Raw genomic sequence first — 144,179 nt, 5'->3', positions numbered from 1 at the left:
GTTTTAAGAAAAACATTTTCTGGTTGCCAAGCAACATAGCAGTCAAAAATTAGTCCATGGACAGCAAAACAGTTTTAATACAGTGTATATCAAGTGTTTTACAACAACCTGAAACATAGCTCAGCCAATCAGATTTGAGAACCGCGACGGTGTGTTTTTAGAACTGTGTGAAGTAGAACAGTGTGCTGTGTTGCTGCGCTGATTCGGAGACAATCCTCTCCCTCATCTTCCTCTCAGAAAAGGTCAATTTGGAGTTCAGTGTGTTTGTGTATGTGTGTGTTTGAGTGGACAAGCCTCTTCACTCAGAACCGAAAGGTCAGCTTCAAAGCTCGACACACTTCAAAGAATCAAACACGCAGAGTTTCCACCTCTGTTCAGACGGAGGGGGTCCGGGGGGACGGGCTTTAGTAAACACACATATACACACACACACACACACACACACACACACACACACACACACACACACACACACACACACATCACGTAGGCTCAAAACACACCTGTACACACACACACACACCTGGTCAACAGGACTGTAAAGAGCCCAACACACAAAAAAGCCAAAAGATGTTTGGGGACACCAAGTTTTTCAGAATGTTTTTGATGTTTGGTTGATTTTTTCTAGATAATTAAATGGTTAAGATGTAAGCAAAGTGAGTCAGAGTGGTTTGGTGTGAAATGCTCTGTTCTAGAGAAACTTACAGAGTCAGAATTGTTCACAGAGGTGGTGACAGGAACTGGACATGTGACACATTTAATGTCTCTAAAAGCTCCTCAAAGGAAGTTATTACATGAAATGCTTATGAAAAGTGTCTGATATCTGAAACATTGCTTATAACTTTGACCAAAAATGTTGGCCTAAAATTGTAATTGCTCTTTAAAACTTATTCTTGCCAGCATTGAAAGGCAAAATAGTGCTAGAGAAAACTTTATCTTCAGATAAGGTTTATCATCATCAACATTCCATATAAAAACTCAGAAGACTCTTGTAGGTTCACTGGTGCTTTTGCACAGTAAATAAATTGACCATATCTGTGTTGTAGACATTGTGACCTCTGGTTCCTATCACCAACACTGTAAAGACATCTGAGTTTCTCTACAATTAACCATTTCACATCAAACCACTCTGAATGACTCTGTTTACATCTTAGTGATTGGATCATGCAAGAATTTTGAAAAAATTGTTGGAATTCTCCTTTTACATATCAAAGATTGAGCAGTTTAGGGGGGAAAATATGTGTAAATATATGTGATCATACTACCTATCTGCATTTTCGTTTAAAGGCATTAACCAATGAAATAAGCTCTCCACTGCTTTGACCGACTCTGACTTTTAAATTTCTTCGTGATGAAAAGAAAAAAGCTATGAATTTACAGTATGACTACCCTTATAAAGGATTTATGAAGGATTTATAAAGTGTTTATTAATGTTATTAGGTCATACACTCATCATAGGTAGGTAGGTAGGTAGGTAGACAGATAAATAGATAGATAGATAGATAGATAGATAGATAGATAGACAGACAGATAATAACGTAATTAGTTGAGGATGTGTGGCTCCAAAAGGTATTTGGACACTTTAACCATTTAACCATTTAGCCATTAGTAAACTATAACGAACTTATTTACTTTATAAAAAGTTTAACAAAAATGTTTGAGAGAAAAACACTTCTAGCACAACATCAACATCTTTGTGTGGAGAAAGCCTCGAGAAGACAGCCTCGCAAAAACACCAGCCGCCCTTTGAAAGAATACTTTTTAAATTTGTTTCCCAACACAATAAATGCATTTTTATGTTTGGCACAAATGTCCAAATACTTTCTGAGGCCACTGTACACACAGTGTAACGGATCAATATCAGCTGTGACTTCACCACTCAATCTAACAGACTGCAGTGAGACTGTCACAGATCACAATACGTTTATCACACGTCTTATTACATCATCGGTAACACAGCATTACAGTGTGTTCATTACGGTGATAACGGAGTATGAAGCATGAGATGCAGTGTGAGATAATGCGTGTGTGTCTGTGTGTATTTGTATGAAATGACAGCCACCAACGGAACTCTCCGGACTGGAGCCGGAGCGGAATGTGTTTTAGTTAGCCTTATCCTTACTGAAGAGATAAGACAGCTCTATTCATCCACGTCTGCAGAGGCAGAGAGAGAGAGAGAGAGAGAGAGAGAGAGAGAGAACTCCGACTGGTGGCCTGATCAACATGCTGGCAGAGTTTACCCAGAATGCCTCATTTCACTATGGGCGTCACCTCAGATAGCCAGATGGAGGCTGATAGAGCGACTCAATAAACTTCACACACAATCAGACCACAGCTCTCACACACACACGGTGAAGCCTGGTCCACAAGACCGAAAAGCATTTATTTATGTGTGTGTGTGTATATATATATATACATATATATATATATATATACACATACAAACCCACTGAAACACTATGTTAAACACTAATAAAAACAGAGATCGTCATTATTAACGCTTGTATTAATGAACTCTACAGATACATAATATCTGATGTTTTACTTTATGAACTTATTTTTGTAAATATATGTTCATTCCAAATTTCATGCCTGCAACACGTTTCAAAAAAATTGAGACGGGAGCATGTTTACCACTGTGTTACTTCACCTTTGCTTTTACAGCATTTAATAAATGTTTTGAGACTGAAGACACAAACTGATCCAGTTTTGAAAGTGGAATTTTCTTGCCATTCTTCCGTTATACAAGTCTACAGCTGTATAACTGTATGGGTCATTCAATACAGTATTTAACATTTAACAGAAACACATTTTCAGTGGGAGACAGCTCTGGACTGCAGGCAGGTCAGTCTAGCACCTGCACTCTCTGATTACGCAGCTGTGCTGTTGTAACACGTGCAGAATGTTTCTTGGTGTTGTCATGAAATAAGCATGGGCGTCCCTGAAAAGGACGGCATCTAAAAGGCAGCATATGTTGCTAAAAATATGTTAATACTGCTTTGCACAATTGACCCACTAACAGAGGCGGGAAGAAGTCACTAAGATGCAAGTGAAAACATTCTGAAGTCTTGACACTCGAGTTCCGAGTCAAGTCCCAAGTCAAGACAGTCGAGTCTCAATTCAAGTCTGAAGTCTTAAACAAGTCAGTGTACATTCTTCAGCTAATTTAGGGCCATTTTGATGACGAACACCAAAAATGGTATCAGTGATACAGTCTTTTAATGATAGCGTGTTAGTAGTGTGTGGCTGGATATTATTTTTACCCTTCCAAATAAAATACAAAATCCATGGTATATGGACAACCAAGATAGACATAACAGTACATGCAAAGAGTGGTGAAAAGAATGTTCATGAAAAGATTTTTCAAAGTACTATTAAACTTAATTAAATAATATATTTGAAGATAATAAGTTTTGATGTTTGGGAGCATTGCTAGCACAGGATTGAAATAAAAACTAGCTCAGCAAATGCAAAACAGCCACTAGTTTGAATTGAATTTGGACAACAACAGAAACCAAAATGACTGAACTGAACAAAGTTTACAGAAAAGAGCAAAATGATGCTGAATGTATGAAGCTGAAGTTGACTTTAATTGTCAGCTTCTTCTTTGAATTTTCTGTTCCACCTTAAATGGTGCAGCAGTTCCGTTCTGGCGCCTCACTGCTGCATAGGGAACGAAGCTGGCAAATAAAGGCAACTTCAGCTTTGTGGTGAACGTTGTGCTTGTATTACCTGTAGAAGCTGTTAAAACGAGTCAAAGAGCTGTGTTTCTTTTGTTTTGCAAGCATAAGGAAAATGAGCAGTTCAGCTGGTAAGAGTAAGAGTATAAATGCTGAGTGAGGGCTTATTGATGCTTCGCTCGTTTCCAGCTTATGGAGGCGAATTTGAACTCTAACACTTCACTTCACTTTTATTCCAAAATAAAATAAGCCGAGCATAAGCACAGTAACGGACATTTGACGATGCTGCTGTACATCAAAATTACGTCAGGAAATGAATCTGTTTACAGGAAATATAACTGGTAGAGTACCGTCTGCAGTCAGACGCCTGTCCACGTTTCGTCCACTTTGAGTCTCAAAACTTTGTTGTTAACAATCTGGTTGGCCCTTTACTTCTTCAACCCTAATTTTCTGAAATGTTTACTTGCGAACCACAACGCACATTTCCAATGTGCATCAGCCCATTGTAGATCATCTCAAGCCCAGAGAAGATGGCAGCGTTTCTCGATGTTGTTGATTTGTGACTTCTGCCGATGGACAGCGTTTACTGATAACAGCTTTGATGACATTTTGACGACAATCTTTTGATGATATTATGCACTGGAGAGGGTGACACACCCAAAATACTTACAATTCCTCCCATCCTTGCTTACAAAGGGCTCGGCCTTTCCTGGATGCTCTCTTCATATCTAATGAGGCATTTGGGTGCATCCTTTCAGAGTAAAGTGGGCAAAGAAGGAAGAGGGGCTTAAATGTGCACACATCCACGCCTGAATGACAGAGCTTACACATTTTAGGGATTGTGATTTTTGGGATTTTACACATACACAATATGGGCAAAAGTATGTGGACACCTACAATTATTGAGTTCAGGTGTGTCAGCCACTCTCATTGCTAACAGGTGTATAAAATCAAGCACACAGCCATACAGTCTCCATAAACAAACACTGAGCTCTTCTGTATGATCCATTCTACAGCCAATGACATTGACAGTCGCACTGTCACAGGATGCCACATTTACCATAAAATTTCTGCCCTGCTAGTCCAACAGTAAATGCGGTTATTGTGAAATGGAAGCGTTTAGGAGCAACAACAACTCAACCATTAAGCGTCGGACCACACAAACTGTTTCTTGACACAACATCAGCACAAGAACTGCATGTCAGGAGCTTTATAAAGGGGTTTCCGAGAACTGTGTATCAAGAGCTTTACACCACTCCAGCCGACACTTGGCATCGCACATAATGATCTTGTGTGCAGCTGATCAGCCATGGATACCCCTTTCATTAAGCTCCTGACGCACAGCTCCACAGCCGATCAGCTGCACACAAGATCATAATGTGCAATGCCAAGTGTCGGCTGGAGTGGTGTAAAGCGTGCCGTACCCTGGAATCTGGAGCAGTCAAAATACGCTCTCTGGAATCATGTTTCACTATCTGGCAGTTTGTTAGATGAATTTGGGTTTGGCAGATGACAAGAGAACACTACCTACTGAAATGCATTGTGCCAACAGTGAAGTTTGGTGGAGGAGGGATAATGGTCTGGGGCTGTTCTTCAGGGTTTGGCCCTCCAGTGAAGAGTGATGTTAATCCTACTGCATATAAAGACATTTTAGACAATTATATGCTTTAAACTTTGTGGTAACAGTTTGGGGAAGACCCTTCCCTGTCCCAGCATGACTGAGCCCCTGTGCACAAAGCGAGCTCCATAAAGACATGGTTTGATGAGTTCAGTGTGGAGGAACTCCAGTGGCCTGCACAGAGTCCTAACCTCAACCCCACTGAACACCACTGGGATAAACTGTAACGCTGTTTGTGAGCCAGGCCCTCTCGCCCAACATCAGTGCCTGACCTTACAAATGCTCTTTTGACTGAATGGGCACAAATTTCCATAGACGCACTCCAAAATCTTGTGGAAAGCTTCCCAGAAGAGTGGAGGCTGTTATAGCCACAACACAAAATAAGAAACAAAGCACAGCAAAGAAACAGACGGAGATTCAAAACAGCAATTCACTTTCTGTGCAACCATCAAATAAGTCAAATTTGCTCTTATACAATATGCTACTGAACTGCTGCGTTCATCCAGACTGTCTAACATACACACACTCACAGAATCAGTGTGTGTGTGGGGGGAGTGGTCTCTGAGCGACTGCTCACACTGCAGAGGAGGATCAACTGCTGCAGTGCTGCGTGGGTAAGGAAGAGAGGGGGAGAGAGGAAGAGAGAGAGAGAGAGAGAGAGAGATCGAGATCATGTTTATGTGTGAACACATGAAGGATCTCCATCCTGTGTGCGTTTGTGTGTGTCTACACACCTCAGGCGAGGAATATTAAAGCATTTCAGCGCAGCAGTCAAAATAAGAAATCATTGCATAACAGCTTTTTACAAAAAGAGGAATAAACACTTACAGAAATGAACTACAGACCATCTTTTACCAGCAGGGTAAACATGGGGTTGAAATAGGGGAAGTATTTCAAATTTCCTTGCATAATTCAACCATTAAGATGTAACCAGAGTCATTCGGAGTGGTTTTGGTGTGAAATGGTTGATTGTAGAGACTCAGATTTCTTTACAGTGGTGGTGATGGGAACCAGGCGTCACAATATCTACAACACAAATACAGTCATTTTATTTACTATCCGAAACCACCAGTGAACCTACAGGAGTCTTCTGAGTTTTTATCTGCAATGTTGACGATGATAAAAGAGTGGAAAATGATGATGATAAAAGAATGAAAAAGTTTTCTGGAGCACTATTTTGCCTTACAACACTGGCAGGAATAGGTTTTAAAGAACAATTACAATTTCAGGCCAGACCTTTTTGTCAAAACTATTGCAAAACTATGTCTCAGATATCAGACACTCTTCATAAGCTTTTCATGTGGTGACAGAAACAGGTTGCAATGACGACGACACAAATATGGTCAATTTATTTGCTATTAAAAACCAACAGTGAACCTACACGTGTCTTCTGAGTTTTAAGTGAGTCTGTGTTTGTGTCTGTCTGTGTTCCCACCATGAATCAATATTATGTTATGCAATGCTAACATCAACACTCACTATATCTTGACACTTGTCCTAAAAAACCCCAGGACTTTCATGATTTTGAAAATGGTATACAACCCCATTTCCAAAAAAGTTGGGATGCTGTGCAAAATGTAAATAAAAACAAACTGCAATGATATGCAAATAATTTAAACCCCTTATTTCAATGAAAATAGTACAAAGCCAACATATCCAATGTCAAAACAGAGAAATTTTATTGTTTTTTGAAAAATATATGCCCAATTTGAATTTGATGCCAACAACACGTTCCAAAAAAGTTGGGATGGGGGCAACAAAAGGCTGGTAGAGTTGTGTGATGCTAAAAAAAAACAACACCTGGTGGTTGATTAACAACAGGTCAGTAACATGATTGGGTATAAAAAGAGCATCTCAGAGAGGCTGAGTGTTTCAGAAGAGTTCACCACTCTGTAAAAGACTGTGTGAGCAAATAGTGCAACAATTCAAGAATAACGTTTCTCAAAATAAAACACCAAAGAACTTTTGCTTTTAAAAATATGGCTTGCATGATTTGCACATCATTGCATCCTATATTCATTTACATTCTACACAGCGTCTCAACCTTTTAGGAAATGGGGTTGTAAATAAATGACATTAACATAATTGTAACAATAGTTCTATTCGCAATGTGAAAACTTATCTAAGGGGCTCTCAACTGTAACAGCCATCTAAGCATTAGTCCTATCATCTGGACATCGGGAGGTGGATCCCCAGCAAAGCCACAGCCATCCATGGACAAGAGTCCCAGACAGCATAACTGGCCCACTTTCTCTGCGTAGGATCAGCCCCCCACCTTCCAAGCGCACTGGGCCGTGCAGTGAGGTTGTAACATACAGTAAATGTGCATTAAAATGTGCAGAAGTGTGTAGAGTACATGTTAACTTCTTTACACTTAGAACATCAACAAAACATGTTATTTGACCTGGGCGCCCGAACTTTTGACTGTACGTTAATGTCTGTTACCATCTTCAAATAAAACCAAGAATGTCTTTTACAAGCCTCACATGTCTGTTACTAAACTAGAATGTCTGAAAAATCTTTACATGCACTAGCGTTAGCTTAGCAATAACGAACTACTACCAGAAACCACATAGGAATTAGCATTACGCTAGCTTGAACTGAAGTTTATAGCTCAAACTGAGGGCCTAGCTCTAATAGTCATTGTTCACCACTGAAAAAAATGTTGTTACCTTACCGAAACAGTGACTGGGGTGGGCGATATGACGATATTTCAGTGTTATCATGATAAATTACGCCACAACACAGTTTATAGTCTAAGGATATTGTGGATATCGTCGGTACTTAAAGAACACTGACTAACAAAATGTTTCATTACAAAGTGAGCATTTTTAGGCCTGTTTAATGCAGAACACTGAATAAAAATTGTTGCAATTGTAGATTTATTATTGTTATTATTATTATTATTATTATAGTATTTTTTATATGTGGCACTACAGGTTCTATTTTGTCTGTTGCAGCTTAAATCACAGAAAAACTACATATTGTGATGCATACTATGTATTGTGAAAATTGTCATGATATAATATTTTTTCCATATCATCACCCCTAACTGTGACTATAGCTCTAAATATCCATAATTATAATGATAATATGTCATTATAATCCATAATAATAAGCCATATTAAGATCCTAATAATGCACGGGCAGCTAGCAGACAACTGAGATTTCAAATGCACAGCAGTGGAGCCTTCCTGGTCACATGACAACTGCAAAAAAGGAAGATTTCAGTAAGATTTTCAGTAGCATTTCTAATGACAGTGTCTCTCAGGGCAGTATGGTGCACACAATTAGCACGCGAACCAACACACTGACTGCAGCAGAGATGGAGCTTCCTTTACACACATACACACACACACACACACACACACACACACACACACACACACAATGTACATATCAGTTCTGCATCTCTATCGTTCAGATCACTTACACTACGCAGACGGAATCATCTGAGACCGAGACAGAGACAGAGGATCCTATCTGCATAGAGCGAGGATATGGAAGATAGAGATACAGCACCAGCACCAGCGAGCGAGAGAGAGAGAGAGAGATAGAGAGAGAGAGACACAGTAATTGTGTTCTTACAACAGTGATAGATCAAAGTGGCACTGCAGAACGCTGAAACTGCTCTTATACTCTCTCTCTCTCTCTCTCTCCCTCTCTTAATTATGAAGTAAATCAGCCAGGCACTGCAGTGAAGCCACGGTGACTTCATTAAGAGGACGCATACCGCGACATCACATCCCCCCAGCACACTTTCATTGACCCGTCTACTGTTACATACTGTCAGAAGATGAAATGTACATCTTTCTATACGTTTCTAGTGTGAGATGAGCTGTAATTGCTGTGGTTGTATTAAGCAATGAAATAATAATTGGAATCATCGGGAAATAATTGCTGTGAGTTGCATCTCACTGTACTACACATTACCGAGGTTCCCAAAGTTTGTCATGCCAGAGCCCACATGTAGAGCTAGTGTCTGTCCTGAGATCCACCAAATACCGTATGAATTGAAATAAGATATAAAAAGTAAGAAGACATAAGAAATAAGAAAGTCGTCAAAACTTCAGTCCACTTTTACTCGCAATACACTGCTCTTTCAATCAACAGACGCAACAGCGTACCACGATAAAAAAGGACATATTATATATTGATTGAACCCCAGTCTACAGTGTAGAAGAAGTGTTACCCACTGCACTATGCCACAGACTATATTACTAAAGTATGGTATATATACACTAATACTATACAGTAATAATTAGTATATGTATTTAAGCAATAGAACATGAGAGGGAGTGTGTTATCGCGAAATAACATCACAGCTGTGATTTGGTTGCCGTAGATCATCACAGCCGTGATGTTATTCGCGATAACACATGACCTCAAGTGTTCTATTGCTTTTATACAACAGTTAAATAAAGTAAGAAATTAATAAACTGGGCTGTGAACGCGGCGTTTAATATGTTTTAATGTTAGCAGTTCCTTCAGCCAAATTATAGTTCCTTAACAAGCAGCTTGTTGCTACGTCAGAGTAACGAGCTCCGCCCACTCGCTGCACAGCCGGCAGTTCGTTCTCCAGCTCCTTACACTAAATTCCCAAACTGTCATCACCACTGAGCAGCTTTTCAGTTGGCAGCTGTGACGGAAGAGCAGCTAAACAACCTGGAATCAGCCAGAAATGAACCCAATACCATTTGCAAAAAGTGAAGTCTCATCTTCAGAGTTTGACCAAATCAGACTGAGCCATAAAACTGCTGCAATATCAAGTTTAGCTCAGTTTTGTAAATTTTTGCCAGATCAATATTAATGTTGTTTTGTTCCAGCCAGTCTGTAAAACATCTTACAGCCCATTTAGTTTGGCGAATGGTGTTGGGTTCATTTCTGGCTGATTCCAGGTTGTTTAGCTGTTCTTCTGTCACAGCTGCCGACTGAAAAGCTGCTCAGTGGTGATGACAGTTTGGGAATTTAGTGTAGTCTCATCTTCAGAGTCTGACCAAATTGGCTGTCGGTCAAATGTGATCTTAAAAGTGTCCATTTTCTGTTTGTGCAAAGTAAGAAGTAAAAACGTTCAAATGTCTTGAGCGTCTCCTACAGCTGTCAAAGTCAACGGCGTCTCAGCGGAGTGATACAGTGTTGTGAAAAACCCGTGATGTTATGGCGAAATAACAGTGCGGTTAGAACGCTTCTCAACCAATCAGCTTGCGTGGCCGGAACTAACTGTTGTATAATACATCATATCACCACTACGGACAACATCACTAAGTCACTTTAAACTATATATACACTACATTGCCAAAAGTATTCACTCATCTGCCTTCACACGCATATGAACTTCAGTGCCATCCCATTCTTAATCCATAGGGTTTAATATGATGTCGGCCCACCCTTTGCAGCTATAACAGCTTCAACTCTTCTGGGAAGGCTTTCCACAAGGTTGAGGAGTGTGTTTATGGGAATTTCTGACCATTCTTCCAGAAGCGCATTTGTGAGGTCAGACACTGATGTTGGACGAGAAGGCCTGGCTCACAGTCTCCGCTCTAATTCATCCCAAAGGTGTTCTATCAAGTTGAGGTCAGGACTCTGTGCAGGCCAGTCAAGTTCTTCCACACCAAACCCGCTCATCCATGTCTTTATGGACCTTGCTTCGTGCACCGGTGCACAGTCATGTTGGAACAGGAAGGGGCCGTCCCTAAACTGTTCCCATAAAGTTGGGAGCATGAAATTGTTCAAAATCTCTTGGTCTGCTGAAGCATTGAGTTCCTTTCACTGGAACTAAGGGGCCGAGCCCAACTCCTGAGAAACAACCCCACACCATAATCCCCCCTCCACCAAACTTTACACTTGGCACAATGCAGTCAGACAAGTACCGTCTCCTGGCAACCGCCAAACCCAGACTCGTCCATCGTATTGCCAGACGGCGAAGCGGGATTCATCACTCCAGAGAACACGTCTCCACTGCTCTAGAGTCCAGTGGCGGCGCTTTACACCACTGCATTTGACGCTTTGCATCGCGCTCGGTGATGTAAGGTTTGGATGCAGCTGCTTGGCCATGGAAACCCATTCCATGAGGCTCTCTACACTGTTCTTGAGCTAATCTGAAGGCCACATGAAGTTTGGAGGTCTGGAGCAATTGACTCTGCAGAAAGTTGGCGACGTCTGCGCACTATGCGCCGCAGCGTCCGCTGACCCCGCTCTGTCATTTGTCAAAAGTGGAACCCAGACTCAACCAATCAGACTGCATAAGTTGTAAGCCAATCATATCAGACCTGGGGAAGGGTCTCTTTTTTTGCCCTACAAAGTAATCAGCAACCGCTGAAGCTGAAGACCTATTAAAAGCTTATCAGACATGTGAAAAACGAAATGTAAGCAAAATCACATTTATCTGATTGTATCAAGGTTGAACTGATCTATAATAAGTGTATTTGTGTAATATATTTACTTTATATTGACTTTGCAGCTTATCTGAGAGAGAAGAGATAGCATTGACTTCTGTACCATTGCTTGATCTGTGCCTGTTGCAATTGGATGAATACAGTGTTTAAGTCATGCTAGCTCTGTGTTTAACACAAACAAACAAAGACACAGATCTACCGTTTGCTAATTTGACCAAATAGCTGTTTTTAGATACATTTCCTTCTCTAAAAGTTCATGATGAACATTTTGGGGCGTTTAAAAAAATTCTCCTGGGGGACCATGCCCCCAGACCCTCCTAGTACAGACCCTCCTAGTACAGACCCCCCATTCCATAAATCTCTAGTGATGCTCCTGCTGTTAACTGTGAAACTTTAAATCAGTTGTGTTCTTGATTGTGTTTAATTATGAACAATTTAATTGTAAAGTCACAACTCAGTCTCATTCACATCTAACTAGGCCTTTTGAAGTTCCTCCCAGAGCTGTTGATTGACAGCTCACATATGTATGATTCATCCAACAAGCAATTTATTCTTAGACGGGTCAATAAAATCGTAAAAGCCACATCGCCCCCTACATTTGCTCTACAATATACTGCAATCGGAACATCATAGAGCAGTGGTCACCAACCCTGCCCCTGGAGATCTACTTTATGTAACCTGTACGTTTCACCTCCAACCCGCAACTGACATACATCATTCAGCCAATCAAGGACTTCTGAAGGCAACTATTAGACCAGCTGGGGTTGATTAGGGTTGGGCCTAAAGTCTGTGAGGAAGGTAGATATCATCTTGCTGTCGCTGACAACTAACGCTGACTTTGTTGACTAATCATTACAGCGCTAGCACTGAGTCTACACTGTTCTGTTATGCTTTTGTATTGCTGTGTGTACCATACATGTTGCATCAGTGAGAACAGTGAGGACGCTCTCCGTTATGCTGCACTGAATAATAACGATAAAGTTTAACTGAACTGAACTGAATTGAAAAATGAACAATACTACACGCAGAAGGCCAGACTTTTGCCTAATCAGAAACGCTGCCGCTACCTGCCTGCAGGATACCGGACTGTGTGGACGTTCAGAAGGACGCTGTCTTTGCTGACGTCCGAGAAAGTGTGTGTGCGCTGCGCTCCTGTCCTCTGCTTGTTTATGTAACGGGAGGATCTCATCAAACTTTAATGAGGAGGGGAGCATCGCATTCAGCCAGCAGAGAGAGAGAGAGAGGAGAGAGAAAGACAGAGAATAATGAGAGAGAAAGGGACAGTGAGAATAGAGAGAGACGAAAACAAGAAATACTAATAGGGAGAATTACATAAAGAGAGAGAAACGGGAGAGAGGAAGAAAGAAAGAGGAAAGGGTGAGAGAGAAACGAGAGGGATTTTCTCTCGCTCTTCCTCCAGCTCTCGCTGACATCCTGTGGACAGTTTGACGGCTCTTGTAGGAGTTGTAGTATTTTTGATGCCACTGTTCCGTTTCTTCCTCTAAACCACAGCAGTGCCGAACACACCGGCCTTGGGTGAAGCTGCAGTTTCATTCTTCAGCTCATGACACACGAGCTGTGTCCAAATCTACACTCTGTTCACTATTTAGGGCCCTATTTTGGGCTATTTTCAAACTCTAACTGTTGAAACTGTAACTGTTGACATGCTTTCTGTACTGCATCTATGCATTCAAAGTCAAATCCATTCTGTATTATCTAAGATTTCAATACCAGATCAGTTGGATTTGAGGTATTAATCCTCACAAAATCAGTTTATTGTCTGTGACTGCTGTTTTTTGCTTTATTGCCAGCCATAGCGTCTCTCTACATCTACAAACACACTGTGAATATTGTATAAACACACGCGCCACAGGAGCCAAAGACCTACTCAGTTACATAAACCTTATCCCAAATGTAGTTGACCAGCAAACAGATGACTGGCGTCCAAGGTTTGTTTCTATAATTTTGTACGGGAGCTACAAGGCTTTTGTAGCTAACAAAGCTACTGGAGCTACAAAATTATGCAATATTCACTATATAGTGCACTGTTTTATGAAATGATGCTCTATTCATTATACAGTACAGTATTTTGGGATATATGTCCAAAACTATGCAATATTCACTATGCAGTGCACTACTTTGGTATTGTGCCATTTTGCCAATCAAGACGGTTCAAATTGAATAAAAAAAATGCATAAATACTTCAAAAGTACTTCAACAATAAAGAGAATATAAAATTTGAATAATATATATAATATATAGGCCAGTGCCTGGTGATAGTTAATCAAGTTACCATGGTAACTGACTCTAGTGATGGTAAAAACTTATTTACTGTCAATTTAATATAAATTATTAATTTATTGATTTATTTCGTTCAAACCTCAGCAAGACGGCAGCAGTTCCACTGAACATACCTGAACTTTTGAACATGTTGAGTGATGAGACATCCTACATTATTACCACATTTATCTTACCTAACATAGATAAGATTGTTCTAGAATCGCAGCTGCGCTGGTTAAATGCAGTCTGTGCTGCAGGCAGATAATAAGCCTGTACAGAAAGCCTCCTCTATGGTTCAGTGTACATTTTAGGATCCCCACACCACAATGCTGGGTTTCAGACTAAAAAACATGATGTCAGTCTCAGAAAAAAGGGATTACAAACATGTCTCAGCTCTCGTTCATCAGGCGAAATGCCACTAATTCTCAAGTTCATCACCAAATTGAAAATGACAGTAAACCACAACCACAACTTTCACTGAACTGCACTTTTTTAAAATAAAGATCAAGACTCAAATCACACACTATCACTACATTTTCTCCCACGTCTGCTTCAGTGTGAGGGACTATCACAAAATTACAGGTAAGGCAAGGAAAAAAATACCTCCACAACCCGGTTTATGTTAGTTCACTGGGTGAAAGAGTTGGGGTTAGGGCTGCTTTCTGGCAGGCCAAAACAAACGTCCTCATAGGCCACACTTCGGGCAGCCCTGGTCTAAACATGCAAAAGGTCACGTGTGGTAGTGACCACAATGACACACAGATAATCTGGCTTTAACGGCCTTCTGCACGCGCGCACACAGCGTGTGTGCAGTGCTACCCCCTTATTAGAATGCACATCACACACCTGCGCTCCGAAGACCTGCTACACACTCATACATTAAAGACACATCAATTAACACTGTCACACAGTATTAGAGAGCAGAACCACAACGTTTTCATCAGACTGTGTGCACGTAATGGAATGGTCATCAGAGGAACGTATCCCAGTACATGCTTTTTTAATTAGGCCCATCCCTCCATGTTCATTTGAAACAAAGCTATTAATTAGAACTTTTTTGTTTGTTAATGACATTTAATTTTTATCATAAATATTTTGATAAAAGCACCTGATTGTAAGTTTTCCCTTTTTCTTGACAGAATATACCGTAACACAACATGCCAGGGGTAATTATTGTCAATGGTTGTTGTTTCTCTACTATCGCTCTGCACTCATAGCATCAAGCACAAACCATAAGCTCTCCCAATGGTTCCTATTGCTACTCCTACAGTCCACATGCACATTTTAGTGCTTCTCCTGCTCTAAAACACCTCCTGAAGGGTTTGTAAATGAGCTGAATCAGGTACGCTAGAGCAGGAAAACAGTCAAATGTGGATTGCAGGGGGGCTACAGCAGCAGCGCCGGGAAACACCGAGCTATTGGTTTACACTGAAGCTCTGCATCAGGCGTAATGGCGCAGAATGAGTGGAGGGAGGGAAGGCTGCTGAGATTTTGGCCCCTTTTCTCGCTCCTACATGTCCAAACTACACATGGCTGATCAATATTGAAGCCGCTAAACAATAAACGTAATATGACGATGCTGAATGTACAGAAGATCTGGGGCTACACAGATTCAACCCCTTGATTTAGGGGCCAATGGCCTATTTCAGGCTGATATGAGCTAAATACTATATTGTCATTATATTGCTAAACATTGTGGTTATTATTTTCCATATGCAACATATTACAGATACAATGAGGAACCCTTGAATAAAGACTGCATTATTTTTACCAAAATTACTTGGGTTTGTTGAATAGACCAAATTTTGCATTTATTGGGCTGTTTTTTCCTGCTGATAACAAACCGATACCATCACCCATAAATACCGATATGCCATTTCTAGATCAGAACCACCAATGTGTTCGTGACCTCCAGTGTGCTTAAGCCTCGATTCATCAAAATACACACAGAAACCCCTCTGGGGCATCTGGGATTGATCAGCGATTGATCAGTCTGTCTCGCGAAGCAGGATTTCTTGTTTGCCCAGCTGACTTTCAGCTTAGTTCACGCTAACTCTGCATTGTCTGACTCATGACAGTGGATCACTTTTTTAATATGATATATCATCATGACAACTAATGCTGCATGCTTAACCTGATCAGGTTAGGTTCAGAACTTCGGATCATGAACAGCACCTGACCGGTCAGGGCTCAGGCACTTCAGGGGCTGATTTGCATACTGCAGCCTTCTGCAATGTTAGAATCGCAAAGGCCAGCATTGAAATACAAATTTTAACAAACAATATATCAGATAGTCCTATTGAAGACCAAATACTTCAACTGTGTGGCCATATGCTTCACCGTTTTGGTCACAGACACCAACAGTTTGACCATATATTCCACCAGTGTGGCCATAAACACCACAGTTTTACCCACATACACCAAAAGTGTGACCACATGAACTAATTGTTTAATCACATATGCCATCAATTTGGCCATAAACACGTCTAGTTTGGTCATATACGCCACCGGTTTGGCCATAAACACCACTGGTTTGACCACATGCACTAATTGTTTATTCACACACACTACCAGTTTGACCATATACACCAACAGTTTGATTACACACACACACACAACTGATTTGACCATAAATACAACCAGTTTTACTGAAATAACCCAAGCAACCACAGTGATGGCCTCCATCTGAACTTCCCCACCCGCCCCCAACCTAAAAACAGTCTAATTGACCACAACTTTTAACCCTTCACTCATATTCCTGCCACTAAACAGCCCAGCATGGTTTTAAATGTCTGAGTAAGTGCATCTGGCTGTAGATCCAGCATTACATCATTTATACCAGTGCATGCTGCTGCTGCTGTTGTCTGCGCCAGAGCTCAATATACCAGACTGATGCAATGCAACACACACTCACACACACACATCACTGCAGCTGTCCACGTCTTCACCTCATTACTGAAATAAACCTCATCAAACTCCGGCAAACGCGCTAAGGCACTGCCACCCACGTTCAACAGTTCCTCCACCATCATGTAATGCAGCTCACGTCCCAGCCCAGTGTGCGTCTCCCACACAAAGTTCCCCCTGCACTGCACGTTTCAGCGCTTCCTTGCTCCTACACACCTGATTCAACTCATCAGAGCATAAACATACTTATATGTACGTGTGTACATATATATATATATATATATATATATATATATATATATATATAAATAAACACACACATATCATATATCACTGGCATCTACAACAATGAGAACAATTCATGTACCTCTCAACAGGGGACTTCACTGTACATCATTATAGATCATTATGGATCATTTAAAGACATTATTCAGCAAATGAATGAACTGCTTGCCTAATGTTGCTCTTGAAGTCAGCCTTAGTGCTTTCCTTCCTTCCTCAAACACACCTGATTCAGCTCATTGGCTCCCAAACACACTCACTTCACAACACACATGTATGTGCATATATCACTGCCATCACTGCCACAACGAAAACAGTGTAAAGCATGTAGCTCTCAGCAGAGGACTATTACAGACCATTGCGGACCATTTACAGCCTGTCACTGAAAGGCATTATAAATAACTGTAGACCCCATAAAGCATAAATCTGCAGAGTCAATCAGTTGTAGTGAATTATTTAGGCCAGTCCTGCACCTTCAGTCTCACTGCAGTGCACATTTTCGTGTCTTCCCTGCTGTGACACACCTGATTCAGCTCAGCAGCTCGTTTCCAGAGCCTTGGCCAGGTTCACTGTGGGTGCGCTAGAGCAGGTGAAGCAGTGAAATGTGCGGTATGCCGCATGTGTGTGGACTGTAGCTGCAGACTGAAGGACAAACCCCGCTGCTCTAATTCTGCAGCTTATCAGCGCTGCTGATCCACAGCGCGCGCCGAGACGAGCGAGGAAAAACGCTAAAAGACAGACGAACACGCAGCCGGTCTGCAGAGGAAAGACGCACGCGGACGCGCGCGCACGCTGTCATAATCACACTCGCGCGTTTGGTACTCACGGTGCGTAAGAACTGGATCTCATCCTCGCCTTCACCGCCTTCCGCCATGGTGGAGCCGCACAACTGCAGCCCTGCGCGCGGAGGGAGAGAGAGGGCACTGATGGAGGGAGAGAGGGAGAGGGAGAGAGAGAGAGAGAGAGAGAGAGAGAGAGAGAGACAGAGTGTGTCAGCACACAGCGCCCTCTGGTGGGTGTAGTCAGACGCACCAGTTGGTTTTATTAGTCATATAAGGTATTACAAGCAGGCACGTGCGCAGAGGGTGGGGTGAGATGGGGTCATTGGACACCTGCTATCGCCCTCTAATTGTTCAAAAATGTCCTTTTTAATACAAATTAACAATCAGGCATAAAAAAACAAAACAAAAAGCAGGACCCTCAATGGGCTACACCATCTCCAGTTCATTTAAAGGGAAATTTCTTTTTTTGTGTAATTAAATAGTTAACAAGTGGTTTGGTGTGAAATTCTACGTTTAAGAGAAACAGAGTTAGAAAGGCAAAACAGATGCCAGACTGACTTTTTCCAGATTTAGAACTATTTCACCATTATCAACATTACACCTTAAAAACTCACCGGTGGATTTGCATAGTAACTTTCATATACACCACCAGTTTGGCCATATACACTATCGGTTTGTCCATATACACCACCAGTTTGGCCATGTACACAATCGGTTTGGCCATATACACCAACAGTTTGTCCATATACACCACCGGTTTGTCCATATGCACCACCGGTTTGTCCATATACACCACCGGTTTGGCCATATACAATATCAGTTTGGCCATATACACCACTGGTTTGGCCATATACTCCACTGGTTTGTCCATATACACCACCGGTTTGGCCATATACACCACTGGTTTGGCCATATACTCCACTGGTTTGGCCATATACACCACCGGTTTGGCCATATACTCCACTGGTTTGGCAAATATACACAACTGGTTTGGCCGTATACACCACCGGTTTGGCCATATACTCCACTGGTTTGGTCATATACATCACTGGTTTGGCCATATACAATAGTAGTTTGGCCAAATGCACTACTGGTTTGGCAATATACACCACTGGTTTGGCCATATACCTCACTGGTTTGGCCATATAGACCACAAGTTTGACCACATGCACCAACAGTTTGGCCATATTACACTCTCAGTTTGGCCATACACACCACCAGTTTGGTCATATACACCACCGGTTTGGCCATATACAATATCAGTTTGGCCATATACACCACCAGTCTGGCCATGTGCATCACCAATTTGGCCATATGCGTCACTAGTTTGGCCATATACACCACAAATTTGACCTTATACACCAACAGTTTGGCCATGTTCAACACTGGTTTGACCACATACACCACCAGTTTGGTCGTGTACGTCACCGGTTTAGCCATAGACACCACCGGATTGGCCATATACACCTCCAGTTTAATCATATGCACCTCCAGTTGGCAATATACACCACCAGTTTAATCATATATGCCACCGGTTTGGCCATATACATCACCAGTTTGACTGCAGATAGCTTCAGTAGTTTTTAGGGATAGTAAATAAAATGGCTGAATGTGTGTTGTAGACCCCTGGTTCCTATTAGCACCACTGTAAAGAAACCTGAGTCAGTAAGTTTCTCTACAATTAACCATTTCATATCACGCCTGCTCCTCCAGCGTTTCTTCGGACATGAAGGGTATTAATGGGGAGTCCGTCCTCCTTTGCTGCAGTAACGGCCTCTTCTCTTCTGGGAAGGTGTTACACTAGCTGTTGGAACATTGTTGTGAGGATTTGATTGCATTCAGCCACAGGAGCATTAGTGTGGTCAGGTACTGGCTAATGAGTGCTCAGGTGGCAACTAACATACAGACTTTTCACCTAATTTAAAAGTCATGCTTTTAACTATGTCTTCAAGGTGATTTACCTGATGTACAATTAATTAAAAGCATTTAATCTTTTATGTGGGTGTGATTACTTTACTTGGCTATACTAGTACCAAATAAAATACTTGCAAACCTCTTTGCATTTGGAAGATAAGGGCACAACCCTCATTCCATAATGGCCAAAAGTCAGTATAACAATGTTATAGTAAAACATGATATTCTTTCCTACTTTCTAAGCCTTTTTCAGAAGTAAGGTGTTTTTTTTATGTTGAGGAAACAGATTTGTGGTAAAATGGGCTTAAAATACAGGGAACATAGAATTTAAGGACACATGGGGCTGAAACACAGGGCACAAGAAAATTTCATAGAGGGAACATACGGCCCAGGGAATACACACTCTTAAAAATGAAGATGCCAAAAATATGTCACAGTATGGAAGTAAAATGATTTCCTATTCACATTGCCTTTTACTGTGATTACATCTATCTTGATGCAGCAAAGATCCACTGTGAGCAGGAATGTAAAAGAGTTCTTCAGAGACAGATTCTCAAATGAAAAAGAAGCATCTACAGAATTAAACAGTCTGTGAAACACTGTCTGTCCTGTCAGTGCAACAATATAACATTGAAATTAGTGGTAGAGCAATGCTACACTCTTGAAAATAGATTTGCCACAAAGCGTTATTTGACTGATTCCATAGAAAGACCACTTTTGGTTGCCTTAAGCCAGGGGTCAGCCACATGAGGCTGCATGTGGCTCTTTTACTGCCTTGTTGTGGCTCCACAGCAGAATTAGAGTTTTAAGTAAAAACAAAATAATCCTCCTTTGCAGTAAAATAAAGCTCTGCTGATCGTTCAACACAGTTTAACAGTAAATGGTCTTAAACGCTGGAGTTAATGTAGAACTGCTAATTCACCCTTTAACCCTGAAGATCAGCACAGACTGCTGTTCACATAGCAGTGCAGACACCAATTTCAACTTGCTAGCAACGAAAAGGCAAGGAGAAAGATTTAAGATGAACACCAATAATTTGGTGATGAATGGACTTATTTGCATTTATAATCACTCCAGCTGGTTTCCTGATACGTTTAATCTGCAACAAGAAACTGTCAAACACTAAAAAGACACAAAGCTGAAGTCATATTCTCATTCACCAGCTTCTTGTTCGAATTTTCCCGTTCCACCTTAAATGGTGCAGCAGTTACCTTCTGGCACCTCAGGCACCATTTAAGGTGGAGCAGGAAAAATTGAACAAGAAGCTGGTGAATGAGAAGCGACTTCAGCCTCATAAAAAGTCAAATGTTGAGAGACATTTTTCAAGAAACTGTTCTACTTTTGCAGAGAAGTTTCCTGCCGGAGATGCAAGAAAAGCAGCTATAGCTGAGCTAAAGCTTAAAGCAGAGCAAAATAAGTCTGCGTTTTTGTTTATATTACATTTATTAGCCTTTACTGGTACATTAGCACATACTGAGACATATTTCCAGCCACGATGGTAAAATGGACTAAAATGTTGTGGCTTCGCCAGAATCAGAATCAGATTCCAAGGTGGTTTGATTTTTGTTGAAAGGAAAAAATGGCTTTTCTTAACATTTGGTTTGCGACTCCTGACCCCCAGCCCATCTGGAGGTCACTGAGGACTGGATTGAGAATCACTGCCCTAAAGAACCATGTTTGAAAAAGAGATGTAAAGCACCAAGGTTTAAAGAACCTTCACATAATGTCAGTTCTTCTGTGGAATTGCCCGAAGAACCCTTCGTGGCACCGTTATTTTTGATAGTGTAGGGTTAACGCATCACAAATACCAGCATTATACTGCTGTATGATAAGACATTATTCCACACACTGACTCTGCAGATCAGAAGACTCAAACTCGATTAGCCCAGGCCCAGATCATCACCTGGGTTTCATGGGTGCATGGCCAGGGGCCCAAGCCAATAGGAGGGCGTAATTATGACACAATTTAAACCACTGTTCTGACATGCGGTGGGAACTTTACTAGCAGAACAGTGAGAAATTGAGCTCATTTCAACCTTAAGGCCGATCATAATCCTGATGATCTCCATATCTTTCCTCAACATGCGCTCCATTTTCTCCACTAATCAATGCTTAGCAACCATTACACTATCTGTTAACTGCATGCACTACTTCAGTCAAACTTATTTTTTTGTAATTCAAGCTTGCGTTCCTGTGAATGTACTTTGGATTTGGAGCTCCAGATATTTCAGAAATATCCCTGGAGGAAGACATGATATCTTGATAGAGTAGAAGATGCACATTTCCAAACCAAAACACAAATAAAATTTCAGCCCAAGTTGAATTAAAAAGTTGCTGCTTCTTTGTTGGCAGTGATCTGTGAACTGTCTACTTCAAAGCTAAGATACACACTATATTGCCAAAACCATTCACTCACCCATCCAAATCATTGAATTCAGGTGTTCCAATTACTTCCATGTCCACAGGTGTATAAAACCAAGCACCTAGGCCTGCAGACTGCTTCTACAAACATTTCTGAAAGATCGGGTCGCTCTCAGGAGCTCAGTGAATTCCAGCGTGGTACCGTGATAGGACGCCACCTGTGCAACAAGTCCAGTCGAGAAATTTCCTCACTACTAAATATTCCACAGTCAACTGTCAGTGGTACTATAACAACGTGGAAGCGATTGGGAACGACAGCAACTCAGCCACGAAGTGGTCGGCCACGTAAAATGACAGAGCGGGGTCAGCGGATGCTGAGGCGCATAGTGCGCAGAGGTTGCCAACTTTCTGCAGAGTCCATCGCTACAGACCTCCAAACTTCATGTGGCCTTCAGATTAGCTCAAGAACAGCGTAGAGAGCTTCATGGAATGGGTTTCCATGGCTGAGCAGCTGCATCCAAACCTTACATCACCGAGCGCGATGCAAAGTGTCGAATGCAGTGGTGTAAAGCGCCACCACTGGACTCTAGAACAGTGGAGATGTGTTCTCTGGAGTGACCAATCACGCTTCGCCGTCTGGCAATCCGATGTTCGAGTCTGGGTTTGGTGGTTGCCTGGAGAACGGTACTTGTCTGACTGCACTGTGCCAAGTGTAAAGTTTGGTGGAGGGGGATTATGGTTGGGGTTGTTTTTCAGGAGTTGGGCTCGGCCCCTTAGTTCCAGTGAAAGGAACTCTTGATGCTTCAGCAGACCAAGAGATTTTGGACAATTTCATGCTCCCAACTTTGTGGGAACAGTTTGGGGACGGCCCCTTCCTGTTCCAACATGACTGCGCACCAGTGCACAAAGCAAGGTCCATAAAGACATGGATGAGCGAGTTTGGTGTGGAAGAACTTGACTGGCCTGCACAGACTCCTGACCTCAACGCGATAGAACACCTTTGGGCCGATTAAACCCTATGGATTAAGAATGGGATGTTGCTCAAGTTATATGCATGTGAAGGCAGACGAGCGACTTCTGGCAATATAGTGTACATGATTTAAAAAATAATAATAATAATAATTCCACACCTGCTGTGGTCATATTTACGGAGCCCTTACATGACATAGTGGTTATTTTTTAATAAGGCATTGCCACCATGAACATTCAGAGAACACTTTACATGATTAAATGGTTCTTTGCATTGGGAAAGCGTTCTTCAGATTGATGCAGAATGTGCTGTAGATTCTTCTATATAGAACCTACAGCACAAAAAAAGAGTTCTACTATTGGTATGATGTCAAGTTTGTTATAATAAAAGAACACTTTTTGGTGCTACATAGAACCCTTTTCAAAAAGTTCTATACAGAAACATCTACATCACATTCTCCATCAATCTGAAGAACGCTTCCATGATGCAAAGAACTCTTTAATCATGCGAAGGGTTCTTTGAGTGTTCATGGTTCTACAGAGATTTTTTACTAAAGAACCCCTGAAGAACCTCCATTTTTAAGTGAGTTGGGTCTTTCCCCCTATATGTTTTTACATAGAGTGTCTGAATACTTTTTATCCTGTCAATTTCATTTTTTTTTTGGTAACATCTCTTTTTCATGCTTATGAACATGTTTCCCCTAAATGTAGTACATCCAGCATCTATCAGCACAGAATCTGAAGTCTGTCAGTCTCCCTTCTCCTCTTTTTGCTTTAAAACACAAAGTGCTAAAGCTGTAAAGTCAGAGATACGACCAATCACACAGCAGTAACTGTTAATGGCTAGAATGTAACAGAGTAAATATTACAGTAGATTACTTTCCTCACAAATATGTGCAAGTAGAAGTAAAAGGATTCTCAAAATACTCAAAGTACAAACCCAACAAAAATGAATGAGTAAATTCACAAGACAAGAAAAAAGCAAGATGTATTTGCTAAGCATCAGTGAACCATGAACACTTTTACTTTAAAATCAGATGAAAATAACATTTGTTCTTGTGTTTTACCACCATAAGCAGCTCGTAAATGTTAATGTAAATTAACATAGTGATGTAAGAAAATTCTTACATCTCTGAAATGGAAACTTTACAGAATAAGGCAAATATATATATTCTTAACAGTGATGTGTGTTAATGTAATGGGATTCTATTAGTGAAATGTTCAGACAATGTCAAGAGCAGTGGGTGTTTTTATACAGTGGAAAAAAAAACAGTTCAAGGTTTTGATATTCTAAAGATGAAACATTTGTGTTTGAAACTATTTTTCTATGAGGCAAAACAGTCACAGATTCTATGTTCAAACTGTTACAATGAGAAAACTCAGGGTGCAAAATCACAATGAATTCTTAACAGTTGGTTTAGTAATAAACCTACATTTTAAGACCTATGGCTACATAATAATTTGTTCTTCAAAAAATACAGTATTTTTTATTCAAAAAATGATTTGATAAAACCATCAAATGGTTAAAATTCCAGGGCAACAACTTGGCCCCCTCATCTCAGGCTTTCAGTGATCAGTGATTAGTAGTGATAACTTTAAGACTTTGAAACTGATCAATAATGCTGTTTTTAAAAAAACACACTACAATAAACTAAGTCTATTCGGCATTTTTTCTAAAACTTAAGTTTAAAAAGAAAAATAATTTAAAATCAAATTAAAAGGTCTAAAGTATTTAAACAAATCGACAGACAGCTTGACAGTCTTCTCATTAATAACAATAATTGTAGTCTGGCACTTAGTGTAAATGTGGATGCTTCTTAAGTATAAAATAGCAGCTTGAAAATAGATGTTTTATAGCAAAAGTTCTGGGTCCAAACCGTCCAGCGCTGTGATCCACGCATCAAACTCCAGGTAGCACCTTTCCATGGACTGAAAAGCATTTCAAGCGGCAATTCTAAACCGTTTTGGTTTTTTGTTGGTCATTTTTAACGTTTTCCCTGGCTTTGCGGGTCTGTCCGGAGCAGAAGTTCTGGTTCAGTCGGTGTCATAACCCAGGTTGGGTCCCAGCCATCTCTCTGCCTCACTCACAGGAATCTCCTTCCTTCTGGCATAATCCTCGACCTGACCACGGCAAAGCATTCAGTCAGTTAAGACTTATACAGTCATAGGCAGAAGGTACCCCCTACCACATTACAGGTTTTGTTGATGTTGATTTGTTGATTTGAAGTGTAAATAACACAACACAACACACTCAAACATGACATTTTATTGCAAATTTTATTGCATAATTTCTATTTATTTGCTGAGTTTAACATATTGGAAAACATAAAATGTCAACTTTGGCACAGGCAAAAGTTTATTTTTTCCTCAATATGTTAAATTTAGCAAATAAACAGCATTAAAATGTGCAGACATGCATTAACTGAACTCAAAAAAAGGAACCAACAGGTTTGTTGGACTTGAATCTAGAAGTATGTCAACATTAAACAAGTGCATTGCTTTGTCTTCAAGTAACTGGTTTACGTAAAATAAACTAAAATTCTGAAATGAAAGAATATTTCGATGAATGAAAACTCTTTAAATTGATCCAAAGATATTTTTTCCTTATGCTGAGGTAACAAAGTCTGTGTAGACTGATTCTATTCTGTTTGAAAGGAAATGTGGGACGACTGAATTTCATACAAAAAAAATACGTTTTTTTTAAATGTTTAGAGATTGTTTGAACTTATTTAAATCAGAAAATCAACAACACATAATTAGATGTAACGTAATCAAACGTAATTTGACCAGGGGTGCCCACACTTTTGCATACGACTGTGTTTCAGCAGACAGGAATGTACAAATGTAGATAATGGTCTTTCAAAGGGAAACAGTCACGTTTGGCTATTTTAAAGACAGGGTAGCGCTTGTTGTCTTGAGGACTTGAGGCTAACAAGAACCAACGCAATGACGATGCCTAGTCTACACACTTCCAACCCACCCGCTCAACCCCTTCAAGCTCACACCAGAAACACTCCTGTTCACTAACAAATCTTCAAACTCACAACAGCAAGGTGGTCTTACCTACTGGTAATGCAGAACTAGCCACAGTAGTAGCCATTGTTTAATATGGCAGAGTCTAGTTATGCGTTTACATTTTCATAATTGAATCTAAAGTGATCCATAAAACTACATATTTATTCAAAAGAAAGAAAGAAAAATAACAATATTTACCTCGGTTTCAGGCACATTCAATGAGTGGAGACAAACACTTTGTAGTGTCAAGCAAGCACTTTTTCTAGCAGCTAAAGCAGCGTTAAGCCAGTTATTACTGACAGCCTACCTCAGCTCAGGTTCTCTGTTTCTGCTGAGTGTCCATGGAAATACTGAGCTCCTGTCTGCATTTGATGCTGGTTCAAAAGATCTAAACTCTTCCCATCTGGACCCGTATTTATTTACAGCAGCAACTTTTCAACTGTTGCTTTCTTTCACATTCTTTCAGCAGTGCTTGATTAAGACTAGCTTTTCTTCCTGCACAGGTTGTCATACTGACTAACGGTTATTAATTCCACAGGAAATGCAGTTCCCTACTGAAGTTGCAATGCTAACGGGCAGAATGTAAGACACTGACTACTCTTCTCTTACTAGTAGAGGTAAAATAAACTCAAATAAGACAGTCAGGACACTAAAGTTACAACAACCCTTTTGGACAATGCATATGTAAAAATGCCTGACTACTTCCATAAGTGAACGGATTAAGACACAAAACCGGGGGGAAAAGGAAGCATTATGTTTTGATACTGAACAATCTCCTCTCCAGCTTCAGTCATTCTATTATAATTACTTAAAAAAAAAACACAACTGATTTTGTGCATCAGGCATAAACTTATGCACTGGAACCCTAAAGTGATGTGGCATAACCAACCCATTCAACAGCAACACTGTCTCCATAATGATTCAATATTTTCGATTTATGAAGACACTGACTAACTGTGAACAACCGAATAACTCAAAGTCTGATTTTTTCCTTTAATTCTTCATTTTATTACTTCAAAATAAGGTTAAAGAGCAAATAGGCATCAGCACTGCACAACACTCATGTTAAAAACCAGATTACCCTCCATTTGGTTTCACAGATAAGCCGCAGCAGACCCTGAAGTATCGACCACACTTTGTTAACCTCGAGAACATGGGAATTGACACTAGGTGACACGAGCTGCGAGCAAGCAAGCCATTTTTAGTGTCTAAATCACGGAGAGTGAAAAAGACCCAGATTTAGAGGAAAATGTCTCAGATCAAGAGGAGACTGTGACAGAAAAGGCCAGACAGTGTGAAACTGGTTCTTTGCATTTCTTAAATGAGATACAACAAAAGATTTATGTTTTCTTTGGGCTGTAAAATACTATTCAGACTTAAAACTGATCATCAGGAAATGCATATAAAAATTAGCCATGATTATTGATAGTGAATGATAAAAAAATATATATTGCCTGTGATTTCTGGTCACATCGCTCAGCCTTACTTTCAGCCAACTGAGCCTAGGAATGAAGTTTACAGACTCTAGACTAATCTGGAGTCGGGCGGGTAGTTACCTGCTCCTTGGTGATCTTGCCCACAGCGAAGTAGGAGGATTTTGTGTTGGAGAAGTAGAGACCGGACACAGCAGCAGCAGGGGTCATAGCCAAAGATTCAGTTAGACCGATACCTGAAACCAGAGCAAAGATAGGGATACGCTCAGTGTTCTTTTTTTATTAACAAGTGTTAATAAAAAGTGTTCAATTTGAAAATTATTTAGATATTTTCATACATAAAGAGTCACCAGAATAAAGGAATCAACCCATTTCTTAATGTTGCAATGTACTTAACATACAAATAGCACTGCTAATAAAGAATAAAAGCTTCTAGCGGAGAGTTAGCAACATTCAAATTACGTAATTCTTACTCGTTTCAAATAGCTTTCAACATGAGCCACATTAGCGCTGGCTTTAATTCACTCACTATGATCCATATCAGTATTTCTCTGATTGCACAAGCTTGGCAGAAGCTGTTTCGTACCGGTTTTCTCCTGTATGCTAGCGAGGCTCCACATGGTGCGCTTCTCGGTGTGGTCAGGCTGGCTGGGGTAGCCGGCAGCAGGACGAATCCCAGCATAACGGAGCTTGTGCAGGTCGCTAGCTAGCAGATCTCCCTCCGCACTATAACCCCAAAGCTCCCTCCGCACACGGGCATGCAGTTCCTCAGCAAAGGCCTGGCAGCAACCACATCCGAAAATGGTGAGTGCTATGAACTAACGGCTTTCCTTCAATTAAAATCATGGTATGAGATTTAAGGTCATACTAGTGGTTTGTTGATTGAATATTATAAGTAGAAATTTAAAAAAGTAGTAGCTTTCAAATCCGACTAATCCACTCACTGCTATCCGTATCTGCAATTTTGTCTCCCCCTTTAAATTTGAGACCTCTTTTCTTAAACAGTGGTTTAAGAGCAGTTATGTTAAAATGATAAAGAAATGACAATAAAAAGATCTTAATTGCTAAGCTTTCTCACCCTGCTCATCCATTCTCGCTTATGCCTTGCTAGCACATTTGACTGAACCATATCTTAAAATTTAAGAGAACACAAATTTGAGACCCCTTTTCTTATAGGGCAGAGGTCACAAACAGGCGGACCGCGGTCCGAGTCCGGACCCAGACGCTGTCCTATGTGTACCTGAACCTGCAGGCGATAAACTACAGAGAATTTTTTAATTTCAACAGGGTGGTCCTATTTTAAATCACCGCCTTTATGGTGCCGTTTTAGCAGCCCGGGAGACTCAGACCAATCGCACGCGTTGTAAATATCACACGTGACGCTACTCAGCCAATCAGATCTGTGCATTACGATGAGCTCTGAGACTCCAGTGAGTGATGCACACACAGGAGGAACGAGGCGAGAAACAGCAGTCGGAGAAGAAAGTGAGAGAGGGAAGTTATTTCACACGGTGAGCTCTAAAAAGAGAAAAGTGACCATAAATGTTGTTGAAATATTAAGGAAATTGTACTTTTGATTTGACATTCAGTTGTTGACTGTATAAGATGTTGATATACCTACTAGGCTACTTCAGTTTACAGTATATGGCACTGAACCATAATGCAAGTTAGGCATTATGAGGTTCTTGACCTTTGCTTGAGGATAGTTTCCCTAACTGGACCTTACTGAATTTTAATTAAAGACCCCTGTTATAGGGGGTTTAAGGAACAGTTCAGTGAAAAAAAGCTAACTGGCTAAAAATAAACATAGCTGCTAGCATTCACCCCCGCTAGCCCATTCACGGTTAAACAAATTAGCGCTTTTGGGTTCATCTACTCCTTCAAATTTGAGATCATACAAATCTGAGAGTCCTTTTTATATAGTAGACTAAGGAAAGGTTCAGTCAAAATTGCTAACTGGCTAACAATAAATAGAAGTTAATTATTAGCTTTCACACCCTGCTAATCTATTCACTGTTATTAATGCTAGCAATTTTCCCTCAACTATCCCTTCAAATCCAAGACACCTCTTCTTATAGTGATCTAATGGACGGTTTGGTCAGAAAACTTATTAGCTAACAATAAACAGAACTGCTAGCTATCATATCCTGCTAACCCATTCGCTGATCATCCATGTCAGGACTTAGCACTGTCCAAACTATCCCTTCAATACTGGGACCAGGGCAGAGGAGGTGATACTAGTTTAGCATGTATCTGACTGCTATCCCGTGTGTTTCGTTGGTGATCTACAGCTATTTATTTGGAGTTGTGATGTCTTGTGTGTGGCAGTAAAGCGGCACCTCAGCGAGTCTGTCGGCGAGAGCCTTCACCATGATGCTGCTGTAATCATCAGCCTGACGCTCGAAGTCCCGGCTGAGCTCTTCCGCCCCGAACACAGCAACAGCGAACAGCCCTACATAGTCCCGCACCCCGCTGTCCAACGGAGCCACAAAGTCCGACAGACACAGGTACGGCTCCGAACTCGCCGAGTCCTTCTCCGCCTGCAGAGGACATGAAAGCACAGGCAATGACCTTCAGATCATACTGATGTGAGGGAAACTGAAATCGCTGACTAAACGCCGACTCTCTAAGGCATCATATATAAACGTAAAAGCAAAGGTACATAGTTTTGAAATCAAAACCTTTTAGAGGTCTGCAGGGGCATGAAACTGAAGCCTGAACCGGACTCGTACCTCCAACTTCGACAGCTGACCCTGAATGGCCTGAGTGGTTCTGCTAAATTTTATATGCACCCAATGGAATTTTAAACGGTTCACCTTCAGACAGCTTTCATTTTATTCTGTCCATGAAGAACAGTTAGTTAGGCTGGCTTTGTCGTATTGCTGACCACACTAAACAAAAAGCATAAAAGAGAAGGGAGGAAAAAAATCGAAAAAATATTAGAAATCAAACTTAAGCCTGATCTGAACTCAATATTGTAAATGAATTATCGACCCAAACCTGGCCTGAAAACTAATATTTTGCATATTTAAAACTGTCCAACACCAATTTTTCTGTATTATTTTTTTTTATGCTATTTGGAAACTCACTGCCCTTACAGAGCGTGAACCGCCAAGATATGAATTTCCTAGAGAGGCCGCACTTCAGTTCTTAAAAGTTTTTAAGGGTTTTTTTTTGTTTCTCCACCTTCATGAAGAAAGTATGATGTACAGTTATCAATGCAATACTGATACTGTATTTAAAGGCTAGAGATCTTCTTATACATATCATTACTGTCCAGAGAAAACCACGTATCTCCATTTTTGCCGATTTTTAGTTTTCTACATCATTTCAACACACTGGCTGTCCTTTATGTTGTGTAAAAATTTCATGATGCATGGACCAATAGAAAAGCTCTAAAATCACTTGGAATAAAACCTCTTTACATTGATTTACATTGAAAGGTAAGAGTGTTTTTGCCTTCTCCTGTAAATTTAATATTTTGGAGATACTTGTTTTTCTTCGGACAGCAATGATATATAATCTTTACAAGAGTGCTGTACTGTTTGGATGCATGATGAACAGGAGTAGAAAACAAAAAGAAGTCTACCCTAAATCTCCTTCTCAACTACACTCCGATATAACGACATACCAAAGTCAAGCATGACGTTGGTATAACTGAAAGAAGAGCAAAAAAAAAAAAAAGAAACAAAGAAATTTTTGCAATTAATAATAACAATAAGAATAATCAAACTCTTATGTGATAAAGGGTAAAACCTGGGTTTGCCCCCTCACCTGCTGCCTGAGCCCGTAGAAGGTAGCTATGGGATTGGACGAGGTGGGAATGACGTCATCCTCAAACAGAAGAATGTCGTCACCTTGGCTTTGTGCAGGCCAGAAGCCCACCAAACCTCTCGCCTGCAGACCTTTGCTGTCAATCAGCCTGTTTAACAGCCTTAGAGCATCATCATAAACACGCTGGGCCTCCTCTCCTACACACACACACACACACACACACACACACACACAGAGTAATGTACACAAGAACACATTATCACTGACACAGTGTTGTATTCCTACACTTAGTCCTGTTCAGGTGATGCTGACAAAATACATAAATAAATCATTAAATAAATGAATCCAGAACGAACCCTAAACTTTAACACCTATAAGGGAAAAAAAGAGATGCTTTAAATACTTAATGTATGTTTTAAGTTTGTTTGTTTGTTTGTTTTGAAAATAGGCAATTATGCAAAGACAATTTGTCCCATATTTGTAGTCTCAGCACAACAATTTGTCTTTAACATGGCTCAATGCAGTGCAACTGTAAAGGAGGCAGAGTTTCAGTGAATACATTATCGAAAGGGGTGGTTAAGTGTGCAACAGCCAATCAGATCAACTCCTCATTTTGTTTAAAAGCCATGTGAGCAGTGACAGCGCAGCACTATGATTTCCTGCCTTCCTACAAAACAGACAGAATATTGATAATTTATGGACAGGAAAAAAAAAAGGGCAAGTCAGCTATTTTAAAATTTGCCCCCCTTGTCTAACTGATCCTGCCACTGGGTCTGGCCTTGAATTGTCTCTTATTACATTTTATATTATTTCTCATTTGTAGCTCATTGAACCAAATCATGGAACAAATCTTTGGAAACAACAGATTCTAAAATTTCAATCAATACCACAGCTGTGTTTGCAAGTAGATGAGGAGATAATTTATTACTTGAATTTTATGAAAAGTTATTGTTGTCTGTACTGGTAAGAAAAAAACATTACCCTTACAATTTTGTCATGAAAAAATCAGCAGTACATACATGAACATACATGGGAATCAAGTGTGCATGTATTTGATTACATAGCTATATACTTATATACAACTAACTTTGTAAATAGGCAATTGCATTTCAATTATTTTGTAAACAATGTGTGGAAAAATGATTTCTATAACAGATGAAGTTGTTTGCAGGCATATAATAATTGAATGAGTTAAATATCTGCCTATAAAGGCCTTTAGCAGATTCCACACTGAGAAAAACACCTTACCCACGGTTTTGTCTTTGAAGATTTTGGGGTAGCCTCTGTTGGGGTACTTCCCCCTGAGCTGCCACACGTCAAAGAAGGGCTTCCAGTCGATGAAGTCCATCAGCCTCCTCAGGTCATATTTCTCAAACACACGAGTTCCAAGAAACTGTGGTCGAACTACAGAGAAACAGAGGCCACAATCAGTCTCTCTCAGTTTTGCTGCGTCTGATCCACTCGTACCAGCACAACACACACTAGCACACCACCACCACCACGTCAGTGTTACTGCAGTGCTGAGAATGATCCACCACCCAAATAGTACCTGCTCTGTGAGGGTCTACGGGGGTCCTGACCACTGAAGAACAGGGTAAAAGGGGGCTAACAAAGTATGCAGAGAAACAGATGGACTACAGTCTGTAACTGTAGAACTACAGAGTGCACCTATATAGTAAGTGGAGCTGATAAAATGGACAATGAGCGTAGAAACAAGGAGGTGGTCATAATGTTATGCCTGATCGGTGTAAAAGCCAAATTAAAATGTTTTGTTGAATGCAGGCAAAATGTAGGATTTCACAGTAAAAATATTCTAAGGCTCATTTTTCAGGACAGCCAGAAAAAGTTTCTCTTGTAAGGAAAATTCCAATGATTCTTCTGTATGAATGCGATTCGAGGTCTAAAATGCATTTTGAGATGTGTTTATGGTGGAAAGGTACATGCAGGGTGTTCTAAGGCAAAACAGTCCCTAAAAAAAGCTTATTTTTTCAGGTGTCCCTGAAAAATCCTCTACAATAAGTTACAGGAGTGAGGAATGAAAGCCAGCTGGTTCCCACCGAACACCCTAAAAGTCTAGTATACTGGCTGGTATCGGACAATTAAGGGGTTAAAAAGGGAATAACATCATTTGTGCTATTCTGAAATACATATTTTCTTCTTTTCCTTTCACCACACCCTTTAAGCCCTCTGTAGTCTATACACTGGGGGAAGCCCTGAAAGGGCCAGATTACAGTTAAAGGACATGTGAGATCTCGCTGGCAAGAGGCAGCACACCTGGATGCACAATTTTCAGAGACGCTTAATAGCTCGGTAGTGCTTTTTAGTCCCCCCAGGGAGGACACTGGCTGTGTTGAGCAGCTTTAATAGTCACCTGGTGGGGGCTGAGAGAGCCAGTCCACATGTAGGCCTTTCTCCTGCGCCTGCGCAAGAGACAAGTAGCGCCTTTCCTGAAACAGAACCAATAAAACACATTTAAAGATTAAGGTTAACAACCTACACATAATGCACCACTCATTCACTCACTGAATTATTCATTCATTCATTCATTCATTCAGGTAGTCTCACTGACAAGCCATCTAATATTTAAGCCATCTAATATTTAATTTTTTTTTGAAAAACACCACTGTTGCACTCTCTGGTGAACACAAATGTCCGAAAATCCATCTATCGTGTCCTGTGTACACCCAGTCCCCCTTGTAATTCATAAGACTGAGCCGTCGAAATATGAATATTGCTACATGCACACAAACAGTGCTTCTCACTGAACTGACAATGCCAGACTGGCAACCAGTTGAGTCTCATTAAACCTACTTTCACGCAACGTCATTTCAATGTGAAGCAGTGTTACGTTGCTTGTAGCATTGCTGTAGCAATATTCATGCTCTGAGGATTCAGTGATAAATGTACGTGGGACAAAGCGTTTGTTTACCACAGGGCACGACAGCGGCACACTGTTCATGTTTCTTATAGAGCTTTGTGTACTATAGTATACTAGGATCAGAGCCGAACCGTGACCAGTAGAGCTAGCCCTTCAGTTTGGGCCATAAACGTCAAAATAATAACAATAGCAATATTTATTTATATAGCACTTTTCATGCCGTTGGCAGCTCAAAGTGCTTTACAGACAGGTGATAAAGTTAAACAGCAATACAAGAAATTATAAGTATTAATTTAGAATCATATAAGAAAATGACAAATTAAATTAAAGATAAACACCACGAGACGAAGAGTTTTAATTAAATGTTAAAGAGATACGTTTTTAGATGCTTCTTAAAAGTGAGCTCTGAGCTTGACTGTCTAATAAAAGGTGGAATTGAGCTCCACAGTTTAGAAGCAGAATAACTGAACGAGTCTCTCCATGTTTTCTGTATTTTACAGAAGGTGTTTGCAGAAGGTCAGTATCTGCAGATCTAACATCACGTGTTGGAACATAAACAGACAGACACTCTGAGATGTAAACAGGAGCTTTAAGGTCATTTAGAGCCTTAAAAACTAGTAGTAGAACCTTAAAATGAATGATACAGGCAGCCAGTGCAGTTCTTTTAAAACGGGAGTGATCTGATCTCTCTGTTTCGTTTTTGTTAGGATGCTGCTGCATTTTGTATGAGTTGTAGAGGATGTATTGTTTTCTTAGGAGGTCCAGTAAGAAGATCATTACAGTGATCAACTCTGCTTGTAACAAATGCATGAACAAGTTTCTCTGCGTGACTCTGAGATAGAAAAGGCTGAACTTTAGCGATATTTCTCAAATGATAAAAAGCTACTTCTGTGACTGTGTTTATATGCGGGATAAAACAGAGCTCGGAGTCTAAGATCACACCCAGGTTTAGTACTTCAGGTTTGGTATATGAAGCTAAAGAACCAAGTTTGAGTTTTGTACCAACCATCACTATTTCCATGTTTTTCGTGATGTAGCTGTAGAAAATTTTGCAACATCCACTGAGAAATATATAAACACACAACCGGCTGAAAGCTGCTTAGACTGTGGCTCATATTTACAGTCAGAGACCTATCTAGAACATCCAGAAGGCCTAGAGAGCTCGGTCACCATCTTATCCAGAAAGGACTGTGGGACTGCAGGTTTTCATTCTAATCGAGCAGAAACACACCTGATTCCACTTCATCAGCAGATCTCATTCAGTGTCAGTCTTAAAACACTTCATTAGATACACAATGTGTGCTTCTGCTTGGCTGACATGAAAACCTGCAGCCACATCGGCCCATTGGAGAAAAGATTGGTGAACCTTGGCCTACAGTGACATTTACTTCCTCATGAAATTAGTTCCACTCATTGGAAATTAAAGCATGACTGGTTGATTCCATCGTCAGTTCCATTGTTTTAGTGGTTAATCTGACACATTTGGCCTGCAGTTCAGCTCTTGAAGTCCTAACCAGTGAGAGAGCTCACTTGGCTGTGTCTACCTAGAAAGGTAACTCTTTTGCTTCCAACCCAAACTTAAGAGTTTATAAAAGCAGGATGATTAAATAAAAATAAACTACAATTACAGACGTGTTTTTTATTTCACAGAAATCTTTAGGTCTTTTCTGAAGGCCTAAACAGCCTTGAGGGTTCCCCTCTGACTAAGGTAGAGTGAAAAAGGAGTGTTTCTGCATTTGCTAGTCACAGTAAAGCGTGTAACTCGGTGTTGGGCTGTTAAAAATAAAGAAACACAGCAAGACTTTTGACAAACAGACCTTGAGAGAGTCGTAGTGGTCCTGTCTGATCTCCTCATACTCCTCTGTTACCTCCTCAAAGTAATCCTCACACACTCCCTCATCCAACAGCTGAGAACACTGCAGAGAGAGAGGGAGAGAGAGCGCGAGAGAGCGAGAGAGAGAGAGAGAAATATAGGTAAAATTGTGATTGCTGGAATCATTACAACAGTGACAAATAAATATCCTGATCTATAAAAAATTACATTTATTGAAAGGCAAAAATTACATGAAACCCTGAGCATTCAGGACTTCTTATCCCCTCTCTGAATTTTAGATTTCAGCTTTATCCAAAGCCAAAAGTGCAGAATTTCACTCCACAGCCACAGGCTGACCGCACCATTCTGACTCTTCTGTCCTTCAGATGCTGACTTTGAGGACAAAATCCCCCACTGACAAAGCTGTGAGTGAGTCAGCTATTTTTATCTACAATGACTCATCGCAAAAGAGGCAGTTTTAAAGACTAAAAACACCCAAGCTTCATTTGCACTACCTCATCCAGACCCCAAGCTACTGCTTTTAATAGTCAACCAGTCAGAATCACTGAAATTCTGCCAGCTGTTTTTTTTTTCTGACTGCTCAGACATTCTAAAGTGCTCCAAATGGTTGGGATATGGACTATGGAAATGACAGGAGTTATTTTTTAATTCGGGAATGGGCTCTTAAACATAAGTGCATTTCTGCTCCTCATTAAAGAGGTTAAAGCTTTTCCTCTGGTCTATTTAAAGAAATATAATGGATACTTGATTTTTTTTTTAATTGAAGAGTTTGATGCAGTATGAACTGCATGAACAGCATGAACTGCTGCTTTAAGGGAAGCAGAGACTGTCTTCACCACATGAATGGCCTATTTCAGGTTCAAAGCAGTACGTTTTGGCCGAAAGGCCATGAGTTTTCATGAACGCAGTACAAAAATTCACAGAAATGTAGGATACGGGCTCTTTAAGAAAGAGAGCTTACCACAACAACACTGCGAGACGCATCAAGTACGTGAATAACAGGGCAGCTGTACCGAGGGGCGATCTTCACTGCTGTGTGAGTCCTGTTCAAACACACACACACACACACACACACACACACACAGTTAGGTGGAGATGGTTTAGGGTTGTTGTGAATTTAAAATTTTATAAGTAATGACAGTAAAATAGAACGAACTTTGAAGTTGTCGCTCCTCCAATCAGCAGAGGAGTCTTCATGCCCAGACGTTCCATCTCCTTAGCAACGTGAATCATCTCATCAAGAGACGGAGTGATGAGACCGGACAAACCAATTATATCTAGATACGGACAAAATCAACAACATTATATGTTTGTGTGTGTGTGTGTGTGCATGTGCGTGTGTGTGTGTGTGTGTATATACATATATATATACACACACACACCGATCAGGCTAACATTATGACCACCTCCTTGTTTCTACAAGATTTTAAACACAGTGTCCACTCACTGTCCACTCTGTTAGACACTTCTACCTTATCAGTCCACCTTGTGGATGTAAAGTCAGAGACCATAGCTCATCTGCTGCTGCACAGTTTGTGTTGGTCATCCTCTAGTCCTTCATCAGTGGTCACAGGACGCTGCCCACAGGACGCTGTTGGCTGGATATTTTTGGTTGGTGGACTATTCTCAGTCCAGCAGTGACACTGAGGTGTTTAAAAACTCCAGCAGCACTGCTGTGTCTGATCCACTCAGACCAGTACAACACACACTAACACACCACCACCACATCAGTGTTACTGCAGTGCTGAGAATGATCCACCACCCAAATAGTACCTGCTCTGTGAGGGTCCATGGGGGTCCTGACCACTGAAGAACAGGGTAAAAGGGGGCTAACAAAGTATGCAGAGAAACAGATGGACTACAGTCTGTAACTGTAGAACTACAAAGTGCACCTATATAGTAAGTGGAGCTGATAAAATGGACAATGAGCGTAGAAACAAGGCGGTGGTATATGCTCCATATGCTAAACTCCCCAAATAAACAAAAACTGTCCACTAAAATTTATTACAAAATGTAATTTGACTGGGGGTGCTCAAACTTTTGCTTACAACTGAATAAATTGTGAATTATTGCATTTTTTTGTGTAGTTGCTTGTGGCAGTGGGGGTGAACCAGCAGGTAATTTGCCTGAAAATTTCAAATACCTGAAAGTTTTTTTTTTTCTCTCCTGTGTTTTGCTGGGGGCTGAAAAGCCAAGCCTAAATCCGCTTAAGTACTTCCATTAAAAACATCAGCTCTGCTTTATTACTCCAGCTCCCGAGTCTTTCCTCTCCATTAATCCGAGGGTTTTCACATTCAACATGTCTTATTTTCTAAAATTTGACTCTAAAGATATATTTTTTCTATTTAAAAAGCTGATTAGAAGATTATGGGTTTGGTTCATGGTGTTTTCTTGAAGCCCTCAGCCACTGCATGGATTTGTTTAGATTCACCACCAGCACTTCTGATTTAATTTAGTGAAAAAAATGATCAGATAAACCAGGTATTGGATTATAACTACAAATTAGACTGGGCCTCATCAAGGAGAGGTTTGGAGATGGTCAAAACAAAAAAAAAAATCACTACTTTTCATATTAATGTTTTATATTGCCATATTAGTGTTTTTCCAGGCAAAAATGCTTACTGGCCAGAAAAATACCTTTTTAAAAGACGCACTATATGATTCTGGATAACAATCGTATATTTGAACACAACAGCAAAACAAATACACCTCTCCCTTCAGTGCGCCTTCAGAAGCTCCGCCCCCCAAATTCATGGATGCGAATCGCAGAGGCGAATGACTCTCAACTAGCAAGCATTTTTTTTTTAGATCTTCAAGGCCATAAAACCCTTCGCAAACGTACGGATAAATAACGTGATATAACGTTGGAGCAGTTGCTCTCACAAACATTCGCAAACGGGACAAAACAATACTGACCTACTGGTTCTGTGAAAAAGCAAAAATAAGTTAATATTGCCACCCGTCAAGCAGAAACAGAGCAACCTCCTCATCCCTTTTCATACCGTTCAACCTTCTCAGTAAAGCTGAAGTCAGCTTCTTTTTCGCCAGCTTCTTGTTCGAATTTTCCCGTTCCACCTTAAATGGTGCAGCAGTTACATTCAGGTGCCTCAGGCACATACTGAAACTGCTGCACGATTTAAGGTGGAACGAGAAAATACGAATAGGCAGCCAACTTCAGCCTCGTCAACTTCGAGGAAGATTCAGCGGAGGAATATTTGGAAGGTCACTTTCACGTGAACGTTTCCGACTGCACTCCGCTACCTTGCATATACAATGCTGTGTGGACGGTCACTGTCTTTGTTTCTTGGAGATGACCAATGTTTTCACAGGGCAGGACTAACATGTACGCACGGCTGGACCTATATCTGCATAAAAAATAGCTGTTTGCTGTGGAGAGACGGTGTTTTTTTGTTTTTATGCACCAAAGATCTGAAACACATTGCCAATAAACATGCGTCAGGCTTCTTCTGTCAACGTTTTTAAAAAACAGTTAAAAGCATATTTCTTTACTTTAGCATTTAAGTAGATTTTTTATTGTTTCCTTTGTTTTAACTGAGAATATTACTATTACTTTTATTTTCTTCTTAGTTGTATTTTTAGTCTATTTTTATTTATACTTTTATCTTGTGCTTTTTACTTGTAATTATTATTAATATCGCCCCTTTTCTGCTATTTATTTGTTTATTTTACGAACTTTATCTTTTTTCTCTTCTTCCTCTTGTTTCTACTTTGTATTGTGAAGCACTTTGAGTTGCATTTTTACTATATGAAATGTGCTATTTACACAGTACTGTATATCGCAAACGTCTAAATAAAACCTTTCAATCCTGCAGATTTTAATAAACGGGATGTGCTTTTAAAGGATGTTATCGGGTGGGTATTTGGGTCTTATTAACACAGCCCACCTGCTTTCTTCTCAACAGCCTCCTTCAGGATCCTGTCGCACGGTACCATCACGCCCAAATCAATCACTCTACAAAGAGAAACATTCAGCTGTTATGTTTCCAGACCCACACATACTCACTCTTAATCAAAGGTAACTGCTTAATCACCAGACCCCCACAGTCTTTCATTAGCCGCAAGTGCCCCATTACTTAGACTGATGATATTGTTTATGCATCAATCTTGAAAATGACAACAACAATTCACAGCCCATTCACACCCTTAACACGCACGCTAGAGGTCTGCACTCCAACGCGGATTCCTGCGGGACCTGCCACAACACCTTGCAGCGCTGGACTAATTTTCAGTGCTGTGCGTGGGAGCAGGACACAGGACGCACGAAGAGAAATCCCATAAATTAATGTACAGCCTAAATAAAGTACAACGAGCACTAAATCATATTTATAAACAATATAAAATGATAACAGTAAAACAACTAAAATGAATGAAGTCATTCTAAAGAGCTGCGAAGCAGCCGATCATGTGAACAACACGCAAATTCTTGTAGCTTACAGAGAAGGTGGAGCCTTAATTCTGTCGAGCCCAGCAAAACACCTCAAATAACCGCTCTGTGGTTTAATTCCTGCTCTGTGTTTAATAAATGGTGTTTGGTGAAGTTACTTCACAGTAACCATGTTTACATGCAGCCTAATAATCCGTTAATAATCCGACTAATAGCGCAATCTGAATAGAATACGTCCATGTTTACACCTCAATCAGAATAGACTAGTCTGATTGAGGCCATTCGGAAAACAATTTCTATCCGATTGAACGAGGTGGGTAATCCTGTAAATAATCCGTTAAATAGAAGAATAATATCTGTGTAAACGCCTGTATCCGATTACATTCCCTATCGGAAAGTTTAAGTCCGTTCTGATCATGTTCGTCGCGTCGTAGAGAAAGTTTATGACGTTCAACATGGCGGAGCAGAAACTGGTCTGCAGAGGAGACGAAATTTATGCTCTGATCTTTAAAAGACGGCGGTGGGACGGACGTCCAGCTTATGTGTCTCAGAACACGACGTCTTCCTCTCGGCCTTCTTTAATAAGGACGTGTGAAGGATGTTTTCCTGAGTCTGACATCATTTTAAAGCAATTAAAAACACGAGCACTGCTCACTGCTGCTCATCTCACTCTGACTGGACTCACTCTAAGTGGTTCTCTATGCATGCGCGTCATTTTGGATCGGATTACTTGTAGTGAGCATGTAAACGAAGATTTTCCATCAGAGGGCTGTGTTTCTTTGCATGTAAACACAGCCAGTGAGCCTGATGCCATTGACTGTCATGTTATTTCAGCAGAGGATAATGTGTTTGTGAATAAACTACATCACACGAAGTTTCGCGGGTGGGAGCGGGCCAAAGGATTGCGATTTTCTGCGGGTCCGAGATGAAATCTTGTGGGAGCGGGACTGAAAAAAACAGTCCAGTGCAGACCTCTAATGCACACAACCCAGAACACTGGCTCCTGTAATTCACATGTGTCAGGCTCCAGTCCTGGCAGGCCAAAACACTGCAGGCTTCAGCACACTGCCTCATTAAACACGCCTAATTCAGCTCATCAGCTAATTAGCAAAGCCTTCATGAACTGAATCCAGAGTGTTAGATGAGGGTAAACGCTGGTCTCCGCAGCACTTTGGACCAGAAGGTCCCCAGTTTGACACACCTACTGTAATCAAACAGCTGTATTTCACATTAGTCTCTCTATTCATCAACATCTCCGAGCGTTTGTGTGTGTTTGTTAGGCTTTTGCCAAAGAGCAGCATTAACCCACTGACATTCTATACATACCGGAAATTGTTGCATCCCAGAACGACACCTACAATGTTTTTGCCGATATCGTGGACGTCTCCCTTCACTGTGGCCAGAACTATGGTGCCCTGATACGGATCCTGCAGAGGCACAAGCACAAACACGGATCACTCACAGTTACAGACTGCAGAGTTATTTATCACTATTAATTTTTTTTTATATATCTGATTCATACCCAATCACAAAAGGTCTTAATGCTGAATTACTTCTAAATGGAAAAGAACACTGTGGAAACTTTTTAGCATTATTATTCTTATGTTTTTGCAAATTATTTTATGTAAATTATGTTTTCATTTCTTGCAGAATATTGTAGATTTAAACATAGACACCAACAAGTATGTTATATGGGGAAAAACAAAAAAATATTAAATAATATACTGTAATAACCTATTTATAGTAATTTCTCAAGTTGTCTGCACTGACATTTTATCACTTCATTCTGGTTATTAATATAGCTATTATTTTACTCTGGATATGAATTTTATTGGAACTTCACTCTGGATATTAATTTTATAAGCACTGCAATCTGAATACTCATTTTATTATAATTTATTTTGGATGCTAATTTAATTATAACTTCACCTTGGTTATTAATTTTATTAGAACTTTATTCTGAATATTAATTTAATTATAACTTTATTCTGTTTTTTTCATTTGATTAGAGCTTTATTCTGGATATTAATTTAACCAGAACTTCTTTCTGGATACAAACTTATTTAGAACTTGATCCTCAGTATTCATTTAATTAGCACTTCCTTCTGGATATTAATTTTAATAGAATATTCTGGATATTAATTGTATCATAACTCGTATTGTATCATATTCCAACGGCACTTTTGATGTTATACAGCTTTCATTACAATTTTTTAAGAAGCTTCATGCAAATTATTTGAAAACTCTGAAATTGTACAGTAGCAGCACCAAAACCCCTTTATATGCAATAAAATGGGTTTTTCGTATCATAGAAAACATTAGTTTCAAAGTTTTGAAAAACAGTGTGTGTGTATAAAAAAATCACTCTAAACTGAGCCTGAGAGTCCTGACAGCCCAGTGTGGTGACTCTGACAGACGGAACAGATGTTCTCCTGATAATAAGGATGACCTCTGGCTGGGGTGTGAAACAGCCCTGCTGCTCTGAGGTCATTTTCTGGAATCTGCATATTGTTTCCTTGTACAGCTTTGCGTTAAGAGATTTCCGTGGATAAACGTGTGAACTCTCACAGTGTCCTCTGACTCTCCAGACGCGGCCATCATCTCCTCTCTCTCTTTCTCCATGAAGGGAATCAGGTAGGCCACGGCCTTCTTCATCACACGAGCCGACTTTATCACCTGAGCACACACAGACACTGTGGTTACATGAGCAACATTATATTGTGTGGTGACAGACCAGGCCTGAGCTGCCCCAGAGCTCCTGCACGCTCTCCAAGGTACTGGACCTAAGGAGCATGACCTCCTGTTGTCTTTGTCTCTCTCTGTGCCCCCTTTTGACTCCATGTGGCTGACTTGTATGGCAGGGTTCATATAATTAAGTCATTTTCAAATTCAAGGACTTTTCATGAGTTATTCAGTACCAAAAAAACAAAAACTCCAGTACTGAATCTCCAGAGCAAAACGATAAGAACCTTAATTAAAGTGCAATGTGTTGATGGTTTTAAAGTAATTAACAGAATAATTTCATTGTGACATTGAACAGCGCAAATATTAAGATTACTCAATTAAAATATTATTTAGTTTCACAAATGAGAAAATATTAAGGAAATAACATGAGATATAGATTACAGGGATATAATACAGGGGTATGATCAGTATTAGCTATATGGCCTATTCATTAGCTTTAACGGTAACACTTTATTGGATGGTCCACTGTAGATACTTTGTAAATGCTCAGTCAGTCTATAAGTAACATTCAACTAAATCTCCATTAAATGCAACTGAACTCCAAGTTTAGTGTGAAAGAGTTTATTAAATCTATTCCTAACACTAAACCCAACCATAATGTTGTTGATAATCAGCTGAACATCACCAGACGGTTTGACGTATCTGTAGAACATTTATAGGGGACCATCCAAATAAAGTGTGACCGCATTAAGGTGTGGGCCTTTACACACTGAACACAACATGAAACACAAAAATGTGAAATATTTGGGTTGAAATAGTTTTTGCATCCAAACTACACACACCAGATGTGACGCAAGTTATTCATGTTGTGAATAAAATGAATATGTATCAAATAAGATCTCCTTTCCTTTTCACAAAATGGGCAAACTGGGACACTGAGGACGCTTTCCACTTTGGAAAAGCGAAAGGAGAACAAAGAGTTTCATGTCAGGAGCTAATCTTTATGAGTGCTTTCACGCGCAGCTGGAATCTCAGCGAGTTTGAGCCGCTTTTGGAGATGCAGCTTCACACGAGACGAAAATAAATGGGCTGAATGTTTTTAAGTGCAAATAAGATCCGATTCCCGAAAGAACAGACAAACTGTGACGTCTGGCTACTGTCCATTTTGGAAGTGAGAGTAGCGTGGGGAGCTTCATGACTTCATTCAAAACATTCAAGAGCTGAAATGTTGCAGTTGCTGCAACAGTCAATGCGTCATCTTGGTGTGTAAAGGCCTTTAAGCTACATCATAATAAAAATTTAAAGCTTAGAACCAGAGGATGATAACATTTAATGTCCCATACTAATGTGAAGGTATTTTATTAAATAAAAATGGTTACAGAAACTTATATTTTCCATGACTTTCAAGTACATTTTTTGATTTTATCATTTTTCACGGAAAGTTCAGTACTGAATTTGGCACATTTATTGTCCTTGACTTCCCAAGTTTTTCAGGACCCGAATGAACCCTCTATATGCAATGTATATAACGGCAAGTATACAATGAACAAGTTTGCAACATCCCCAGTCAAATTACGTTTGGTTGATTTTCTAAGTGAAAATGAGTTAAGCCATCCTCTACAGGGAACACACTTAAATACGGCTTTTAAATTGGCATTAACCCTTGTGTGGTGTTCAGGTCTGTGGGACCCATTTTCAATGTTTACTAAAAGAAAAAATGATGACTTATTATTATTTCAACCTCAGATTCTTGTTCTTTGCTCATTTTCTGTGAAGAACATATAAAATAACCCTATTTTCAGTGTCTTCACTCTGTTCACCCCCCACACATTTATATTACACATGTGGTGCTGGGTGAACCCGCGGGGGAGTAAAAGTGTGGAGGTGCTGTGTCCTTCACTCTGTTCTCCTCCTACATGGCCTGCTGTTAGTGTGTCTGTGTGTGTGTGTATGTGTTTGTATATGTGTGTGTGTGTGTGTGTGTGTGTGAGGGTGGACAACATGGACAGGCTGCTGACTGGCTACAGCTGCTGAAAGTAGAACCCTACACTGGACACTTGTGATATTTTAAACATCTGGTATTTCCACATAAACTGTTATGGCTGTATTGATTTAAAAACAATAATGCAGTGGGTCCACCAGACCACTGAGTAACAGACACATCAACACCACACAAGGGTGCGGAAGTGTGTTCTCTGTAAACAATGTGTAAACTTATTTTCACTTAATCAACAAAGCTTTATTTGACCAGGTGCGCCCAAACTTTTGCATACAACTGTAAGTATTTGCATTTGTCTTATTTGCCCAAAAGAATGATTTTATTCCATTTATAAAGCAGTGCATTTTGTTATAGCTATAATCAAACTTTTGACAGAAAACATGACAAAACAAAACAGGACATCAGGACATCAAAAGGCATTAAACTACAAGCTAAAAACAGACATTTATTCATTATCATGGTGCCCCTCACTGCCTCCCTTCATTTATGTCTCTATTTATAACAAACGTAATGAGCCTAAAACAGTCCTGTGGCACAAACAGAGATTTTAGTAAAAACCATATTTATAAACACAAGCTGTTAATAATTCACTTTTAATAACATTTTATGACAAAACCTGGGTTTTCTTTTGTGGTGCATTTCTTAATCAGGGACGTCCCGGCGCTGTTTTTCCTGCTCTAATGCAGGAACCCTTTAGCTGGCAGTACATTTCAAAAGACGGCAACTGGTCAAAGCGAAACGTCGTCTTTTTTACCAAACAATGTGGTGGTTAGAATTTGTTGGTGTGCTGCTTGTTGAATTAAACTCCTAATCACTGCATCATTTGTTCTGAGTTCACTTAGGACAGCTTGCTCGGCCGTAGCTGGACTTTGTTTAGCTATTTCGTCACCTGAGTGGAGAAACTGTGTAGAAAGTGCTGATTCTAAACCTTCATTCGATACCACACCTGTGTTTGTAAGTAGAAGAGGAGATTTGAATTTGATGAAAAGCTATTGAAGTGTACAGTCTTCTTTTGGCAAAAAGAAAAAAACATCATTTACATTTATTTTGGCATCAAAACAAAAACAGAAAAAAAGCTGAAAGCGCAGATTTGAACATGTCACTACAGAATGTAAATCTAATGTCATTCATTATGTAACTAATTATATATTTAACTATATGACCGTGTACACAGTTATGTGGTAAAGCGGAAAAAATCTGGTGAATCGGTGTGCGGCACCGCTGGTAGTGCGGGAGTGTGTGTGTTGTTAGCTACCTGCGGCAGGAACATCTTTCCAGCTCCAAACAGATCACCCACGGTCTTCATGCCGTTCATAAGCGGCCCCTCAATAACGTGGAGTGGACGGGGGTAGCGGTTAGTCTGTGCACGAGCCTCCTCTGTGTCCTCGACTACATACTTCTCTATACCCTTCACACACACACACACACACACACACACACAGACACACACGCACACACACACACACACAAAATAATCTATACAACACCAATAATAATTAAGATTGTATAAAATATTAATGATAATAATACGATAAAAATTATATTAGCAGCTCCTGTTATTATTGTGTTTTTATTATTATCATTATAGTTTATTGTAACTATTGTAAAGCAGCATTTCTGATACACTCACTCACACACACACACTCCTACCTTTATAAGAGCATACTCCAGTCTCTCCTCCACACTTCCCTTTCTCCACTCATCTGTCTGAATCACCTTCTTCCCTCCTTTAGCGTTATTCTAAAATCACCATTCATAAAAAATGCAAAAATTACTAATAAAGCTAGGAGTATTATTACTACTCAAACCAGTGTTAATAACATGGATACTATAATCATATAAATTATTAATATTATTACTACTACTATTACTACTACTACTACCACCACCATCACTACTACTACTATTACTACTACTACTACTAATAATAATAATAATAATAATAATGATAATGATAATAAGACATAAAAGGTCACACGTGAACCTCAAGGGGAAAAAAATGTTTGTTTAAGCAGGACAGTCGAGAATGAACATATTATTATTTCTCAGAGATACTTATTTATTTAATATTATCCACATATTTATTGAAGGCAACATGACAAAAGACTTTTGCATGTGCAAAAACACAGAACCTGCAGGACATGTGGAGTGAGGGATGGGATAAAGTAAAAAAACAGACGTAAATCTGAGATCTGACCAGGTGAAATGTGTTCGGGACCATTGTGGCCTTCAAGCAGAATGAAAAAGTACTGAAAGCATCTGGCTTTGGATACTTTCTATAAGTGAACACTGACATCGGGCTGGAAATGCATTTAACACACAGAAATGTACTGAATGTTCATTTTCAGTTTGTCTATCCAGGTTAAACAACGAAAAAAAAATACAAAAATAATTTTTCCTTTGAGGATCATTTGTGATCTTTGTGTCAGAAATTATTTTTATGTGACCATTTCCCATCCTCTCTTTATCCTTTAATTAAACAGGCTGTTTTGGTTACCTTAACTAGAAATGATACATGTAAATGAGCTTTGTTCTGATTGGCTGCTCTGCGCCTTGTTCAAAGAGCAGCCCAGGCTGAGATGCTCACCTCTGTTTGCTGAACAGGCAGATGTGTGCAAGTGTGTTGGCTTTAGTGACATCACAAAAATATGAGGCTGTATTTAAGTGTATATGTATGTAGGTATGTATGCATGGGTATGTGTGTATATGTGTGTTATATATGTGTGTACATATGGATTTTGAGCATTGTTTCAGGTGGTCCACCTGAATTTCATTAGGTAAAGATGCAGTAGGTAAACATGCAATGACAATTAGAGGAATCTAATCTAATCTAAAAGCAATCTGATTATCTGATTATTCAAATAGTCTATAAACAGCGATTTTTAGATTGGAGTAAGATCTAGAAATCCGGATTTTAAGGTCTAGAGAGCCGGATTTTAGCTCAGTAATCAGATTTCTCAGTTCATGTAAACTCTTACTCTGATTTCTTTCGGATTTGTGTGAAAACAGACGGTGTTACCGGAAATAAGCGAGCAGCGTTGCTGCAAAACGGCAAGAAAACTCTTTGGGAGCGACACTGAAACCAACTACATTCCTCACAAAATTAAGAATCTGAATATTCTTCATCTTCTAGATGATGTACATTCATATTTTCAGGTAAAGTAAAAAAAAAAAAAGCTGCAACATGATGTTTGAATTTTACATTATGTTTACATCACGTCTTATTTTGTGAGTTTATTGGCTGGTTGCAAAGCAGAAATTCGATTACTCAAGTACATGTAAACACGTGATCGGATTACTGACAAAATTTGATTTTCGGCCGTTATTATATGCGGATTATTAAGTGCATGTAAATGCACTCAATGTTTAAAAATGTTTTTTGCAGCTTAGTTTCCATATGTGGGCTGTATGGACTGCAGAGTGAGCACATTTTGGAATTTTAACAATTTTTTACAAAATGCATTAAACTATTTAATTAAACAAATAGTTACAGGCCCTTTAAACAAACAAACAAACAAACAAAGTACCTGAGCGTACTGCAGCAGCTTCTCTGTGGCTTCTGGGTCTCGGTTCCAGATCAGGTTCTCGCACAGCTCAAGCAGCTGTTTATCAATGTCGTCATACACCGGCAGATTTCCTGCGTTTACAATACCCATATCCATCCCATCCTGCAGGGGGCGCAACAGAGATGGGAAAGATCACCATCAGGTCTGTGATCTTATCTTGGCAGCTGGAGCCCAAACATTCAAGTAAATCAGTTAGCAGCGAACATAACTAGACTAAGGAAGGAGGCTTTTCAGAGAACTGCTGGTGGATGAGCCGATTAATTCGTGTTACTTTTCGCTTAGCCTTGATTACCAGGAGCTCACTCCACCTACACATAACAGAAGAAACTATGAGTATTAGTTTAAAATCATACAAGACAATGACACAGATAAAATTAAAGAGATAAATACCAGAGACATACAATTTTAATTAAATGCTAAATTAAAAAGATCCTTTTTCCAATTTTTCTTAAAAGTGTGCAGAGCATTTGCAGGTATTTGCAGAAGGCCAGTATCTGCAGATCTGAGATCACAGACAGACATTCTGTGATGTACATAGGTGTTTTAAGGCCTAAACTAGGAGCAGAATCTTAAAATCTGTCCTAAAGATACAGGCAGCCAGTGCGGTTCTTTCTAAAAACGAGTGATCTGATCTCTCTCTTTTGTTTTTGTTAAGATTCGTTCTTCTGCATCTTGCATGAATTCTAGACGATGTATTGTTCATACATCAGTCAAGATCATCACAGTGATCAACTGTGCTTGTGAAAAATGCCTGAATAAGTTTCTCTGCGTCACTCTAAAATAGATAGGCAATCCAAAGGTCCCAGTGAGACACTTGATATGATCAGAAAAGCAAGTTTATGCGTTCCATCAAATTCTCAGTGGAGGTGGGAGTGCACCTTTATGGCATGGTAGAGAAAAGCTCCATGCATGGCCTCCCTGATGGCCTCCATGCCTCGGAAAGAAAAAGACAGGTTGGACAGACCTCCACTAACACGGGCTCCTGGTAGATTCTTCTAAAAAAGGAGAGAGAGAGAGAGAGAGAGAGAGAGAGAGAGAGAGAGAGAGAGAGAGAAGAAAAGAGCGAAAAAGGAGAAAAAAACAAGCGAAAGCAAGAGAGTGGGAAAGAAAAAACAGAGTGAACGAGCGAGCAAGAGAGAAAGAGAGAGAAAGGAAAAAAAGAGCGAGAGACAGTGAGAGACAGACACAAGGTTGGGGGGAGCAGTTTGCAGAAAGAGCTAATTTTGGATGGATCATTTATAAAATGTAACTAAACTGAACTGAATAAATGGGACTGTATTATTATTATTGTTGTTGTTAGTGTGTCAAATCTTACCTTAATAATTCTGGTGGCTCTGATGAAATTGATGGCATACTGGTTGTGCTCCTCCATCCCAGTGCCTATGGTCAGGATGTTGGGGTCAAAGATGATATCATTGGGGTTAAACCCCACCTTCTCAACGAGGAGATGATAGGCTCTCGTGCAAATCTGGACCTTCTGGTCGATTTCAGTAGCCTTGGGAGGAAAATGGCCAAAAATAAAACATCACAGACAAATCAGATCTGCACTCTGCAGTAAAGGTAGTCAAAACATATGAGGGTTAGGATTAGGTTTTGGGTTGAGGTTAAGGTTAAGGTTAGGATTAGGGCCAGGGTGAGGGTTAGGTTTTGGGTAAGGTTAGGTTTTGCGTAATGGAAGTAAAAATACATTAACAATACATCTGGGTTTTACAGTCAAATAAGTCATAAATGTTAATCTGTCATTGTGTTGCTTTTTGCTTCCCTTGTGACACTCAGTTGCAATAAATATTAGGATTCCTCTCAACGTAAACCTGAGCTTCAAAAAAGAACACGTTAATGATGATTTCATAAAAATGGTTGATTGTAGGGATAAACAATCAGAATCGGCAGATTTTTGCTCCAAACAAGCAGTCAGTCAATTTATTATTCTTCATATGACTGATATGTTGCAATTTCATGCAGTAAATACTGAAAAGTTAAGTAACTGTAATAACATTTCCCACAAAACAAAGCTGCAGCCCGCAGCTCTGTGCAAACCCAAACTGTACCATCTAGCAGGAATACAAAACACATTCCTAGTCCAGCCCTGGTGTTTCGGGTAATCACACCGACCTGCCCTTCTTCATCGAATGCCATGACGACGACAGCAGCGCCATAGCGACGGACTTGTCTGGCACGCTTCAGGAACTCCTCCTCCCCCTCCTTCAGGCTGATGCTGTTGACGATGCACTTTCCCTGACAGCATTTCAGCCCCGCCTCGATCACCGTGAAGTTAGAGGAGTCGATACACAGCGGCACCTGCACATTAAGACACTTCAGGTTAGTTTTAAGTTCTGCATTTTGACAATCTATATACATTCAGTATCATCAGAGATCCCCCTTTTCTTTATTTAATTTCCAGCCAAAATGGCTTTTAAGTATGTCACTGCTGTTGGAACAAAACCCTGTATCTCTGTTTTTGTCATTTTTCAGTTTTTGACATAAATTAAAAAATACCTGTCGCCCTTTACATTGTGTGTAAATTTCACAATGAATGGACCAAAAGAAACGGCCCAAAATGACTTGGGAAAAAGTCTGGTTCCATTGACTTACATTAAAAGTAAAGTAGGTTTTGTCCTTCTCCTGTAAAGTTACCATTTTGGAGATACGAGGTTTTCTTCCAATAATATGTTCTCCATTTTTAGGCATCAGAAAAACAGCAGAACTCCTACAGTCTGAGAACTGAAAAGTCTGAGAGGATTTTGATTTTAAACCCCGGAAACAAACAGAAAGTTTTAGAATTTTAGAAAACTTATGACAAGTAAGACAAAATAGAATTACTTGATATTCTGCACTATTTCTAGGTCACCATTCAAGTTCAAGCAAACTTTTAAATCAAAATGCATTGACCGTGTAAAGGCCCTTGTATAAGAAGGCCAGATTTTTTTCTGAATCTTATTCCTTCCATTGAGGCACATGTTCAGACGACTCTCAGATGGACGCCACTTCATATTATATTATTAAAGATGAAGAGCTGTAAGGGCAGGTCAGTACTCTGGCGATGTCGGGCTCAGAGGCGACGAGGTTGCAGAAGCGTGCCATGGCGACGGGTCCCTCCAGCATTCCCTCGTCCATGTTAATGTCCAGCACCTGGGCTCCCATCTCTACCTGAGCTTTAGCAATACTCAACGCCTCCTGTACCCCAACACACAAACCCAATATAATACAATTAGGGCTGTCAAAAAATGTAAACAATTTATCATGATTAATTGCATTTCTTTCCATAGTTAATCTCGATCACGTTAATCATGTGTCTTTTTGCTCAAATCTGACCCTAAAAATTTTGTTTCCATTTATAAAGCAATGCATTTAGTTACAGCTTTATAAGTGGACAAAATAAGCTTCCTCAGAATGTATTTACTTTCAATCATTCAATAAACTTATTTAGTTGGTGTGAATGTAAAGTTTACATAAACCAGAACATGAAAATCACGTGAAACAGAGACCAATATATATCTAAAAATAATTAGTGCAGTAATTTCTATCCACAGAATCACAATTAATGATAATATGCCAGCCCAGCTACCCTGTCTATAGGCTTCTATTACCAACCTCATAATTCCCAGACATGATAAGTTTGGCAAACTTCCGTGATCCAGCGACATTGCAGCGCTCCCCAATGTTCACAAAGTTGGTGTACGGCCCGATCCGAAAAGGCTCCAGACCTGACAACATAGCGGACAGTTTAATATGAGCAAGGAGGCCAACACTGAATCTGTAAACTCACTAAATTATCACAGGGTTGCTGCACAATTTTTAAAATTTGTACTTTTTAATACCTTATAAAGAGACTTCAACAAATGAAAAATAATACTATTACCACCACACAACACACACAAACTCAAATATGGCATGTATTAATATCTTTATACTTTATTCATTTTATTCAAATAGATTAGGTGAAAATCAAACACTGGTCCTGTTTACGCCTGGCATTAACAGCCAGACACTGTGATGCAATCGTGTTGATCAGATTATCACCCAGTCAAAACACAGCACGTTTAACTCTAGATACTAGGTATTGATCAGATGATAATACACCAGTCTGACAAACATGTAAATACTGATCGAATCTCTATTCCCTGGACAATATTTACATGTTTAAGTCAGGCTGGTGTGATGAGCTGAGTCGGCGGAGCCTCTACAGGCTGTGCTGTTTTTAATGCTGTAAAAACATTTTGCAGAGTGTTCCAGTACAGAAAAATATGGGTTAAAATTACAGCCAAGATTGGTGGGAGAACTGTAACTGTGTACAGCAAATGGCTTTCACACTCGTAAACCTATGTTTCAATGCGTGTTTAGGCCCAATCCCAGTTCACCCCTCGCCCCTACCACTTAGCCCTATCCCTCCGTTTTGCACGTTCATAGCTAGGGGTAGGGTGTCCCGATTTTTGTTGAGATAGAGTGGGTAGGGCGAAGCGTTAGGGCTACGTGGCCCTCTGGAGGTTTTTCAGAGACTCCAAACAGTCTTACGAGAAAAAAAAACAAAAAAACAACAAGATGGCTGCACAAGAGACCTAAGAAACCCACAAATTTATTTTCTCTGTTAAAAAATTTTGATAACCACTGCATTTAGTTTAATGTCGCTTCAATGTATTATGAACCTTTACTTTATAACAAGCATAAAAAAATCGCTAGTAATATGCTGATGTCTCGGTAGCTAGCCAGCTAAATTTTTCATTCCATCTTAAATGAGTTATGAGTAGCTGGTGAACATCTGACCTCAGCTTCATATCACCAAAGAATTAGGGGTGGGTGATAATAAATAGTTGCCCCCCCCCCTTTGAAGGCATATGATGCCCTAAACGTTACTAAAGCCCAGCAGTGAGGAGCTGAACTTTACCCTCCTCTGCTGTCACTGCAGACTGGCAGGGTCGCCTACAGAGCAGCGCTGGTAGCTGTTAATGAAGTGATGTTCTTTTATTTGAGGTTTGTCCCATTTTGGCAGGGAAGATTTCAACCACTACCCCTTGTAACTTAGTTCCAATCAGTTTCTGACCTCAGGACAGCTCAACGTATTCTGAGTTGAAATAAAGGCTGATTGATGAATCCTGATGAATTTCAGAAATTACATTTACATCTGACTGTATTTTAAGACCCTCCGAACATCGCAGCTGTTAAAGATGGATAGATTAACACTTTACCGGCGAGCAGCATGAAGTCACTGAAGACGTCTTTTTGAGGAACTCTGGGCTGGCACTGTTTCACACTCTCGGATATCGCCCTGCATCACAAACACAGCACACACACAAACAAGCACATGTACAACATGTACAGACTATACTGAAGTAGCCATCAATGAATGAGCATTAGCCTGAGATCGTATTTGAGTTAAGCAGAACTCTATGAGCAAAGATCCTGATCTAGACACGTCATGAAGCTGTTCATTACCGTATGTGCTCTGGTGTCGTTCCACAGCAGCCACCAACAATGTTCACCAAACCATCCACTGCAAATTCCTGTGTGACAGGAAAAAAATGCGCTTCAAAAATTATAGTCAATTAGCTGAAAGGTTTCATAGTACAGGTTCATTTTCTTTTTTGGTTCAGTGACATTACAGCGTTATTTTCTGAATCCATTACTGCAGCAAGTCAAATACCTCATCCAGTCACTCCCCTAATCCTTTTGTGCTGGATTGCAAGCTTGTCACCTTGTGTGTTTAAGGTGGTAGTAACTTCAGGCTCCTGCAGATGGTGTTGCACGAGGACGATCAGGCTATAAATACCTGCGGTGTGTGTGTGACGGGATTCATAGATTGAGAAGAGGTGGTATGGTGCAGTGAATGTCTCATTCGATGTGTGCAAAATGGGTCATAAAGCAGATGTTAATGATTGGCAAAAAGGAGTGATTGCATTTGGGCGTGTCAAAGGCCACAGTGTGAAGGAAGTAGCTAGATTTGCACGTGTACGGTCATACGGGTCGACCAGCAGTGGCAAAAATCCTAGTCTACAGGAAATTCTCATCAGAACTGTGGCTGAAAGTCGAAACAGACAGACTGGGACCGCCATGTTTCATGGCTTGTGAATGAAAATTGCTTCGCTTCCAGGCAAGAATTATAGAAGTCAACGCAGGTTCTTCACAACCAATTTCTGAAAGAACACTTCGCAGGGAACTGCATACCATGAACATGCGGTATAGTGGCAGGCAAGAGGCCTTTGCTCACTTCTGCTCACAAAGTTGCCCGGTTACAGTGGATGAAGAGACACAAAAACTGGACTGTTCATGACTGAAAACGTGTTATCTGGTCAGCTGAATCTCGTTTCTGCCTGTATGCGAATGGTGCTTGTTGTCGTGTTCATCGTAGACCTTTAATGAGGACTGTGTGCAGGTGTGGCTCAAGCTGGAGAAAGGCTCTGGTGTTCTGGGGGTGTTTTATTACAGCGAAAATGGGTCCTCTGGTTGAGGTGACAGTAAATTTGAACCACAGTGCTGACATTGAGCTGCAGGACAACCAGGTTTGCCTTTTGCTCATCATCTTACCGAGGAAGATAACATTCCTATCCATGTATTCCAAGATAACAATTCCCCATTCACAGGGCTGCAAATGAGACTGACTGGCGTGATGAACATTCAGGAGCATTAACACATCTGGACCAGCCTGCAAAATCCCCAGATTTGAATCCTCTTGAAAATCTGTGGGATGACCTGGAACGACGAGTACAAATACCTGGGAAGACTCCACAAAATCTGGCCGAACTGCGCAGTTCTTTGAAGCAGGAGTGGCTGAACATTGATGTCGCCTACGTCCAGAAACTTGTCCAGTCCAGGCCAAATCAAATTGCAGGCGTTATTCGTGCTTGTGGAGGTATTACACGCTATTAGGTACATTTCAATCACAGGTGACTAATTTTTTGGTCCTGTGAGCTTACTGGGGATACAAGCTAAATTATATACAAGAAATAAACACAAAACTATACTGTTTAGCTGAGTTCCATTGGATGCTGATAAGGGCAGATGTTCATATTGCACAATTCTAACAGTTAAAGGGCCCATATTGTGGAATATATATATATATATATATATATATATATATATATATATCAGTCTTAAAGGCACAGTAACAAACACAACCTGTTTAATTAAAGTAATAAAGAGATGACGGAAAACTGTCATGAAAAAATGAACTGTGATTGTTTTGGTAAATAAAAACCACAATAACAATATCTGCAGTAACTGCAGTGTGGCGCCAACACTGAACGTCTGAAATGAGTGAAATTTGAATTTCACCTTTATATGTGAGGCAGTGACCTGTGGGGTTTCGTCATACCCTCCAAACGTGTTGGGGAGACCTAGAAGAAAACAAGCACAGATAAACACAGGAAAAATGAAGCCTTTAGTGTGAGTTCAACCATAACAGGACAGAGCAGCTGCGTTACCTGCATTGGGGTAACATATGACGAAAGCGCCAGTGCTCTTCCCAATCACTTCAATAAACGGCCTCATATCAGTGGCTCCCAGAGCACAGTTCAAACCAATACTGAGGGAAAGGAGAAGGTTAGCTCTGTTAATGGAGGGAAAAGGGTGCAGCAAAGGGTTCAACACAAAGTTGATCACAGTTAAGAATACAGAAGTTCAGGTTAAAAGTGCACTACAGGTTTGGTCCACTACATGTCCTTAAAGGGCCCATATCACAGAGAATCTAATTTTCTTTGTTTTTTTTTCAAGTACTTCCTGTAAAACGTACACAGGGCTAACACTTCAGAACATACTGTTCACTTTCCATTCCATGCAGTCCACATACGGAAAGCAGCAAAAGCCATTTTGGAATCCACAGTGGTTGTGATGTCACAACCATCAACATATGTACATATAACTGCTCATTCAGCTTACATCATTTCACTCCAACCATTCACGTTGAAGTGATGAGGAGTGTTGTTGTGGAATATGTGGGACAATGAAACGTTGTGCTGTTCCTGGCTGTCAGGAAGCAAATGCATCACTGCAGCCCTCCAAACTGTACACACATCTGAAATGAGTGGCTAAAGTATATTTTTTCAAATGTCCCTGAGGATTTCATTTAATATTTAAAAGCATATTCCATGTTTCACCTCAAGCTGCTTTTTTTAAACGAGGCAGAATACAGGGTAGTCAATCAGAACAGAGCTCATTTATACATAAGAGGACCAGAAAATTGCTGAGTGTCTGTTTTTAGGTTTCTCTTCCAGATTGACAGAATCTCTGTTAGTCACCTCAATGTTAGAGACTACACCGATTTAATAAAGGCTTAATGAATCATTAACGATGAACAGACTGTTTATAAAGGATTTATAAAGGATTTATAAAGGTTCAGTTAAACACTTCTATTTCCAAGTTGTGTCTCAAACAAATAAAGTGAAGTTTTACCACATAGGCTTCATATGAGACATGCTGATAACGAAGGCCTCTCCAGTCTGCCCTGAGAGTGTACGACCACTCTTATCTACAATGGTGCCTGAGATCTATAACACACACACACACACACACACACACACACACACACACACACACACACACACAAAAAAGAAAACCATTATCTAACAAATCTGTCTCCATGGAGAGGAGGGGGAGGAGGGGGAGGGAAGGAGAGGAGGGAGAGAAGGGACGAGGGGAGGAGGGGTAGAAGGGATGAGGGGAGGAGAACAGAAAGGAGGGAAGGAGAGGAGAGGATACAAACCCTCAAAGTACGTTGCAGAATGCAGAATATTTTTCATTCATTTATAACTAAAATAATTTAGATTAATATCTAAACAACAAAGCAACCAGATAAAAATAGCTGAACTGAAAAAAACAAGGAAAGTCACACAGCTTGAATTAAGCTATTTTTTTATATTAAAGTAGTTTAAATTGACTGGATGGATGGATGGATAAAAATATTGTTACTTACAAATATGGGTCTTGGCTCATAAGCCTCTTCAAACAGCATATCAATGGCAAAGAGAGCGGCCTTATAGAGAAAGAGAGATATTAGTAGTGTTTTATTATGGAATAGTATACACAGTTTAAAACAGTTACAAAATCAATAGTAAAACACACAAAAGATAAAATTAGTAATACAAATAAAATAAGGCTTAATCAGATTCCCTATTTGCAGAGTATCAGATGTACAAGGAATTGAAATAAAATAAGAAAAGAGAAAATGAAGGAAAATACAGACATTAACATTGAAAAAAAACCTAAACTTAAAATCAAAACTAAACTTAAACTACATGTTTTGATGTTTAGATGTTTCTTAAAAGTATGTACTGAACAGAAACGCCTAATTTCCACAGTTTAGAAGCATAATAATCAATGTTTTCTGGGCGACAATTTGGAAAATATTATTTGGGTTTTTATTTTAACATTACAACACGAAGTGTTTTAAAGCATTACGGCTGAAGACTGACACTGTATATGAATTAACAGAATGAATAAATGAACAAAAGAGAGCAAGACAGCTAGGGAGAGAGGGAGAGGGAGAGAGAGAATGCAAGACAGGGTGAGAGAGAGAGAGAGAGAGAGAGAGAGCGAGCGAGAAGCACTGAGAGAGCGAAGAGTGTGTACCTTTGCGTTAGCCGTATCAAAGATGGTCTCCACCAGCAGGATATCGCAGCCTCCATCCAGCAGCCCTCGAACCTGCTCTGCATACGCTTCTACCAGCTCATCAAACGCTGCACAAAACACACAATAAGCCTTGAACCTGCTTTAAATGTTTTCACTAAACAGCAGTTTGTAAATATATACATGTTTAAATGTTTCTGCCACATCAGATATAGTCCCAGATATTAAGACTAAGGCAAGATCCTGAACTTTTGAATGTCCCAGTTTAATTCTCTAACTTTAATTTCCAAAACCCATTGCTCATGAGCTCCTCCTTGTGGGTGAGTGAAGGTGGTGCATGGGATTGTATTATTTTCCTGTTTTTTTCTACTGAAAGTCGACCCATTTTTCCACAAATCTGGGCTATAAACTATAAACAGATGGTGTCTCTTCGGTGATCTGCTCTGTAAAAATTACTTTTATAAAAAAAAAAAATACAAAGAGCGTCTAAGATTTTCGGCTTTCAGCAGTAAATTGTAAGCATATAGCAATATGTGTGATCATAAAACACATGTTCTGTTGATTTGAGGGGAGCTTTTAAAAAAAAAATGCATTCATAATGGACCTTTGAGATCAATGATGAGTTTCGGCATCTTAGCTCTAAGGCAGGGCAGATTTCTAAATCGGACAGCATCACACACTTAAGGTCAGTTCACAGAACTTCTTGTTTTTGTAGTGAGGGCGCTCACACTAGAGGACAGGGCAAAGAGAGAGTATAACCACAAGTTTGGGCTACAAATAAGAACTCAAACTCCCAGATCTCCTCAGATCACACGACACAAACAAAGCTGAACTTACTGGACTGGACCTGTTTCTGCTTTTATGTGGAGCGAAAGTGCAAACTGGGGATTAAAGTGGGGCTGAGAAGCGCTGACACACTGAGAGCTGGAGAAACATTTCACTACGAACTGGCAGCTGACTTGAAATTGTAAAGAGAGTGACCTGACGTCTGGATCAGCACATGATAACGACTCTAATCTGCTGTGTTTCACATGCAGCTCCTCTGTCTCTGCACTGTTCGTGTGCGTCTCTTCACCTTTTTCTCCGCTCTTCTAGCTCTCTTGTTGACTGCTGCTTAAATCACTCACTGAGTAAATCTCTGACTTTCACACTCCAGGACTCGCGAAAGCTGTGAGTTATAAATATTACGCCTTTGATAATATCGGAGTGTCTCCGATCACTTCAGTGTTCAATCGAAGGGATATTCACTTGTTTCGCCTCTCACACTACTAGATCATCTGCATCGTCAGTCGCTTGCAATCAAGAATAAAAATCGCCCCGCTTAAGATCATTTAAAAAATGGTAGAGCGAGCATCAAACTGAACACTCGTTCTAGCAGTTAAGGTGACCCTAATGCTAAGATGCTTTTGGGACACTGGGCCCAGATTTTCAACGGCCCACTTGACATTATCCGCGCTCATTTACATGCACTCAATCACTTGATCATAATCAGATTTCTGCAGTTATCTGATTATTCAGACGGTCATGTAAACAGCATAGTCTGATTTCTTAGATCGGAGTAAGGCCTAGAAATCTGACAAAGAGAGCTGGATTTTAGCTCAGTAGTCAGATTTCTCAGTGCATGTAAACTCTTACTCTGATTTCTTTCAGATTTCTCAGTCTGTGCATGTGCGAAACAGACTGCTGTAAGCAGCGTCGCCAAGAGATGCAGCAAAACACTTTTGGAGCGAAGCTGAAACCAACTACATGCTCGACCAAATGAAGGATTAAAATATTCTTCATCTTCTAGATCATGTACGTTCATATTTTCAGGTAAAGTGGATGTTAAAAAAAAAGCCCCGCAATGAAGTTCGAGTATAATGTTACGTCTACGTCACGTCTTCTTCTGTGAGTTTATTGGCTGGTTGCAAAGCAGAAATCTGATTACTGTCTGACTCATACAGACCTGGAGTTTCCCCATTGTCCGATTATATAAATGCATGTAAACGCATTGATCGGATTATTGACAAAACCTGATTTTCTGCAGTTATCAGATTATTAAATGCATGTAAACACACTCAGTGTTATGTGGCCTGTTACCTAAAATGAGTCTGACACACAGCTTTAAACTGATAACTTACTGATGTTTCTGAAGTCCGGTCTCTCCACTGACGGAGACACTGACAGTGTTCTGTTGGTTGGTCCCACAGCTCCAGCCACGTACCGTTTCACACCTGTAGACCAAACACACACCATGTTTTCTCTGATAAAGCCTTCTTATATTGCATTGATGTATTTGATTTAATCGGTGGGGCAATGCAAGTGTTTTCTGCATTACAGTGTATACAAAGGGCATTATTATATTATTATTATTATTATTATTATTATTACTTGTAACAGGCGAAATCATACCTGTCTGAGCTGCAACATCATCAGCTGCCTTCCTGGCTACTTCTGCTGACGCCTTGTTTAACCGATATGCCTGCACCAAATCAAGCAGAAAACAATCCAATGACTGATTTAATAACTGACCAGGAAGCTACTCTCTGTTAATGGGCATTCTCTACTGAAAGTCCACTGTACTCTATAAATATTTATTCAACTCCAGGAAATATGGCTTGGTCTACATGACGGGACAATCAGGCTGCTTTTGAGGTCAAATCGCTCCTCTCAGCAACAACAGAAGATGTACAGATTTCAGGCTTTCCTGAAATGATTATCTTCCTAGATTATCCTGTGCTGTGGAGTGTATCTTAACCCTTCCCATCTATTCACAGTCCAGTCATGGCTGACCTGATTCTGAATCATAAACAGTAAACGTGTTACGACAGAGGTGTCCAAAGTCCGGCGTCTCCCCGCTTCACGCTTAGAATGTGTTACAGAAGGTCCGCCAGCCAATACACTGCAATGTGCCTGCTCACCTGACGGAGGTAGCAGTACTGTACACCTAGGACAGGGGTCAGCAACCCTAATGATAAGAGGGAGCCACAACATTTCATGTCATTTTATTGAAGGAAGGTTTTACCATGTTGGCTGTACCAATATGTCTCAGTATGTGCTGATGTCCTAGTATAGACTAAAAAATATAAACAAAAACACAGACTTACTTTGCTCTGCTTTAAGCTTTTAGCCGCTTTTCTCGCATCTCCGGCAGGAAACTTTTCCTCAAAAGTAGAACAGTTTCTTGTAAAATGACAGTTTCTCACCTCAAATCAAATGTATCAGGAAACCAGCTGGAGTGATTATAACTGCAAATAAGTCTATTCTTCTCCAAATCATCGCTGTTTTAAATCTTTCTCTTTGCCTTTTTCTTAGCTACTTGCAAGGCGAGACTGTGGTCTGCGTTGCTATGACCAGCAGTCTGTACATCAACCTTCAGGGTTAAAGGTTAGTAAATTAGCAGTTCTACATTAACTCCAGTGTTAAGACCGTTTAGTGTTAAAACTGTGTTATAATGATCAGCAGAGCTTTATTTTACTGCAAAGAATTATTTTATTTTTATCTTAAAATCTAATTCTGCTGTGGAGCCACAACAGGCCAGTAAAAGAGCCACAGGTTGCCGACCCCTGATCTACAGAAACACCACACTGTATTAACGAATCAGCTTAAGAGTCTTTGTTCTCTGAGTAGACTGCTAATGAATTGAATCAATGACATTTACTCATGACAACTGCCACAAAGCTGACAGTGAAAACTGGCAATTTCAAGAGAGACAAATGCGAATTCTATAGTTTGGGGGGAAAAATATTAAAAATACAAAATGTGCCAAAATTTTCACAGAGGCCAATATGTCCTAATATGTTCAATTCAACAAATAAAGAGTAATTGTGCAGATGTGTGTTCTCGGTAGAGGATGTGTTTTGATGTATTTTCAGTTTCAACCTGAAATTTGACCACAGTGCCCAAACTTTTGACAGTACAATAAATATTCAAGGGACAGGGCGGCAGGAAAACTAGAGCAGCTGGAAGCCAGCTTCGTCTTACAGCAGCAAATGCAGATTCAGTAGTTCTATGAATATTAACTGTTGTATACGTTTGTTTTCATATTCTGAATACTTAATAATTTCAACAATTTCTGAATAAAATTTTGGCAAAAAGTGATCGGCTCTCAGGTATTTCATTACGGTCCCATCTGGCCCCCTCTGAAAAAAGTCCGGACGCCTCCGTGTTTAAACAATGCTTACTATATCACAACTCTAGCGACTGTCTCATATGGAATACTGTGTTATTGTCATGGGTGAAAGACTGATAACTAACTACGCACTACGTCTTAAAAATCTGGATGAATCTTATTACTGTTATTACTTCATTCTTATCCACATTGTGAGAAAATCACCTACAATGTTTGTTCATAAGAAAATCTCAGAGATCTTATGTTGGTCAGGACTGGTTTGTAAGCATAACCCTAAAGTGTGTGGTGTTTTACTCCGGGCAAATCTTTACTGTGTAGTCTAGATATGATTAATTACGACTATCGGACTGTTTTCAGTGGAACTGTTCCAGTCGTTGATGAGAGTGGCTATGTAAGTGCACAGAGGTGAGGTGAGCAGAAAGGAACCAGCGCGAGTCTCACCAGCTCCTCCATCCCATAATCTGCCTGAGCAATCCTCGTACTGCTGAACGTGTTGGTCTCAATGATATCAGCCCCAGCAAGTAGATACTCCTACAGATAGAGAGAGAGAGAGAGAGAGAGAGAGAGAGAGAGAGAGAGGGAGAGAGAGGGAGAGAGAGAGAGAGAGGGAGGGAGGGAGAGAGAGAGAGAGAATATTGTATTCACACTCTTCTTACTCAGTCACAGTATCTGTCAATCAATATTGTAAATTGAGGAAGCTTCAATTATGATCTTTCGAAAAGGATTTAATGCAATCAAATTTGTGATTTATGCAGGTGTGAAATACAGACAATAAAAACAAAAAAAATGATTTTTTTCCATCACTTCAAACACTGTGGCTACAGATGGTGTCGACATGCTCGCTTGGACTTTCCGCTTCCATAGATTTGCTGTATTCTGCAGTTATTGTTTCCATTTCTTGTTTAGTTTTCTTAATGAATGCTTATTGGTTTTTCGCAACACCACAGACACAGAATCTCTGAGACACATGGAAACACAAACAAATGGGGGGTGGTGGTGGTGTTATGACAGTATCCATATCACACCTGTAGGCCAGCAATCGAAGCAATTAAATTTAAGAGAGGTATTAAATCTCTCTGGCACTACAAGGCGTTGACAAATACAATAGCATTTGACCAGTTCTGAACTGTTGCAGCCTTGATGAACTCTGGCTGTGGCCCACTCCATAATAGGAATCTATTAAAATTATTACTCTATTTAAAACAATGCCAAGATGAAGATAACTGAATATCTGCCACAAACCAACCCTTCAAAATAGACTTTTTGGGGTTTGCTGTTAAAGCTGCCATTAAAACTCTATTTTTGCTGCGAATTAAGAGTCATGTTAGAATTATCTCCTAATGAAAGCAAACCTGGACATAAAGGAATAATAAATTTAGGAGAACAGACACCGTTTGTACTTCCTGGCTCCAAAAAGACATAATAAGTGGGCAGTGCCAGAACATATTAATAAAATTCCCAACTGAGCCCAAATTACTGTTACAGCTTTTTTCCGCTGGAGAGCTTCATTATAAAGGCACAGCATGACGTTGAATAGACCCTGTAAAACAGTTTGAAACGTATTCAAGCTCAGCACGTCGTGTCTTTTGAGAATTTTCACTTGCTGTGGACCAATTTAACTTTTCTTCCGTTTGGTCCATTTTGACAGATGTGAACACTCCACCTGTGCTCGGGTGCACGCTAAAGATTCACCCATATTCTGGCAAAAAATCACAGGTCTCAGTCGCTTCCATATGTACCCTTCGGTTCGCTGCTGGTGGGAACGCATTTCTGTGAAAGTCCGCACCAGACTGAGGGACTCAACATCAGAGTATACTTTTCTGCCTCTTTTAGCAGCTTGTTGACGCTGCACCGTCTGCATAATCTGCCTCTTTTGACTCTTTTCAGAGGCTCATAACATTCTTGCAACACAAGCTGCATCTTAAATTGAGCAATGCCACATAAATTAAGTCATTTAATTAAGAACTTACACTAGAGCTGGGCGATACGGCCAAACATGTTATCACGATTAAAAAATTCATATCAGTTGATATGGATACATATCACGATAAATGTCAAATCATTATTTCTTTCAAGTTTGAAGGCTGATTTTTGCTCCTGAGTGGTTAATTTACAAGACAAACATTTGTCAAACAGTGGAACATTTCACAAATCCGTCATGGGAGAGTGGGAGAAAGTTCCTGGTTGGCAGATTATTGCAGTTGGCTCCCGAGTGGCACAACCGTCTCAGCATTGGCCCTATCATCAGGAGATTGCGAGTTCGATCCCTGGTGATGCTACAGCCATCCGTAGCCGGGAGTCCAAGAGAGCACAATTGGCCTCGCTCTCTCTGGGTGGGTAGGATGCCCCCACCTTCTCCCCCCATCACTCAAACGCAATGCTAGTCAGCGCAGGCGTCTGTTAGGCAATGTAACTGATCTGGCGGTTGGCGCTTTCCTCCGAGCGCGGTCGGCTGTCCAGTGACAATGCGTGAGCGGCAGTTCGAAAAGATGCGGTTGCTTGGAGGAAGCCTGTGGTAGCCTTCACCCTCCTAGCGTTGGTAGTATCGTGTAAGTGGGGGAGTCCTAACTAGTGAGTGGAATTGGAGACGACTAAATTGGGGAGAAAATTGGAGAAAAATCCAAAAAGAAAACAGATTATTTTTAGTCTGGTGACGAGTACACGGCTTCCTGCTTACACGTGCTAAACTGTTTAGTTTCTCAACAACATCGGTTTAGTACGAACAGCAAACATTAGCTGGCTCGGTACGTCAGTGATGGATCACATCGCCTTACTGCCGTCACTCCTACCACAGCCATGTCAGAGCACATCACAGTATTGAGACACCAGCTAGCAGACCACTGGATTTCTCCATTCTTGGGAATGAACTAATTCTAAAACATGACCGAGCGCCGTAACACAGCGCTGTAGTTGTGTGGAGCAGACTGGATTTAACGCTGCTAAAGCTTGTTAGGATGGAAGGAAAGAGGAGAGTTCACTTTAGGACAGTATAGTTACACCACTTATCTCATCACTTGTACTTGGTCACAGGAGAGCAGAACACTGACCACCCCCACACCCCCCACCCCCCTCTTAAATCATGTCGAAAAACTCGGAAGTGTGCCCTCTCGTGGCGACAGCTTTGTCGCTTTTCTTGTAGTAGAGAACACTACCAGGGTTGTCGCTACAACGTGGACGTGTGAGAATGCTCTATTATATCGAAAATTTATCAAACATTTCTTATATTTCTATTGAGAAAAGTTACATTATGCTAATTATCGTTATAGTTTTATTGCCCAGCCCTAACTTACACACAGTAATTATGTTGTAACATATCTACAACCCTTAAAGTCTGTGCTTCCTAAAGACACTTCTAAACACATTAAATCCAAACACACACCTTGTGGATGCTGTAGATGACCTCAGGCTGGGTGATGCTCAGCAGGTCATTGTTGCCTTTCAGGCTTTTGGGGTGCTCTTTGAACTCTTGGCCCCTGAAGTCCTCCTCCTGTAGATGTTTCTGCTGGATCATAGTGCCCATTCCTCCATCCAGCACCATGATCCTCTTCTGGATCGTCTCTCTGAGCTCAGCTTCTATGGAGGAAACTTCACCCCCTCCTACACACAGACACGTTTAACAATGAGTTTACTTTATTAGCTAACAACATCCAGTTCAGCATTTAGCTGCACCAGTCTTTACCACAGCCCTGCAGCCCACCACTGGAGCACCCGCCCAACAACCGAGCCCCCTGGCCACCACCCACCCACCAGCCGACCCCCTGCCAAACAGCAGACCCCCAACCTACCACCCGCCCCAGAGCAAACCCCCCTCCCACCACCCGCTCAACAACTCACTCTCCTCCCACCACCCGGCCAACACCCAACCCCCCTAACCACCACTCACCCAACACCCAACCCCCCTAACCACCACTCGCCCAACAACCAACCACCCGCCGCCCGTCACCCGCCCTACAAACGATCCCCCGCCCAACAATCGACGCCTCACCCATCACCCGCCTAACAATCGACCCCTCGCCCAACAACCGACCCCCCGCCCGTCACCCGCCCAACAATCGACCCCTCGCCCAACAACCGACCCCCCCGCCCAACAACCGACCCCCCGCCCGTCACCCGCCCAACAACCGACCCCCCGCCCGTCACTTGTCCAACAATTGACCCCTCGCCCATCACCCGTCCAACAACCGATCCCCCACCCATCACCTGCCCAACAACTGACCCCCCCGCCCAACAACCGATTCCCCACCCATCAACGACCCCCCCAGCCCAACAACTGACCCCCAACCCCATGACCAGACTTGTCCATTCCAGTCTAATAATTCACACAATTCATACAACATTTTTTAATGCAGCAAAAATTGGAAGTGCCTAAAAAGCCTTATGTCAATATGTTATTGTTTCCATTTCAGTTTATTACAGCATTCAACATTATAAAAGAACAATATTTGCACCTTTAAAATGGCACAGTGGAGTTCTGCCTGATCCATACACTGAAGTTGTTGTGTGTTGGACTGACTATTTCCGAGGAAATCAAGTATTTACAGTACTCATCCAATACTTGCTTTGTCTAATCAATCATTCATGAAATTAAATCAGGAGCTGCTGATGATAAAATGCAAAAAAAAAGTGCAGCGAGAAGTCAGGAACCAAACCTGCACTCTCAACGAAAAAATGTCTCTCAAGATTCGTCTCGAGAGAATCTTAATACTGTATTAACAAGGCTCACTGATTTCAGATTCGCTCTCCGAAACTCCCCCCTTAGGAAGAAAGAAGAGATTAACATAAGAATTATAGTGTAAGAGGGTCTGGAGACGAATAAGAACAGCATGAGATCTGCTTCTACACCGACAGATCACTGAAAGAGTTCTGTAATATAGAATAGAGCTACATAAGAACATCATGAGATCTTACACTTTTTGCATGTAAATATTATCCACCTCAGACTGCGATGTGATTAGACAGTCACTACAGAGTTAATCCATTTATGAGACAATATTTAGACTAAAATCCGAGAGTTGCTTCTCAGGAGCCAAATTTCCAAAACAGGAAAAATTGCTTAAGTCTCTTTCTGATTTCAAACCGGGATAAATGTGTCTCGGAGAAGGAAATGAGATTAAAGCCCTACTCAGACGGAATTAAATTACTGGGTTGGGGGGCGGTGCACAATAAAAAGAAATGAAATATCAACAGCTACATCAGATCTGCTAGCAGGTTTTTGTGCACTGAAAACCTGAGAAACATTCAGCATTACATCAACAGCTTTTTCAGTAAAGCCTGCAAAAAATGTACATATTTATTTTTTATATTGACACACCAGAATCACTATTATTGTTTGTGTTTACTATTTAAATTTTTTTTTAGTTAATAAAATGCTTGTTGTGACAGTAGCCAATTCTGCTTTGCACACTTAAAGAACAATACTGGGTGTGACAGCAATCCTTGTGTTTTTAAAGGCTTGTAGTTGAAGATGAAACAGTTCTTGAGCTGTGTGCTTAATGCCGGCCTCACACCAAATGACTGTTCAAGCGATTTCACTGTCGCAGACAAATGTCCAATGTCGAAATAAAATCATGCGAGTCGTTAGAGTCGCGTCGCGCTCGCGCCATCTCGATCGTTTAGTGTAAGGTGGTCAGGACGGCCGGCTTAAGTCGGTCTTTTTCTCGTCTTGACGCTGCGACAAAATCAACCGTGTTTAATGTTATCGTAAGTTTTAAGTCTTGGCTCATGCAAACAGTGATGCGCCAGGGGCGCGCGGCGAGAGAGAGAGAGAGAGAAAAAAAGAAAGAAAGAAAATGTGAGAGCCTGAAATCTCTGTAAAAAACAGCAAATGTGCTCCACTTTAATACAATAATCACATTAACTTAGAATGTAAACTGACGGCTTTAATATTTCAGCTTCACTGCGCGTAACAGTGATGTAAGGAAATCTGCAGAGGACTTTAAGAATGGCATTATTGAAAAATCTTTTTTTTTCTTTTTTTTTTTTCCTTCCTGTTAAACTGTTTGTTTTTTATGGTTTAGTTCATGACACCCAATCAACAATGCTGAATCACTGCATGTTGTGTTGATGTGTAAATCTTTATATCAAATTCAAAAAGTAACAGCACATTTTACAGGTTAAGTTAAAAGATTCTGGGTAATGATCTATCAGAGTATACAGCTCTACAGGGAACTTTACACACCCAGCCAGCGTATCTTTCCATCGGTATCACTATAGAATGGAAGGAAAAGTGTTTATCTGCTTGCAAATTTCCACCGGGGTGCATGATGGGACATAATCTAGTCTTGCAAATAGTGACACCGCAAGATTCACAGTCTTTGCAAAATCATAGTCTGTGACTATGCGGGGCGGTCACGGGCTGGAGGTGAGGGAACCAGCCTTGCGACCAGAAGGTCGCCGGTTTGATCCCCTGAGCTGACAGTACGTGACTGAGGTGCCCCTGAGCAAGACACCCGACACCCGACCCCCAACTGCTCCCTGGGCGCTGCGGCTAGGGCTGCCCACCGCTCCGGGCAAGTGTGCTTACTGCCCCCCAGTTTGTGTCTTCACTAATGTGTATGTGGTGTTTCACTGCACGGATGGGTTAGATTGCGGAGGTGAAATTTCCCCGTTGTGGAACTAATAAGGGTCACTTAATCTTACAAACTATGACACTGTCTTTAGATGTGAGAGGGTGTCAGACTTTAGTCTTTCAAAAGTCTTTTCAAAGTCTTCTACTGTATGGTTAGCATAAGTTAGTCGTTCCCCTGTTTGTACTGGTAATGATATGACCTCTCTCTGGTGCGGCGAGGTCATTTGATCTGTTCTGTCATCACAGCTCTTAACGGTGTGTGTTTATCGTAGAAACTCATATCGCAGTAACGATAAAAATACAATTGACTGTGCTGCCTTGATTCATTTTAAGGAATAAAGCGATGTTTTAAAACATTATATATTTAGTCACAGAGCTTTTGATACACATCAATGTATTTATGGACCACAGATGGGTCTGTATGTATACGTGTGCATGTGTGTTAAGAAGGTATTTGCCATTTTTGTGAATCTATAATACAGTCATCTTTTTCTTATTCAAAAAAGCATTGTAGGTTAAGTCACTGAGCAAAGCGGCGACATGACAAAGAAGCAGAACCTGATTGGTTCTCTTGTGTGTATTCAAAGTGCTGATTGGCCCACAGATAGAACCTTATAGAACGAAGTTAGAGTTTGACTTTGGAAAGAGAACCTTTTTGTTTTCTAGATGAAGAGTCCAAAAATGCATAAAGCTTAAAAAACACCTCAAATAATGTTAAAAAGTTGTCAAGAAAATAAGAATAACTCAATTTTGACAAAAATGTCAGATGGAACTTTATAATTCCAAGAAGATGAAATATTAAATTAAAAAAAATCTTAAAGAAAAAAAAAGGAATAGTAAAGTTTAACATTTTTATGGCCACTTTACAGTTCGGGACACCCGACACTATTTTTCAGGACGGTTCTGAAAACAGGTAGTCCTGAGCCGTCCTTACCGACTGTGTAATCATCTAATGCTGTATGTAATGTTGTGCAACTAAACTGTTGCTAAGGAACGCAGCCCTTTTTAATCTACTAGTAACTCTTGTCAATATTCTGTAGGGTCCGGGGTTACGCTTCAAGGCCAGGACCGTCACCAAATCTCAAAGGCAATGATTAAAGATAACCACAACACTGAGTGTACACAACATGTACAACACACGGTCATTAATGTGTAAATACTTGAAGACTGAAAGGTTGTTAAACCTGAGAAGAACCTTTCTAGCACTAATCAATATTTAAAAAGAATCCTAGAGAATGCACAACTTTAAAGGGTCTCAAGTGACCCAAATGTTAAGAAGAGGCCTTTTGTCCTTTCAACAAAAATCTAACATTTTATATCCTTTTTACCATCTTGACTGTAAATATGTCTCAGTGTATGCTAATGTGTACTAAAAATACAGTTATGTTGCTCTACTTTGCCACCTTTCTCGCATCTCCAGCAGGAAACTCCAAAATAGAAGTCTTTCTTGTAAAATGTCTCTCAACGTTCGATATTTTAAGAGGCTGAAATCAGCTTCTCATTGCCTGAGGTGCCAGAACGTAACTGCTGCACCATTTAAGGTGGAACGGAAAAAAATCGAACGGGAAGCTGACGAACGAGAAACTGACTTCAGCTTTGCGACTTTTTAGTATTTGACAGTTTCTTGTCGCAGATTAAACGTATCAGAAAACCAGCTGGAGTGATTATAAATGCAACTAAGTTCATTCATCACCAAATTATCGATGTTGGTCTTAAATCTTCCTTTTTGCCATTTAGCTACTAGCTAGGTGAGATTGTTGTCTGTGTTGCTATGGTGACCAGCAGTCTGCGCGCAAACATTCAAGATAAAAGGTTGATGAATTAGCAGTTACAGGCTACATTAACTTCAGCGCTTAAGAACATTTATTGTTAAACTGCGTTGAACGACCAGCAGAGCTTTATTTTACTGTAAAGGAGGATTTTAAAGCAAGTTTTAAAAGTATTTAGAGGAACTCAATTTTACTAAATTATACTTTTGTGTGTACTTTAAAGTGAGAATACTCAGGTATATTTTCAATTTAAGTTAACTGTAACTGCTTTTTGGCTTTAATTTCAATCAATCAATTAATCAAATCAACCTTAATTAAAACTCAGACTACATTGAGGGTGATGCTCATTGAGAAATCAGCCTAGCCTATATAGAAATCATGGACTGAGAATAAGAGTAGTGAAAAAACAGACGTACTGTACGGCTTTACTGTTGCTCACATTTCTCAGTTTGGAGCTTTGGCATTTTATTTAAAACCCAAAAGGCTCAAAAGGAGAAGAATAGAGGCTGACAAGCTAGATCCAACTTTAGTTCCTGTGCTGATATTGATTTAAGAGCACTCCACCCAAATGTCTGAGAGTTTAGCCTCCAAAAGTGGCGACAGACAGCAGGTGCCAAGCTGTTAAATAATCCTGGCAGAGAGAGAGAGAGAGAGAGAGAGAGAGAGAGAGAGAGAGAGAGAGAGAGAGAGAGACAGAGAGGTTAAGTAACCAAGCTGCCTGAATGGAAACACAACTTCAAGTGCATTTCTATATGGAGTCCGTACTTGATGAACTTACTGAGTTACCACATCAGCTAATCAGTTGAAGCTGAAGGCAACTTGTTGCACCAGAATGTAGCTGCTGCACCACTTAAGGTGGAACGGAAAAAAAATCGAACGAGAAACTGACGAACGAGAAACTGACGAACGAGAAACTGACGAACGAGAAACTGACGAACGAGAAACTGACTTCAGCTTTGTGACTTTTTAGGGTTTGACAGTTTCTTGTCGCAGATTAAACGTATCAGAAAACCAGCTGGAGTGATTATAAATGCAAATAAGTTCATTCATCACCAAATTATCGATGTTGGTCTTAAATCTTCCTTTTTGCCATTTAGCTAGTAGCTGGGTGAGACTGTTGTCTGTGTTGCTATGGTGACCAGCAGTCTGCGCGCAAACATTCAGGATCAAAGGTTGATGAATTAGCAGTTACAGGCTACATTAACTTCAGCGCTTAAGAACATTTATTGTTAAACTGCGTTGAACGACCAGCAGAGCTTTATTTTACTGTAAAGGAGGATTATTTTATTTGAACTACAAATCTAATTCTGCTGTGGAGCCGCAACAGGGCAGTAAGAGAGCCGTGTGTTGCCGACCCCTGAGCTATACTGTAATGCTTGTGGTGATTCACCATTGAAAATTGCTGTCAGTCTAGTTTTAGGATTAATCTGGCTCTGGAGAACTGGTAGTCATGATTATCTAACAGCATTTAATACATGTTTATTAGTACTGTATTATGCTTTAATGCCACAATAATGATACATCACATTGTTTTTTGAGAAAACTCAGATACTGTGTTTTGGAGGGACATGCCGACATGGGAATTGCGGCCTAATGAAGATATCCAATATTTCGCATTACCACACTGACGGCAACACATAACCATTAATGAAGTGTAAAAATCTACCTTGAGAGAAATATAACATCTGTTTCTGCAGGGTTACAAATGCTGTAAAATGAATAAACTGCAGACATTTTATCAAAGCATCCCAGCATAACCTGAGCATTCTGCTCTTATGGAGTTCAATATACATCATCAGGTATTGATCTGAATTATCTGCCAGTTTTTTCAAGTGTTTATCTGCAGATTTCAATAAGATGTGTTGTGTTTTGTGCATTTATGTCATTTTTCCTGTCACATCAATCCACGTCCTCCAGCAGGTCTCTCTAAAGCACCACGGCTAAGGCCTGCATCTGGGACTTTTTAGAAGAAAACAGATCTATTACAGAACTTTGACATGTAAGATGTTAAGTTTTAAAAGTATTTAGAGGAACTCAATTTTACTAAATTATACTTTTGTGTGTACTTTAAAGTGAGAATACTCAGGTATATTTTCAATTTAAGTTAACTGTAACTGCTTTTTGGCTTTAATTTCAATCAATCAATTAATCAAATCAACCTTAATTAAAACTCAGACTACATTGAGGGTGACCTTCGTTGAGAAATCAGCCTAGCCTATATAGAAATCATGGACTGAGAATAAGAGTAGTGAAAAAACAGACGTACTGTACGGCTTTACTGTTGCTCACATTTCTCAGTTTGGAGCTTTTGCATTTTATTTAAGACCCAAAAGGCTCAAAAGGAGAAGAATAGAGGCTGACAAGCTAGATCCAACTTTAGTTCCTGTGCTGATATTGATTTAAGAGCACTCCACCCAAATGTCTGAGAGTTTAGCCTCCAAAAGTGGCGACAGACAGCAGGTGCCAAGCTGTTAAATAATCCTGGCAGAGAGAGAGAGAGAGAGAGAGAGAGAGAGTGAGGGGTTAAGTAACCAAGCTGCCTGAATGGAAACACAACTTCAAGTGCATTTCTATATGGAGTCCGTACTTGATGAACTTACTGAGTCACCACATCAGCTAACCAGTTGAAGCTGAAGGCAACTTGTTGCACCAGAATGTAGCTGCTGCTGCACCACTTAAGGTGGAACGGGAAAATTCCAACAAGAAGCTGGCGAATAAGCAGCCAACTTCAAAACATATCGACTCTAAGCAGCTGTGAAGAATATAAACGTACCTCTCTCTGCCGTATAATGAATAGTGGGCGCCATCCTGCAACTCCTACGAGCTTTCAAGCTTCTCCGAAATGCAAATGTAAAGAAAAAACGAGCCACTTGCTGTCCTGGATGAATTTATCCTCACAAATCCTTCCAGCTTCTCTAAGCTCCCCGAGCTTTTTTGCTCCGATTGCCCCAACGTGCCAGCCAAATGTTCCACTGCGCATGCGCCCACCCGAGCGCCAAATATTGCACCATTTCCGCCTCTGGCTGTCAGCATTCAGGAGTTTATAGTCACAGTTAACCAGCCCGCTTATCTCTGGTTCACAAATGTACACACTTAAATACATGGTTCTGTTTAGAACCATAGTTCTGTATAGAACCCTCCGCATGCTTAAATGGCCCTTTGGATGGTGAAGTGGTTCTACATAGCGCCAAAAAGGTTCTTCTATCGTTACAAGCGTGGTATCATAACAATAGCATGAACCCTTGTCGGTGCTGTGTACAACCATACACGCTTTCCATCAGTGTGAAGAACCATTTCGTCATGCAGAGAACCTTTTCAGCGTGAATGGTCTATATAGAACTTACGGTTCTATATTGTATATAGAACCATTGCTTGTACTAAAGAACCCTTGAAAACACCCTTTTAAGAGTACTGTGTTCATTAAAACCTGATCTTTTATGTGAGTAATGTGAATATTCATTCATTCATTCATTCATTCATTCACTCACTCATTCATTCACTCATTCATTCGTCCATTCATCCATACCTCATTTAAAGTGATTCATTTATTTATGTATTTATCGGTTAAATATTTGCCTTTAAAGCAAGACAAAGCAAAATATAGAAAACTCATAGTAAAACCTGATAAACAAATAAATGCATATAATCGTAACTAATCTAGAACCTGTTTACTGCTCACTGTTCACTTTCTCATATCCCTACTTTATGGAGCTACGGCCAAAATCAGGCCTGGGAGTCGATCCCTAAAAGAGTCGATTCTCCGAATCCAGGCATCTGGGAAGCGAGAGTCGACTCCAAAGCCTTTGACTCGACTACATAGTCTGTACGGTTCAGTTTTGGATGTCTTACTACATCAGCATCTTTACCGCTACTGAAACACCATCTCACCCTGAAGTCGACTGAAGTCGTATCTCAAATTTGGTCATTTTTACGTTTTTGACACAATTTGGAAAATGTCTGGTTCCATTGACTTACATTGAAAGCAAAGTAGGTTTTTTCCTTCTCCTGTAAAGTTACCATTTTGGAGATACAAGGTTTTCTTCCGACAGCAGTGATATATATATATATATATATATATATATATATATATATATATATATATATATATATATATATATACAATGTGTGTGTGTGTATTTGCTTATATATATATATATATATATATATATATATATATATATATATATATATATATATATATATGTACATGAATACTCAAAGAGCCCTCTGCATTATTAAAGGGTTCTTTACATCATGAAATGGTTCTTCAGCTTGATAGAGAATGTGCTGTAGATGGTTCTATATGAAACCTTTTTGAAAATGGGTTCTATACAGCACCCAAAAGTGTTCTTCTATTGTTACAAGCTTGGCACCATAACAATAGAAAAACCCTTTTCAAAAAATATTTATATAGGACCATCAACAGCACATTGATTTCCCATCAATCTGAAGAACGCTTTCATGATGTAAAGAACCCTTTAATAATACAGAGGGTTCTTTAAGTGTTCAGGGTTCTGTATAGAACATTTTCTTTTCTAAAGAACTCTTGAAGAACCATCACAGAGTGTGCTAGCTGAAATGTTAATTGAATATAATGACTTTATTTTTGAAACAGGTTAAATATGTTTAATATACATACAGTATGTACAGTCATATGTGAAAGAGGGGTCAAATGATATTAACACATCCTCTACAGAGAACACACTTCTGCACATTATACTGCACGATTACTGTTTATTTGTTGAATTTAACATATTGGGAGAAAAAAGACTTAAATGTTCCCTGTCCAAAAGTTTTATACTTTATGTTGTATATTTTCCAATATGTTAAAGGCAGAAAATGAATAGAAATTGTGCACAAAATAACAGAAAAGGCCTTATTGAAGTGTGTTCTCTGTAGATATGTAAACTTATTTTCACTTAGAAAATTAACAAAACGTGAAAAATGTTCAGGCTGTTCAGACTTTTGCATACGACTGTATGTTTTTTAGTAAAATAAATTGGATAATATTCTAAATATTGATAATTAACACAGGATCCATGTCACAGGCCTCATATTCCTCCTTGATGATGGTGGGCTCTAGTTACATTTACGCTGCTCTGTGTGCTTCAGTAAAAGAAAAACAGGTCATTTAAAAATCACAATCACAAAGAAGGCACAACAATTGCTTGCTGTCAGCCAGGTTTATTTGATTATTCATGAACTGATACACACTGTGGCAGCTGTGAGAGCATGTACACAGATGTCAAGCGTGATTTGATACATTATAAACCAATTTAATGGCTCAAAAAATACACCGATCAGGCATAACATTATTGTTTCTGCGCTCATTGTCCATTTTATCAGCTCCACTTACTATATAGGTGCACTTTGTAGTTCTACAGTTACAGACTGTAGTCCATCTGTTTCTCTGCGTACTTTGTTAGCCCCCTTTTACCCTGTTCTTCAGTGGCCAGGACCCCCATGGACCCTCACAGAGTAGGTACTATTTGGGTCGTGGATCATTTTTAGTACTGCAGTAACACTGACGTGGTGGTGGTGTGTTAGTGTGTGTTGTGCTGGTCTGAGTGGATCAGACACAGCAGTGCTGCTGGAGTTTTTAAACACTGTGTCCACTCACTGTCCACTCTATTAGACACTTCTACCTTGTCAGTCCACCTTGTAGATGTAAAGTCAGAGACGATAGCTCATCTGCTGCTGCACAGTTTGTGTTGGTCATCCTCTAGTCCTCATCAGTGGTCACAGGACGCTGCCCACAGGACCCTGCTGGCTGGATATTTTTGGTTGGTGGACTATTCTCAGTCCAGAGTGAGTGTCTGATCCACTCAGACCAGCGCAACACACACTAACACACCACCACCACGTCAGTGTCACTGCAGTGCTGAGAATGATCCACCACCCAAAATAGTACCTGCTCTGTGAGGGTCCATGGGGGTCCTGACCACTGAAGAACAGGGTAAAAGGGGGCTAACAAAGTACGCAGAGAAACAGATGGACTACAGTCTGTAACTGTAGAACTACAAAGTGCACCTATATAGTAAGTGGAGCTGATAAAATGGACAATGAGTGTAAAAATAAGGAGGTGGTCATAATGTTACGCCTGATCAGTGTATATATCAAGTGTCAGGTGCTCTTAGGACGTCATTGACATTGTCCCTATAATGAATTAAACCTGTTTGAAAAATATTACTCAGAAATAAAAGCCCTACTTTAGCCTCATATTTATTGTTCTGATCTGAAATGCAGCAAATGTGACTCATTTTACTCCACTGACCCAACAGTTATGCTTTGCACTGTACCGTCATGTTCAAGTAATGAAATACTAGATGTCAGCAGCATTTCATTAACAGCAGATCTGGCACTAGAACATGTTGCTCGGGTGAACAGTTAGAGATCTTAATTTCTATTAATCATTCTTGTAGGCATTTTATTATTCAGCAAAAAAAAAAAAATCTTTTTCCAAGGTGTAGCTCTGCTGTGTGCCTTTAGAGGTCGCTCTCTCCATACAGTGCATTGGAGAAGGCAGAGTAATCCAGAGCTCCTGGAACCCCGTCAGGCCCCGAGTACAGAGGCATTCTGGAGATGCAGTACTCCGCCTGCTCGGGGGGCAGCTCACGCCTCAGCTCCTCAATCAGAATATACGGCTGTGGACAGAGACAGGGAACATGTACAGGTGAAAAAACTCACTAAACGTACTCAGATTCACAAATTATGAGGTTCTTTGAAGTTTTCAGATATTGAGTTTCAAAGATTTTGCATTCCAAACAGCAAAACTGGTACGTTGAACACAGTCTCTTTCATACATGACTATGACAGACACCCTAAATTTATTGTAAATGTATAAAATCAAAATCCTACCAGATTTCTAAATGAGTTTTTTTGGAACGGGTCAAATGCAGAGAGAACCTTTTAATCCTAAGAACTCACTTTGTACTTGGAGTTATAAGGTTCTATCTGGAAAACATGAAAAGAAGCAACGATTTCCAAGGAACCCAAACAGTTTATACTCGTAATTTGTCTTAAAACATTTTAAAACATTAGGCACTAACAGAGTGTCAACATGATCAGAAACTCACATTTAATGCTTTCCATGACATTTTTATGACATAATATGATTTGTTTATTTTATGACACTTTTTTTCTCATTTCAAGACAATCACCTTTTTCTTATTCAAAAAAGCATTGCAGATTAAGTATACAGAACAGTGTTAAATATTCTGTCCAGTGCAGAGGTCAGTTTTAGGTAGGAACCATCAAAGTTTCCTTTAGTTTAGACAGAAACCAGCTACTGTAATAAACTGTCCCAGCAGGTCAGTGTAGCAGGTCAGTCTGAAAGGCTGTATGAGGTTTTGTTTTATATCAGAAATGTGACTCTAATGAGACAAAATGTCTTATTTTTGGAGAAAGAAGAAAAAAGAAAAGAAGGATGAATGAAATTAATGTTTATGTTGTAATTAAGAGCCCATCAGTTCAAATGTTTCCTATTTAATTACCTTTAAGGTTTAATATTTATGAAATTTAAGACAATAAGATTCCAAGGGGACGACATGTACTTATACAAATGTACTTAAGTTTCATCTGTACTTAATATGTTATCTTGCTGATATGCAATTATTTGTTAATACGTTGTTAATCTGTTAATTTGTCAATATGTATATATAAGTATTATATGTAATAAATGAACCTGGTTACTTTTTTCCAGAGTGCAAGCTTCTAAAATAGGACACATTATACCTGTTAGCAGGCTACTAGGTAACAATTTAGATACAAATGGTCAGAAATTAATATGTGTGTGTATATATCATATATATATATATATATATATATGTATATACACACACACACACACACACACACACACACACACACACATATATATATATATATATATATATATGTCGTGTATATATAGCCGTGTGCCCAGCAGAGCAAACAGTGAAAACAGTGAACACCTACAGTGAAAAAACTGATCAAGTTACTTTGATTCACAATTACACTTGAGTTTATATAATATATATAACATGTAATTAATATGTAATTCTCTTATTTTTCTTATATATTTTCTATGTACAATCTTATACAAAAGCTTGAACACTCCTGGTTAAATTACATGTTTTGTCAATAGGTCAACACATCCTCTACAGACAACACACTTAAATATGATATTCTTCAATTTCTGTTTATTTCTATTTGCACAGGTGAGGAAATACTAAATTGCTCCCTAGATGCAAATGTATATGTATTTGTGTCTGCCCTGCAATGGACTGACGACATGTCCACCCGCAACCCAGGAGGATGACCGGCTTAGAAAAAGAATGAATTTTTATTTGCTGAGTTTACCATATTGGAAGAAATACAACATTAAAAATCAGAATGTGCCATAACTTTAGCACAGCACACACTTTATGGTTATGTTTTTCCCCTATACGTTAAATTCAGCTAGCAAACAGTAACTGTGCAGTAAACTGCGCAGAAGTGTGTTCTCTGTAGAGTTCACTTATTTCTATTTAAAAAAAAAACATATCATTTGAGCAGGGGCGCGCAAATCTTTGCATACAACTCATATGTTAAGTTAAAACGCTCAAAATATACAACTGTGGGCACAACAGCAACCTAAACATTAAAAACAGTGAAAAACTGCTCAAGTTACTTTCATTCACAAACATACTTAAGTAAAATATGTACAAAATAATAAATACATAATACAGAATTACAGATATATCACTGCTGTCGGAACAAAACCTCATATCTCTAAAACAATAACTTTACAGGAGAAAGAAAAAACCTACTTTACTTTTAATGCAAGTCAGTGGATCCAGACTTTTTACCAAGTAATTTTGGGCTGTTTCTTTTGACCCCTCAATCATGATCAACAATTTACACACAACGTAAAGAGCAACAGGTATTTTCAAATTATGTCAAAAACTGAAAAATGGAGATCTAAGGTTTCCTTCCGCGATATGTATGTTATATGTACTGAATGAACTTGGTTGGTTTTTTGTCAGTTTGTCATTGCTTTCTGAAATGTATGATTCTAAAATAAATAATACAATTAAAAGGCAGATTGACAATAACAGCATATTAAAACATAAAACTTTTAGAAAAAAGTTTTATATGTTTTAATATGCTGTTATAAGATTGTGATCAAAAATTTGATCCTATATGTTAAAATACTGTTTCATAATTCATACAATAACTGACGAAAGTTCATTTTTGTATTGGTTCTTCCTTTAGAAGCATGCATTCCACAAAAGGTTTACAACATAATTAAGTAATTAATTAAGTAAGTAAATAAATAATTAATAAGATGGAAAATATAAACAAATATGTTTTTTGAGGTAAAATAGTGAACTGTTGCTTTAAGTCCATGTAACTGTGTGACCCTCCAACACTGCAGATACACAACCGCACCTTATCACCCGCGAGGATCCTGAAGGAGGCGGCGACCTGTTCCGCAGTGTCCGTCTCAGTCGTCTCACGGGTCATGAAGTCCACAAAGGACTGGAACGTCACCAGTCCTACACCGTTTGGATCCACCAGTGACATGATACGTGCAAACTCTGCCTCTCCCTACACACACACACACACACACACACACACACAGAGACACATACACACACACACACACACACACACACACACACCCATAGACACACACACACACACACACACACACACACAGAGACACATACACACCACACACACACACACACACACACCCATAGACACACACACACACACACACACACACACACACACACACAGAGACACATACACACACACACACACACACACACACCCATAGACACACACACACACACACACACACACACACACACACACACACAGAGACACATACACACACACACACACACCCATAGACACACACACACACACACACAGACGCACACACACACACACACACACACACACAGAGAGACACACACACACAGACACACACAGACACACACACACACACCCATAGACACACACACACACACACACCCATAGACACACACACACACAAACGCACACATAAATACACAAACACACACACACACACAAACACACACACACACACACACACACACACACACAAACACACACACACAGACACACACAGACAGATGCATAGACACAGACACACAGACACACACATACACACACACACACTCACACAGAGACACACACACACACACACACAGAGAGAGACACACAGAGAATGAACGTGGTATATGGTTCTATATAGCATCTTTTTGAAAAAGGGTTCTATATAGCACCAAAAACAGTTCTACTATGGTTACATTGTCTACCTTTTAACAATAGAACCCTTTTTGGTGCTCTCTATAACCCCTTTCAAAATAATGTATGTAAAGTTGTATATGATTCTATACAGCACCTTTTTGAAAAGGGTTCTATATAGAACCAAAAAGGGTTCTACTATGGTTGTGATGTCAAGTTTGTAACAAAAGAAAAACCTTTTTTGGTGCTCTATAGAACCCTTTTCAAAAAGGTGTATGTAATGTTGTATATGATTCTATATAACACCTATTTGAAAAGGGTTCTATATAGAACCAAAAAGGGTTCTATTATGGTTGTGATGTCAAGCTTGTAACAATAGAAAAACCTTTTTTGGTGCTCTATAGAACCCTTTTCAAAAAGGTGTATGTAATGTTGTATATGATTCTATATAACACCTATTTGAAAAGGGTTCTATATAGAACCAAAAAGGGTTCTACTATGGTTAAGATGTCAAGCTAGTAACAACAGAAAAGCCCTTTTTGCTGCTATATAGAACCCTTTTTAAAAAAGTGAATGAGTTGTATTTGGTTCTATTTAACCAAGGGTTCTATATAGCACCAAAAAGGGCTTATCTACTGTTACAAGCTTGACATTGCCATAGTAGAACCCTTTTTGGTGCTATATAGAGCCCTTTTCAAAAAGGTGCTATATAAAACCATACACAGCACATTCTCCATCAATCTGAAGAACACTTTCATGATGCAAAGAACTCTTTAATCATGCAAAGGGTTCTTGGGCTGTTCATGGTTCTATATAGAGCCATTTTCCATACTAAAGAACCCTTGAGAACCATCTTTTTAAGAGTGCACAGGGGAATTCAACTAATTTTTCAAAATTTCTCCATAACTCAGTGGTCAGTGGTTGGACATGGTTGAGACATTCAGGGGGGTTTGATGTGAAATGGTTCATTGTAGAGAAACTTGGAGACTCAGATTTCTTTACAGTGGTGGTGATAGGAACCAGGGGTTGCCATGACTACAACACAAATACAGCCGTTTTATTTACTATCTAAAACCACCATGAATGGATTTTCTAAGTACTTTGTTTCAAAACTACTACAAAGCAGCGTCTCGGACATCAGGCAACGTATTCATAACCATTTCATTCGTGTAGTAACTTTCTGTGAAGGAGCATTTTTGGAGGTATTAAACTCAGACGTTCGGTTCCTATCACCACCACTGTGAACAGTTCTGACTCTGTTTCTCTAGAACAAAGCATTTCACATCAGACCTCTCTGAATGAGTGTGTTATGAGAAGAGCAGTAAAGATGACAGCAAAAACATTGTTTATGGTTTCTTTACCAGATCATAACCCATAGAGATGAGACACGCTCGGAAATCATCAGTCTCCATGCCTCCTTTCTTCTTCTGCAGGATGGAGAGAGAAGAGAGATGGAAAAGAACAACAGAAAATGAAAAGGAGGGAGAGGTGGAGGGATGAACAGATGAATATGGAGGGGAAATGCAGAGGGCACAGCGTCAAATCAGGGAGGAGTAACGATAAGAGGAAGGCAGCATCTCATAGACACATCCAGTAGAGGGGAAGTGGGTGAAAGGGCAAACAAAAGAGACACGAGGGACAGAAACGGAGGAAGAAATCAAGACGAGAAAGAGACTTTCAGTGCAACACAGGGTGCGTTTACGTGCACTCAATAATCCGATCATAATCAGATTTCTGCAGTTATCTGATTATTCAAATGGTCATGTAAACAGCGTAGTCGGATTTCTTAGATTGGAATAAGGTCTTGAAATCCAATTAAGAAATCTGAAAAAGAGAGCCGGATTTGAGCTCAGTAATCAGATTTCTCAATGCATGTGAACTCTTACTCTGATTTCTTTCAGATTGGAGCCACACTGAAACCGACTACATGCTTGACGAAATGAAGGATTTAAATATTCTTCATCTTCTAGATGTTCATATTTTCAAGTGGCGCAATGTTTTAAAAAAAGCTGCGGCGTAAAGTTTGAGTTTTACGCTACTGTTTGTTCATTGGCTGGTTGCAAAGCAGAAAACTGATTACTGTCTGACTCATGTAGACCCAGAGTTTCCCATTATCTGATTACTCAATTGCATGTAAACGCATTGATCGGATTACTGAAAAAAATCTGCAATTATTGGATTTTCTGCAGTCATTGGAATGCATTAAGTGCATGTAAACACACTCATTATCAGATGGAATATGCAGCAATGCAATTTATTTACAGTATATTGCAATCACTCTTATCAGCCTATTTGTGTTTCAGAGGAAACCAAATGTAGTGTTAAAGAGTTTTTTCTCAATGCAGCCTATAATTCTAGTTTTATCAACCAATGATGGATTTGTTCCCCATCTTCAGCAGAAAAAAATGTGAATGTTGTCTACTATGGCCAACCACAATTGGCCACACCTCAAGAAGTTAATTAGCTGGAGCAGAAGTCCTTGACTGGCTGGATTGGATGCATTAATGTCGTGTAAGGTGGGGCAGCAGTTTAGGACAGAGGTTGGAACTAAAATCTGCAGGAAAGTAGATCTCCAGGAAGAAGGTTGGTGACCACTGGTTTATGTCTGGATGTTGTTCAAAATAACCACATTATGCAGTGTGATAGGCTGAAGTTACTGAGGGGAAATCTCTGTATCTGCTCAGTACTACAGCATAGGGGCACAACCTCTATTCCCAGACTGAAGCTAAATTGAGCCCAGGCTCCCAGCTTTTGCCTTCAAACATGTGCCACCAGAAGTAAGCTGCTCAGGCACAAGAGGACCATTTGAGAGAAGCTCTCCATTCACTTCCATTCATTTCAGGCTGATTCCAGTCTAATAACATAGGCCCATCATGGCCCTGTCCTCTTCTACAAGAAGTAGTAACTAAAATTTGTTATTTGGTGAAAGTGTACTATTGTGCTGGCGTTTTGTCCACAGTTTTGACCATCACTTTATAGCTTCACAATAACTTTTTATTGTAATCGTACAGAAAATAACATGATAAAGTTGCAACTCCAAGTACTGCAGTTAAATGACTGAAGTAGAAGCTTCTCAGTGATATAAAGCTCAGAGCGGTTTCAGTGTATGATGATTATGGTAATAATAATAATAATAATAATAATAATAAGACGAAGAGGAAGAAGAAAAAATAGAAGATGAAGAAGATGACAAAGAAGTAGAAGAAGAAGAAGGAAATAAAGAAAAAGAAGAAAATAAAAAGATTGATAAGATATCTTAGAAGATAGAAGATAAATAAAATAAGACAGATAAGGAAAGATAAAGAAGAAGAAGAAGAAGATAAAGAAAAAGAAGAGGAAGAGAAAGAAGCAGAAGAAGAAGAAGAAGAAGAAGAAGAAGAAAAGAAGAAGAGAAGAAGAAGAAGATAAAGAAAAGAAGAAGAGGAAGAAGAAGATAAAGAAAAAGAAGAAGAAGAAGGAGAAAAAGAAGAAGAAAAAGAAGAGGAAGAAGAACAAGAAAAAGAAGAAGAAGATAAAGAAAAAGAAGAAGAGGAAGAGAAAGAATCAGAAGAAGAAGAGGAGAAGAAGAAGAGGAAGAGGAAGAAGAAGCAGAGGAAGAAGAAGAAGAAGATAAAGAAAAAGAAGAAGTGCTTTTTTATTCATTACGTAGTTATTTATTCAGTAATATATGAATTTATATGAAAGTTATGCTCATAATAATAATAATAATAATAATTCAAGATCTATTATTTTTATCATATAATATACAATAATATTATACATAAATCATTTTAAATTCATTTTACAATGATCTTATTAGGAAGTAGTAATATAGTGAAAGTGCACTGTTTTGCTGAATGGTTGTAATGATTTATGGTCCTTCAACATGTTTACCAATTGTCGTTGGGCATCTCCGACCAACAGTGTGGCAATTTGAACCGCATGCGGGTGATTTGCGTCATTACGCAGTCTCACGCATTCCCGCTGACCACCGCTCTGAGAAAGTGACATGAACAACCTCCACTGGTTCCCATTGAGAACAGCAGGATCACTGGATTATATATGCTGTCAATGGCTGAGCCTCACTCAAAAGGATCTTAAATAATGGCCACATAAAAGGCAATTATTGAAATTATACACGGCATCCAAAAGGGCACTTATACAGACTGAGTGCAGGAGCGCTGAGGCTGTGCACATGGTGTTACAAACTAGTCAGAGCCACTTTATTCTGTATGCCTGGGGTAAAATCTGTATACATGCAGGCAGTGTAAGTAGCGTTAGATGAATACCTGTTTATTTTCAACCTCCTGTGAGAGGAGGTTAAAGAGTTCAGACAAGCTTTTAGTTCACTTCAAACAAGCTCTCCTCAGGTTATTCTGTGGCAACATGCAGACACACAAAATTATTATTACGTCTGTAATACAGTCAAAGAGTTGGCTGTCGCAAGGCAGGTTAAAGGGGGAGTTCCACCAATTTTTCAAAATGTCTGCATGGATACAGTGGTTCAGTGAGGAAATGGTTTATTGTTACCAACATTTCTTTATGATGGTGGTGATAGGAGGGGTCACAATGTCTACAATGTAATGTTGGTGATGGTAAAATAGTGATAAATCATCTTTGGACATTCTTTTGCCTTACAACACTCTGCATGCCCCTCTCCACAATGAGTGTATATTAACAATACATCTCATGAGAAAATCTAAAAACTATCATAAAGCAATGTCTCAGGCATTCACAACTATTTCAAGTAATGACTTTCTGTGAAGGAGCTTTTAGAGGCATTAAACTCTTCTGACGTCTGGTTCCTATCACCACCACTGGGAACAATTCAGACTCTTTATATTTGCGGAAATTCAGTGGAATTCTCTCTCAAGTAAACCCGAGATCAGCAATAAATCAAAGTTTAGGTTTAAAATTAAGGCAGTGGCTTCTCAGAGAACTACTTATTGAATAATTTGAATGGGAAACTATTGTCTTGGCCGAAAAGAAAACTGACAGCACTATAATTACACTGGCTGTGTTTACATGCAAAAACAATCCGATTGAATACATTCCGATTACAAATCAAGACTGAGGTGTTCATATTCTTACTCTACTCAACAATCTGATGGACATCTTCGTTTACATGGGCGCTGCAAGTAATCCGATCCAAAATGACGCGCATGCGTGGAGTACCACTTAGAGTAAACGTTACCATGACAGCGAACGTCACGTGAGGTCCAGTCAGAGTGAGATGAGTTTTCAGTTGGTGTGCTTGTGTTTTTAACTGCTTTAAAATTATGTCTCACTCAGAAAAATGTCCTTATTAAAGAAGGCCGAGAGGAAGACGTCGTCTTCTGAGACACATAAGCTGGACGCCTGTCCTACCGCCGTCTTTTAAAGATCAGAGCATAAACTTCGTCTCCTCTGCAGACCAGTTTCTGCTCCGCCATGTTGAACGTCATAAACTTTCAATATACTTAAACTTTCCGATAGGGAATGTAATCGGATATAGGTGTTTACACGGATATTATTCTTCTATTTAACTGATTATTTACAGGATTACCCACCTCGTTCAATCAGATAGAAACTGTATTCCGAATGGCCTCAATCAGACTAGTCTATTCGGATTATCAATGGATTATTAGGCTGCAGGTAAACGTGGCTACTGAGGACAAAAGTTTTAAATCTATTCCCTAACTGATTTGAGCTTAAATTACACATTAAAATACTAAAGTAGCAGGAATAAATTTGATGTTTGCTTTAATCGAAAAATATTGAGGGCATTTAACCCCTAAAAGTGTGCAAAGTCTTGCTGTTACACTTTTATAACCTAAGGAATAGCTCAGCCAGTTTACATTGAAGTCCCTGTAGTTACTGAATAATATGCCTTAGTATGTAATAAGCCTGAGAATGTAAGGAATTAATTCGATTTTTTGGTGCAACAACATTAATACAGACACCTTGGTTTAATACAGTTAATTAAAGTTACATCAAGTGGGGGCAACCAGATCTGAGACTTGTGAACTGCTGCTATACTATGATTATTATGATATGAGGGCAGCCGTGGGCTGGAGGTTAGGGAACCAGCCGGTCCAGCTGACAGGATATGACTGAAGTGCCCTTGAGCAAGGCACCTAACCCCCAACTGCTCCCCGGGTACCGTGGATAGGGCTACCCAACACTCCGGGCAAGTGTGCTCACTGCCCCCTAGTGTGTGTGTTCACTAGTGTGTATGTGGTGTTTCACTGCACAGATGGGTTCAATGCGGGTAATTTAACTTAACTTATTACAGGAACATTATTTAAAAGGAATATTTCATTGAGAGATGCTAGTAAACAATGAACAAAATAAAGCTACACTGTTAAGAATTATTCAATGAATACCATGAAAGCAGATTTGTAAGGATTAACCACTTAAATTTTATGAATTATTACATCTGAAGGCTAGTTATTCTGTAGCGATATGGGAAACAACTCAATGTGTTAAATCTGCACATTCATACAAGGAGCTCCAAAGTCCTTTGTGGGTAGCTGAGTTTCTTTTTCTTTAAGTTTACTAACTTCATTGTTGCCACAGCAACAATTATCAATTTTTAAGTGACACTATTAAAATGATGCCAATTGTTTGTACTCTACCATGCAAAAGTTTGGAATGACTGATCTCAATAAAATAAATACCATTTAATGGAGCTAAATAGGCGGCTATATCTAAATGTAATATTTTGCATGACATCACAAAAACATTGAATTCAAAACAGGCAGTTTTTGCAGCTGATATGCCACATATGGGTTGTATGGACTTGAGATTTTGTGTGCTATGGGCATTTAAATCATATGATTCTTTCAACTTTAGACATTTTTTACATGTTCACATGTTGTTTTCTGCTGACCAGCAGCCTCATGCTGACTGGGTTCCATTCACTGCTGGGTGAAGCTCTCCTTCAGAAGTAGCAGTTAGTACATTAGTAGAGTCGGTGTTCATGGCTGGGTGACGTTACCCTGTCGAAGTGGCTGAAAGAGGAGCGGAAATCGTTGAGCTGCTGCTGGCTGATGCCCTTGGCGTCGCGGGTCAGGATCTGCGTCTCAATCTCATTAATGGTGCGAGCGACCGTCGTCAGCAGGAGCTCCCAGCCCACGCGGATGTGCTGCCGTTACCGTGGAGACAAAACAGAGGTCAACACTAACTAGAAAGGGAAAGTATGTGAACGAACTTTAAGTTGGCTTGAAAAAGCCAGTTAATTACGTTAAAACGTTAAAGTGGTGGAAGACTGCTGATGGTTGCTAAAGTGTTGTGTAGATGTTGCTAGGTGGTTGCTACTGTATCCAAAGTTCATTGGATTTGATTGCTACCTTAACTGCACTGCCACCTTGAATTCAGTGCCAGCTTAAATGCAATTCCACCTTAAATTTAGTGCTACCTTAAATGGAGTTCTACCTTAAATTCTATGTGATCTTAAATGCAGTGCCACCTTAAATGAAGTTCCACCTTAAATTCAGTGCAAACTTAAAATCCAGTTCCACCTTAAATTCAGTGCCACCTTAAATAGAGTTCCACCTCCTTTAAGTGGCCTGTTGCTTATATATATCATATATATCATATATCATATAAAAATATCATGAAATAGAACAATGTTTAATAAATATTTATTTATATGCATGTTTTTATACTTATTGAATCGTTTCTGTTGAAGTGGAGTGATGTTAATGTTACGGAGTTGTATTTAGTTCATCATCAGGCGACGCAGATTCTGTTGAAGTGGAGTGATGTTACGAAAGCGCCAAAGTGCATTCCTAAACCCTGAGTACCACTTTATTTATAAAACATCTTGAAAACAGCTGAAAAATATTTCCAGCATTTTCAAGCAATTTTCAGTGCAGGCATCTTTTCAGTCCACCAAAACAGCTTTGGGGTAAAAACTGCACTGGCATCCAACTTAATTAGCAACACGCCTGCATTACTTGATTAGACTGTGCATGTGCCTTTATGAAAAAAGGGCCCTGGGTTTCACCGGATAGTTTGTTAAAAGGAATGGTTTGGTGACAAAACTAAATTAGATAGTTTTTACCATTACCCCAGATGTAGCCGATCAGTCAAGACAGATTTGCTGTCCACATTTTTGTTCTTTCGTTTAGCACTGACGTTGCTCATAAGCAACAGAAGTCAATAGTCACCCAAATCTGTTTTGTAAATATATCCCCAAAACGTCTATCTACAGATGTTGTGCTGAATCCGACTCCCCTGCATAATCCAACACCCCACTGCGTTCAACACAGTCAAGCAGGCCTATGGATGCGATTTACATTTGCAAATTCTGTTGTTTCTATTTAAAAACATATATTTTCAGCTCGAAAAATCTAGATTAACAGTAATTTATAAAACAATGGCTGCCTTCTGTGTTACACAATGAAGTTCTGTTCATTTTTACAGCTTATATACTGTGTCTTAAACCACACTGACAAGTCTGCATGACCTTAAGTAAGTGCTGGACTCAACTAATGCTTTCTTTCTCACCCTCTGACACACAGGTTTCAAGTCGGATCTCGGCATGTCTGTCTGACATCTCTTCATGGATGGCAGCTCACCACCTGAAGCTCAATCCTAGCAAGACTGAGCTGCTATTCATCCCTGCAACTACAGGTCCTCATCATGATCTTGCCATCTCATTCGAGAACTCTCTGATTGTCCCGTCAGCAGAGGCAAGAAGTCTTGGTGTGGTTCTGGATGGCCAGTTATCGTTCTCGACTCACATTGCGAACCTAACTCGGTCATGCAGATTTCTCCTGTTCAACATCCGGAGGATCCGACCCTTTCTCTCTCGAGAGGCCACCCAGATGCTAGTGCAGTCTCTTGTCATCTCAAGGCTTGACTACTGCAACTCGCTCTTGGCTGGTCTTCCGATGCAGGCCATCAGGCCTCTGCAACTCATCCAGAATGCAGCAGCATGGCTCGTCTTCAATCTCCCCAAGTTCAGCCACGTCACCCCACTGCTGCGCTCCCTTCACTGGCTTCCTGTAGCTGCACGCATCAGATTTAAAACCCTTATGCTTGCCTACAAAGCCAAAAATGGACCAGCCCCTCCCTACTTGATGGCAATGGTCAAATCTCGAACTGCACCACGAGCCCTTCGAGCTTCGAGTACAGCTCAGCTTGACCCGCCATCCTTCAAAGCGCGCAGAAGGCAAGCATCTAGACTGTTCCCTGTGCTGGCACCCAGGTGGTGGAACAAACTCCCACTGGCTGTCCGTACAGCAGAGTCTCTCACGGTCTTCAAACGCAGACTGAAGACACACCTGCTTATTCAGCACTTAAATGAGCACTAAATTAAGTATTGATTGTAATGTATTGTACAGCACTTATGTATTATATTGTATTGTATTGGACTGTTCTGTGTTTAACTCCCTTTTCACTAGGTGTCAATTTTCACAAGGTGTCAATGACCTTCTGATTCTAGCAGTATCTGAGCTTAGGACTGTCTTTCTCTCTAACCTATTGGTAGCTAGCGAAGATTCTTTCTCTGGATAGACAAAGCACTTTTTGTAAGTCGCTCTGGATAAGAGCGTCTGCTAAATGATGTAAATGTAAATGTAAATGTAAGTGGGCTGAAAGACGTATTGGTGATGTACGTACAGCAATTTTGGTCTACTGACCTCCCCAAACACGTCTTGATCGATCAACTACATCTGGGTTAAGTGGAAAATCGTGTAAATCTGACTTTTTGCCAAACCAATCCTTCACCAATTTGAAGATTTTTGGATAATATAGGGAACCATCAGTGTTTCAGTGTGTGTACCTCCATGGTGTAGTTGGTGTGTTTGTTATCGAATATGAGCGACTCCTGGATGAGCTGGTGGTCTCCCTCCAGCTTGTCGATGTTGGGTTTGTAGTTGATGATCACGCTCTCATACTGTTTCAGCTGGTTCATCTGGTCCTCCAGAGTGCCGCCTGCCTCCACCGAACTGTGCAGGATCTCCTGAAAAGACAGTCAACAGTTGCAGCTCGCTCAGATCTCTCGATCCTGCACACATGCAGACGTTGGTGTTGGTGTTGTACCTCCATGCGTGTCTGGATCCAGGGTCCGATGAGGTTGGCCTGGGCCGCAAACTGCCTCCTCAGCCGCTCGTTCACCTGCTGTCTGGATAACTCCTCCTGCAGAGCACTGTCCCTCTGTGGGACCAGCCTCTTCACCTACTCACACAAACATTTCACGCACTTTATTTATTTATTTATTTTTTTAAGGAAAGCCTTAGTAATTCAAATCAATGTCACTGGAGTTTTTAAACACCTCAGTGTCGCTGCTGGACTGAGAATAGTCCACCAACCAAAAATATTCAGCCAGCAGCGTCCTGTGGGCAGCGCCCTGTGACCACTGATGAAGGACCAGAGGATGACCAGCACAAACTGTGCAGCAGCAGATGAGCTATCGTCTCTGACTTTACATCTACAAGGTGGACTGACAAGGTAGGAGCGTCTAATAGAGTGGACAGTGAGTGGACCCAGTGTTTAAAAACTCCAGCAGCACTGCTGAGTCTGATCCACTCAGACCAGTGCAACACACACTAACACACAACCACCATCTCAGTGTTACTGCAGTGCTGAGAATGATCCACCACCCAAATAGTACCTGCTCTGTGAGGGTCCATAGGGGTCCTGACCACTACAGAACAGGGTAAAAGGGGGCTAACAAAGTATGCAGAGAAACAGATGGACTACAGTCTGTAACTGTAGAACTACAAAGTGCACCTATATAGTAAGTGGAGCTGATAAAATGCACAGTGAGTGTAGAAACAAGGAGGTGGTCAGAATGTTATGCCTGATTGGTGTAAGTTAACACATTATCTACAAAGGCCACACTTCTGCACATTTTAATGCACAAATATTGTTTGCTTGCTGAATTTAACCTATTAGGGAAAAAATGGAACATAAAATGTGGCCTGTGCAAAAGTTATGGCACATGTTTTCCCCCCATTATGTATATAAATTTGCAGAAAATGCCATATTTAAGTTTGTTCGCTGTAATGAATGTGTTGGCTTATTTTCACGAAACATGAAATTTGAGTGAGGGTGTTCGAAGTTTTGTATACGACTGTACACACGTACCTTGTCCCACTTGAGGCTGAGCTCGGCGGGGGTGATGGTGCAGTAGATGTTGGTGAGGTTGGGGGAGATGCCGTAGCTCTGGGCGATCTTCTGCACCTCGTTATAGATGCTCAGAATGGCCTGTCTCTCATTATCCGCCTCGGGCAGCGTCGCTTTGAACTGCTCATGAGCTGAAATCAGATTCTGCACACATACATGAACACACCCAGGTGAGAAAACGCTACAGCACGAACTCAAATAATTACAGAGGAAGTGGAACGGTCAGTGGAGATGTGGCCCTAATAAGAGCTTTTAATAAAGGCTCTGGGTCAGCTAGGCCTGGCAGGTGTCTGGATCTATAGTCTTAATTAAAGTAGCTACTGATTCTTCCCTTTCTGTTAGATCCTCTATTTAGGTGATGCTACATAGGCACTGATTTTGAGTGTCAGTGAATGTAAATGGCCAAACATGGTAGTCAGCTCTCAATTTCTAAAATTCAAGTCTTAAATAATTCTTTCAAAATTTTGGTTCTGATTTCTTTAATTATGATTTGAATTTTTTTATTGTGTTATTGTATTATTTGCTTTTAACCCTTTGGGACCACCGGTGGTTTCAAACCGCCCTTCGTCATATTCTTCATAGCTTTTATATTTCATAAGCTACATTCAAAAGGTTGGGGGTCGTATGAGAGCTGTAACTGTCTTCTTTCCAGTCTAATAGATGGGTGATGTAATTTTAAACCCTTATAATAAAAGAAGCTGAACTCACAATTTTTTTTTTTTTTCTACTGAACGTCGACCCATTTTTCCACAAATCTGGGCTATAAACTATAAACAGATGGCGTCTCTTCAGTGATCTGCTCTGTAAAAATGATTTTTATAAAATAATACAAAGAGCGTCTAAGATTTTTGGCTTTCAGCAGTAAATTGTAAGCATATAGCAATATGTGTGATCATAAAACACATGTTCTGTTAATTTGAGTGGAGCTTTTAAAAAAAATACATTTATTTCATGCAGTTACTGAATAATTGCCTTATGATGCTATCCCCCAGGTCAAAAAATATTACAAAAACAACCCCCCAATGTAAAATCTTTCCCTTTCTATCCCTTTGGATCTCTTAAGATTTCTCTTTTCTCTTTCTCTTTTATCAATATTTTCATTCCATCCATTTGTGAGATTTACAAATTTTAGAAGGTCCTCATTTAGAACAAGTTCGGATCTGAGCAGAGCAGAAGAGGTGGATTTGTACACACTTAAAAAATGGTTCTTCAAAAGATTCTTTAGTAAAGAAAATGGGTCTATCTAGAATCATGAACACTGAAAGAACCCTTTGCATGATTAAAAGCTTCTTTCCATCATGAAAGGGTTCTTCAAGCTGATGGAGAATGTGCTATAGATGGTTTTAAATAGAATCCTTTTGAAAAGGGTTCTATATAGCACCAAAAATGTTTTTTCTATTGTTGCAAGCTCATATTGTAACAATAGCATAACTCTTTTTGGAGCTAAGGTTCTATATAGAACCATCTACAGTACCTTCTCCATCAGTTTAAACAACCATTTCCTGATGCAAAGAACCCTTTAATCATGTGAAGGCTTCTTTTTGTGTTCTTGGTTCTATAAAGATCCTTTTTCTTTACTAAAGAACCTTTGCAGAACCATCTTTTTTAAGAGTGTAGATTTTATGGTCATTCGCCTTTCATTGGTTGTAAATAAATCAACAACCCTCAGACTAACAAAAGCAACAACAAAGTGGAAAGAAGCTCCGGTTGCCCTCTAAACAAGACGTAATGTAGTGGTACGAGAGCGAGAGGCTACAACTGTAGAGGAGCTGAACCACTGACTGTATATACGATATACACCGATCAGGCATAACATTGTGACCACCTCCTTGTTTCTACGCTCATTGTCCATTTTATCAGCTCCACTTACTGTATAGGTGCACTTTGTAGTTCTACAGTTACAGACTGTAGTCCATCTGTTTCTCTGCATACTTTGTTAGCCCCCTTTTACCCTGTTCTTGAGTGGTCAGGACCCCCATGGACCCTCACAGAGCAGGTACTATTTGGGTGGTGGATCATTCTCAGCACTGCAGTGACACTGACGTGGTGGTGGTGTGTTAGTGTGTGTTGCGCTGGTCTGAGTGGATCAGACACAGCAGTGCTGCTGGAGTTTCTAAACACCTCAGTGTCACTGCTGGACTGAGAATAGTCCACCAACCAAAAATATCCAGCCAACAGCGTCCTGTGGGCAGCATCCTGTGACCACCGATGAAGGACTAGAGGATGACCAACACAAACTGTGCAGCAGCAGATGAGCTATCGTCTCTGACTTTACATCTACAAGGTGGACTGACAAGGTAGGAGCGTCAATAGAGTGGACAGTGAGTGGACACAGTAACACACAACACACACTTCTGCTCTTCGGCTCATGCCATGAGGAACAGGGATGTAGTCTCACTTTCTGCTCTAAAATGCAGGGGTGTGGCTAAAATAAGGCTCCACCTATGGACTAAAACTCTGTTTCGGTAGTGACATGAAAAAAAAAAAATCAACATGTGGAAGTTTTTTTACTTCTAAATTAAACTCATGATAAAACTAAATCCTTTAGCTTCACTTCAAAGGAAATTAAAAAGATCTTTTGAAAAATAACACTGAAAAACAAAGTTCAAGCATTATTTCCACAAGTGTAAATTTAAGGGTTCAGGGTTTGGGACGGACACCTATAGAAAGTACTGTATACATGATGATTTTGTATATATTTAGCTTATTACTATCTCTGTTACTGCCCTGGGTTCTTTAAATGTCTAAGGTTTGAATATTTAACTGTTTGTTTATTTATTTATTTATTTATTTTACTCTGGGACTGCAGTTTGAACTAAATAGTTAGAGTGGTCCATATATGATATATACACTCATTGGCAGGAACATGCAGTCACTGTTGCTCTCACTGGATATCGGTGATGAAAATTATGTGATTTATGTACAGTTTTGTGTAAAAATAATGTTACTGAAATACTGAAAGCTTAATTACTGGAAGCTTATTTTGTCTGCTCAAATAGCTAAAACAAAATACACTGCTATTTTAATGGAAAATATCTTTCTTTAGGGTCCAATTTGATCTAAAAAAAGGCAATTAGTTGGGATTATATTACATATTACCTCAAAGTAATGCAATTAATATGTAATATAATATTTTATGCACACAAAATGCAGTGTGATGCTTCCAGCCCTTCCTGCACAGCCACTTGTAGTTTTTTCAAAACTTCCTGCCACCTCATTCTACATCTACAGAAGAGGTTTGGCTGGAGAAGGACCTTCTGTCTATCTGAGCAGAGGAGGAAATCGTTTGATAGGTTGGAACCAATTTAACGAGACGGCAATGCAGTTGTAGCTTTTGTTTGCACTTCACACATTAAAGTATAGAACAAAATGTGCACAATATACGAGTGTATGTGTTTGCACCTGTATCTCCTCCACACTGTGCACAATGAACATGTCCTGCAGGTCCTCCATGGCTCCTTCCATCCAGTTATTAAAGGGCGCAGATCTTTTGGCAAACTCCAGGAACAGCTGATCAATAGTCTCCAGCAGCTTCTCTGTCCTCTTACAAGCACATACACATACGAAGTCACACGCACTACTCAAGGCAAAGACTCGGTTCCAAACATCATAGGTTCTACATGAAGATCTGGATCTAGTATAATCAAAGGACCCCAAGCCCAGTCTCAGTTTCTCGGCTGTCCAGTCTCAACACTGGCAGCTGAATTAAACCTCAATTATGAATCTGTTTAACATGAAGACCTTGCTGATGTCTTCTACTTAAAATATGTCCTGATTTGTACCCAAAAAATCTATTCAGTCTTGTGGTGGCTTCAAGGAGGAATCCACCACTTTTTCACCACTAAAATTCTGCATAATCATACGGTTAAGATGGACACAAAGTCATTCAGGTGGCAAAATAGTCCCTGGCGGAAACGTATTTTTCCAGTTTTACCACCATCAGCTTCATTTATAAAAACTCGAGGTTCGCTGGTTGCTATATTTCTGTGGAAGACATTCTGACCCCTGGTTTCTATCACCACCACTGTGAAGAAATATGGGTGGGTAGGTTTCTCTACAATGAATCACATCATGTCAAAGCACTCTGAATGACGCAGTTTACAATAACTGAGTTAAATGAAAATGATTAAAACATTTTGTCAATAAAAAAATAAATCTTTGTTGTAACTTTACCAAATGTTTGAGTAGTGATGGTTTCAGTCGTGACAACTTTAGCTCACTTGCCAGTTCATGACTAGGAAATACAGCTTTGAACTGCTGTGCACACATAAACTCATAATGTTTTTATTAAAACAGAAAAAAGTTTACTGAACTGTAGAAAACATGCATTTTGTGCGGTCTCACTTTCTGCTGTAAAATGCAGGGCTAACATGAGGTGGTTGGGGGATTTAAGTGTTGGAGAGAGGATGGACAGCTGACCTGCCGATTGCCAATAGCGAAACAACTCTTTTCTTAAAGGTACAAACTGCCGCCCCACAACGAGGTGGCAACCAAAGACATGGCAGTAATTATGGGATGGCATCTGAGGTCAGATTTTTCAGACAGATCAATCAGATTTCAGTTGGCACTGGCCACCCCTTTACAACTGTGCATGCTCGACTGGCACAGCTAAATTTAAAACCTGAACCTGCTTACATGGACTAACACTAATGGAGGTGGATTATCTAGTGTTACTAATCACTAGAATTTGCTATCTGGTGTTGACCAGAGGAGGATGGGTTCTCCTTTTGAGTCTTGGTTCCTCTCAAGGTTCCTTCTTCTTGCTCTTAGGGAGTTTTTCCTTGCCACTGTCGCCATTGACGGCACTCATGGGGACTCGGACCCAGATTTTTCTGTAAAGCTGCTTTGTGACAACACCTGTTGTAAAAATAACTATATAAATAAACTTTGACTTGACTTGACTTGACTAGAGTTGACTGACAAAAAATGTCACGCTGGATTTTACACATCTGTAATACACTAGCAGTGCTGGTTATCAGTATATTTTTCTGGATTTGCTGATCATATCTGGCAGAGAACAGCATCTACCCTCCTCTGATCAGATGCTGCCACTGCAGAAATGCTTTACAAAGAAGGGGAAAGATCTGCTGTGAGCTTTTACCAGCCCAACAAATCCCTCTCATTACACATGCTTTAATTCAAGGGTACGTTTACCCACTCCTCAAACTCTGGAGCTATTCAGAATGTGGCTAATGTTACAAGAGAGTGATGGAGTGAGAGAGAAGGACTAAGAGAGGAAATGCACAAAATCAGCCACAAGTGACTAATAAGAAAACAAATCCAAACTTGACCAGAGCCTGATGTCGTATGTGATGTCACCCCCCCATCAGGCTCGGGTCGCGGTAGCAGAGCTCTAAAGTGCGTTTGTGTGTGTTACCTCCAGTGCCTCCCTGCGTTTCTGAGTCAGAGTTCCCAGCTGGTCCCACTGATCACAGATCCTCTGACAGTGCTCATTGATGGCTGCTGAAGCGTGATAATCCAGCTCACTGTGGACAAACACACAGAAGAACAAGCATGCAGATTATATCTGTGTCTAATTCGCCTCATCACAGTTTAAATGGGGTTGACTTGCACAGAGTCAGCTAATCTCATCCGTTCCCTTCAGATTCTGAAGCAGCACTGCATTAACAGAAGCTGTAAAACATCAATAACACAGCTACATAGGGCTGCACGAAATACCACACTGCCATTTATTACTGCCACTAATATAATGTGCCATTAGGGAAGGTGTTTTCACAACCTATATGTGGAAAAATTCTTTGCCCGCACCTGAAATGCAGCAAAAACCTGCCATTCCTTTGGGGACAAATAACACATTTATGCATTATTGTAGTGCCATGTGTTAAATTTCCCTTACGTGCCTCTAACAATAAAAAAACAAGCAGCAGAGAGGTAGAACTGGAGGAATGAGGAGGAGATGAGAGCATTTTCAAAAGTGATACTGTCACTTTTCAGCTCTTGCTGAAAGAGATACGCAGCCTATCTAAATGGAAATCACTCCATCAGCTCTATATGGCAGAAACAAAAAAGTCTCCATTCGTAGGTTATGAGAAGTTTCAAAAAATGCAAACTTTTGTTACATTTTCATTTTATCGCTTGCACTTTGTGCCTATTGAGCCAGTGGAAAGGTAACTATTGATGTGAAGCACTGCTCTTATGAAGTTTCTGAAGCTATTTGAGTAACAATGGCTCCCCCTTGTGGAGACTTTTCAGTGTGCTAAATGTGAGTGACTGAGTTACAAGCCAGTTTTATGAGGTGCTTTACAAAAATACAGTAAAAAAAACACAATTAAACATAATAAACACATGAGTGATGAATGACAATGAAAAATAACACATATTCTGTTTGAATCCCTTGATTATTCTCATTTTTGTCATTACAGTATTATTTTACCCATTATTTCACACTTTGGTAAATCCTTGATGTGATGTGGTTAAAGTATGGCTCGTATCATTGAGTAGTCCTTTGCAGATCAAACAAACACTCAACGGACTCTCAATTAAACAGCCTGGACCCACCGGTGGGCCCAAAGTTTTATTACACACTTCTAAAATCTAAGAGTAGCTTAGCCAGTTTACATTGAAGTAGTTACAGAATAACAAGCTGTTTTTGTTACTGTGCCTTTAAGACTGATATATGTAAATGAGCTCCGTTCTGATTGGCTGTCTCATTCAAATTGACTGTCTATTAAGCTGGCACTGAAGTCCTCAGGGATGTAGAGGGGTAAATAAACTTCACCTGCTCCTTTTGGATGTGTGGATCATGTGGAAGCTGCAATGATCCATTTGCTTCCTGACAGCCTTGAACAGCACAACGTTTAACCCCTTAAAATCTCAGGCTTATTACATACAAAGGTTTATTATTCAGTAACTACAGGGTCTTCAGTGCAAACTGGCTGAGCTATTGACTATTGAGGTGCGTAATAAAACTTTGGGCGTGCCGGTGGGCCCTGGCTGAGGTTAGGGTTAGGATTAAGGTCAGGGTTAGGGTGAGGTTTAGGGTAAGGTTAGTAAGGTTAGGTTTTGCGAGATGGAAGTAACATGTTAACAATACATCTACTTAATGTAAGTGATGGATCAACAGAACATCTACAAGATATTTACTTCAGTGTATTCAGATGATTCACTACAGCTACTACACTAATATGTTGTTGATGTGTTACTGATACTCTATTAAGAGTTTATTAATCATCTACTCCAAATAAAGTATTACTGTGTTATTTTCAGGGTGTGTCTGAATCCCAAGTAGTATGAATTCAGATCACAGAAATGAAATATCCTCATTCAGTCCACATTACACTGTGTAAATGTATCATAAAGCCTGAATAGACTGATGAATCAATGTGATGAGTCACACTCAGTGAGATAGATATACAAGCTCTGCTTGTAACAGGCCTTTACATATATTGTACCCTTGCTGCAGTTCTACAGTGACTCGTTCATTAAAGGATCCTGACACAGAGCTGCTGCTGTCTCCATTTCTAACAACTGACTGAAACGAGATTAGATTACGTCTCATATTCACAGCCAGTGACATGGGTAGAACTTCCAGAAGGCCTAGAGTGATGTTCCACATGAAATTGCTTCTACTCATTGTAAATCTAAATGTGATTAGTTGATTCCTCTGTCAGTTCCTAACTGTGTTAGTGGTTAATCTGACTCCTTAGGCCTTTAGTTTAGCTCCTAAAGTCCTAAGCAATGGGGAAGCTCCACGTGGATACCACAGAGAAAAAAAAATAGATAATTGGATACTTTTCCATTGGGCATTTCAAGAATTTAACACTTGTGTGGTGTTTGTTACTCAGTGGTCTGGTGGACCCACCACATTATTGGTTCTTTAAATCAATACAGCCATAACAATTTCTGTAAAAAATACCAGATGTTTAAAATATTACAAGTGTCCAGCGTAGGGTTCTCCTTTAGCAGCTGTAGCCAGTCAGCAGCCTGTCCATGTTGTCCACCCTAACACACACATACACACACACACACATACATGTACAAACACACACACACAGACACACTAACAGCAGGCCATGTAGGAGGAGAACAGAGTGAAGGACACAGCACCTCCACACTTTTATTCCCCGCAGGTTCAGCCAACACCACATGTGTAGTATAAATGTGTGGGGGGTGAACAGAGTGAAGACTCTGAAAATGGGTTATTTTATATGTTCTTCTTAGAAAATGAGCAAAGGACACGGAGCCTGGAGTTAAAATAATAAATCAATTTTTTGTTTCTGTAAACATTGAAAATGGGTCCCACAGACCTGAACACCACACAAGGGGAAAGCCTTTTGTTTCAAACCAAAACTTTACAACACAATAAGAGCATTTCTTCAATACACATAGAATTTAAATATAACAATCATGAAGATTGTACTGAATAAAAATGAAATTTAAAAATGGATTGGAGTGAAAAACGGAGTGTATTTTTATGTCACAGAAATTTTTAGACAGTTTTGAAAAACATGCACATTTCCAATTAAATACGCTATATTTCATTAATGGTACTGAAAAAAAATGTGAATTTGGAAATAAAATTTTATGGTAAAAAAGGGGTTAAAAACCCAGGGTGGACTGGACAAGCGAACACTTAGTGCTGTTTTGGCAGCCCCTGCCAGACGGCTTGACCTTCCAGGATCCACTTGTCTGATGATTTAGCCCGGTCCATGTGTAGACTATAAATCACACAGAGCCCCTGACACACTGATCACCTCATGGCCAAAGTTCAGCTGCCAGCAGCTCAGTAGAGACGGCCACTTTACCTTAACACAACCTGCTGATAGCACAGGCTGATAATACAGCACAGACAGAGAGAGGAAGAGAGAGAAAGGGGGAGAGAGAGAGAGAGAGAGAGAGAGAGAGAGAGGGGTGGGGGGGTACTGATGGCCTTGGGCTTTTTCTGCACCATTGTTAAAAATGAGAGGTCAGCTCAACTCAAAATGATATAGCAACTGATTACATGGCTTTTCCTGAGTTGACTCAACTTGAGGACACCAGAGTTCACACAACTCAAACGTCCTAGTTGAGTCAAAAGTTCTCGTCATTGTTTAGTTCTACGTCTCAGTTCGGTAAATAAAATTAACATGTTTTTATACTCAACTTCCCAACTAGCCAGAACTCTTTCTATCTCACAATCCTGCTAGACATCTTTCCTCTTGGGTACTCACTCATGGATGGCTGTGGCATCACTGGGGCTCAAACTCACAACCTCCTGTTGGGGTGACGGCTTAGTCCACTGCACCTCTCAGGAACACGTGAAGCAGCTCAGATTTTGTGTCTATAAATGTTTCATTCACTGGAGAAAATGTTTGTTGTTTTAACTTTAAAGCATCGTCTCATGTGGTGCAGCTGTCTAATAATTCATCCCAACATCAGGAGGTTGTGAGTTTGAATCCCAGCAATACCATAGCTGTTCATATGCGGAAGCCCAAGAGGAAAATATGCCAGATGGGACTGTGTGATAGAAGAAGCGCCAGCTAGTGGGGAAACTGAGTAAAATACGCAAATTCAGTTCTGTTTATCTAACTGAGATGCAGACTTAGAAACAGTAACTGGGAGAACTTTTGACTCAACTAGGAAGTTTGAGCTGGGTGAACTCTGGTGTCCTCAAGTTGAGTCAACTTAAGAAAAGCCATCAGTTACTATATCATTTTAAGCTGAGCAGACGTCTCATTTTTTACAGGGTGGACTTGTAGTGATCAGTGATGTCATTACCAGTTAGATTATCAATTGGGACTAAAATACAAAAATTAAACATGCTGTGTTGGTGAAGAAGCGATTTTCAAAGTCAGAATGACATTCACACACACACACACAGAGGGGTCTGCCTGATGCCCACTCTTCTTTTAAACTGACATCTGAACTGGTCATTGATTTAGTGCGTGTTCATCAGGACAAGGTAAACTGTCCCTGAACCCTAACGCTGTGTCACACTGCCAAACACATTCCTATCTGGGCACAGTGACCCGAATTAGACACACACACAGTCAGAAACCAGTGTGGACAACTGAAGGGCACCTGGCTTACTGTGGTTCAAACCAGACCCCGAGAGAGAGACACAGACATAGTCTAGATTAGGGCTGGATATCGTTCAGTATCTTTTAATATCAGGACCCAAACTTCAATAAGAATTCTGATGCCTATTTTAAAATACATTTATTATTATTATTATTATTATTATTATTATTATTATTTTGTTGTTGTTGTTGTTGTTGTTATATAGTACTGTGCACCAGTCAGAGACAATCCTTTCAATTATTGCAAATAATTAGTTCAAAACGACCATTAATTTACATTTTTCACCAAAATGTATTCATCCTTCAGCATCAGAAAAAAAGCAAAGAAAATATTGAACAAAACATTACACGGATGACTCAATAACTAAATATGATACACATTTTTGTCTGCACAGCTTCGTTACAGCTTCCATACTTTTCAGGAGACATTTTTTATCCAGTTTTTCAAAAAAATGTTTTTCAAAAAAATCTTCAGGGATATTTTTCCACACCTCCAAAGTTCAGTCTGGTTCTCACCATCCAGATAAGACTATGGGTCTAAAAGGATGTGCAGCTGTCAAGACGCTGCTACTTGGAAAATGAGACAGACAAGAGAAGAATGCACTGGCCACCCCAGAGTCCAGACCTCAACATCACTGAATGTGTTTGGGATCACTTGGATGGTGAGAAGCAGAAAATGTAACCAACTTCTAAGACTGAACTTTGGAGGTGTGTCTGCAGATTCCTTGAGAAACTGAAAGTGAGTCTCCTAAAAGGAATGGAAGCTGTAATAAAGCTAAAGCTTTTGTAGACACAATAAATAACAATTAATAACAATAAATGTGATAATGTGTTCAGTTATTTAGGCTTCTGTGTCATTTTTTGTTACATATATTGTCGCTTTTTTCTGATTTTAATTTGAACACACCAGCTGCCCTTTATGTCACGAAAGTTTCAGGATGAATGGACCAACAGAAATGTACGGAGCCCTGCTGGTGACATTCCATATAAATAAAAATAATGTGTCACCACGACTTAGTAAGGCATGGGAACAAGATAATTAAGTTGTGGCCATGACTTAGTAAGATGTGGGAATGAGATCATGCCTTATTAAGCTGTGGTCAAGGTTAAATTATCTCATTCCCATGCCTTACCAAGTCATGTCCACGCATTAGGATCTCATTCCCACGTGTTAATACGGCATAGCCACGCATTATTTTGATTCATACGCGATGTCACCAGCAGGGCTCCGTAGAAATGCTCCAAAATTGCTCGGAATAAAATCATCTACGCTAAAAGTTAAGAACGTTTTTGCGCTCTTCTGTAAAGTTACCATATATGGAGACATTTTTTCTTTGGATATACGTTCTCTGGCTTTTTCCTGATACGGAAAAATGAATCATTTGTACTTAATGTCTTTAATGTACTTAATGTATTGACTTCAATTTAAATAAATGAAGGGTGGCCTCCGACTTTTGAATAGTACTGTACGTTCCACATATTTCTGTCTAAATTTCAGAGGGGAAGATCAAGAATGACTGGAATCACTTGGCCTGTACTACACTAATGCTCCACCATCAGTATCAGTATCAGGTCAATCTTCTGAGAAAATGACCACACAGCTGATGATCAAGACCCTCTTTAGAGGTGTTCTCCTCAAATAGCTTCATCTATATATCTACAGTGTTTTTACCTCTGTGATATATATGTTTGAGTCATATATATGTTTGCATAATCATAAAATAAGTAAACAATGCTGCTGTTCATCAGAAATATATCGCTGCTGTCAGGACAAAACCTTGTATCTCCTTTTTTGTTATTTTTCAGGTTTTGACATAATTTGAAAATGCCTGTTGACCTTTACATTGTGTGTAAATTTCAGGATGAATGGACCAAAAGAAATGGCCCAAAATGACTTGGGAAAAAGTCTGGTTCCATTGACTTACATTAAAAGTAAAGTAGGTTTTTTCCTTCTCCCGTAAAGTTACCACTTTGGAGGTACGAGGTTTTCTTCTATCAACAGCAAAAAGAAAAAGTAACTGGAAAGAGTCACTCAGGTCACGAACCTCCATGAGTTTTAAGGTCTTAATGTAGCATAATAATCTGTAATGCCGGACAATTATGCAGTTTAGCTGAGTTCGGTAGGTACAAGCATTTAGGGGAAATGAATGCCCTGGTACCAACCTTTCATACAGAGCTCAAACTGTTCAAAATAATTACTAAAATTACGATGTGCATTATAAGAAATTTGATCTTTAATGGTTTGAAAGTGCTAAAGGCAGCAATGGTGACAGCTGTGCAATGTGCAGAGCGAAACAGCGGAACTTGAACTCAGACGTACGAGCACAAAGGTATGGCATACCCACAACAAAGTGTCCATGAATAGACGGGTAAATATATGTCCTTGAGCCTATGTGTGTGCGTGTATCGCAGTGCATGGCCCTGAGAATGAAGGAAACCAACAGGTGTCCCGCTGCATTTACAGCCCCATTTAGAACAATTCATTTGCCCCTGCAAATGAATGTACATTACACTGTTAGAAATAAAGACACTGTGCAGGTTCATTTTTCATTCATCAAGGTGCAAACAGTGTAAATGTTCTCTCAAAGGTACAACAGTGGTTTTAAGGTCCATAAATAAGTTTTTCCAGGTGAAAAGTACATATTTGTATCATTTCATAACCTAATGTTTTAAATCAGAACAATAAGATAAAAAGCCTGGAGGCGAGACGGGGTGTGTGGAGTTCCCTGACTCAAGGTACTGAGACGTCAGAAGACAGACACACTCCAAAATCTTGTAGAAAGCTTCCCAGAAGACTGAAAAACCCCTGAAGAGCATGAGCAAAAACCACTGAGAGGAACTTCACTGCCTGGCTGGAAACTCCAGATGGTGTCATGTCGCTCTATTCTGTTTATGACTGTTTGAGCTCATGACTATTTTTGTTTTATTCTCAGACAGTATGATCAGGTTGCAGACCTGATCAGTGGTAGCTATAGCACTTTCCCTTTTTCCCCTCATACGCCCTGAGCCTGAGGGAGACTGTACTAAAAATCATTATTGCCATGGCAGCGCAGGTAAAGAGACCAGAGTAGGGTTTAAATGAAAGCCCTGTGGTCTGCAAATGACTTTCAGCTCAGCCTCAGCCATGAAGCACTTAACATACTGAACTGCTACTTTTTGTGTGTGTTGTAATCATTATTACAATATTTTTTTTACATATATATGTCCTTTTTTCATTAAACAAATACCTGCTGACCTTTACACTGTCTGAACATTTCAGAATGAATAGAATAATAAATGCTCCAAAAAAATCTCATTACATTATCATATATTAAAAGTTGAAAATGCTTTGCCTTCTCCTGTAAACATACCATTCTGTAATAGTTATGGCACATTCTATATTTTATGTTTTGATTTTTTTTAATATGTTACTTTTTATTTTATGTCCTGTCGTGTCCTCGTCTTTCTTTGTTTCCTTGTTTTCCTGTGTCATGTGCTTTTGTTTACATCTTTCATGTGCTTTTGTTTTGGTTTCCAGCTCCGCCCTTGACCACACCCCTCACCTGTTTCCCGTTCTTAGCTCCACCCCTGTCAATGTGCTCAGGTGTCTCTCATCTTGAGTGTTTGTATATATACTCCTTGTTTCAGTCGTGTCTTTGCTTGGCACTGAATGTGAATGTTTGTTCTGGATTGTTCATATAGCAGTTGTAGCTTTGTTGTGATGTTGTTGCTTTAGTTTTGCCTCTTAGTTCTGTTTCTTTTATTGTTTGTTTTACTTGTGTTCTTGTTTTTCCTGCTTATTGCTCCTGTTTCTGCCATTGACATCAATGAAACCAGCTCACACTTGCATCCAGCCTCATTGCCTGATCACCCAACGTTAGTTACACCCCGCAAATAAATAGAAACTGAGCCCTAAAATTTGAACAAAAATGTATTTAAGTGTGTTGGCTGTAGAGGATGCGTTTACTTATTTGACTGTATTTTACGTTATTCTCCATTGATCCTACAAGACAAATTTGTCATGTTGCTGCCTAACGATCCCTGGTTCGGGAGCAGCAGAGTGTTTTTATTTAGTTTACTTCAGTTTTAATGATATTTCATATTTTTTATGTTCTTAAAGCTTGAGAATCGTTTGTCTCAACTCTGTGTGAATGAAAGAGTAAAAGCTGCTGAATTACTCTTGCTTGTAAGGTGCAATGTAAACGTAGATGTGATTGATCACAACATTGAGGTGCTGGAGGAAGTGGTCGTACTTGAGCTCCTGAGCGATAGCTGCTATTTGCTCCACTCTGTCCTGATGTGCCGCCAGGTCACTCTCAAAGGCCTCGTGTTTCCGTAGCAATGCGCGCACCTCGGTCAGAGAGGCAGCCTCATAGTCCTTCAGCATCAGGAGCTCGTTCTTACCTGCAACGCACAAACACTGAGGAGCGCAATCGAGATATCGATGGAGAATAATCAGACAGAGAATATAAAAACATCAGCCTCATTTATCTGTTTAAACGTAATAATAATAATAATAATAATAATAATAATAATAATAATGCCGCTTTATATACCACTTTTAATTTACAGTTCGGTCCATTACAGTCACACTTTACAAAAGAAGATAAACACTGGTAAGATAAAACATATACAAACAAAAACAAATAACAGCATAATTACAAACCTCAATTCCAAAAAAGTTAGGGCAGTGTGTGAAATGCTAACAAAACCAGAAAACGTTGATTAGTCAATTCTATTTGATCTGTATTAAATTGAAAACAGTACAAAAACACTATATTTAATGTTTTACCATATGAACTTTATTTTATTTTATTTATTTGTGTAAATATACACTGATTCTACATTTGATGTCTGCATTACATTCCAAAAATGCTGGGACAAGAGCATGTTTACCACTGCTCTTCATCAATTTGACGGGGAATGCCACTGATTTTTCAAAATTTCTGGATAGGAACCAGACGTTTGAAGAGCTGAATGTCTCTAAAAGCTCCCTCACAGAAAGGTAGTACGTTAAATGGTTATTAATACGCTGCCTGATGTCTCAGACACTGTTGTACAACAGTTATGAGAAGCTTTTGGCTTAATTTTTTTTTTTAATCCATTCATGGTGGAGGCATAAATGCAGGGCATTATAAGGCAAAACAGTCCCCCCCAAAAAAAAGGAATTCTTTCAGATGTATCTCTATTTTACCAACATCAACATCACACATAACAACCCGGAAGACACGTGTAGGTTCACTGGTGGTTTTGGATACTAAATAAAATGGCTATATTTGTTTTGTAGTCATCGCGAGCCCTGGTTCCCATCACCACCACTGTAAAGAAATCTGAGTTAGTAAGGTTCCTTTTACATTAACACACTCCATATGACACTGTTTGCATCTCTTTGTATTTCCCTTTAAAATGACATATGTTATTGAACTTTATTAAAACGAAATACATGCCAATCACCGTCCGTAAGTTTCACTACAATGCAGTATTTTGTGTCAAACCACTCTGAATCACTTTGTTTACATCTGAATTATTAAATTTTAAACATTTTGATGGAATTCCCCTTTAACAACAACCGCTTCAGGACTGAAGACGCCATTACTGTAGAATTCAACATTTGAACTCTGAAGCTTGACTTGTTTCTCTCAGGATGCATTTTACAGCAATGTACAGTATTTAAAAACACAGCGTTTAAGTGTATTCATATGTAAAAAAGGGTTTCATCTTTTGAGGCCGACACAAAAAACAGGGCTATTTCTTTGGTTCTGTCTGTTGCCCTTCTCTACTGACAAAGTAATGTATGAAAACTGTTGTTGTATATAATTGTGATGTCAAGAACATGATTTAATACAGCCAAAATTCATAGTTTTTTTTTTGGTTTGTGTCACAATGATCTGAGTCACGCTTGCTCTGAAAAAGTCACAGCGCATTCAGGAATAAAGGAAGCTTTGTGCATATTTGTGCATATTTTATACTTATAATTATATCTCTGGCAGATGATTTAAATGAAGTTCTTAGAATGTATCACTGGTGAGACGTTCGGTTCCATAGGACTAAATTTGAGAACGAGCTCATTGGGAGCACAATTTATATCATACAAGCTTATTATTGATTTGTTTTATCAGAGTAATGATAGTACGCTACTGAGTTGTAGAGTATATTTGGCATTATTTTGACAAAATTTGAATTAATCAGCCATTAAAGCACATAACACCGGAGAAACATGGAAGTTACGTGCTGCCTGATAAACAAAATTATTAATAAATTAATTAAATACAGTGAGCAAGCGTGACTCGCCTTCTCAGGCCTTGAGATGTTTCCCCTCTCTGAGCCTCGACCCAAAGAAGCAGTTTAATAGAGCTGAAAATACTGTGTTAAAATGTAATATAAGAGTCCTGATAACACCAGTCACCACAATCTTCGTGACCAATGATTTTTTTAAATGAAAAACATACTTTTTTAAATGTAGTATAATATGATATAAAAAGTAAACATCAGTCTGTTTCATACAAATTCTGAAGTTAAACTTCAAACTTTAAACTTAAAAATACTGTTTAAAGTACATTCCTATTCATGCATTTACTTACTCAAAGAAGCAGTTTATGTCTCAAAGGAAATCTCAATCTGTGAATTTTCACGTTTCTAACGTGTCAAATTAATGCAACAATGCTGAGAAAATACCAGAGTAAACAGCAGCAACATTTTTGCATCAGCATTAAAGGGTTATATTGTTTATATTGTTAATTCATCACCACTCCCATGTGTATTATAATCAATACTCCGTGACCAATTCAGGTAAAATATCCTTACAGTGTAAATATTTTTTGCTTTTTTTATTTAGAATTTTTTATGTTGTTAATTTTTTTTGTGAATAGAGTTTATGCGAAGGATATATATTATATATATTGTCTATATAGTAATAAGCAACATGACCTCGTTAAGTAATGATCAAGGTTAATTACTCTGTTTGTTAATTCTCTTGCTGTCCCTTTGCTGCTGTAGCACTGTGAATTTCCCCGTTGTGGGACTAATAAAGGATTGTCTTATTTTATCCTAAACAAGTTAAAAGTGTCCAGTTCTCAGACAGGATCACTGTTGACATGCTCAGTTTTGACAGGGTTAAACCGAAACATGTGGATTTACAGTGTGTGGAAGAATGTAGACTCTAACCTTTGGCCCAGGCCTCGTGGGTGGAAGCCTTCTGCCGGAACTTCTCAGCCAAGTGCTCGACACGCTCTAGCCGACGGATCTCGGTTAGGAGCCACTCCTCGTAGCCTTTCTCTGCCTGCTCCAGACCCTGCCAGGCACCCGTAATATCCTACAGCAGCAAGAACACAACACAGAACAGCCTCACACTGACTGTCAGACGTCTGGAGACACACTGTCTTCTTTGCATAAGTAATAAACAATGATAACAATATGTAAAAACAATTAGTAACAGCAGGAATATGCTGAGTGGTGCTCAGAGGTCTGGTTTGAGACGCATGATGGTAACTGCATCGATTATGACCTTTTATGATTCATGATGAATTGATTTTAATTAACATACAAATAACCGTTCAGTTGACATTAGTTGGCAGCAACAGAGGGGTTTATTTGTTTAACAATAGCAAGTCTACAATTATTACTCTTATTTTGCCACATTATTTTAAAGCTACACTGTAAGTTTTGGTGATTTGGAGACCTCTCTGGTGGAAATGTGTAATTGCATGCAACGTGTGGAAGAACATTTTTTAACATGGGTTGTGTTTCAGACCCCTTCCCTGAGTGGACGAATCTGGGTCATTCTCCATCTGGAGTGGAAATTCAGGTGGATACATTTGTAAAAAATCTATTTTTTTTTATTCCAAAACTAAATAATCTTTATGTCCATTAACATCTCCTATTATCATACATGTTTAATTCCAAACATATTTTACAGTCACTGGTGTTATGCGAACATGGTGTAACACCAGTGACGGTGACTCTGGTGACATTCTGGTTAAAACTGAAGATTTTGTAAATTGGCAGACTCATTGGTGGTTCAGGTGACCTTGTGCAACTATTTAAAACCAGTAATAAAAATGATAATATGGCATTATTTTGACAAAATTTTAATTACCCAGCCGTTAAAGCACATAACACCAGTGACACGTAGACGTCATGTGCTGCCTGATAAACAAAATTATTAATAAATTAATTAAATATAGTGAGCAAGCTGGACTCGCCTTCTCATGCCTTGAGACGCTTCCTCTCTGATGAGCCTCGACCCAAAGAAGCAGTTTAATAGAGCTGAAAATATTGTGTTAAAATGTAAAATAAGAGTCCTGATAACACCAGTGACCAAAATCTCTCTGACAAATGAATTTCTTAAATAAAATCCATATTTTTAAATGTAGTATGATGTTAATGATATAAACAGCAAACATGGATCTGTTTTATACAAATTCCTAAGTTAAACCTTAAAAAATGTATATTAAAAGTAGTTTCTGAAATATTGAAAATTGTTTATGTGATGAGCAGTTTTACAGATGCAGAGCGACTATTAAAGGGGATAAAAAAGAAAAATCTGAGAAATTGTAAGAGAAAAGTGTTAATCTTAGGTCAACTGTGTAACGTAATTTTTTTAAGTCTTGCAACATTTGTGACTTGGTTTCCCATTCAAATGGAGAATGACCCAATAACAATATGTAATAACAATAAGTACATTTTAGGTAAGATAAAAGATCCCAGCACAGGTTTCCTCATCATTAAAAACAGCTATTTGTTAATCCTCCCTCTTGGAAATAAGTGCCACAAAGGGTTCTTTGAGAAGAACCACTTTTGGGTCCCTAAAGAACCATATTGGAAAAAGGGATGTGTGTGAAGAACACATCGCGTAAAGGTTCTCTACCAATTAATGTAACTTCCTAGAATCTCTACGTTCTGTAGAAGTTCTTTAAAGGGTCTATATCATGGAGTTGCATGGAACTGAAGTTGAATGCAACTCAGAACATGCAACTAGTTGCATGAAAGTTTCACCATGTTATTCCGCCTAAGGGTCTCACCGACACCATCTTGCCCTCAGAGGGCATAAAAGCAGGTCTGTTGCTGATGCGCAGTTTGGTCTGCAGGGTGTTGAAGCTGATCTCCAGCTGGCACTTCTCCTGCACTTTGGGGGGCTTGTGCATGCGGCGGTAGTCACGATAATCCTCCAGCTTCTTCCTCATGGCCACCATGGTGGTCTCGGGAGTGCGGTTCTCCAGCCACGGGGTGGTGCGGCGGATCCATTCCAGGAGCTGAGGGTGGGTGAGGCAGAGTCAGGACAACAGATGAAGGCCTAAAAGCTCCTGCAATCAGGGCTGCCATTTGAGGGTGCTAAGCAACATCCTTCCTGACAATGCCCCCCCATACGTTTCTCTTCTCTATCTCTCACCCTCACCTTCTCTTATCTCTCTGTCTCTCTCTCCCTCCCTTCTCCCCCTCTCTCTTTCATCTCTCTCTTGCTTCTTTCTCTCTCTCTCCACTGTCTCTCTCTCTTTTATCTCTCTTCCTCTCTCTCTCTCTCTTCCTTCTATCCCTCTTTCCCTTCTGCCTCTTTTTCTTCCTTTTGTCCCCCCCTCTCTTTTACATCTCTCTCTAGCTTCCTTTTCTCTCTCTCCCCTCTGTCTCTCTCTTCCTTCTATCCCTCTTTCCCTTCTGCCTCTTTTTCTTCCTTTTGTCTCCCCCCCTCTTTTACATCTCTCTCTAGCTTCCTTTTCTCTCTCTCCCCTCTGTCTCTCTCTTCCTTCTATCTCTCTCTTCATCTCTATCTATATTTTGTCTCTCTCTCTCCCTCCCTTCTGCCTCTCTCTCTTCCTTTTGTCTCTTTCTCCACCTCTCTCTTCCATTTCCTTCTCTCTCTCTCTCTGTCTCTCTCTCTCTCCCTTCTGCCTCTCTCTTCCTTTTGCCCCCCTTCCATCTCTCTAGCTTCTGTTTCTCTCTCTCCCCTATGTCCCTCTCTCCCTTCTTTCTCTCTCTCTCGCCTCTCTCTCTCTCTCTCTCGCCTCTCTCTTTCTCTCTCTCTTGCCTCTCTCTTTCTCTCTCTCTCCTGTCTCTCTCTTTCTTCTTGAACAAATAAAAATAACGACAAAAACATTGGGGGCTTTGGGGTCCTCAATAGCCACGTTTACATGCAGCCTGATAATCCGTTAATAATCCGACTAATAACTCAATCGGAATAGAATACGTCCATGTAAACACCTCAATCGGAATAGTCTAATCCGATTGAGGCCATTCGGAATACAATTTCTATCCGATTAAACGAGGTGGGTAAACTTCTAAATAATCCGTTAAATAGAAGAATAATAGCCATGTAAACGCCTGAATCCGATTACATTCCAATCGGAACGTGTAAGTATGCTCTGCGCATGTACGTCGCGTCACGGCGAAAGTTTACACCGCTCAACATGGCGGAGCAGAAACTGGTCTGGACCTCACGTGATGTTCGCTGTCATGGTAACGTTTACTCTAAGCGCTACTCCACGCATGCGCGTCATTTTGCATCGGATTACTTGTAGTGCGCATGTAAACGAAGATTTTCCATCAGATTGTTGAATAGAGTGCATATAAACACCTCAGTCTACATCTGTAATCGGATTGTATTCAATCGGATTGGCAAAAATCGTTGCATGTAAACATAGCCAGTGACTGCTTATCTCACTTACAGTGAGAACCAGCCCTGGTGAGAGCCGTTACATGGCTGTAGTGTGATGAGAGGAAAGAGCAGCAGTAGCCGAAGCGCTGCTGTAAATTCTCTTATAATATTAAGCCTGTGTCTTACCTCACTGGCCAGTTTCTCATAGTCTTCCATGAACTTCTCGTTCTCCTGGTTGACCCCCAGGACCTTACAGATCCTGTTAGCAGCAGTCTCAGCCTTCAGAGACAGCAGGAAAAAAGACACGCTGTCAGGGTTAAACCTCTGACCTAGTCTATTCCAATTCAACAGGAAAAGATTTGATGAGTGATGAAATCTGTTTCAAACATGACCATGATTTGATTCTTCTGGTATAATTCAGAATTTTTTCTGCTATATTGGCATTAAATACATTACACAAATGTGGCTTGATCCACTTTTTACAGATCGTTCAGATTATAGGCTTGATCAGTTCTGATTTTTGCCCAGGTCTGATGTTTCTGCTGTTATGGTTCATTTTCATATACAGTCATATGAAAAAGTTTAAACACTCACAGTCAAATGACATGACATTAAAATAATAGAAAGGCATCATATCAAATGTTGAAACTGAGAAATGTTATTGTTTTTTAAAAATATATTCTTATTTTGAATTTGATGCCAGCAACATATTTGAAAAAGTTGAGACGGGCAACAAAACACTGGTAAAGTTGTCTAATGCTAAAAAAACACCTGTTGGAAAATCTCACAACTAATTAGGTTGATTGGCAACAGGTCAGTAACATAACTGGGTATAAAAAGAGCATCTCAGAGAGGCTCAGTCTTTCAGAAGTAAAGATGGGGAGGAGTTCACCTCTCTGTGAAAGATTGTGCAGGCAAATAGTGCAACAATTTAAGAATAATTTTTCTAAAAGTGAAACAGCAAAGAACTTGTGGATTTCATCATCTACAGTACTTAGTATCAATAAAAGATTCAAAGAGTCCAGAGAAATCTCTCTATGCAAGGGACAAGGCCTGAAAACCAATACTGGCTTTCCATGATTGTACAGCCCTCAGGCGGCACTGCATTAAAAACAGTTTTGATTCTGTAGTGTAAATCACTGCATGGGCTCAGAAACACTTCTGAAAACCACTGTCTGTGAAAACAGTTTGTCAGCGCATTTACAAAAGCATGTAAAAACTCTACCATGCAAAGAAGAAACCATATATAAAAGGATCCAGAAATGCTGCCGCCTTCTCTGGGCCGAGACCATTTAAAATGGACTGAGGCAAAGTGGAAAAATGTTTTGTGGTCCAACGAATCAAAATTTGAAATTGGAAATTTGGAAATCATCTTTTGATTTGTTGTCTTTGTACTATTTTCAATGAAATAAATGGTTTAAAAGATTTGTACATCATTGCATTCTTTACATGTACATTACATTTTGCACAGCGATCTATCTTTCTGGGAAACAAGGTTATAACAGTAAACAGTAATCTAATAATAGTTTTACATTCTATTACCTTATAATGTAAAGTTCAATTACAGTCTAAATTTGAAGGTGGTCAAATTACTTAGTTTTTTACGTTTTTTAACACTAGATCATTTTTTCCAGTGCATGTGCAGGTGGATGTACCTGCTCAGCTCCAGCAAAAGCATGGTAGAAGCAGGACACATAGGTCATAATAGCTCTCTCGTCAGGCTTCGGGGTGTTGATGATATCTGAGGAGAAGAAAAAATGGAAAAATTAGAGATAGAATAATACCACTGTTTCTTTTTCACACGAGTCTGAATCTTTAGTAGAGAATTTACACTTAGTCTTGATTTTAGCTCCAGACACTGTACTGTTCAACGATAGAAACAAATAGTGAGACTTTCATTACAGATAAATGAAGGGCAGAACTGAAGCACTAAACCGAGTAAATAAAAGTCCTTATAGGAAAGCCTGTCCACTTGGTAGCCATTTTGGTAGCCAGGCAGTTATTTTCAGTTATACAATACCAGGCTCTTATCTTTTTAAATGGGGAAAAACCTAAAAATGTGAAACGGAAGGCCAAATTAATGTTTGAACATATTTGAAATCACTGTTAAAATCTGGCAAAAATCTCTTAAATAGTTTGTATCGTTTTGCTCAAATAATGCACAAAAAACACGTTTTTTAGGTGGCTCTGGCTACTGAGCTTCTCCACAACTTCACAACCAGCAAGCTGATTGGCTCTTTCTATTAAAGGGCAGGGCTGTCTCTGTAAACAGATGACACATTGAGCATTAATGAATGAAATATATGACATCAACATATTTGCTGTGTGTGAGAATCTAATTTAATTACTTAAATTAAGTTGGTCACATATTTCACTTCTGTGCAACCGATGTAAACATTTGAATCCTGTAGCTTCAATCACTTTTTTTCAGTGTAGGTCTAAAATATAGGGAGATTCACTCGAAAGAGGCCCCGAATATTCTGTAATAACTCTTGCTAGGATGAAGCAATCTGAACGAAACAACATGCAATGTGCTCCTCAATATATGGAGCTTTGAACAAGTCAGGATGCCCCTGCTGGAGCAATGAGGCAGGCGCCGGACAGCCATCGTGACATTTAATCTCTGTTTGCAACTTGCGGGAGCAAACCCCCGTATCCCTTCGTGTGTCTGGCAGAAAAAGGATCTCAGTGTTTTTTTGGTTCTGATTGCTTCATCCTAATTGGAGTTACAACAGAATATTCGAGGCCTCTTTCAAGTGAATCTCCCTGTACTTAATTGACCACAGTTTGGTAGATTGATGCATTTACCAAAACCATCAGAAGTTGTAATTATAATAAAAGTAATTGAAGTGAATCATACATTTTTTGGCCATAACGCTCACCTCTAGCAGCGTATACAATTGGTTCCCCAAATTCTCATCAGGACTTGGACTACATATAAAAAAGAAACGAGCCTCTGGAAATGAAACGTGTGTTTAGTTACTTGCCTTCAGGGTCCAGCATTTTAGGGATGTCGAGATGTTTCTCTGCGATTTCCAGAGCCAGGTTAAGGTTACCAAGGGAATCATCCTACAGAAGCATGAAGAGAATAATCAAAAAGAGATTAATCATATAGAATAAAGAGAAAAGTGCCCTGACAAACCCTGTGATTGCCTTTAAGAATGGCCTTATTATTGTTATTTTGACTGTGTTAAATGATCACATTATTAATTACTTTGCCAATTACAAAAAATGTTCACATTCTACAATGAATTATGTTTACATTTTGTGTACATTCAAACCTTCTGTTTGCACTTTTTGCAAAAAAATAGGGCAAAAATGTAAAGGATTATTTTTCTTACTATCTGCTTTTTTTCTTATCTTTCTCACTGAGTTCATTTACATGCACTCAATAATCTGATCATAATCAGACTTCTGCAGGTATCTGATTATTCAAATGTAAACAGCACACTCTGAATTGTTAGATCGGAGTGAGGTCTAGAAATCTGATTAAGAAATAAAGAGAGCTGGATTTGAGCTCAGTAATCAGATTTCTCAGTGCATGTAAACTCTTACTCTGATTTCTTTCAGATTTCTCAGTCTGTGCATGTGCGAAAACAGAGGGCGGTACTGGAAATAAGTAAGCAGTGCTGCCACGAAACACAACAAAAGCACTTTTGGAGCGACACTGAAACCACATGCTCAACGAAATTAGGGATTTAAATATTCTTCATCTTCTAAAAGACATATGTTCATATTTTCAGGTGAAGTTGTGCGATGAAGTTGCAAAGCAGAAATCTGATTACTGTCTGACTCATGTAGACCCAGACTTTCCCATTATCTGATTACTCAAACGCATGTGAACGCGTCGATCAGATTACTGACAAAGTCTGATTTCTGCAGTTATCAGTTTATTAAATACAGGTAAACACACTCATTAACAAGACTGCACACAACAATAACTTCTCATCAAACTCCTATCATAGAATATCTCCACTTCTACTCACAAACACAAAAATGGTGCCAGATAAAGGTTTAGGACCTGCTCTGTCAACAGGATGAAGCTATGAGTGAGAAATAGCTCAAAAGAGCAGTAAAGCCTTCCATTAACAGTGATGTTAGTCGAGCTCAGAAGAAGAGCTGTAAACAGTTAGGGTTAAGGTTAAAGGCAAACTCCAGCCATTTGTTTTAAATATGCCTACTCACTTTAGTAATCACTGTAGTCTCTATATTAGATTTTCTGGTTTAATAACTACGACAACCCCCTTCTGATGATGTATTTTGATGGTGAGAATTTTGGGGTGGATTCAGATGGACAGACTGTTTTGCTTTTTCTGTTACCTGGTCAATGCTAACATTATGACTAGAAAGCCTAACATTTTTGCAGCCGTATAACTGTCATAAAGATCCTCAAATCTACTCTACAATAGGGGAGGAGGGTCTACTTGCAGCACCATATGAGGGCAGTATTTGCCTACTGTAGATGCATGCTAGGAACTGAAGCAGGAAAACATTTTTGGAGAATAACAGGATGAATATGTGTTAAACTCTAGTTTTAGGCTGGAATGCCCCTTTAGGGTTACGGTTGAAGCATTACTTTCCAAACAAACACAGCTGTTCATTGTAATGTCATGCTTTGCTACAATTTCTGCAAGATTCGTTACACGACTCTTTATCTCCAATCAAAACGTTTCACACAGTAAAGCGCATGCCCACAGCGTTAGGCCAAAGAGCATGCAGACCAACGTGTGAGGACGGCAGAGACCTTGTTGAGCTTGGAGTAGTCAATCAGGTCAGGTCTGTGTCTGTGTATGAGCGCACAGAAGGCCAGGCCGTCCTTCCAGCTTCACACACAACACCATGAGGAGAAAAAACAGAAAGGAGGAAAGAAATGTCATCCATTTCTCTAGTACAGGTGTCGGTAACCCAAATGTTAAGAATAGCCATTTTGTCCTTTCAACAAAAATCAAACCACCTTGGGAGCCACAACATAAGTCTCAGTATGTGCTACTAGCATAGGCTAAAAAATATAAACAAAAGGCTTACTTTGCTCTGCTTTAAGCTTCAGCTCAGCTATAGCTGCTTTTCTCACATCTCCGGCAGGAAACTTTTCCTCAAAAGTAGAATAGATTCTTGTAAAATTTTCTCTCATCGTTCGATTTTGTATGAGGCTGAAGTCAGCTCCTCATTCGCCAGCTTCTTGCTTGAATTTTCCTGTTCACCTTAAATGTCGCAACAGTTACATTCTGGTGCCTCAGGCACCATTTAAGGCGGAACGGGAAGATCTGAACAAGAAGCTGGCGATTTAGAAGCTGACTTTAGCTTTGCGACTTTATGAAGTTTGTATCAGAAAACTAGCTGGAGAGATTATAAATGCAAATAAGTCCATTTGTCTCCAAATTATCAAAGTTCATCTTAAATCTCTCTCTTTGCCATTTCGTTAGCTACTAGCTAGGTGAGATTGTTGTCTGCATTGCTATGGTGACTAGCTGTCTGCACTGATCTTCAGGGTTAAAGGGTGAATTAGCAGTTCTACATCAACTCCAGCGTTTAAGACCATTTAATGTTAAAGCTGTGTTGAACGATCAGCAGCGCGTCATTTTACTGCAAAGGAGGATTATTTTATTTTTACCTAAAAATCTAATTCTGCTGTGGAGCCGCAACAGAACAGTACAAGAGACACATGTTGTCGACCCCTGATCTAGTATAGTAACTGCAATATAGCAAGAAAACAAACAGACCCCCCCATCATAACACTCAACTACCAGACATCAACAAATGACTCAAGCCACCCTGCTTATATATCACTGTTACACACTGCACTGAACTTTATATCATAGTAATATGTGTGAATATCCTATATTCTATATTCTATATATCTGTCCGCTTCATCCTGTGAACACACTAGGAATATACTATTGTAACCTCTGTATAACTTACACCTTGTACATACTGTAATTATTACGTATTACCATTAAAGTGTGCTGTAAGAGTAACATTTGCACACTATATACTGCTGGAATTTTGCAAACTTGTCCAATATAAGGCTGGTTTTACACCCTGAAACTTTAATGCAACTTTAGTTGCCTGAAATCTACGTGAAACTAAATTGGACTTGCAATGGATGATATAAAGCAACTCAGTTGAAATTCAGCGGTTGAAAGAATCTTCGCAAAACAGGGCTCATGAACCAGCCAATCAAAATGCATCACACATCATGTGATCATGTTGACTGCCTTACTTTCAAAGCACGGTTTTCACTGAATCGGAAATTACAGGCTGCTAATTTGGCTAAATAGGAGAGTATGCTATATGAATGTGTTTCCAGTAAAAAAAACTTTTTTATAATTTTTCAATGTCAGTAAAAAAATAAAAAAATGAATAAATATATATATATATATATAAAACAGAAAATTATACAGAAATCTCATCAACTAAATAAAATATCAAAATTTTCAGTGTTCACTCTGAACATACGACACAAAGCGGTAGTTTCTGGTTTTCAGCTCCCGTACATGTGCAGCCTCTCATCTTGTTTAAATTTCTTTGTTTAAAAACAAACAAACAAAAAAAAAGTGACAGCCAGTTGCCCCCAAGCAGTACTGCCCACTAGCCGCCCTCAAATTTGAAAAACACTGAGTTAGAGCACTGCCATTCAGTACATGTACTGAGTAGGTCTGTAATAAATATCCAATAATGCTCAATATATTTAAGAATCAAAGTATTTGTGAACAGAAAAACTGAAATCCATTTATCAAGCCAAATACTAGAATGTCACCAGTAGCATGCAGTTGTCAAAAACTGGACAGGCAAAGCCGATGCGTCTGAGTTTAGTGTGAGTGCTGGTATAAGACGGTTTTGAACAACTTAAAAAGATCCCTGCTTTTCAGAAGAAGCTGTTTACTTGCCTACGGAGCCCCTAAGAGACTGAGGTAGACAAAGAAAAAGCTAATGGCATCGTGTTCCCTTGCAATATTAAAAAAAACAAAACAAAAAAAACAACCAAAAACATTTTTTATCTTTTTTTGCAGTGGCACTTTAGGAGCTCAGCACTTTCCTGCCCTACCTCCTACTGTTCAAACAGAGCTAGCAGCTGCTGTGTTCAGGGTTGCCAGATTGGGCAAAACTCCTGTTTCACATTTTAATACAACTTGCTATGAAAACAATTATTTATCAGTGATCTTTTTTCATGGCTTGTAGTATTACATTAAAAAACAAAACAAAATATATATAGAATAAAAAAAAACTAATATAATTAATAATAATTGCAATACAAATAAGAATATTTTTCTGACTATTAAACTGAAATGTGCATTTTCTTATAAATATTCATTTATTAAAGATAGTATTTGTAAATGAAAATATTGGATTGTTGCCACCCTACACTGCAGAAAAAATGATATCTTAATCATTTAAATCTTAAATGTAGCCCTGTCATCTAATGTTTCTCATTCTGAGATGGTTGTAGGAACATTATTAAATTTATTTCTAGATTTTCTTTTGTTTTCTTGTTTTAAGTAATTTTATTTAGTAAAATTATCTCCCTATGCTGGTAGATGAGTAAAATGATCATCATTTTACTTAACACCTAAACAAGCCATAAGCCTGCCAGCAGGCCCAAAATATTATTACACACTTCTATAAACTAAGAATAGTTCCATTAGTTTGCATTGAAGTCCCTGTAGCTACTGAATAATAAGTATGTAATAAGCCTGGATTGTTAAGGGGTTAATAATATTTGTTCAAATATGTATAAATGTTAAATAATCTCATAATAAGTTTACTGCAATCTCAAAATGAGAAATAATAGATAAATCAACTAGATTTAAAATGACTTCACTTGCCAAGAAAACATTGTTTGCCATGTAGTACTGAGACGATACAAGGCTCAGTCATTTGATCAAGAAAGCAAAAAAGGAGGGGGCGGTGGCGTCATCTTACCATGGGGGGCTTCTTGGCCCAAGTTACCCTACTGTGCTTGAGATCATTTGTTATTAGCTCTGACCTGCAGTGGAAGTTCTGGACGTTGACATTTCTGTAAGGTGCTGTCTTCCTCTGGCACCAGAGCAGCAGGCCCTCCTTAGCTGAGGTTTCTGAGGAAATGTCAGAGCTAATTACCAACACGTCAATAAGGTGCATGTTAACACCTGCAACAAGACATATCTAATCATTTTTAAGTATCTAGAATAGATTTGGCCTGTCAAGGTGAAATGTCAATGACAGTGGGCGCAGAATAATGTGCACAGTCCCTCTGGGGGGCCACAATCCTCACAGTGACCCACGTCTAAATAGCCAGCAACTAATACTGCTCATCAAAGTGAAGCAACTCTGACCACTTGGTTTTATTTAGGCTGTTTGTCTATCCCCAGAAACCTGCCCGCACTTCTCTCCTTACCTTCCACTGAGATGTCCTGGATGGCGAAGCGGAGGATGATGGTCCAGATCATTCCCAGGGTCATCTTCACATTTCCATCAACGATCTCTAAAACCACATACACACACAACAGACTTTACTACAGGCCGTAGAGATGTAAAAGCAGTTTTAGCCCAAAGCACCAGAGTGTTGGTATTTCATTATGATCTGTTGTATTGAATAGTTCATCACTTTGTCTGACTCATGGAGACCTGGAGTTTCCCCGTTTTCTGATTACTCAAGAGCATGTAAACGCATTGATCGGATAACTGACAAAATCAGATTTTCCGCCGTTATCGTATTATCGTATCGCCGTTATTTAGAGCACGTAAACACACTCACTGAGGTGCCACCGGTATGAAAAGTGCTTTCTAAGTAAAGATGAAGGTTTTTATCTTTTCACAGATTCATCAAAAATGTACTACAGATTTCCTAAAAAACATATTTAACTGTTTTTGTGCTGATACTGTAATTTGCTGTTCTACTTTGTGGTTAAAAATAAATTAGCCATGTTTAATTAGCCTCTCTTAATTGCATTCATTTAGATAAACATCACTGTCTGAACAAAAACGTCATAACTTCAAAATGGTACTAGAATAAAAGCATTACTAACTTCTAATATAAGTTACTGCAACAACAGGTTAATGTAATTTTAGACAATTTCGATTGGTCCATTCATCATGAAATATTGACACAATATAAAGGGCTGTCTGTGATTTCAAATGAGGTAAAAAATGATCAAAGTTTGTTTTATTTGTAGCAGAGATATGTTTGGTAACTTGCTCAAACATTTGAAAAAAGTTATTTAGAAAAAACTAAAATGTGCTTCACTCTCCTCTGACAGACAAACCGCACACCAAGCAGTGGATCTTGATTACCTTCAGCTCCAATGGACACAAGCTTAACCCCTTTACTGGTAATGTACTCCAGGGCTTTGTTCACATTGGCTATTTTGTGGAATCGCATCTTTCCTCTATCTGGCTTGGGCAGCCTTTCACCTAGAAAAGAATATATTTGTTATGAATATGCTGTCACCTTGGACAGATCATGGTCTTGTGAGGCCCCTGGGCATCAGCATCTCAGGAGGCCCCTCGAACTTTTGCACACTACTGTAAATTCACAAACCACATCATATAAAATACATCTGTAATATTCATTCAGCTCTAAATGAAAGGCAAAGTGAAGATGGCTCGTGAGTACCAGAGATGACTTCCAGGAGGAGCATGAGCTTCAGTCCATTTCGAAAATCCTCCTCGATGTTGTCAATCTGAGTCCCAGCTTTACGCAGGTGAGAGTTGCACCACGCAGTGAACGTCTGAAAGGAGAGAAGCAGAGACAGAGAGAGAAGCGATCATTTCACACGTTTTTTGAGCATTTCATTAAGACCACAATTTAAATGTAACTCATTTCACCCACAGTGGAAAAAAATAATAACATTATTACTCAAATGACCAGGTGTCCTGTTGGGACACCTACACATTACACCCACAGGAGCTTTTACGAATCCCATTCTAAATCCATAGACATTAATATAGAGTTGGTCCCCCCTTTGCAGCTCTAACAGCTTCCACTCTTCTGGGAAGCATCCCTCCTCCACCAAACTTTACAGCTGGCACAGTGCAGTCAGGCAGGTAACGTTCTCCTGGCATTCGCCGAACCCAGACTCGTCCATCAGATTGACAGATAGAGAAGCGCGATTCGTCACTGCACAGAATGCATTTCTGCTGTTCCAGAGTCCAGTGGTGGTGTCCTTTATGATTGACACAAATCCAGTTCTTATTTTGGTTACACGCTGTGCAGGTACAGTATAAATGTACCTTCAAAGGTACAACAACGGTTTTAGGGAGAACAGTAAATACGTTTTCCCAGAAAAGGTACAAAGGTATTTGTACATTTTCATAGCCTAATGTATTAAAACAAAACAATAAAGTTAAAAGACTGGAGTGAAGACAGTGTGTGTAGAATTAATAAACTTAAAAATTAATATTTCAACAGAATAGGATACAATTATGTTCTCTACCAAAAGACACTGAAGACCCCAGTTATAGTTAGTACCTTAAAATCACAGGCTTATTTAACACTAAGGCTAATTATTCAGTAACTACAGGGACTTCAATACAAACTGGCTGAACTATTCTTAGGATATAGAAGTGTGTAATAAAGCTTTGGGTCTGCTGGTGAGTCCTGGCCGTTTAAAGGGTTAGTACCTTTTTATTCTAAGAGTGTATGAAATGCCTTTATTCGGTGCCAAATATTGTAGTGATCAACAAACAGTGGACAAATGAAATATAACGAACACTTTCACCACTCAAATGAGTCAAGGCAATGTATTTCTGTAACCTCTTACATTCCTAGGCGTATTAGTTACATAGAAAAAATGCAAACAAGCAGAGCTTTTCTGATTTCCATAGACTACATTTTTTTTTCTTGAATTTGTCATCAGCAAGCTGTGTTATTTTAGTTGAATTTGAATGTAGCTTACACTCACTGTTTATTTTCCATCAGAAATATTTAGCACTGATGAAACATTTATTTTTTAATAAAAATACTGCTGTTGAAAACCCCTCCCACAGAGCACTGCAACACAACAGACTAAACAAGATACCAGACATCACGTGAATCACGTGATATTCCAGTCATATCAGAAGCTTTTTAATACTTTTTGTCATACAATTGTAGACATGTGCATATGTGGATCACTCTATCATGTTAGCTTAAACTACAGTGCCACAGTACAGTAAATAGTTAAACCTATTTAAAAAAATAGATATTTACATTATGTTGTGCTTTATTCACCAGTACATTAATTGAGATACATCATTTATAGGGAACTATAAAAAGAGGTCTTTTTATTCAAAGTGAGGTTGAAACATTTAAATTAATCATAATTTTTAAATAAAAAAAAACAAAAAACAAGTTTAACCCTTTAAATAGCCAGGGGCCCACCAGCATGTCCAAAGGTTTATTACACACCTCTATAACCTGTAAGAATAGCTTGGCCAGTTTGCACCGTTGCATTGTCTCAAAGTCTGAAAATCACTGTGTAACACTGAACATTGTTATTACCAAAATGTAAAAAAGCAAACATTTTTGTGTTTGAAGAAAAATATTATCATTTTATGTGTGTACAGCTGTTCAAAGATGTGTTTGCTAGTCATGTACTGGCTGTCGTCTTTGAGTTCAAAAATAAAGACTGTTTGATAAACTAAACTTAATTAAGGTATAGAGTCACTCAAACCTAAAGGATTAGCAGTGTTTAGTCTACAAGCATTTTTATCCAAATAAGAGTATTGTGCCTTTGCTAACTTATACTAGCACTTTCAACGTTTTGTTAGCATCAAGCTAAGACTGCTGTAGGTTGACTTGCCCAGTTCTAACCTGAAGGTGGACATTTAAAGCTTGGAACAGATATCTCAGGTCACATCATTTTTTCTTTTTATATTTAATCCTTCAGTAAAAACATAACCTTAAAAGCTAACTCTGGATATAACTGGATTAGCCTGCTAGCTTGTTAGCAGTTTGCTAAGGGGCCTTTTGTTTTATAAACATGTAAAATGTGACCAGTTGTTGGTCTGCATTCATAATTTTCCACCCTCGTTTTTCTCCAGCCTAAATTTTAGAAAGAGGGGAAGAAAAGCAGTGAATTGGAGGCACATTTATAATGACTTTTAATTCATTTAATGGAATTCATGTTAAACAGCTGTTTTAAACAGATTGTTGAATAGACTGTTCTAAACAAGGCCTGTGTTCTCTTAGTAATTTCTGGATTTAGATGTCAGAAGCCTGAATAGTGTGTTGCGTTTGCCACTGCAGATCTCTTCTGTGGATTTATTATCATGTTTCAGAACAATCGCACATAAAGAACATCTGTTATATCAATGACAGCTGGATTGCCACTCTTATAAATTAACCACGTGCTTAAATTTCACCGGCCCGCATGCCGTGCTGAAAACAGTCCCTGTCAATCAGAACTGAAGGTGACTCAGCTGGGACAGCGGCACACGTAATGCATTTCAGTGTCTCCACACAGCCTGTAAGGGTGCGTAGAATGTGAAAGACACGGGGACCATGACGCAACTAAAACAAATTAACCACAGCTATAAAGCTGCTTAGCAATGCTTAGCAAAGCCAAGTTGAGGGCGTATTGCTGAAAATCTAGCCTGTGGCTCACTATGAAAGACACCAGACAAAGGTACTTAGCCTTCACTACTGGTCAAGAGTTTTAAAACACCCACATTTTTCCAGTTTTTATTGACATTTAAGCAGATTAAGTCCTGTGAATAACCTGAAATGGTAGAAAGATAGGCGCTAAACTGCCAAAGGTTAAAATAAGCTGATCAACAAACAAAAATATGTCATACAAAACAAGGTAACAAGTCATTAGTTAACAACTGACAGTTGTCCTGTGACAATAGAAGTAACTTTAGCTTTGAAAATTGCTGAAAACAATTCCTACAGGTGTTCCAACTTTCGTTAATAACTTACAAACCCTCTCCTTGTATAAAAGCAGTGTTGGAACAGACTTACTACACCGTCTAGGGTAGTATTTGGACTACAGGATGTAGTATGTTGCTATCGTAAATATAAGAAAAAGGCAATTTACAGACTAGTGTGGACGGACTAGTGTAGATCAGTGTAAAAGTATAGGTCAGGGGTATTTAATTAAAATTCAATAAGGTCCAGTTCGAGAAAATTTCCTCAAGCAAAGGTCCGGAACATCATAATGTCTAACTTACATTATGATTCAGTGCCATATACTGTAAACTGAAGTAGCCTAGTAGGTATATCAACATCTTATACAGTCAACAACTGAATGTCAAATCAAATAAAGTCCAATTTGGTAATATTTCAACAATATTTATTTATTTTCTGTCAGTTTTCTCTTTTTAGAGCATGCCATGTGAAATAACTTCCCTCTGACTCACTTTCTCCTCTGACTGCTGTTTCTTGCCTCGTCCCTTCCCCTGTGTGTGTGTGTAGCTATCGTAATGCACAGATCTGATTGGCTGAGTAGCATCACATGCAATTGGTCTGTGAGTTTCCTGGGCCACTAAAGTGGTACTATAAAGGCTAGAAAAGTTACGGCAATTAAAATAGGACCACCCAGTCGAAATTTAATAATTCTCCACAGTTTATCGGTTATAGGTCCAGGTCTGCATAGGACAGCATCTGGGTCCGGACTCGGACCGCGGTCCACCTACTAGTGACCACTGGTGTAGGTCTTTCCTTCAGAGAAATTGCAAAGAAAGCCAGGAAATCATAAAGGCACTTGGAACCTGGAGGAAACTCTGATGGGAACAGATCTGGAAGACCCAAACCGCTACATAATCAACAGCTTGGCTCACAGGACAACACCTTAACGCTGGTTGAAGTGAGCAAGTGTCATTTTCATCTGTGAAGAGAAGATTTCAAACTGCAGGACGGACAGGCTAAGTGGCAGTAAACTCTCAGGGAACATAACTGAACCATAATCCACTGAAATGATATTTTCTAAGCTGTACTGACTCCACACACCCCGTCTCGTCTCCAGGCTTTTATTTTACTGTTCTGTTTTAAAACATTCGGTTATTAAAAGGTACAAATACAAACTTTTCACCTGGAAAAACATATTTAAGGTTCACAATACCCGCACAGAACCTTTATTTCTAACAGTTCAGAAAGCAATTGATAAGATGTCAAATAAGAAAAAGAGGCTTTCCTGGGCCAGGCAGCACTGCCAGTGGATCAGTGAAGAAACCATGAAGGTCTTATGAACCAATGAATCAATGAATCTTTTTATCACAAAGGGTGTTTGTTGGTTTCTCACCAACTGTCAAACATGGATCAGGAAGTATGATGATCTGGGGCTTTTTTGCTGGATCCAGACAAAGTCCTAATGGGAAAGTCCGTTCACCCGTGGCCATCTTGGCAACACCACCAGGAAGTTATTTCCAGCTGTACAAGACAGACTTCTATCTTATTAAACGGGGAGAGACCAGGGTGTGAAACGCAGGTGGTCCTGGGGGGCCTGGGACCCCCTGATTAACCCCTTAACATGCCAGGATTATTTCATGCAAAGGCTTTATTCAGTAACTACAGGGACTTCAGTGCAAACTAATGGAGCTATTCTTAGGTTATAGAAGTGTGTAATAAAACTTTTGGCCTGGCGGTGGGCTCAAGGTTTGTTAACCTCTTGAACACCCTGAATGTCTCAAAATCAAAATTCTGTCTCTTGGGAAAATTGGGCAAGTTTTCAGATTTACAAATAAGTTATAGCATATTGTAAAGTTTTTCAGAGGTATCCTGGGCATAGTTACAGTTGCTAGGCTATAAAGGACCAACTGGGTGAACCATGTTAAAACTTGGTTTACTCAGAGGCAGACCACTCTGAGGCAGACCAGTGCTGCAGCTTTGGTTAGTCAAGAATACCAAAAGACAGAGGCTCATTGATGGTAGGTGAAGCAGCTAAACAAAGAACTTAAATTTATTTTGACATTACGCTGTGAATGCTTAGTTGCTTCACCCACAATCAATGAGCCTCTGTCTTTTGGTATTCTCTAAAATAAAAAAGTTTTAAATATTTTTTTGTGTGTACATTGAAACTGCTTAAATATCCACAAACCTGGAAAAATGGCAGTGTTCTATAGCTTTTGACCGGTCATGCAGCTTTGTCAAATTCATAACTGTATTAAAAATAGATTATTAAAAAAGCAGCAGCATGAGGGCTGAAAGCGTACAGAGCTGTACAGGTTGTTCTGAAAGAGGACAAAGTGACCCAGGTGGCTTAAGGCTTAAAAACACAGTGGCAGTCTGTGCTAAGTAACAAGCCTTAAACCACAAACCTTCACAGAAAACACATATTGGAATAAACAGGGAATATTTTGCTTGGGGCAGGTAGTGCAGTTGAAGGTTGGAGAGATTTTCATAGATGTTTCTAGGCAGCCTCCTCGATCGGGGGGCATTCAGTATAAGATACACTTAAATGATGGCAATTTAAACTAATTGCTTCTCTTTATTGTCCTTTAGCAGGCTGTCTGTAAGATGTAATGCTGCGGAAAAAATTCCTTCATAAGACAGCAGTTTCTTCAGCATGAGGTTTAGCCAGTGGTCCATACAAATTGCACAGTGCTCTAGTATTGGGACACCTCTGTTATCATCTGTTTCATTAGAATTATAGAATTTGTTTATGTATTATGGAAATGATACCTTACTGTATTCAAAAATACATAATTTCAGCCATATTATAGCTAATTAATCAATACTTTTAAGGTTTTAAGGTCCAACTATGAACCTTAAATAAGTTTCTCCAGGTGAAAAGTCTGTATTTGTACCTTTTCATAATCTAATGTTTTAAAACAGAACAGTAAAATACAAGCCTGGAGACGAGACGGGGTGTGTGGAGTCAGTACAACTTTTTAAAAAATATTATTTCAGCGGATTATGGTTCAGTTATGTTCCCTGACTAAAGGTACTGAGATGTATCCTTGAGGGAACCACCCCAGTGACAAGAGGGGTAACTGCCCCAGCGACAGTTTCGTGCCTTTTTTTCTGAGAGTGCATGCCTAGAAGACCTCAAGCTTTCACCCAAAAGAAGGGACAGGCAACAAAATACTGAGATCTGAAGTCTGAGCCCCAAGTTGACAGTGGTGAGGAAAAACTCCCAAAATGGTATACAGCGTGTGTGTGTGTGTATGCGTATGTGAGTATTCCCGTATAAGCATTGTGGGGCAATATGACTGCCATTTTACATCAATATTTTGTTTATTTTGTATTGCTTGTTTGTATGTTTTGATGTTTCCCTGCTTGCTGAGGAGTTCGCCATTGCATTAACTGAGATAGTGGCTGAGAGTGATTTTTAATCCATGGCTCAGAGGCTTCTTGAGCTGGCCGTTTGAGCAATGCCACACTGCAGCTATGATGCAGCCTGGACTGATGGCGTTTGGCTGTATGAAACTGACACCCCTTCGCGGCTAAGGACATTTGCGGCCTTCGAGGCTTTCCAGGCCAGCCGCCTGCGTTACGCTACATATTTGCGGGGCGCCTCAGGCAGAGTGAGACCTTCTCCCGTGGCTAAGGCCCCTTCCAGGCTGGCTAACTGACTTTATACTGTGGTCTGGGGAATACCCCGTTAGCTCTGACAACTCTGTGTGTGTGTTGTTTTATTTATTGTTGATCATGTATTTTGTTACTTTTGTAAAGTGATGATCGTGGGAAAGGCGCTATAAAGTGATGATGGTGATGATATGGGAGAAACCTCTAGTGAACCCAGGCTCAGAAGGGGACCCAATGCTCTTTGGGGTGCCCCCAAAAAGGACAGAATAGATTTGCATATGATTAAAATGTGATTAGGAGTGCCTGAATTGATTATTAAAATGATTATGATTATAAAGATTATCAAAGGGGCAGTCACGGGCTGGAGGCTAGGGAACCAGCCTTGTGACCGGAAGGTCACCAGTTTGATCCCTAGAGCCGACAGTATGTGACTGAAGTGCCCTTGAGCAAGACACCAAACCCCCAACTGCTCCCTGGGCACCATGGATAGGGCTGCCCACCGCTCTGGGCAAGTGTGCTCACTGCCCCCTAGTGTGTGTGTTCACTAGTGTGTATGTGGTGTTTCACTGCACGGATGGGTTAAATGCAGAGGTGAAATTTCCCCGTTGTGGGACTAATAAGGGTAACTTAAAATATATGAATTGGCATAATAACCTACATAAAAGAAAAAGACATGAATGATTGTCCTGCTAATGTCTGAGTACTTTTACTTGCCTGACCTTTGAGTTTCAGTTAGTAAACATAGTTGGAATTGTTGGTTGTTGTAACTTTTCTGAAGGATAAGACTGAATAAATGATAAATTCATAAACAAACAAAACATAAATTCTATTCAAAGTGTCCCGAAACTGCATTTGAGCACCGTACAGAGAAACAATGAGCTCTGCTGGGGTAACTTTGAGTACCGTGGAGGTGCAGCTGCTCGAGTTTTTAAAAAGGTGATATGAGTGGAGGTTTGGAGGGTCCCTCAGAGTCACCTAAAGTAGAGCCCAGAGTGCCAACACCAGGCATAACAATAGCAAACAGGTGTTGCATTTCATCAGCGCTGTCCTGTTAACACCCTCCCTGTGGCCATGAAGCGTACAGTTTAACATACTTCATGTCTGTGATCACACTGATATTTCTGCCTGAGGGAAAAGGCACCCCAATTTAGCAATAAAGCTGCACTCAGAGGTGTTATAGATAGATAGATAGATAGATAGATAGATAGATATTATATAGTGACTTATATAAGGCAGGAGAAAGTAAGAGAAAAAAAAGTGGAGCAAATGATTAAAAGGTACAGAGCAAATGGGACTCCTAACAACCACCTGGAAGACCTGGTAGACACCAAAACTGCCCCCATCAGATAAACAGCACTTAAAGCTTTCATCTCTGAGAGAGAGGAGAAAATCAAGCTGCTTCAGATCTGAAAACATCCACAGGTGTTTCTGTCCATCCTTCCACTGTGAGAAGACGACTCAGCGCTGTGGGTCTGAAAGGATGTGTAGCTGTCAAGAAGAACCTCACTGAGAAAAGGAGACGGACACATCGAACAAAGAAGCTGAACAATGGACTGACCACCCCAGAGTCCAGACCTCAACATCAATGAATGTGTTCAGGATTATTTAGATTGTGAGAGGCAGAAAAAAACAACTTCTAAAACTGAACTTTGGAGGTTGTCTGCAGATTTCTTTGAGAAACTGAAAGTAAGTCTCCTGAAAAGAATGGAAGCTATAATAAATGTAAGGAGTGGACAAACCAAATACTGAAACATGTCATTTTCTGTTAAATATGTTTTCTGCTCTTGTCCTGATGCAGGTTTTGACTGGAACTTAAATAAATGTAAGGGTACTGGAGATAATTGGATGGATGGATGGATGAATGGAGAATGCTTGCAAAAATCCTATTCCACCTGTAGCACACAACTAAAAATATACTGACATTTAAGGTGTGCTGTTAATTTCAATGAACACTTATTTTGTATGGATGTGAGAGGTTACATTGTTAGGATGGATCATATATAGTTTTTTTTTGTGTTATAGTTGAGGTTTAAGGAATAAACATTACAAAAACAGAGTTGTGTGCTGCAGCGTCTCGTTAGGTTGAAATCCAGTGTTACATAAAACAGTAAAGAATGCATTTGTGGGTGGGGCTTAGAGAGCTCAATTAGAGACAAATTAGTGCACAGTCTTCATTGAACCAATGAATAGGAAAGCAAGTCTTCTATTCCAGTTGTATCTATCTTAGATACAATTGGATGTCACTGCTTTTGCAGGCTAAAATGACTTAAAAATGACTTGAATGAATTACTTCAATCATGCTAAAAGATGGGGCTGATTGTAGATCCTGTAAAAATAATCCAAAACCTAACAACTTGCTTCAGATGGTTACAAGCATTATAATTATGATTATGAATTTAATTGCATAGAATAAAAATACTCAATGCTCTGAAATGCAGTCCAAAGTGTGCTAGGCCACTGCTACTGGTGTTGGGGAGCCCAAGCAATGAGGCAACAGACTGCTACAGTCTGTTTGAACACACTGAATTGTCTGAAGTGCTACCTCATTCTCAGTCTGGCCGAGTCTGTGCTCGTCGGCTCTAGTCTGTAGATTTTTGGGTCAGTCGTGTGTGAGGGGCACAGACTCAGATTTTTGGCCTCCCGATCGCGTTTTGGACTAGTCGGGGTTTATCAAACATAACGGATTCCTGCAACAGCCATTGAAAACTGAGAGCACAGCAGAAGAAAATACAGCAAGTAAACAAAGAAAAATGGTGAAAAGTCTCTCAGGTGTGGAGCGAAGCTTTCAGGGTAGTTTAAGGCGCGAGAACAATGGAGTTTATGTACATTTAAAACTCTAAAAAATACCACACTGATCACATTTATAAATCCATGATCCTAATTTAAACATACCTGCTGCTTCTTTACTGTGTCAGTGCAAACGGCAGAGAAAACAGCAGCAGCGAGCAGCTCCACATTCGGTGAGCTCTGTTTGGTTCAGCAACAGTGTAGAAGTTGATTAGTGTGTGATCCCTAATTGTTTAGTGTGTGTTTCCACAACATGACCTCTCTAGTTTCTGCTGTCCAGTGCTAAACAGCTGTACAGTTCATTGTGTAGTGGTTTGTACAGTTTCCTGTGCCTGGATGAATTTCCTTACTCACTCAATCAGTGTTAATGATATCTACTGACATCTCTTATTAATGACATCACTAAATATAAGGACTCTCAAAAGCCTGCAAACAGGATCCTGACGGTAAATGGGAACGAGATAGTTAAGTCATAGTCATGACAGAGCAGAGGAATGAGATAATTAAGTTGTAGCCTTAACTCAGTAATGTGTGGGAATGAGAAAATTAAGTTGTATCCAAGCTTAGTTAGATGTGGGAATGAGATAATGAAGTGGTAGCCTTAACTCAGTAATGTGTGGGAGTGAGATAATTAGGCGGTAGCCTTAATTCAGTAATATGTGGGAATGAGATAAATAAATCATAGCCACAGCTTAGCTAGATGTGGGAATGAGATAAATATGATAGCCTTAACTCAGTAATGTGTGGGAGTGAGATAATTAGGTGGTAGCCTTAACTTAATAATGTGTGGGAATGAGAAAATTAAGTTGTATCCAAGCTTAGTTACATGTGGGAATGAGATAATTAAGTGGTAGCCTAACTCAGTAATGTGTGGGAATGAGAAAATTAAGTTGTATCCAAGCTTAGTTACATGCGGGAATGAGATAATTAAGTGACAGCGTTAACTCTGTCATGTGTGGGAATGCGATAAATAAGTCATAGCCACAATTTAGTAAGGTGTGTAACTCAGTAACGTGTGGGAATGAGATAATTAAGTTGTACCCACAACTCAGTAAGCTGTGGGAATGAGATAATTAAGTGACAGCCTTAACTCAGTAATGTGTGGGAATAAGAAAATTGAGTCATAGCCACAACTTAGTTAGGTGTGGGAATGAAATAATTAAGGTAGACTTTACTCAGTAATGTTTGGGAAAGAAGTAAAGTAAATCACAGCCACAAGTTAGTTAGATGTGGGAATGAGATAAATAAGTGGTAGCCTCAACTCAGTAATATGTGGGAATAAGATAAATAAATCATAGCCACAACTTAGTAAGGTGTGGGAATGAGATAATTGAGTGGTAGCCTTAACTCAGTAATGCGTGGGAATGAGATAAATAAGTCATAGCCACAACCTAGTAAGGTGTGGGAATGAGATAATTACTGGTAGCCTTAACTCAGTAATGTGTGGGAATGAGAAAATGAAGGCGTACCCACAACTTAGTAAGGTGTGGGAATAAGATAATTAAGTGACAGCCTTAACTCAGTAATGTGTGGGAATGAGATAAATAAGTCATAGCAACAGCTTAGTAAGATGTGGGAATGAGATAATTAAGTCACAGCAAGTAGAGACAATTAAGATGTGATAATTAAGTCTTGGCCATACCTTAGTAAGGCATGGGAACTTACTAAGCCACAACTTACTATGGTTGGGGGGTAGTTAAGTCATAGCCACAACTTAGTAAGTCATGGGAATGAGATAATTAAGTCATAGCCACGACATAGTAATATGCAAGAATGAGATAATTCAGTCATAGCCACAACTTACTAAAGCATATAAATGACATAACTGTGTCCATGACTTAGTAAGCCTTGGAAAAGAGATAATGTCATAGCCACAACATAGTAATATGTGGGAATAAGATAATTAAGTCATAGCCACAACTTACTAAGATGAGGGGAAGAGATAGTTAAGGCTACTGTCTCGTTCCCACACTTTACTAAGCCATGGCCACAACATAATTCTCTTTCCCACAAGTTGTGGCCATGGTTTAGTAAAGTGTGGGAACGAGACAAGTCAGCATGAGATGAGATAATTAAGTTGTGATAATTAAATCTTGGCCATGACTTAGAAAGGGGTCAGAATGAGATTGTTAAACCATAGTCTTGACTTATTAATGCATGGGAATGAGATAATTAAAGTGTAGCCTCAACTTAGCAAGGCATGAGGACTTGATAATTCAGTCATGGCCTCAAGTTAAAACGTACATGCCTGGGAATAGGATAATTAAGTTGTTCGCACACCTTACTAAGTCATGGTCACACCATTTCTGCAGCTTAGTAAGTTGTGGCCATGCATTACTTTTTATTAAGAAGGAATGTCACCAGCAGGGCTCTGTACTGTGGTTAGAAGGAATGATAAGAGTTGACTTTGAGTTGGACTAAATTTCACCACTGATTCTTTTTTAAAATAAACCATTAAGTCCAGCCAATGAGCTTCAAGACCTGCATTGCCGACACAGCAAAATCACCAATACTGAATTAACATTGTGTTGAATTAACACAAATAGCATTGAGATGTAATCTACTGTGTTCATTCACGTCCAGTTGGACTTGGGGGATTTTCACTGGGGGATTTTCCCCTGTGAGAAAAGCCTTTTAACAACTGAACCCTACGGTGAGAAAGGTGCTCACCACAAATGAGTTCCCAACCAAAAGGCATTGGATTAGTGGAGCCCCGTGCCTTTATGAGGTCCAGAGTTAAATTTAGTCCTAGCATCCATTCTGTGCATCTGCTCACAGTCGTCATACTGTGCACATGGCTGGAATGGCACAGTAAGAAATGTGTTTGTTGGTGCGCTTGCTCTATTGTTAGCATTGCCACAAACACACACACACACACACACACACACACACACACACACACACACACACACACACACACTCATAAAAGCAAGGATAAAATGGTTGCTATATTTCCTCCACCTCAACTGGACTCTTTCGATCTCTCCGCCATTTGGAATCATCACCAGTTACCAATGCAAAGCAATCAGATTTCCAACATCCCTATAGACACCATCCGAACTCTGCTATGTGGTTTCTCCTAGAGTTTCTCTACTAAAGAGGCTCCTGAACTTTTTAATGCCAGGACCCATGTGTAGATGTAATGTTTGCCCTGTGACCCACCAAACATTCTGTGAAATGAAATAACACATAAACGCACCTCAGAGGCGCTCAGCTTTCAGCCCACTTTTACTCAACAAACTGTTCCTTCAATCAACAAACACAACAGCACACCATGATGAAAGAATTCAACATAGACAGACCTACATTAGTGAGATTGTGGAAGGAAAAGTAATAAAATTATAACACTCATTTTGCTGCTGTTGGAAGAGAATCTCGTATCTCCATTTTTTGTCGTTTTTCAGTTTTTGACATAATTTGTCTGTTGCCCTTTACATCGTATGTAAATTTAATGAAGAATGGTCCAAAAGAAACGGCTCAAAATGACACGGGAAAAAAGTCTGGTTCCATTGACTTACATTAAAAGCAAAGTAAGTTTTTTCCTTCTCCTGTAAAGTCACCATTTTGGAGATACGAGGTTTTCTTCTGAAAACAGTGATTTGCTCTGTTTTAGTTGTGAATCCATTCAGCTTCTTTAATATTTATGTGGACGTTGTTCCATCTTTCAGCTTTTCAGCCAGCTTTGAGGGCTTGCTAGTGCTATACTCTGATCACCGTTGATTAATTAGGCTTGATTCCTTAATTAGGCTTGATTTTTTAGAGAATGCAAACTTGTTTTAGATGCAGCATGGCAGAAAACTGGTGCGTTTTCGATACCATTTTGTACATTTTCTAATGGTGGGTAGCTCACTGCCAGAAGAAAAATATATTTGAAATTTTCATCACAGAGACTAGACAACCCTCACAACCCTACTCTTGTACTGTTCTTGCTTGTGCGGCACTCAATAACTACACCTCAGACGTGAGTGACCACACATGCTACATACAGCTGGTATATATATGGGTCATTCTACAGAAACGTCCACTTTTCATCTATCCATAGGAGTCACTGGTGTTACTGATTGTCACTGGTGTTACACATAAGAAAAGTAACACCAGAGACATTTTTAATGAACAATGCATTTTACTAAATGGCTGCTACAGAACATCAAACCACACGTTGTCAATCATGGAATATCTACCAAAATATGTAATTTAATCCAAAGTAGGTCACACCAGTGACGTCAGCTAAAAGCTTCATATGAAATCATGAGCTAAATGAGAAAATCTCTGATAACTGAAAGACACAGTGGACTCACCATGTGCTTTTCTTCATAGATCCTCAGAAAACAGGTTAAAGGAAGTCAAGTGATGTCATCAGTGTGACTTTTATTTCAAAATAAGAGATTTTTTGTTATGCAGTAACACCAGTGACACGACTCCTGGGGACCAACTTTCATTATATATTTTATAATATTTATTTGGCATTTGTTTTCTTTATGTCATTTAGTTCATATATTTCATAGACATGTAGAGATTATTGCAGTTAAAATTGCAGAAAAACATGTTTTTTGCCTCAAATATGGCCTCAGCCTTTACACATGACTGTGGGGATGAGCTCTTCTGTGGCGCTTGGAATTCTAGATAATTGATTTAAAAACCAGTATTGATAAATTGAGGCTCAAGAAGGTGTTTTTGTTAAAATATCTTATTGTTTTATTTTAAATTATAAATAAATTGTAACCCTAACATGTTTTTGAAGTGTAATATATCTGTAAACACTAGGGGCACAAAAATGGATGTTTCTGAAAAATGACCCTTATGAGTACACGTAGGGTCTTTTAAGGTAAAATGTCCACAAAGAACTGGTTCACTGGTGGTTTTGATAGTAAATAAAATGGCTGTATTTGTGTTGTAGACACTGTGACCCCTGGTTCCCATCACCACCACTGTAAAGAAATCTGAGTCTGTACGTTTCTGTGCAATGAACCATTTCACACCAAACCACTCTGACTGACTTTATCTACATATTACCCACAAATTTAGGCAGGAATTCTGAAAAATCGCTAGAATTCAACTTTAAAACAATTTTCTCATGTTTCTCAAGTTCGGCTCTTGAGAAACAAACCTCGGATTTTCTCACTTTGATCAGAAGTGAGAAGTGTCTGATTCACCCCAGTCCTAAATTACCTTTAACCTAATCATTCAGTGATCTGTCAGCGCAGGAAGAGACTCCATAATTTTATCACTGGTTTTTGGAACATTTTATTTAAACTTAAAACATTTTTAAACGTACAATTAACATCTTATTTTAGTCTTCTTTTTTCTCATAATGGGGGTTTTAGAAGAAAGAATTCAGAAAGCAGTACACCTTCATTAATGCAGCATTGAGATACGCTTTATTTCTCCTGAGACAAAAAATAAAGTTGAAGAGGAATTCTGAGGTTTTGGGATGAATCAGACTGTAAATAATCTGTGAAGCAGTGTTTTGATCAAAATGAGAAAATCTTTGGTTCTCAGGAGCCCAAATTCAGAAACCTGATCCTGCATAATTTAATGGTTAATATGTAAATAAAGTCAGTCAGAGTGGTTTGGTGTGAAATGGTTCACTGTAGAGAAAGTGACAGACTCAGATCTCTTTACAGTGGTGGTGATAGGAACCAGAGGTCACCATGTCTACAACAAAAATATAGCCTTTTTATTTACTATCAAAAACCACCAGACCTACTGCCCTGCATGTCCCTCTCCACCATGAATGGATTTACAAAAGGTTTAAAGCTAGAGACTGGCATAAAACAATGTCTCATACATCACACAACACATCTGTACCCATTTGTGACTTTTAGAGGTATTAAATGCTTGAGACGTCTGGTTCCTAACACCACTGTTTTGGACAATTCTGACTTTGTGAGTTTCTCTGGAGCAGAGCACTTCACACCAAACCACTCCGAATGACTTTCTGTACATCTTAAAGAATTTTAGAGAAAGTCTGAAAAATCAGTGGAATTCCCCTTTAATCTCTTCAGACGTCTGGTTCCTATCACCACCACTGTGAACAATTCAGACTCTGCGCTTCACTGTAACGCAAAGAAACAGATTGAAAGAAAAAGGGGGTTTAAAGCAAGCAGAACCCCCCACGACCTCTGCGCCCCTGCTGTCTGACACTTCATGCAGGAGAAAGATGTTGCTAAGCAATATCTGTCTCATTAAGGCCGTTTGATTATCAGACAGCTCTGCGCGCTCGCGCTCTGCCCCCCACCTTCCTCTGCTGTTTCTCCCAGGCGGGGTCCAGCAGCAGGTCCCGGTCCCACTCGTCCTCCTGCAGCATGTACTCCTCCTGCTCGTAGCCGTTGTTGTACTCCATGTCAGCAAACCAAGGCAATGAGCGCGCTCTCTGACCCGTGTTTGCCTCGCGCGCGCTTCCAACTGCCCCCCAGGCCGCGCGACCCGGGGCATTTAATAGTTATTTGCCACACGCCACGTGACGCAGTGTCAACCGGTCACTCAGTGAAGGTGCAGAAGTGAGCGAGGGCGCAGCAGAGCCGCAGTAAAGGTCAGACAGCCTTCACTCCCACAGCTGTAGTCCAACAACACGGACACACAGGAAGCACAGCAGATCAGCCTGTCAGTAACAGAGTAACAGAAAGTCAGAGGTGAACTATTATAGCAGGGAAATAATGACTGAAGGGGAGAACTGCACTGGACCTTCCAGTCCATCCAGCGTTTATCAGCACAGAAACTGAAGTTTGTTCTTCTCTTTCTGGGAACCTTTTGGTCTAAAATGAAATGCTGAAGTGAGGAGTAGAATAAAACTGAACAATTAAACCTGAAAATAAAAGGAATTAAAAACTATGAAGGACTGAAATGAAACTGCTCTATTTTTGAGTAGTTTAAAGATCAGAATACTAATACTTTTGTAAGAAACCTTTAATGTTTGTTGAATTTACCATATTGATAAAAATGAAATGTGGCGTTTACAGTTTATATTTTCTTTTCAATTTGTTAAATTCAGAAAATTAATAAAAGCTTTGCAGTAAAATTAGCCCATTTCCTGAAAATATATATATATATATATATATAAGCAGTGTTTTGATCATATATATATATATATATATATATATATATATATATACATATACATATACATATTCCCAAGTCATTTTTGGTCATTTCTTTTAGTCCATTCATCATGAAATTTACATACCCATGTAGAGGGCAACAGGCAATTTCAGATTACGTCAAAAACTGGGGATACAAGGTTTTCTTCTGACAAAATGATAGATGTATATATATCTCGAAGCTCATTGTATATATATGTGTGTGTATGTATATGGAATTAACATGTACATTTTATTTAAACTTAAAACTTTTTTTAAACTTACAATTAACATCTTATTTGAGTCTTCTTTTTTCTCATAATGGGGGTTTTAGAAGAAAGAATTCAGAAAGCAGTACACCTTCATTAATGCAGCATTGAGATACGCTTTATTTCTCCTGAGACAAAAAAAAGTTGAAGAGGAATTCTGAGGTTTTGGGATGAATCAGACTGTAAATAATCTGTGAAGCAATGTTTTGATCAAAATAAGAAAATCTTTGGTTTGTTTCTCAGGAGCCCAAATTCAGAAACCTGATCCTGCATAATTTAATGGTTAATATGTAAATAAAGTCAGTCAGAGTGGTTTGGTGTGAAATGGTTCACTGTAGAGAAAGTGGCAGACTCAGATCTCTTTACAGTGGTGGTGATAGGAACCAAAGATCACCATGTCTACAACAAAAATATATATATTTTTTCCCAAGTCATTTTTGGTCATTTCTTTTAGTCCATTCATCATGAAATTTACATACAATGTACAGGGCAACAGGCAATTTCAGATTATGTCAAAAACTGGGGATACAAGGTTTTCTTATATATATGTGTGTGTGTGTGTGTGTGTGTGTGTGTGTACAATGAACTTTATATATATGTGGAATGATAATGATTGTTATATATTGAATGAAACAAAAACTGTGCATCAATATATATTGAATATATTGATTGATATATATTGAATGAATATATATGAAATGAATATTTATATATATTTGATGAACATTAATATATATGGATTCAACATTGAGATTAACACAAATTAATAATATAATTTATAAAACGTTCTGTTTAGAAAGAGATGGACTTTTGGGGTTGTGTGTGTTGTAGCCTTCTGCTCCATGTCAAATTATGTTTATGTTGAAGATCCGCCATCTGCAGCTACACATCAATTATCAGCTATTCTCACGTCCTACTATCGAAGGAATCACTGTGTATACTAACTGGCCACTTTATCAGAAATCCCTCAGTTTAAACTCTTCCTGCTGTTTGTTGATGCCCATTTGTTGCAGTTTGTGTTAGCCATCCTTAAGCCCTTCAGCTGCGTCTGACCACAGTGCTGCTCTTGGCTGAATATTCTTTGGTGGTCACCACTTTCAACCTAGCAAAGACAATGATGTATAAAAACGTTGTGTTGTGGCTGTATATATGATGAAGGCCATGTATTGCTGCTCAGCTGACGACCTGTATAACATAAGCATGGTAACAAACTGATTATTACTGTGATTATTAATTGCAAAAATTATTATTATGTGCTGTTAAAAGCAGTGGTGATAAAACAGTGGTGAACGTGCTCAGTTCATAGGACAAAACATCAAATATACAAACGTTTTTGTACTGTTTTCTGTTTAATACAGGTCAAACACAATGTACTAATCACTGCTGTCTATTTGTTAGCACTTCACACACTGTCCTATTTTTTGAAATTGATAGATTATATATGTATTAAATATCGATATATCATTTACTTTGTAAGTAATACAAGATTCTGTATGAAACGGATGACAGATTGTACTCTGGAGCTCACGGCAGTTTAAATTTAGTGGGCTATATCTGGGTGCCTTTTTCATGCATCTTCAATATTTCTTTTAAAAACATTTCACAGACTGAAACGGTTTTCAATCATTTCAGTTATATTGATTATATTCACTTTCTCTGAATTCAAACAACACAAACAGCAACAACAGAAACAACTGGACTTAATGAGTGCATGAATAAACTGAGGATTTATTTATTTTACTTTAAATAACATGATGTGAAGAGACTCTTAATGAAGTCGCTCAGATCTGGTCTCATTTACAGCCGTTATTCAGGTAGAAGGATTGATATAGAGAAAAGAGAGTATAAAAGTATAACATGCGTTTATATATTTACATGCATCATCAAGAACAACAATAATCCATCGCACTATTTATAGCTGCTCGTAGCTGAAGCTGGAGCTTAACGCAGAGCTCACTGGGCGAAAGGCAGGAATGTTGCATAAATATACAACCCCATTTGCAAAAAGATTGGGACACTGTGAAAAAGGTAAATAAAAACAAAATGCAGTGATGTGCAAATCATTTAAACCCTATATTTCATTGAAAATGCTTCAAAGACAACATATCAATTTTTTTTTTTTAAATATATGCCCATTTTGAATTTTGAATGCCAGCAACACATGCCAAAAAAGTTGGGACGAGGGCAACAAAAGGCTGGTAAAGTAGTGTAATGCTTAAAAAAACACCTGGTGATTAATTGGCAAGAGGTCAGTAACATGATTGAGTATACAATGAGCATCACAGAGAGGCGGAGTCTTTCTAAAGTGAATCTTTGGATACGATCAAATAGTGCAACAATTCAAGAATAACGTTTCTTAACATAAAATAGCAAAGAACTTTTGCTTTTCATCATCTGCGGTATATACAGGTTTTGGCAACATAAGCTGCCATCCAGACGTCTTTTTCAGGGAAGGCTTTGATTATTTCAGCAAGACAATGTCAACATTCTGCATGTATTACAACAGCATGGCTCCGTATTAAAAGTGTCCGGGTGCTAAACTGGCCTGCCTGCAGTCCAGACCTGTCACCACTGAAAACATTTGGCACATTTTAAAATGAAAAATATGACAAAGGAGACTCCAAACTTTCGAGCAGCTGAAATCCTATTTCAAACAAGAACAGGAAAACATTTCACTTTCTAAACTACAGCAATTGGTCTCCTCAGTTCCCAAACGCTTACAGAGTGTTGTTAAAAGAAGAGATGATGAAACACAGTGGTAAACAGGCCCCCGTCCCAACTTTTTTGGAACATGTTGTTGGCATCAAATTCAAAACGGGCATATATTTTTCAATAAAATTTTCAATAAAACAATAAAATTTCTCAGTTTCATCGTTTGATTTGTTGTCTTTGTACTATTTTGAAATGAAATGAAATATGGGGTTTAAATGATTTGCACATCATTGAATTTTGTTTTTATTTACATTTTGCACAGCGTCCCAACTTGTTTGGAAATGGGTTTGTAATTGGAAGTGAATTGTGCCCTCTAAATGCAGGTGTTCCTTGCTGTATGCTAGGTTGAATTTCATTTTGCTAACATTGTGCTAAGCTTGTCCAATCTCACAACAGTAACTACTAAAGAACACATTTTTAGGTGGAGCACGGAGATCAATTGTAGATAGAACTGGGCTGGCTGACCACTGAAGTTCTGGCATCATTCGGTGGCTGGCGTCATGCCACAATTAAGCTGGATTTCTCTGTGGCAAAAGTTAATGTGATATTCTGAATCACGAGGTCGGTAAGGAGCCGGAATGTGCAAGCTAACACTACTGCACTCTGACTCAACATCTTAAGACAGGCAAATATACAAAAATACCCCAAACTAGAAGTCGGCAAACCCAATTGTTAAGAACAGCCTTTTTGTCCTTTCAAAAAAAAGAAAATCGAACCACCATGGGAGCCACAACATTTTATAACCATTTTAACCTCTTAGCTGTAAATATGTCTCAGTATGTGCTGATGTTCTAGTATAGGCTAAAAATATAATATAAACGAAAACGCAGACTTACTTTGCTCTGCTTTAAGCTTTCAACTAAAGCCACTTTTCTCGCATCTTCAGCAGGAAACTTTTCCACAAAAGTGGAATAGTTTTTGTTAAAAATTATCGCTTGACGAATTTTCCTGTTCCACGTTAAATGCTGCCTGAGGTGCCAGAAAGCAACTGCTGCACCATTTAAGGTGGAACGGGAAAATTCAAGCTGGTGACCAGTAACCTGACTACAGCCTTGTGACTTTTTAGTGTTTGACAGTTTCTCGGTGCAGATTAAACGTATCAGGAAGCAAGTTGGGTTGATTATAAATGCAAATAAGCCCATTCATCTCCAAATTATCAATGTTTGTCTTAAATCTTTCTCTTTGCCCTTTTCGTTAGCTACTAGCTAGGAGAGATTATTGTTTGCATTGCTATTGTGACCAGCAGTCTGTGTGCCAATCTTCAGGGTTAAAGGGTGAATTAGCAGTTATACATTAACTCCAGCAGTTTAAGACCATTTATTGTTAAAACTGTGTTAGAATGATACATAAATAAACTTTAACTTGAGTTGATAGTGTTCTTGTTCGTTTTTGTCACAGAGAAATCCAATTAAGACCCGGAGTTGCTGATATGGGCAACACAAAAAACAATTTTTAGGGACTCTCCTCTATACTTTAGTGGATAAATATATATCTTTCTCGTTATATTTATCAGTAACAATTTTCTACAGGGGGATGGAGTTGGACCAGTGTTAACTTTTTCATGTTTTTTTAATTTAGTCATAGCTTTAGTCTTTTGACCAAAATAATACCAGTTTAGTCAACAGAATTTAGTCTCTACTGTCAAGCTGTCTTTTAGCTTGTGCAGCCAGCTGGTGACCAACTTTAGCCGCCTTGATCCTGCAAGATTATAACCATGTATTTCAGGGTGCCCAAAGTGCGGCTGCCGGGCCAAATGTGGCCCATGGACTTTATTTGGCCCATGGCTTCAGTTTATGTGTGGACACAAACTGTGTTGAGTAGGGCACAAATGTAGTGTTTCTGATTATCATTTTCAATTGTAAAGTTTGCATTTATGTTCTGCTATATCTGATATGTGAACGCGGCAAGAGCTGCCGGCTAACGTGGGTGCTACCAGTAAAACTGTCCGGCTTGATGGCTCTCTCCTCAGCTCCTCTCCCACCTGCAACCGGCTACTCTCGCTGAGGCGAGGCACAGTTCATCCCGAACAAGCCCAATACTGAGTGGCAGCTCCTCACTAGAAATTCACCAAAAAAGAATCGACTCCTCCATTCCAGGCATTCAGGGATTGAGAGCTGACTCCGAGGTTTGTACTCGATTCCACACAGAGCTGTTCGTGTTTGACTGCACACAGAGTGAGAGAGATCACTGCTGCCACTGTAAAACAC

The 144,179-nt window shown here is 39.5% G+C and overlaps 3 protein-coding genes across 3 annotated transcripts in view; all 3 read right to left on the bottom strand.

The window, feature by feature from the left end:
- ryr2a (ryanodine receptor 2a (cardiac)) overlaps positions 1-18,049 on the bottom strand; it is a 368,896-nt gene extending 350,847 nt beyond the window's left edge. Inside the window, 1 exon segment of the mRNA XM_036571987.1 lies at positions 17,989-18,049. Within this exon segment, the coding sequence (XP_036427880.1) occupies positions 17,989-18,036 (48 nt within the window). The 5' untranslated portion in view covers positions 18,037-18,049.
- A 6,141-nt stretch (positions 18,050-24,190) lies between these two features.
- mtr (5-methyltetrahydrofolate-homocysteine methyltransferase) lies at positions 24,191-73,763 on the bottom strand. The gene is made up of 33 exons (XM_036571986.1): positions 73,554-73,763; positions 65,823-66,040; positions 62,885-62,974; positions 60,724-60,793; positions 60,453-60,545; positions 58,336-58,442; positions 57,680-57,739; positions 57,160-57,254; positions 56,193-56,293; positions 56,044-56,105; positions 54,208-54,275; positions 53,961-54,040; positions 52,369-52,481; positions 51,811-51,951; positions 50,890-51,075; positions 50,093-50,272; positions 49,656-49,772; positions 48,739-48,879; positions 46,862-46,951; positions 46,467-46,619; positions 43,096-43,203; positions 41,854-41,954; positions 40,028-40,095; positions 37,279-37,399; positions 37,084-37,165; positions 36,106-36,204; positions 33,782-33,857; positions 32,659-32,814; positions 31,411-31,607; positions 29,976-30,176; positions 28,223-28,415; positions 27,760-27,872; positions 24,191-25,309 (listed from the first exon to the last, which is right to left on the bottom strand). Exons 1-33 carry the CDS (start codon positions 73,585-73,587, stop codon positions 25,223-25,225), a joined length of 3,801 nt encoding a protein of 1,266 aa, XP_036427879.1. The 5' UTR covers positions 73,588-73,763; the 3' UTR covers positions 24,191-25,222.
- A 3,049-nt stretch (positions 73,764-76,812) lies between these two features.
- On the bottom strand, positions 76,813-138,258 carry LOC118809052 (alpha-actinin-2). Its single transcript, XM_036571985.1, has 21 exons — positions 138,154-138,258; positions 122,298-122,412; positions 121,976-122,095; positions 121,080-121,166; positions 120,690-120,777; positions 117,450-117,528; positions 115,693-115,774; positions 114,361-114,446; positions 112,892-112,984; positions 111,138-111,368; positions 109,282-109,429; positions 106,371-106,521; positions 97,497-97,605; positions 95,522-95,662; positions 92,081-92,263; positions 91,034-91,168; positions 90,774-90,953; positions 87,981-88,127; positions 82,384-82,449; positions 80,192-80,350; positions 76,813-77,424 (listed from the first exon to the last, which is right to left on the bottom strand). Exons 1-21 carry the CDS (start codon positions 138,256-138,258, stop codon positions 77,266-77,268), a joined length of 2,664 nt encoding a protein of 887 aa, XP_036427878.1. The 3' UTR covers positions 76,813-77,265.
- Positions 138,259-144,179: the final 5,921 nt, after the last annotated feature.

The sequence above is a fragment of the Colossoma macropomum genome, unplaced genomic scaffold, assembly GCF_904425465.1.
Source record: "Colossoma macropomum unplaced genomic scaffold, Colossoma_macropomum, whole genome shotgun sequence".
NCBI classification, from domain to species: Eukaryota; Metazoa; Chordata; class Actinopteri; order Characiformes; family Serrasalmidae; genus Colossoma; species Colossoma macropomum.
Note: the sequence above shows the minus strand (reverse complement) of the source record. Positions and strands in the feature narration are given on the sequence as shown.

What these genes read in the sequence shown, in the direction of transcription:
- mtr (XM_036571986.1), bottom strand. Translation starts at nt 73,587, where the DNA reads ATGGCGCCCACTATTCATTATACGGCAGAGAGAG. An exon ending in TGATGTTGCAGCTCAGACAG is followed by an intron (nt 60,546 to 60,723) that starts GTATGATTTCGC and finishes TTTGGTCTACAG; the next exon opens with GTGTGAAACGGTACGTGGCT. An exon ending in CTGAGCCCGACATCGCCAGA is followed by an intron (nt 51,076 to 51,810) that starts GTACTGACCTGC and finishes CTTAATGTGCAG; the next exon opens with GTGCCGCTGTGTATCGACTC.
- LOC118809052 (XM_036571985.1), bottom strand. Translation starts at nt 138,258, where the DNA reads ATGGAGTACAACAACGGCTACGAGCAGGAGGAGTACATGCTGCAGGAG. An exon ending in CCAGGACATCTCAGTGGAAG is followed by an intron (nt 120,778 to 121,079) that starts GTAAGGAGAGAA and finishes ACATTTCCTCAG; the next exon opens with AAACCTCAGCTAAGGAGGGC. An exon ending in TAAAATGCTGGACCCTGAAG is followed by an intron (nt 114,447 to 115,692) that starts GCAAGTAACTAA and finishes TCTTCTCCTCAG; the next exon opens with ATATCATCAACACCCCGAAG.